Below are 144179 nucleotides of genomic sequence, written 5' to 3'. Positions count from 1 at the left end.
GTGGGTTCCTATTCAGCTAGTCATGGGACCAATCCTCATAAGATAATATGAGAAAAGACTCATATTGTCCTAATTTCAATGACATATGGGGAGTTGCTCCCAAATCTTGTTAAGAAGAGCTTTATGACTCCGATTTAGTTCAAGCCAAAAGAATCCACATACCTCGACGGCTACAATCTCAACTCGGTGTGTAGCTACCACTTAGGAAGTTCGGGGCATACTACTGAGAAATGTGGGGCACTAAAGCGTAAGGTCCATAATCTGATTGATTCAAGGGCATAAACATTCAATGAGTAATGGGCCATTCTGATGCTAATCGAGAAGAAGTTATTTGCATCCACCATGAAATTTGATTACACTTGCATTGAGAACATGTTGTTTTGGTTGAACTCATTTTTTGTCTCTTCTTTCTTTATTTACAAAAACATTTGTAAACATTTGATGATTGAACTTATGCCACCTTCTAAGGTTATGAGCTATGAGTAAATTTTAATCTTCTAGTTCTAAATATATAATTTGAATTAAAAACTCTTTAAAGAATTGGGGTTGTAATTTTTTAACAAGTGGCAAGATTGAACCCTTGTAAAACAAAGACCCTTGATCCTACTCTAGAAGATACACCCAAATATCACACCCTTCTCTTGTATGGATCAAGATAGCTTTCTCCTCCAACGAAGAGATGATTAAAGGACTTGGCATTCATGTATGTATAGGAGCAGACAAAATGGGGCATCTCTTGCGTATGATATTGCAAAGCTAATTGGATTATGTTTTTATGAAGGACATTCGATGATGATCAAAATATTTCCAAATGGAATATTTAGTAAATGAATTTAGTCTAGGTCAATTTCTTGGGAATTGAATTCTAAGAATAAAATTTTCTAACCTTCAACTACACCAAAACTATAACACGTTCTTCTCGATGAGCTTAAGAAATTAAATCCATATACCCAGAAAGTTAATGTAATTACATATATATATATACACACAAACACACACACACAATAAAGTTGAGCTATTTCGCTAAAGAAATTTTTTAAAAGCTCTGGCTTTATGGATAGATTCTTTTAGCTAGTCAAATAAAGGCAAAGAAAAAGAAAAACTATACATATACATACAATAAAGCTGAGCTATCTGCTAAAGCAATTGGTTGAAAGCCCTTTCTTTATGGATAGATTCCTCTAACTAGCCAAACAAAGGAAAATTAAATTAAATTTAATCAAATAAAGAGTTTTAGTGAAAATAGACTAAGAGAGTTGAGGAACACCTGTTATAGTAAGCCTCACACGAGCACTCAGGAATTTTATCTTTAGATCGGTATCTCATCACTGTCTCTCCTAATGGATTCTATGAAGCTTAAACATTCCTCTAACTAGCCAAACAAAGGAAAATTAAATTAAATTAATCAAATAAAGAGTTTTAGTGAAAATAGATAAGAGAGTTGAGGAACACCTGTTATAGTAAGCCTCACACGAGCACTCAGGAATTTTATCTTTAGATCGGTATCTCATCACTGTCTCTCCTAATGGATTCTATGAAGCTTAAACAAATAGAAGATTTCAAAGAATCGAAATAGAAGTGTTCGAAAGGGTCTAGCAATTGAGAATTATGTTATGTCATTTTGTACGCACCTGATTGAAATGCCAATCTAAGAAGGAGGGGCATGTTACAATGTTCACACGGACAAAGAAGAGAATAACAACTCGATGAAAAAAACCATAGAAAATTTAGGAAGCCAACCTAAAATCAACCTGCTTAATCTTGACACTTGTCAAAAAGTTATAATTTTGAAGGATTAAAAGAGCAATTGATTCTTTGATAGCCAATGAACTCTTGTTTCATAATTTGTCTCAATTGTGAACCCAAAGTAAGAGGTATCATTTTTTAAAAAACAATTCATCAAACTTTTCACTTTTGAAAAACAAAAAGAAAATAAACATTTTCAAACAATACAGTCTTTATGGGGAATAGATCTTGGAAATTGGCAAGGGTTTCTTAGACTAAAGAGCTCATGAACAAAACTGGAGAAAAAAATATGACAATTTTGGGGTAAAATTTACTGGAGCGAGTAGAACAAGTTGACACAAGTCAAAAATTACATAGGTGCACTCTGCTGTGAAAAATAATGAAGACGACCAAATCAGGAAGAGAATGAAGACTACTCGTGCAACCATTCCTGATTGTTGATCAAGAAAACATGCATTCACATAAACATACATGTTACATTAATCTACATCTTTGTATCAAACATTCATCATCACATGCAATATAACAAACTTAGACTTTCTTCTCACGATAATACCTTTAAAATTTCTCTTAACATTTTGTCTTAGGTTATACCATTTTCACCTCTCATGAGGAAAAACTTGAAAGCTTGTTTTCAAAAAGATCAAAAACATCAGATAAATTTCATCCTGACATTTATGAAAACATTCAAAATAGTTGCATTCATACATGCACAATTTTTTTACAAACTTTTCATGAAGCAAAGGATTGGTGACAACTAGATCTCCTCAACATAAGGAGTAATGTTGTCTTCAAATTTGAATTACACAAGAAAAAAAGAAAATTACTCAAATACAACTAGACGCCCTTAAAATAAAGGAACAATGTCATCCAAAGACTAGACCTCCTCAACGCAAATGAGCAATGTCATCATCAGATCAGAAGTGGAGCAAATCACTTAGAAATGACCCGATCTCCTCAACACGAAGGAGTAAGTCATATTCAAAAGTAAATCATCTAAATGCAATTAGACTTCCTCAACATGAACGAACCACGTTGTCTTCAGAGACACAATCATTCAAATACAACTAGATGTTTTCATCAAGTAGGAACAAAGTCATTTTTATACCCTTTACTCTTGAGTAAAGGACTCAAGATTCAAATAAAAAATTGAGGTTAGAAAAAATAGTGTCTTTTATCTTTTCCCTATTCTCTTCATACGACAATAAGCAAAGACGGCCACTGTTGACACCATATTTTGTCTGGGTGTTTTAACTTAATAATAATATTATTATGGTTATTAGATTATTTATAATTTAAACTTTAATTGTGTATATTTGATAATTATCATTAGCATGTGAGTTAAGTTTTGATGACATTTAACTAAAAGCTTGTTTTTAAGTTTAGGTTAGTGTTAATAACAAGTTGGGATTTTTAGAATAAAGCTCAATTGACAACTGAACAATGCCAAGAGGGGTTGAAATGGATTTGAGAAAAATTTAGGGATTAAAGAGATTTAAAAGATAAGAAAATTGATGCACAAGGATATATAGTGGTTCGACTTCTCAACCAAGTCTACATCCAGTAACTTAGCTCCTCACTAAGTATTTTCTAACAAATTCACTAATTTGTTCTTTTTTCATAGGATAAAGAGATAACCTTTACAATTCCCTATCTTTTCAATGACTAAGATAGAACTACTCCCCTTTTACAAAGGTAAAAATAATATAAACAAGAAAACCTCACAAGTTAGGTGTTTAAAAAATTATGCTCACTAAAACACTAATATTTACAAGAGAAAGGAAAATAGGAATGAAAAACTCTTCTCATGTATTTGATTACTTGGATAGATGTTCTAACCCTTCTTCAAGTGTCCTCAACTTATTTTTATAGGTTGGAATGTGTTTGTGGCCGTTTCTAGCTGTTTGGGATGATTTGGAGCTGTTGGAGATTATTTTTCTGCAAAATAAAACTACCCAGGACAGGGAGGATCGATACTCTTTTAATGAGTATCGGTACTTCCTTAATCATTTTTAAATCAACTAGCCGTTACTAGTCGTTGGGCCTGACCAATATCAATATTAAGCTTCATGGTATCAATACTACTATGTAAAGTAGTTTCGGTACTCCTTTGAGTTTCGGTACCTATTTTTCATTCTGGAATTTGAGCTATTTGGAAAACAACTGGTAGTATCGATACTACCTAGAGAGTATCGATACTTATCTTACCTTTTGTATCGGTACCACATGAACAATATCAATATTGTTCATGCATTATCGATATTGTAAGAAAAGTATCGGTACTACGTACCCAAAAACCAAGTTTTGTGCTCAAATTCTAGTTTAATGGACTTTGAATTATTTTTTAAAACTTTTGAAAAACTTAGAAAAAATTCAATTCAAGCCCAAAAGCATTTTGCCTTAATTTGTTATATCAAAATATTATAAAATGTAGTTCAACAATCTCCCCCTTTTTGATATAACAAAACATTTGAAAAAATTATTTTTGGCAAAACTCCCTCTTAATAAAATGTTTAATGAAAAAGAGAAATATTTGGAAAATATTAAAATTCCCCCTTTTCATTCTTGAAATTGAATTTTTCAAACCTATATTTCTCCCCCTTTTTGTTATATAAAAATAATTCAACTTTAAAGTTCAAAAATAACAATGGAGAGTAAGTGGAGAATCTTAGCATTAAAAACATTTGAAAAATCAAAGCTCCCCATCAAAAAGTGCATTCCAAACAAAAATTTGACTTTAAAAGCTTGACACTTAAAAGACATTGAATTTTAAAAAAGATGAACAAACATGTTAGTAGCACATGAAATTCAATATATCCAAGTCTAATATACTTTATCCAATACTAAATGTTGTATTTAAGTGCATGTGCATAAAGCTATCCAAAAATGCTATGCATTTGAAAAATTGATATCAATTGTTAGAATTATATCATTTGCAATGTAATCGCATGCATAAGCATTTAGATTTAAGGTCAAAAATTAAAATTTGTAAAAAAATATAAAGCATTAAAACCAATTTTGACCCAAATTTATTATGATGAACTAAAAATTGTGAAAAATCATTAAAACTTTAAAATGTCCATCATAATACGCTTCTCAACATACATGAGATGAAAAACATAAAATTATTTAAAATCAATAACTCATGCATGCATACAAAAAATAGGCAACCAATTAGTCAAAACAAAAACATTAAGTTTAGAGGTTACTCATTTCTTTTCAAGTGTGGCTAGAGCATCTCAATTTCTTCGCTTTGTCACCATTGCTCCCACACACCTACAAGAGACATTTAATTGGATTTTGGTATCCAAATTGCTTTGGATCCTTGAGCGTTAGTTTCAATGCCCTTGTTCCCTTAGGAATCCATACTTATTTAATTTTAAAATGTTTTCATTTCTTTAAAGGACAAGTATGTTCCAAATGACCATGAAAATGACTATGTGAGCATTTTGCCATTTTTAAACATAATGAGTTGTTTTTAGAAATTAATTCTTTTTCTTTTGTTAAGCTTTCAAGCTTAACTTTCAAATCAAAATTTTCTTTTTCTAAATCATTGATTTTGATTTTTGAAAGATCTAAATCTTTTTTCAAAGTTTCATTTTGTTTTTCAAAATCAACTTTTGATTTCAAGATCAAATCATTTTCAACTTTAAATTTTGAAATTAATTTCTTATATTTGGAATTCATGGTCTTAAATTCCAAATACAAGTCATCATAGACATCTTGTAACTCTTTAAATGAATAAGAATTTGAATCACAAGAGTTAGAGGATAACTTGGGATCTTCAAGAGACATTAAGCTCACCACCTTTGTTGGTTCTTCTTTCTTGTTTCCATAGGTTTCTTCAAGCTTATTCTAAAGCTCCTTGGCATTTGAACTAGAAGAAACTCCTTCATAGACATCGGGACCAAATGCACAAAACACCATGTGCATGGCCTTAGCAGTTTATTGAGTTTTCTTCCGTTCTTGGGCATTCCACTTATTCTTCTTTGGAGAAGAGTAATTGTTCTCGATCATCTCCCATGCATCAATATCATTGAATTAGATGAATAGCTTCATTAATTTCTTTCAATGGCGGTAGTTGGCTCTATTGAAGTATAGAGGCCTGTTGATCGATTAGGAGTCTTCTATGTGGAATGAGCCAGGGGTGGAAGCCATCTTCTCGATTACTTAAAAAAATGGATAGAACTTCTTCAAGGATCGCCTCTAGATTGTTATACCTTCTAATAAGTCAAGCTCTGATACCAATTGTTTGGATTTTTAGAATAAAGCTCAATTGACAACCCAATAATGCCAAGAGGGGTTGAAGTGGATTTGATAAAAATTTAGGGATTAAAGAGATTTAAAAGATAAGAAAATTGATGCACAAGGATTTATAGTGGTTTGATTTCTCAACCAAGTCTACATCCACTACCTTAGCTCCTCACTAAGGATTTTTTAACAAATTCACTAATTTGTTCCTTTTTTCATATGATAAAGAGAAAACCTTTACAAATACCTATCTTTTCAATGACTAAGATAGAACCACTCCCCTTTTACAAAGGTAAAAAGAATGTAAACAATAAAACCTCACAAGGTAGGTGTTTACAAAATTAAGCTCACTAAAACACTAATATTTACAAGAGAAAGAAAAATAGAATGAAAAACTCTTCTCTTGCGTTTCATTGCTTGGATAGGTGTTCTAACCCTTATTCAAGTGTCCTCAACTTATTTTTATAGGTTGAAATGTGTTTGTGGTCATTTTTAGTCGTTGGGGATGATTTGGAGCCCTTGGGGATTATTTTTCTGTAAAATAAAATTGCCCATGATAGGGAGTCTCTGTACTCCTTTCTTGAGTATCGGTACTTCCTCAATAATATTTAAATCAACTAACTATTACTAGCTGTTGGGCCTGACCAGTATCGATACTATGTTTAATGGTATCGATACTACTCTGTAAAGTATTATCAGTACTCCTTTGAGTATCGATACCTATTTTGCATTCTGGAATTTGAGCTATTTGGAAAGCAACTGATAGTATCGATACTACCTAGAGAATATCGATACTTCTCTTAACTTTGGTATCGGTACCACATGAACAGTATCGATATTGTTCATGCAGTATCGATACTGTAACTATGTACCCAAAAAGAATGTTTTGTGCTCAAATTCTAGTTTAATGAACTTTGAATTATTTTTTTGAAAACTTTTGAAAAACTTTGAACAAATTCAATTTAAGTCCAAAAACATTTTGCCTTAATTTGTTAAATCAAAATATTATAAATCATATTTTAACATAATAATATATATAAGTATGTATTAAATAATTAAATAAAGAAATATATTTTTATTTTTATGCTACAGGTTACAAAATGGATCCATGTTACAATAGCCAAAGAACGCATGAAATAAGCCCAAATAGATTAAGGGTTTCATCATGTTCTAGTGTAGCATCCTAACCTTAGCCGTTAGATTTGTTTGGAGATAAATGGCCCAGATGCAACTCAAAGTAGGGTTTCACCCTAACCAATTCAACCTTTCAGCCGTCGTCTACTCTTAACCATTAGATCTATACTTGATCCAATGGTTTAAATCATTATTTTTTAGGGTTTCCTCATAAACCCAAATCAAGTTGTCATCGTCACTCACACATAAGTCGATAACCGCCACTACTTTTTCCACTCGCTCTATTCATACTGTCGCCACCAAAACACGTCAATCTAGCAAACAATTGACAGAAATCCATCAACAAATCAATCAAGAGGATAAATCAATAAAAAATAAAATAACACCTAATCCTAGAAAATTCGAAGCATTAAAGATCGAGATTTCCTTCACCAACACTACAAGATAGGCTCACTATGATAATCATCACAACCCATAAGCAAGGCAACCATAAAATAAGTAGATTTCTCAGAGCAATGGGAGTTCGAAAAAAAAAGCAAAATGAGAGTGTCGCAATGGTCCCTCAGGTGGTCACGTTTCAACTTGGATGAAATGATGGAGTCACCACCAACCTCTTTTGGAATAGGTGGATCAGATACCTCGATCTTATTGTATACTAGATCAACGTCTTAATAGAAATTTATCAAATTCAAGAATAGTTTACGATCGAAGAAGGATGAGCACCCTCGAACCACCATTTCGTACCATTTGATTACCAGGTCATCTTAATTGCGAAAGTTTTAAGTTTAAATAAAATTTAAAATCGGTTTGAATCGGTGACCTTTGACGATTATTTAGAAATTGGACGAGTTCCTTTGAAAAATAAAATAAATTTATGTTAGGAAAAATAGATAAATAAAAAAATATAAATAAAATAATTTTAAAAAATATGTTGCAAAACAAAAACTATTGATAAGGGAACCAATTTATAAAAATAAAATAAAAGAAAATAGGACCAAATTGAATTAAATTGAAATTCAGTGACTAATTTCAAGTGGGTAATCAAAACGAATTACACTTCAAATGCTAGGGGACCGCATAAAGAATTTAAGAAAGTGTTATCTATACTTTGTTCTTCCATTTATATAAGCCCTAATTCCCCCATTTTACCTTATTTACACCATCCCTAAAAACTATCTCACAAATACTCTCAACCCATTTTCTTCTCAGGCTAAAAACCCCTCATCCTCTAGACACTCCGACCACCGCCGCCACCACTTCAACCACCACCCAAGGTAGCGATCTTCTATAAAGTTTCATCTCCGTTCCTATAACACAAATTCGACCACCGATCAACTAGAAAGAGCCTTTACAGCTATAGATCTAAACATGCAAGCCCTCGATTTTGCCTCATCTCCGATGGCGATGTTTTGATTTCTTCGGCGATTTTCTCCCTCAACGACGAGTACTTCGAAAGATAAGTCCACCCTCACTGTTATTTTTTGGTATTTTTTTTATTTTTGAAATCTTATTGTTGATGCCTCCATCTCTTTTATAGAGGGTTTTTAGCCCGATGAGGAGGGGGTTCCTTCCTTAGATTTGTTATCTCACCCATCCCAGAATCAATGGAATTTCACGTTGATGAAGGGATCCATTCCCGTTTCTACTGTAACTTTGCTTTGTTCAAGTTTCACTATATGTATTATATATTTTTAAAAACTATATTATATATATATATATTCAAAAACTAAATATATATTTAAATATATATATATATATATTATATACAAATGGGATAATAAACCCATGATGAAAATAAATGTCTACAACTGTACCTCTTTGTCCATTGTCGTGTAATAACAATAGGACAAAGAAAAAAGACACAAATTTTTGTTCGGTTCTTGAAGCAAAATAAAATCCGATTTTGAGCTTACTCTTTTGATGTTAGGACTTTTAGCTTTTTGTTAGGAATCGAGTTAAATTTCTTGCTAAATTGGGTTGAATATACTTTTTTGAATCAAGTATTTTTGTGATGTTGAAACTTGAGTGCGGAGATTTCAACTGGAGACTAGTTCCTTGTTGTTAGACTGCAGTTGATCTTGAAAAATTGATCAAGTGATAGTTTGTTGTTGCTTATCACACTATCAATGTGCTCTCAAGTTGAGTGGAATCGAACTTGAAGGTTTTGGTCGAGAGATAACTCTTCTCGCCTTAAGCTATTTTAAAATCCGATTAGGAAATGGTTCCTCGTTGCCAAATCCCAATCAACTCGAGTCTCCTACTTGGCTTAAAGACCCTGGTTTGAAATTTGACTAGAAGGTAGTTTATCACTGCTATCATATAGTCAATGTGCTCTCGAGTTGAGTGGAATAAAACTTGAAAGATTTGGTTGACAGATAGCTCTTTCTGACTTGAGTTACATCGTAATCTGACTGGGAAATGGTTCTTTGTTGCCAAAGCGTAGTATACGCATATCTTCTTCTTGGCTTAAAGACCTCAGTTTGAATTTTGACTGGAAGGCAGTTACTCACTGCTACCACGCGATTGATATGCTCTCGAGCTAAATTGAATCAAACTTGAAAGCTTTGGTTGATAGATAGCTCTCCTCGACTTGAGTTATGCTATAAATTAGGCTGGGATTAAGTCTTTTTTCAAATTTGAAGCCTTTTACTGAGAGATATTTTGTTTCTATCCAGTTGAGCGCAATGTCCCTTGTGTGGTTCAGGTTGATTCAAACGATCTACAAAGTGGTAAATGCATATATGGTATATGTAATGTATGCTTTTATGAAATGCCTTAAAAATGCAAATGATGTTTTCGTTCCTTGAGGAAATGTCTTGGTTTTCTCTGATTGATTGTGACTTTCTCTCTTATCTTAACCTTCGGTTATCTTGTAGATGATGTTGGTTGTGGTGAATTAATGACCCCACCATAAAACTTGTTGACAAATGGATGTCCCCCGATTTTTGAGAATTGAGACACAAATAACCTATCGATGTAAAATCCAGACTATTCTCGCCAGTCCCGTACTGACAATTTTATCGGCTCTTGAGATGCCTGCATTTTTCAACGAATTTCTATACAGTAATATCCAATGATCTATTTTTCAGGGAAAATAAACTACCCGTATTCAATTTCAATGCAAGATATGAAACAGAAATTTGGTTTTTGAAGAGAAGCCCTTTTTTATTTATGTACAAGAATGGAACATTTTTTGTAACTACAATGCAAACGTTTTACAGAAAACACAAACCGAAATAGGTTCCTTATATATCAATAAAATAGATTCCTTTGAACTGGCACACCATAGGAATGGTCTAGCATCACTTGTGTCATAAGGGTATCGATGCTTCTAATGATGTCTGAAGAGTATTAGGTTCTCCATGAATCATTAAACCTCCTGAGGATGTCGGGTTTCAAAATTGGATTTTAGATGTATTCAACCTTTAAATGATGCCACCTTGGTTCAAGTTCTCCTCTTGCATGAATCATAAGTTGTCAATCAAGTCGCCCTTTGCGGGTTTTTAACTAGAGGGCCCCCTTTGGTCTCAAGACGCCCTTTACGGGTTTTCATCTTGGACCCTCCATTTTTCTTTTTCTTTTTTTACCTAGAGAGCCCTTTGTGGATTTTCACTCTAATTGTTTTTTACCTAGAGCGCCCTTTACGGGTTTTCACTCTAAGTTTTTTTAGGCAAAGTATTTATTGACGACGTCTGAGTTCACTAGATGAGGCATCTCTAGTCCGTCCATCTCAATCAAGATTAAGGCTCATTTAGAAAAGACCCTTTTCACGACATAAGGTCCTTCCCAGTTTGGCATCCATTTTTCTATGAAATTGTTTTGAACATGTAGAATCTTTTTAACACCATATCACTTTCGTGAAATTCTCTTGGACAAATTTTCTTGTTGTGTGCCCAGATCATCCGCTTTTAGTATATTTGTCCATGGTGGATGGCTTTCAACCTTTTTTTTATCAGATTCAGTTGGTCCTATCAGGCTTGGGCCCACTCAACATCATTCAGTTTTATTTCTGACAGTACTCAAAGTGATGAAATCACTACTTTGATAGGTAATACAACTTCCATTCCATATGCTAAGGAGAATGGTGTTTCCCCAGTCGAAGTTCGTAAAGAAGTTCGATATGCAAATAAGGCAAAAGGTAGTTTTTCATGCCAATCCTTGTATGTTTTTAGCCATTTTTTCCACTATTCTCTTGATATTCTTATTAGCGGCTTCTACCACTCCATTCATATTGGGTTGATAAATAGCGGAGTTATGGTGTTTTATATTGAATTGGTTGCACACTTTGTCCATCATTTTGTTGTTCAAGTTAAGCACATTATATGTGATGATTTTTTCTGGCAAACCATAACGACAAATGATCTCCTTCTTTAGAAACTTAGAGATTGTTGACGGTGTCACATTGCCATATAAGGTTGCCACTACCCATTTGGTGAAGTAATCAATCACTACGACTGTGAATCGATGCCCATTGGATGTCTTAGGGTAGATTTATCCGATAACATCCTTGCCCCACATTTAAAAAGGCAGAGGTATTGTCATTACATGGATCGGGCGCAGAGAAACATGCATTTTGTCTCCGTAAATCTGACACTTATGACATATCCAGGAATAATTTATATAATCTTCTTCCATTGTTAACCAATAATATCTGAATCTCATGATCTACCCTGCCATTGTATGTCCATTAGCGTGGGTGCCAATACACCTTCATGTACTTCCTCGAGTATCATCTTAGTTTCTTTTGAATCTATGCATCTGAACAAAATCTGGTTATGACTTTTATTATACAATATTTTCGCATCAAGGACATATCCTGCAGCCATTTTTCGGAACTTCCTTTTATCATCATTTGTTTCATCCTCGGGGGTAGCTCTAGTTTTTGATGTATTGAAGTATGCCAAAATAACAGTGGTTCCCGTCTTTCTCTTCTTCGATAAAGTAGCAGTGTGCTGGTAGTTCATAAGATTGCATTTCTATGGACATCATCCCTAATTCCTTGTTAGCTTTGAATGTTGCGGCTAAGGTAGCCAAAGCATCTGCCATCTGGTTTTCTTCTCTAAGAAAATAATGGTAAGTGACCTCATTAAATTATTTTATCAATTATAGGACAAGTTTTCGATATTCTATCAACTTCAAGTCTTTTATCTCCCACTCTCCTTGGAGTTGGTACATCATTAAAGCAGAATCTCCATATACCTTCAGAGTATTTATTTTTCGATCAATGTCAGCTTGTAATCCCAAAACCAAGCTTCGTATTCTACCATATTATTGGTGCAATCGGAGTCCAAGAGAGCATTAGATGCACCATCGAAGTTCATCGTCCAATATTCAGAGGTGGCGGTACTAGCTTTTTCAACGGATATGGCCATAAGCTATTCATCTGGGAAATCAAAATTCAACGATTCAAAATCATCTGAAGATCTACTGTCCAAGAAGTTGGAGATGACGCTTCCCTTTATGGATCTTTGGCTCAAATACTGAATATTAAATTCTGCCAGCAACATCTGCCAACGAGCTAGCCTTCCTAAAATAGCGGGTATACCTATCATATATTTTAACATATCTAACTTTGAAGTCACCCATGTGGTGTGATATAGAATATATTACATGAGCCCTCGAGTAATCCAGACTAAGACACAACAAAATTTCTTAATTGGCGGATATTTTACCTCATAGTCCGTGAATTTTTTCTCAAATAGTAAATAACCCTGTCTTTCTTCCCAGGTTTGTCGTGTTGCCCCAGTACGCATCCTATTGAGTTTTCAAAGATGGAAAGATACATGAACAGAGGTTATCTTGGGGTTGGTGACATTAAGATATGAGAGTTTGACATGTTTTTCTTCTCTCTTTCAAAGGCATCTTGACAGTAATCACTTCATACCATTGGGTTATTCTTTCTGAGTAAGCGAAAAATTAGATCTCACTTATCAGTTAGCTGTGAGATCAATCGGGATATGTAATTCAATCTACCCAAGAAGCCTCAAACTTCTTTTTACGTTTATGGGGATGACAGATTTTGTATTGCTTTGACTTTGTTTGGGTTGATCTCGATTCCCCTTTTACTTACGACAAAGCCTAGCAACTTTCCAGATGTTACTCCAAAAGTGCATTTATTCATATTGATATTTAGTTAGAATTTCCTCAATCTCTGAAATAATTTTCTAAGGTTCTCGATGTGCTTTTCTTTTGTTTAAGCCTTGACAATCATGTCATCTATATACATTTTTATCTCCTTGTGCATAATGTCATGGAATAAAGTCACCATGGCTCTCTGGTATGTTGCCCCAACATGTTTTAGTCCAAACTGCATCATTTTGTAGCAAAATATCCCCCACATAGTAACAAAAGTGGTTTTCTCCATATCCTCTAGATGCATTTTGATTTGATTATACCCAGAGAAGCCATCAATAAATGAGAAAAGTGAGCTCCTGACAGTGTTATCCACTAAAGTGTTTATGTGAGGAAGTGGAAAGTTATCTTTAGGACTTCCCTGTTAAGATCCCTGTAATCGACACACATGTGCACCTTCCCATCCTTTTTGGCACTGGTACTATATTTTTCACCCACTCTGGGTGTAACAACTTTCATACCGGGTTAGTGATCAAATTGTGAAATTATAAAATTTAGTGACCAAAGTAGATAAATTGAATAGTTGAAAGATTTAATGGGAATGTTTTGTGTAGGATCAATTAACAAAGAAGGAGGAACTAAAGGGGTAAAGGAGTCTTTTAATAGGGGAAATAATTAAATATTAGATAAGGATATTTAAATCCACGTGGAAGGCAAATGAAGAGAACAAAAGTTTCCAGATTTCTCTTCTTCTTCACTTATTCTTCTCCATCGATAGACCAAGCTAAAGGTGAGTTTTCTTGTTGATTAAATTCTTGATGAATTTAAGGTTTCTTATTGATCCTTAGATGATAACTAAGCTTAAGGAAAGCTTAGATTATCTTAAAACCATAAGATGAGGAGAATATGAAGAATCCGAGAAAGGAAGTAGAAAAGTGAAATCTTGGATTAGAGTTCCTAATAAGAATTAGAAGTGGGATTTGACTTGTCATAAAGCTAACTAAGAAGTATGAGGTGTTAGAATTCAAATTAGAACATGTTGGAATTTGGGTTAGATTCTTAAATTCTATATGGAGAATTGGATTTTTAAGTTTTAGAGGTATGGAATGGATAATAATTAGTTTAAATAAGAGTATGCAAGTTAAGGATATTAAAAGAGGGGAAATATAAAGTGTTAAGTAGACTAAGAAGAGATTTTTGTGCTAAAATGACAATCCTGGGCAATGTGCATCGATGCATATTCATTATGCACCGATGCATCAATGATAAATCCCAGAAATTGTTTAAGGTGCATCGATGCACGTGAAGTACATCGATGCATTAATTTAAAAGAAAACATTGAATGCCATGATGCATCGATGCATAAGGAGTGCATCGATGCACCCCATTAAATACAAACATCGAATAGGATTTATGCATCGATGCATACCTCCTTTAAAAGATGAAAATGGCTTTTCGTTTAGCCTAAGAATGATAGCTTAGAATATACTAATTAGTTTACTGATAAGTATCAATGAATTACTATGTAGATATCGAGCCTAAACGAGTTCCGGAACCATCGACAAGTAGGATCAATCAAGGGAAAGACAAAGAAATCTAGGTGAGTTCATATGCATATCATGATTATAGAAATACATTCAGTTCTAGACTTGTGATAAGTCTAGATTTTATATCTTGATGCATGAATAATAATATGACTTCTAAGTGTACATTACTATGATCATATGTTATGCGTGTTATATGCATTGTTTTACCTGATTTATGTATTACATGAAAATGTGAGACCAGTTATGCAACATGGAGTTATATGATTACATGAAAAGATGATATGAGCTATGTGATAAAGGTAAGAAGTTACATGTCTACACGATATAAACTACGTTAAATGTAAAAGCCCATGTTATGTATATGAGAATTATCGGTATAGTTGGCATGCCAAGGGTAGAGGGTCTACGCGGTCCTTCGGGATATATATATATTCTTTGGAACATGTGTGAAGTCTTGTGAGACACATGCTTGATCCCTAGTATATGTATATGATTCTTAAGAAATGATATGTGGTCCTTATGGACATTATTATATGGAACTCCGGTGCAATTCTACGCGGCACTCCGGTGCAATTCTACGTGGCACTTCGGTGCAATTATACAAGCTGTGGTGACAGCATAGTGCACAACCTCACAATACTCACATACCTTAGGTTCTCTATATGGTACCATGGGCTAATGAACTTAATAAGGTGAACTTATGAATGTGAATTTGATAAGTATACGTGTAAGAAACATGGTTCTGGTTATTGCATTATTTACATACATCTTATCATTGCAACCCATCTCATTTTGGCAATTACTTTATATTTATTGATATTATTATTATATTGCCTCACTAAGTCGATGACTTAGCGTGTGAGTGTTTCACACGTAGGATCCGATAAAGTAGACGATTGAGGTTAAGGAGCTGGACAACATTACTCCTGCAACTATCAGATCAGAAGCAACTTAATCAGTAGGTCATTTTGTTATGAAAATGGATGTTGGCATGTAACTAAAGAGTTAAGTTGTGTATGCTCTGAATATTTTGGTAAACTTATATTACCATATGTATATTATTGTATTTTTCTTAATATAAGTTCAAGTATTTTGCTATTATTTGTAAGAGTTGTGTTTTAAAAGTCAATGTAATATCTCTGACTCGTATTCGAGTTGGATACGGGTTGTGGGTGTTACATTTAATGGTATCAGAGCTATGGTTTAGTCGATTCTAGGCATAAACCAGAGTCTATAGAGTCTTTAAATGGAATACATGCCAACAAATAGTGATAACTTCTGATCTGGTATAGTATGAGTATGTTGTGTTGCTAATAGAACAATGTATTTATTCTTATTAGATGTCCGGACATAATAGCTCCCGAAGTGAAGCGGGAGAAGATAGGCCTGCTGAAAGTAGTAATTTACCTGCCCTGGCTAGGCAAGGTGAAGAACAGGAATCTCAAGGAGTGCCTGTGCAAGATTAGGATATGTTCTTCAGAACGTTAGACGCTATTCTAACGCGTCTTCAACCTCCTGCTCCACCAACTCAAAGGATGAATGTAGCAAAAGAGTTGAGAGGTTTAGGAGCTCTCGAATTTACGGGAGAAATCGAAGAAGGTCCGGTTGCGGCGGATCTTTAGTTAAATGATTTAAAAATCATGTTGGATGGTCTCCACTGTTCTGAAGTTGAGAAGTTAGATGGAGCTGTCTCATTGCTGAGGGGTCAGGCGAGAATATGGTGGACGAACGTCACCATGAGGATTCCCAGTGACCAGTTGACTTGGTCTTTATTCTTAGATGAATTTAAAAACAAGTATATTGGAGATCAATTTATTCGACAGATGAAACAGGAGTTCTTGAATTTGAAACAGATGAACCGCTCTGTATATGAGTATGAATGTGAGTTCAACAAGTTGAGTAGGTTTGCATCCGAGCTTGTGCCTACTGAAAAAGAGGCTTGTGAATGGTTTGTAGAGGGTTTATGCCCTAGATTGAAAGAGATGCTGATATTATTGAATTTTTCCTCGTTCCAATAGGTGATAAATCGTGTCAAGGCTCTAGAAAGAGCTCAGAATGAGAGATTTGGGGATTTTAGAGTTCAGACATCAAAGAGAACGGGTGCTTCTTCTAGCTCAGCACCATCAAAAAGGGGAAGAGACTCATGATTTTGATCACAAGCTAGATCAGAATCAGTTGCATCGTCTGCTAGGGGAGCAAGTCAGGCAATACCTAGACAGACGCAGTCAGTGAGATCTGGTGTTGGGAGATCTACTTCGAGTCAAGCGAGACAGTGTCAGCACTGTGGGAAAAACCATTCTGGGGCTTGTCGGATGGCTGCTGGGACTTGTTTTCGATGCGGAGATGCCAGACATTTTATCTGAGATTGTCCATTGATGGTTGGTGAGCCTGCACCATCTGAAAGAGTTGGTTCTTCCTCACAAAAAGGACGAGGAAGAGGCACAGGAAGGAACCCGTCTGAATTCTCTGCTCAACCTGAAGTTCTGTCAACCGCACGGGTGTACAATCTAAAGACAAGTGAAGACCGTGATGACCCTGATATTATAGTAGGTACTTTTCAGCTGTACGATAAATTAGTATTTGTATTGATTGATCCGGGTTCTAATTATTCTTACATTACAAGTAAGTTAATAAAGGAATTGAGGATTTCCTTAGAAGCTACGAGTAATGAGATTATAGTAACAACTCCTTTAGGCCATAGTACTCGGGTGAATAAAGTCTGTAAGGGGTGTCCCATAAAGGTTCAGGGAATTGAATTCCCTGCTAATCTGATGGAATTACACTTTGACGAGTTTGAAGTGATTCTGGGAATGGATTTGTTGTTCTGTTACTATGGAGATGTTAATTGCAGATTGAAAACTATAACCCTGAAAAGTCCAGGAGGAACAGAGATAAGTGTGAGCAGTGAAAAGTTTAATCCTTTAGCAAATGTAATGTCAGTAATGTCAGCTAAGAAGCTATTGCTACAGGGATGTCAAGGATTTCTTGCAAATGTGATAGATTTAAGAGCTATAGAGAAAGGGCTAGAGGAGATTCCAATAGTTCAAGAATTCCCTGATGTTTTCCCGACTGAGTTGCCAGGATTACCTCCAGATAGAGAGGTAGAATTTCAAATTGAAGTAATGCCAGGAACCGCTCCAATTGCAATGGCACCTTATCGGATGGCTCCGAAAGAATTGCAAGAGTTAAAGAATCAAATGTAAGAGTTATTAGGAAAGGGATTTATTCGACCAAGTGTGTCACCTTGGGGAGCTCCGGTGTTATTTGTTAAGAAGAATGATGGATCAATGCGTCTTTGTATTGATTATCGACAGCTTAATAAGGTGACCATCAAGAACAAGTATCCCCTTCCGCGCATTGATGACTTGTTTGATCAACTAAAAGAAGCTTCGGTATTTTTGAAGATCGATCTACGTTCGGGTTATCATCAATTGAAGATTCAGGAGAAAGATATTCCGAAGACGGCTTTCAGAACGAGATATGGTCATTATGAATTCATCGTAATGCCATTCGGAGTAACGAATGCACCAGCTGCTTTCATGGATCTCATGAACAGGATTTTTCAGCCCTATTTGGATCAATTTGTTGTTGTCTTTATTGATGACATACTGGTTTACTCGAAGTCCATTGAAGATCACAACGCACATCTGAGGCTAGTTTTGCAAATTCTCAGGGATAAAAATCTCTATGCGAAATTGTCCAAATGTGAATTCTGGCTAAACGAAGTAATTTTCTTGGGGCATGTGATCTCGGCAGTTGGGATTAGAGTGGACCCTCATAAGGTTAAAGCTATAATGGACTGGGAAGTTCCAAAGAATGTATCTGAAGTTCAGAGTTTCCTTGGACTTGCCGGTTATTATCGAAGATTCGTTAAGAATTTTTCGATGATAGTGCTGCCTTTAACAAAGATGATGAGAAAGAATGTACTGTTTGTTTGGACTTCTGAATGTCAAGAAAGTTTTGAAGCTTTAAAGAGAATTCTGACGGAAACTCCGATATTGGTTCAACCGGAATCTAACAAGAATTTTGTAGTATTCAGTGACGTATCCCATAACGGGTTGGGGTGTGTATTAATGTAAGAAGGGAATGTGGTAGCGTATGCATCGAGACAGTTGAAACCACGTGAAAAAAATTACCCCACCCATGATCTAGAAATTGCTGCTCTGGTGTTCGCTCTCAAGATTTGGCGTCATTATCTGTATGGAGAAATATGTTACTTGTACACAGACCATAAAAGTCTGAAGTACCTGATGACTCAAAAAGAGTTGAATTTGAGGCAACGTAGATGGGTAGAGTTCTTAAAAGATTACGATGTGATAATTGACTATAATCCTAGAAAGGCTAACGTGGTAGCAGATGCTTTGAGTAGAAAGAAGTTTGTAGCTTTACGAGCTATGGATGCAAGATTATCTTTAACGAGAGACGGTGGTCTTTGTGTAGAGTTAACACTTAAACCAGCATGGTTGGAACGAATAGGAGAATTGCAAAGTAAAGATGAAATGTGTTTGAAAAGAATAGAGCAAGTAAAGAATAAAGAGATTAAGGATTTTGAGGTTAAGTTAGATGGAAATCTATATTGTAAAGGAAGAATTGTGATACCCGACAATGAAGACTTGAAGGAAGAAATATTGATAGAGGCTCATTGTAGTCCATTAACGATGCACCCGGGTGGAACCAAGATGTATATGGATTTGAAGGATCGATTTTGGTGGCCAGGGATGAAACGAAACATCATCGAATTTGTGTCTAAGTGTTTGATATGTCAACAAGTCAAAGCTGAGCATCAAGTTCCGTCAGGATTATTGCAACCGCTTGTCATTCCTCAATGGAAATGGGAAAATGTTACGATTGATTTTGTTTTGGGGTTACCCTTGACTCCGAACAAAAAAGAATCAATCTGGGTAATTGTTTATCGATTAACTAAGTCAGCGCTTTTCCTCCCGGTTAGAACAGATTTCTCTATGAAAAAATATGCAGAGCTGTATATTAGAGAAGTTATTAGATTGCATGGAGTGCCTGTTTCCATAGTCTCTGATCGAGACCCTCGATTCACTTCTAGATTCTGGAAATCTTTGCATGGAGCGTTGGGAACTCATTTAAACTATAGTACGGCTTTTAATCCTCAGACTGACGGGAAATCAGAGAGAACTATTCAGATATTGGAAGATATGTTGAGAGCATGTGTAATGGAATTTAAAGGATCATGGGAAAAGTATTTATCGCTGGCAGAGTTTGCTTACAACAATAGTTATCAGTCTAGTATAAAGATGGCCCCATATGAGCCATTATATGGGAAGAATTATCGTACTCCACTAAATTGGTATGAACTCAAAGATCGAAGTGTTCTTGGTCCGGATTTAATTCAAGATGTAGAAAAGAAAGTTTGAGAAATCCAGCATAACCTCAAAGTGGCCTCTGATCGGCATAAGTCCTATTCTGATCTTAAAAGAAAAGAGATTGAGTTCGAGGTTGGAGATAAAGTTTTCCTTAAAGTATCTCCCTGGAAGAAAGTATTACGTTTTGGTCGGAAAGGAAAGTTAAGTCCTAGATTCATTGGGCCATATGAAGTTATTAAGAGGATATGACCCATGGCATATCAGTTATCCTTGCCACCAGAAATGGAGAAGATCCATAACGTCTTCCATGTGTCCATATTACGAAGATATAGGTCTGATCCCTCTCACATTGTTGCACCAGAACAAGTAGAAGTCCAATCGGATCTGACATATGAAGAAGAACCAGTGAGAATATTGGCTTATGAAGTCAAACAATTAAGGAGTAAGACAGTTCTGTTGGTCAAGGTTCTTTGGAGAAATCACAAAGTAGAAGAAGCCACGTGGGAACGTGAAGAAGATATGCGACTTCAGTATCCCCATCTGTTCATACAATGAAAATTTGAGGACGAATTTTCTTAAGGGAGGGAGATTTGTAACATCCTCCATACCGGGTTAGTGATCAAATTGTGAAATTATAAAATTTAGTGACCAAATTAGATAAATTGAATAGTTAAAAGATTTAATGGGAATGTTTTATGTAGGATCAATTAACAAAGAAGGAGGAACTAAAGGGGTAAAGGAGTCTTTTAATAGGGGAAATAATTAAATATTAGATGAGGATATTTAAATCCACGTGGAAGGCAAATGAAGAGAATAAAAGTTTCCAGATTTCTCTTCTTCTTCACTTCTTCTTCTCCATCGAGAGACCAAGCTAAAGGTGAGTTTTCTTGTTGATTAAATTCTTGATGAATTTAAGGTTTCTTATTGATCCTTAGATGATAACTAAGCTTAAGGAAAGCTTAGATTATCTTAAAACCATAAGATGAAGAGAATATGAAGAATCAAAGAAAGGAAGTAGAAAAGTGAAATCTTGGATTAGAGTTCCTAATAAGAATTAGAAGTGGGATTTGACTTGTCATAAAGCTAACTAAGAAGTATGAGTTGTTAAAATTTAAATTAGAACATGTTGGAATTTGGGTTAGATTCTTAAATTCTATATGGAGAATTGGATTTCTAAGTTTTAGAGGTATGGAATGGATAATAATTAGTTTAAATAAGAGTATGCAAGTTAAGGATATTAAAAGAGGGGAAATATAAAGTGTTAAGTAGACTAAGAAGAGATTTTTGTGCTAAAATGACAATCCTGGGCAATGTGCATCGATGCATATTCATTGTGCACCGATGCATCAATGATAAATCCCAGAAATTGTTTAAGGTGCATCGATGCACGTGAAGTGCATCGATGCATTAATTTAAAAGAAAACATAGAATGCCATGATGCATCGATGCATAAGGAGTGCATTGATGCACCCCATTAAATACAAACATCGAATAGGATTTATGCATCGATGCATGGTGTAGTGCATCGATGCATACCTCCTTTAAAATATGAAAATGACTTTTCTTTTAGCCTAAGAATGATAGCTTAGAATATACTAATTAGTATACTGATAAGTATCAATGAATTACTATGTAGATATCGAGCCTAAACGAGTTTCGGATCCATCGACAAGTAGGATCAATCGAGGGAAAGACAAAGGAATCTAGGTGAGTGCATATGCATATCATGATTATAGAAATACATTCAGGTCTAGACTTGTGATAAGTCTAGATTTTATATCTTGATGCATGAATAAAAATATGACTTCTAAGTGTACATTACTATGATCATATGTTATGTGTGTTATATGCATTGTTTTACCTGATTTATGTATTACATGAAAATGTGAGACCAGTTATGCAACATGGAGTTATATGATTACATGAAAAGATGATATGAGCTATGTGATAAAGGTAAGAAGTTACATGTCTACGCGATATAAACTACGTGAAATGTAAAAGCCCATGTTATGTATATGAGAACTATAGGTATAGTTGGTATGCCAAGGGTAGAGGGTCTACGCGGTCCTTCGGGATATATATATATTCTTTGGAACATGTGTGAAGTCTTGTGAGACACATGCTTGATCCCTAGTATATGTATATGATTCTTAAGGAATGATATGTGGTCCTTATGGACATTATTATATGGCACTCTGGTGCAATTCTATGCGGCACTCCGGTGCAATTCTACGTGGCACTTCGGTGCAATTATACGAGCTGTGGTGACAACATAGTGCACAACCTCACAATACTCACATACCTTAGGTTCTCTGTATGGTACCATGGGCTAATGAACTTAATAAGGTGAACTTATGAATGTGAATTTGATAAGTATATGTGTAAAAAACATGGATCTGGTTATTGCATTGTTTACATACATCTTATCATTGCAACCCATCTCATTTTGGCAATTACTTTATATTTATTGATATTATTATTATATTGCCTCACTAAGTCGATGACTTAGCATGTGAGTGTTTCACACGTAGGATTCGATAAAGTAGACGATCGAGGTTAAGCAGCTGGACAACATTACTCCTGCAACTATCATATCAGAAGCAACTTAATCATTAGGTTATTTTGTTATGAAAATGGATGTTGGCATGTAACTAAAGAGTTAAGTTGTGTATGCTCTGAATATTTTGGTAAACTTATATTACCATATGTATATTATTGTATTTTTCTTAATATAAGTTCAAGTATTTTGCTATTATTTGTAAGAGTTGTGTTTTAAAAGTCAATGTAATATCTCTGACTCGTATCCGAGTTGGATACGGGTTAGGGGTGTTACACTGGAGAAAACCGACATCAAATTGATTCTTGACTTCTTCTTTTATCTTTATAAGCATTTCGGGTCTCATCTGCCTTATCTTTTGCTATAGAGGCATGTATTTTGGTTTAATCAAAAATTTTTGCACCACCATGTATGTGCCCAGCCCCTACATATCTTGATAAGACCATGGAAACACATCCTTGTATTATTGGAGAAGTTCAACTAGACTTCTTCGTACTTCTCTAGAAAGGGTCGTGCCGATTTTGACCTCCTTTTTATCTTCATCTATCCATAGATTAAGAACTTCAATTTTCTCTTCGTGAGACATGATTTTTTTATATTCATTTTCCACCATTTTTAACAATTTGGGAGGTAAGTCACACTTTTTCTCATCATTACATTTATTGACTTCCCATAGACACATAGGTTGCTCGAAATCGATCTATGGGTCAGAATCATCGTCATCTATGTCATTGATATCTAGCAACATAAAGAGAACGGATGGGAGATATATATATATATATATATACACGTAAGTGAGAGAAAACTATCCCACAAAAATAAGTAGAAATGAATGATATATATATATATATATATATATATATATATGTAAAGGGATGAAGACAAACATGTTTACCATATGAGAGAATGGGAATGCATTTTTATTGAAAATTAAATTAGAATAATTTATTCAACCCTTTACAAGAGATCTTCTATTGCCCCTAGTATGAGCAAATAGGGAAGTTTTGAGCATTACTCTGAACAATTTTTGAAAAACACAAACAACTCTTCAGCGGTCCAATTGTTCAACACAACTCCTAGTGGTAACAGACAGATTCCAGATCGATCAACCATTCTTGCGTCCTCCTCTATTATGGCATTAATACTGAGCTTTTCTATAGATTCTTCTATAGTAGGGGAAATCATCATCGCATTATGTTTGAATTTGTAGCCTCCTGACACAAAGGTTTCATAGAGAAAAGGAAAAACCATTGCTTTGGTGCCTCTTCCTAGGGTTAACATGATTTCCATCTTGGTGTAGTTTGACATTCGGGTCCAGGGATTTTGTTCCCTTTTGCCACAAAGGTGGCAGTGACGAAATCCAAGGAACAGAAATAGAATTCAATGTCATCCTTGTCTACAGCAATGTAAGGGGCATTAATGGTCACACTTGCCATAATGCCTTCGTCTAAATTATTGATCATACTTGCCACAATGCCTTCTTCCACATTAATGATCACAAGGGAACCATCAATAATGAACTTTATTTTCTACTATAGCAAACACATACAACTCTAGGCTTTCCTCATAAAACCCCAGCTCTTTGCTATCCATTAGCCCTTGGACTAATTCTTTGAAGGTAGAACAATCTTGTATGATGTGTCCTTCCTCATGGTGATATCAAAAATAGTTCTTATTTCTATGATTCATGGCTTCAAAGAGTGGGATTAACATCCCCGTGTTCACCATTTGTCCCATACCTAAGTTAATGGAGATTTTATTTCGGATACATTATGAGGGTGTTGATTCAGTTTCCCCGAGATTCGGGAGACGGTTTTATGCTACATTGGGTATATCATTAAAGTGGATCCAATTTTTATTTCGTAGTCTCTGAACGAGCCTTTTGAATGTGAGGTAATCATCAATTAAATGCACTGGAACATCTCTGTGGTATTCACAATGAATGTTTTCATTATACCACTTTGGAAATGGTGGCTTTAGTGGTTCCACCGGATAGGGTGATACCATATGAGTGTTGCGCAGTTCTTTAAAAAATTCTCCATACGTTATAGGGATCGAGCCAAATTGTTCCCTTTATTTCCTATGTTCTTTTGAGTCTCATTTAGATGAATTCACGGCTGATGTAGACACAGTGACCCTACTTCTACAACCGTAAGTCTTTATATTATTTACTTTTCCTTCTTTCTTATTTGGGGTTTTCCTTCTATGAATGTCTTATCCCTCAAGTTTTTCTTGCTTAATGCCCACCACTATCATTTATGACCATTACTATATCCGCGAAACTACCAACGGTGATGGCTACTATGTGCCCAAAGTAGGGAGCTTTGAGTGTGTGCACGAAGAATTTCCTAATCTTCTTCTCATCTAGTGGAGGGTGCACTTGGACGAATATATCTTTCCATCAATGTGCATATTGTCGAAAACTCTCGTTTGCCCCTTTATCTAACCCCTGTAGTATTACTCGACCAGGCCTCATCTCATTCACGTGTTTGTACTGCTCCAGGAAAGAATTAGCAAGATCCTTTCAAGTCTTGATATATGATCTGTTCAATTGATTATACCATTGGATGGTCGAGCCTGACAAACTCTCTTGGAAGCAATGTATCAGGAGTTGATCATTCTCGTCATACCCCATCATTTTTCGATAGAACATGGTTATGTGTATTGAAGGGCAGCTATTTCCATCAAATTTTTCGAAGTCTGGAACCTTGAATTTTGGTGGCAATACGAGGTCAGGGACCAAGTTCGGTTATAGGGCGTCAATCCTATAGAATCATTCATTCCCATTAACATTTTTATTTGATCCTCAAGTTACTTTATCTTTTTCTCCATTCTCTGGGACTTATCTTCCTCATTGAAATTATGGATATAATTCCCAGGATTATTATTTGGGTTAGTCACCCCAGTTTCTCCTTTTTTGGTGGAAGAGTTTGCCTGGTATCCAAGCATGATTATCAACTTTGGTAGTGGTGCCATCAGTTCCTCAGGAGTTCCCGTCCCTAAGATGTTAACAAAGTTCACCACGACTAGTCTTATCATTAGTTGGTTAATCAGAGTACTCTGATCGTTAGCAACGGAATCCAGAGTGGTCTTGAGGTTTTGGCTTAGTTTTTCTTTTTGTAGATTCGCAAACTTCTCTTCGAGTTCCCTTGTTATGGCTTTCATTATTTGCGATTTGAATCGGGTGTTATGAGTATGTGATGTGTCCAGTGTTTTTTTCCTTCTTTAAAATAACTTTTTCTAGTCGTTTGAATCTAAATAATGGATCTATAATAATTAAAATACAGGGAAATCATGTAATGAATGCATGATGAACTCGAGACGTTGATCCGAAAGTATTCATTTTTTTAAAAAAAGTCTCTATTAAGACAAAAGTGTCATTTATGGCGAAAACAAAAACATTCAAAGATAAACTTGGGCTAAATCTTCTGGACTTCAAATGGCCTCCAGTAGGTTGATGTAACACCCATCTCTCGTATACCTTTCTGTATACGAGCTATAAATGTCACATCATTTTTATTTTATTTAAAACAGTTCCTCATTTATAAACCAGTACTATTTTGTTTTGTTTATAAAACATTTTAATTTACTTATAATAAAACATACATTTAATAAGATAAATAACAAAAAGTGATGTTCAACACTTCATCGTTTTACAAAAGTTTAATTCAAAAGATTTTCAAAGCATTTCTTTTTCTAAATCTATTACATGCCAACTAAAATACATCAAAAGTAGACATGTAAGTCGTATTGTTACTGACGAGGCGATTCTGGCTTGGATGTCTATTGATCTTCTTACTCGGCGGGTATTCTACCTACGCGTTAAATAAACACACGTTAAGTAGTACTTAGTGAGGAATACTTACTTATAAGTAAAATTCTAAACTCAATTTATTTTATTACAATTCACATTTCAAGGGATTCTTTCAATTCATTAATCACTCTATGATTTACGTTGCAAGTGTTAATACCATCATTTCTCAAGCATTACTAAAATCTGTATGGTTTGCATACTCATTATCAATATAAAAATCCACTACCTTATTATACATTTCTTATGTTTATACACATATATTTCTCATACGGAAATTCATACACTTAGTATGAATTTCTTATATTTTTGCAAATAAAGTGCCCAATACAGAAATTCATACACTTAGTATGAATTTCTTAACATTTTTGCACACAGAGTGTCCAATACGGAAATTCATACATTTAGTATGAATTTCTTAACATTTTTTTCACACAAAGTGCCCAATACAAAAATTCATACACTTAGTATGATTTTCTTAACATTTTTGCACACAAAGTGCCCAATAGGGAAATCCATACACTTAGTATGAATTTCTTAACATTTTTACACACAAAGTGCCCAATACGGAAATTCATACACTTAGTATGAATTTCTTAACATTTTTGCACACAAAGTACCCAATACGGAAATTCATACACTTAGTATGAATTTCTTAACATTTTTCACACAAAGTACCCAATACGGAAATTCATACACTTAGTATGAATTTCTTAAAATTTTTGCACACTTAGTGCCATTTGGTAATCACCATACATACATCAATAATTCCTACAACTATGACTATTATAGCATGTACATACATAATTAAATGCACTCACCTGGCTTGCCTTGCTTAGATATCCAAAATGTAAAGATGATTACTCTGGGACTTAGCCTTTGCCTTTTGCTTTACTCGACTCGGGAACTTGATTTTGATTAAATACATGTATAATACCAATTGTTAGTATATTTCCTAAAAAATATACTTAAACATTAATAAAAAAATACCTATTATTAACTTTTCTACAACAATATCAGCCTATCTTACAATTTCTGGCTCTTCAGTATCGATACTCCTTCCATGGTATCGATACTTCCATACTATGGTATCGATACCATTTTTACATTCTGTTTTGAAATGGTATTGATACCATTTTTACATTCTGTTTTAAAATGGTATCGATACCTTCCCTTTGGTACTGATACACTCTCATCGATAACGATATTGATTGAATTAGTATCGATACTAGGCAGCTGATTCATCCAATTTTAGCATATAGTATCGGTACTATTCTATCAATATCGATACTTGTGCCCAGATTTTCCATTCTTCAACCTGAGACATACCCAAATTTGGTCAATTTTCCTCATGTTTACCCCTAACAATACTATGCAACTCTTCTCTACTTATCCATACTAACTTTACTTCATTTAGATACTTAAAATATCTAGTATCCCTCAAGAGCATTTGATTCTAAGAATCACACCATAATTTCTAACTTGTTTTTACACTCATTCAATGCTTCTAATCCTTCATTTACCTTTTTGATAAATCAATTCTACTAATAAACCTCAATAAACACTCATATATTAAGATATCATTATAAAACTCATTTTCTAAAATCTCCTTTATTTCCCTTATCTGATTGTGTTAATCTCATTTAAACCTTCCTTAAGCTTCCATCATATGCAAGGCTTCAATAACCAACCAAAAATGAAGGAATAAACTAGTAAATTGAAAACTCACATTTGAGCTATGGATGAGCTTTTCTACAGGGGAAAGAGGAAGAAAAGGAAGAAGACTTTGTGGCAACCTAATTCCCTTTTCCCCTTATCTTTAATACCAATTTAAAATGCATTTTAAATTCTCTTTCATTTAAAGGACCAAAATTCCCTCTTAATAATTCATTATCATAATTTAGTCTATACCATTAATCCTATTCATTCTCATCTTTTATCAATTTATCGAATAAATCCTCCTATTTTTAAATCCTTTCAATAAAGTCCTTAATTAATATTTGGGGCATTATAGTTGATAAGTCTTCAAGCTTCACTACTCACTGGTTGAATCCTTGTCTTATTATCCTGTCCTCCTTTGCTAACCCACACAAATGATGAGCGATCTTTTAGACTTGCTTCATGAACTCTTGGATGTCTACTTCTCTCTTTTAACTTTCATTGAGTCTACTCCTAACGACATCACTACTAGAGTATTCCATCGAAAGAAACTATCTGAAGCTCACATGCATGTTTCTTGTACCCGTATATGATGCTTTCTAACTTAGCGATGTGTGACTTAATCGCACGGCCATCTCACTCTCGTTTCCTATAAAGGGATTTCTATAAATCAGTCATCTTATTCTTCATATTTTTATTCTGATGTTGACTTTCTGATAGTTGTTTCTGAGAAGCTTTCAGTTGATTTTTCAACCCCTTTCTATCATCCTGTCTTATGGCATTCCTCTTCTGGTTGTGGAATTTGCCTTTCCAGAACTTCGATAACTTCTTCAAATTGGAAATCTCCAGAACTTGGTTTCTAAACCCCTTCCTTAGATCTTCTACCTTATCACGAGTCTTCTTTTTCTCTTTCTCCGCTTTGTTAGCCCTGTCCTTTTGGATTTCTGCATCCATCTTCCACTAGAATCTTTCTTCTTCTAACTTATTCAGTTTATCTTTCAGTTCTTTTTGTGCCACCTCAAATTCTCTTTTTCTATTTCTAATGTGAATGGAACAACTTTTAGACGTTCTTCCATGGGTAGTGTATCTTCGTAATCGACTATTGGAATGTTATCATTCTTCCTTAGTCTTTTCCACTTGAAATAATCTGGTGTAAGCATTTCTCGAGCTTATATGACATCAGTTCGGAATATTTCCTTCCAATACTCTCAAACAACTTTGACTCTTCTTTTGTAGTTGTCTTCGCGATATGCAAATTCAGAATCTCGAAGCTTATAAGTGACCAAAATAAATTGTCGGACCTTATATTATCGTATAGCCAAAAGCCAATTCCTCCCCATAGTCCGGGTAGCATCACCATACACGAGTCTTCGCATTTATAGATCATGTCACTACGTGCTAACCAAGGGACCCACAATTTGATTTCTTTATCTTAGAGGTATGTAAACATGTTTAATCATCTTTCACTTGAGATGTCTTCAGGCCATTGTTGTTTAAAAAAGTCTTCTAAGGGTGAATATCTGGTATTGTATTGACCATAAGAAACCAGGCTTGTCTTCCAGAAATAGATGTGGATCCAGACTTATAACAGTTGCATGCAACCTATAAAGTGATCTCCTCCCGCTCTTCGACAATGGTTCAATGATCGGAAGGTCTCTGCCAAGATTGTTGGGGCGGGGTTTACTCTCCTTGAGAAATATTTAAATAGCTCTACCACGGTTACCTCAATGTATCCCAATGTCTTCGAGAAAATTATTAGCCCGTAAATTCCTTGTGCGAAGAGATCGATCAATTTTCATTCATCATGGTGCATGTCTATCAATTGTTTGAGCTCAATTCATGGGATCCCCTTTTCTTTTCCTTTATGTTGGATTCGATTGGCCACCCACGGCTCATCTACTCCCGCAATTGTTGCCAATCCACTTTTGAACAAGGGTCCCTTGCCAAATTTGGTGCAGACTTGGTCCATCCGAATCCTATCATAGTGTAGCAGGGTTGTATATTATTCTATGGTTGGCACCATATCTTCTTTGTTAAAAGTAAAAAAAATGTAACTCGGATTCCAAAATTGAACCAAGGCTCGAATTAAAGGCTCGTCTATCTTGACACTGAGTAAATAAGCAATGTCACCGTATCATTGATGGAATTTTCAATTTTTTCCTTTGCCCAACCATCCCAAATATTTTGCAGTTCTCGGACGTCATTGTGCTTAAGGCTAACCGAAGCATAACTATTCCTGACACATAAATACTCTATAGACTATCCCCTTCTTTTTCTGTGCCATCTCTGACCACTGTTGTACTTCCGTATTTTTTACTTCGCTTATTACAACCCCGTTGTCCATTAACAAAATTTTTAGGATAAATAAATACTTTGTGGATCAACACCTCTAATGATGCAAATTCATAAAATAAAGAAAATGAAACAAAGAGAAACCAAGTTAGTAAGACATGTTAATAATAAGAGCAAAATTTAATCCTACCCTCACGATATCTACCCAGCATGCAATAATTTCTACCCGCATGCTTAAAAAATTAAAGCAGAAAATAAATGGCCAGCATCCTAGGGTTTTGCATGTGGTTTAAGGGTAGGCTCTACTCTCGCACCGCCATTCAGGTTTGGTTTTATAATAGGAACCCGAGTTCTCCTTGTTAGTGCCCCCTTAGGCGAGCCAAACCCTCAATCCTAAACCCATCACAGGTTCAAATGGATCAAGTTAAACTTGATAAGGAACATTCCCCTATATCCATAGGGAAAATAAATTCCCACGAAGACATAAGGCATATGAACCTTGGAGGCTAGTCACTAGGCCCATACGATGAATAAATTCCTACGAAGGCATCACTTTTGCCCCCACTTAAAGGTTTCGGAGCTCAGGTTTAGAGCTTTGAAGCGCCTGCCCTTATTTTTAAAAAAACTGAAATCATTAGAAAACAGTTAGTCCAACTATTTATTTGAAAATAATATTCAAAAGTAAAAAGAAACATATCGAAAATAAATTGATATTTAAATTTACAAATTTTCGTAAAAAAAGACCACGTAGTCAATTTTTTGGCCTGACTCTCTCAATCCCTAGCAGAGTCGCCAAGCTGTCGCAACTATCCCTTAGATGGTCACGTTCCGACTTGGATGAAATGATAGAGTCGCCACCAACCTCTTTTAGAATAGGTGGATAGGATACCTCGATCTTATCGTATACTGGGTCTATGTCTTAACATAAATTCATCGAGTTCGGGAGTCGTTTATGATTTGGGAAGGATGAGCACCAACGAGTTCTAATCTTTTGGTACCATTTGATTACCAGGTCTTCTTAAACGTGAAAGTTTTAAGTTTATATAAAAATTAAAATCGGTTCTAATCTTTTACCTTTGATGATTATTTAGAAATTGGATGAGTTCCTTTAAAAAAATAAAATAAAATTATGTTAGGAAAAATAGATAAATAAATAAAAATAATTTTAAATATTTTAAAAATATTTTAAAACAAGAAATTGATTAGGGCACCAATTTATAGAAATAAAATAAAATAAAATAGGACTAAATTGAATTAAATTAAAATTCAGTGGCCAATTTTAGATAGGTGATCAAAATAGATTACACTTCAAAGGTTGGAGGATCGCGAAAAGAAATTAAGAAAGTGTTATTTGCACTTTATTCCTCCATATATATACAACTCCTAACTCCCCTAATTTTACCTCATTTGTGATAGCCCTAAAAAATCACTCTCCCAGACACTCTCAACCCATTTTCTTCTCCGACCGAAACCCCCCCATCGTCTGGACACTCCGACCGTCACCGCCACTACCCACGGTGTCCAGAAACCTAAAAGTTACCCCGAAAGTTTCCTCTCCTTTCCTAGAACAAAAATTCAATCCCCGATCAACGAGAAAGAGCATCTACGATCGTAAATCTAAACATGTAAGCCCTCGATTTTACATTCTCTCCTGTGGCGATGCTTCGATTTCTCCGATGATCTTCTCTCTCGACGACGAGTACTCCGAAACCTAAGTCCACCCTCACTCTTATTTTTTTGGTATTTTTGTTTATTTTCGATAACTTGCTGTTGATGCCTCCATCTCTTTCACTGGGGTTTTTATAGCCCGAGAATGAGGGGTTCCTTAGGTTTTTATCTCAACCATCCCAGAATCAACGGAAATTCATGTTGATGAAGGGATCCGTTCCCGTTTCTGTTGTTGCTTTGATTTTTTCTCGCATGTTAAGGAAACATGTTTCTTTTTTAAAGGTGTTGTTGTTATGCTTAATCCCGTTTTACTTTGGGTTTTGTCCCGATTTGATTTCGTTTTTTCTTGCTCGATGGAAAGATATGTTTCCTTCTTTGTTTTCTATCTAGATTTGCATGTTGTTCTCTTGCCATTTTTATTCATGATTTGGTCTGATTGGGAACTCTCACCGTAATATTAGGCGAATGGATTATGTTTTGAACGTGGCTTTCATTTCGTCTCCACGCGCCGATAAGCAATCGATCTTGACGTTTGAATCGTCATGATGCTTATAGGATTTAATCTCGACCATTGATCTTCCATTTGCATCCGACGGTTGATGTTTGTGCCGTGCCAATGTAATTTTAAGGATATAATGCATAATTGAAATAAAAAATAAAATTTAATGTTATAATTAGAGAAATTAAAGTATAGTGATATAAATGATATAATCCTAAAATTAAAGGGAAAACTACAAGTTTAATATTTAAATTATTTTTTTCTCATTTTGGTACTTAAATTTTTATTTTTTTTAAATTACGCCCAATGTTTACATTTTGTTTTGTTTTGCTATTTTACTGTTAATGAAATTGTTGTACGCGGTAGTTTTTTATGAGTAAATTACATTATTCATCATTCAACTTCCTTTTTACTTATATTTTTGTCGTTGAAGTTTATCTTTTCTAATTTAATTACTTAACTTTCTTACTATTTTTAATTTAATCACTTTAACTTTCAATTTTATTATTTTTATTTTAATTATATATTAATAAAGTAATAATAATAAAAATAACTTGTCGTAAAAAATATTAATAAAATAAATTATTTTTTATTAAAATATGAGCAATTTGAAAGTTGATTAGTCAAATTAAAATTTTTTAAACTTTTAGTGACCAAAATAAGAATAAGAAGATAGTTGAGTGATGAATGATAAAATTTACTCGCACAAAAATGTTACGTACAATTGTTCGGTTATGGTTTTAACATTGGGTATCAAAATAAAATTTAAACTAAATGTTAGGTATGATTTTGAAAAAAAGATTAAATATCAAAATAAAATAAAAGTAATAGTTTATGTACTAAACTTGTAGTTTACCCAAATTTCAATGGTATATACTACACTTTATCCTAAAAATTAATGAAACACGTGTCAGCCGTGGAAATAATGTGCTGACTTGGTTTGCAATCAGTTCCACTTGTAGCTTGTGGCTAAGGATAAGCCCGAGTATTTTAGTCAAGATTCTTAAACGCAACCCACCAATAATAAACTTTTGACTTTTTCTTTTTAAATTTATTATAATCAATCATTACAAAATTGATTAAATAATAATTAAAATATATTTAAAATTAGATGATAAAGACAAAAACTCATTACAGATAATATTTTTATTATAAATTAAAAAATAATTCATTTATTTACACATAATAAAATATAAATACAAAATTTCAAAATTTCATTTTTTAACCTTCAATGTCCCCACTTTTTTTATACATTAATTAATTTTATTCAAAATAGGAAATATTCAAATTATAATAAAGATTTACATCATAATCGTAAATTAAGCATATAATTAAGAAATTTTCCTATAACCATTAAAACAAAACTAATAATTTAATATCAAATAGGACCATATAAAGAAAGGTTAAAAATTTGACCAAGAAATTCGAACAAAAATAGATAAAAATAGATCTGATTTCATCGGCAAAAAAAACCACAAAAGAGTATTAACCTATTAAAAGACTACTGAAAAACCATAAATCAGATTCAAGCGATGTGAAAAATTATCTACGAACGTAAATCAGATATCAAAATCCAATTTGAGGGTTAAAAGCAGGAAAAATTAATAAGATATCATATAAGCGTCATCTTTATCAATCGTGTCAATATCTAATCAATCATTTGAAAAAGGATAACAAAAAAAATCAAACGACCGAATACATATCAAAAAGCATAAAAAATGTCAAAAAGATAAATGAAAATGTGTCATACAAATAGACTTATTGAAAATTAAAATACAAAAATAGAGATATAATATAAAAAAAATTAATAAAAAATAAATACGATCAATAATCAATATTAAAATTAATGTCACCATCGATAAAAAAATCGACAAATACGAAAAAACAATAGCCACACGCCAATGTCCCCATTTTGATAATTGGCTCAATACGTTTTACACTAATTTGTGGTTTAAGATAAGGTCTCCTGTCTCTTTCCAAATAATATTTAAAGCTAAAGAATAGCAGTCTTGCCCGTCTAGCTCAGTTGGTAGAGCACAAGGCTTTTAATCTTGTGGTCGTGGGATCGAGTTCCACTGAGGGCAATTCATAACGGAGGTCTTCCACGGAAGCTGCTCTCAACCTGGCGTTGGGGACAGCCTACTACCCTACCTCCTCCTTACTCCATTTCATATGGGAATAGGGTCAGCTAATTATTTAAAGCTAAAGAATATTGAAAAGTTATATACCGTTTTTTTTAAGTTTATTTATTTTGGTTTTCTATTTCATTAAAACCATTAAAATCCACTGTTTATAAGACAACAAAATTAATAATGTAATAGTTTTATTAATTTAAAATTAATTATATATAACTAAAAACAAGGTTTATCCCTACACTATACCCATATTCTAGTTTAGCCTGTAAATTTAAAAATACTCAAATGAATCCTCAAAGTATTAATATTTTATTATTTAAATCCTTTCACCAAACTGTTAGTTCATTTAGAAATTTAAAATTCAGTTCAAATATAATATAAAACATAATGAAAGTACTTAAATGAAAACATAAAAATGTACATAGTTATCGTATAGATGATTTGGATCTAATATACTACATAAAAGAGAAGATGTCAATAAAATTTAGGGTAAAGTTCACAAATAGTCTCTCAATTATAGGGTGTTATTTTGTTGAGTCTTTCAATTATTAAAAGTTACAAAATGGTCTCCAACTATAGGACATTACTTTGTTGAGTTCTCTGACTATTAAAAGTTACAAAATGATCACCAACTATTCATATATTCCAAACTCGTCGTTTTCCATTAAACAATGATGATTGTCAGAGTTTGACATTAATATGATGACTGAGATATGATAGTCTTTTAAGTATATTGATCAAATTTTATTATATATTGGTCAACATGTTAATGTTCAACTTAGATTCCAGTCAATTTTTAATGGAAAATGACGACTTTGGAGCATATGAATAGGCGAATGACCATTTTATAACTTTTAATAGTCGGAGGACTCAACAAAGCAATATCTTACAATTAGAAGATCATTTTATAACTTTCAATAGTTATAGAACTCAACAAAGCATCACCCTATAGTTGAGGTACCATTTGTGTACTTTACCCTAAAGTTTAAAGGAACCTTTTTTGCATGTTTGGTAAACTTATATGTATGCAGTGGATATTCAAATATTTATAAATTGATCCACATGTTTAAGAAATGGTTTAATTGATACGATATTTACGAAATAGACCTAATTACAATGTTTCAAAACTTGAGAATCAATTTGAAACTCGAGTCATAGTTTGGGGGACGTCTAATACATATATGCCATTAAAACATATATAGATTTGGTTTTAATTAGTAATTTTATCAAAAAGCGTGGAAAGTTGTCGTTGTCACGTGTGAAACATCAAAATCTATCCAAATGGCTATTTGATTAAACTAACACGTCTTTAACGAATATTTATCTTTTTGGCATCGTTTAATATATATTTCCCGAAGTGATACCCTTTCGGCTGAGCTGACGAAAGGCGCGTCCCCGGGGATGCGCTTTACCCGTGTTTTCGCTAAGTTGGATGCCACGTGTGGAAGGCGCATCCCCGGGGACGCGCCTTCACTGACTCGACTGCCACGTGTGGAAAGCGCATCCCCGGGGACGCGCCTTCCATTAAATGCCATAAATGCCCCCATCCGTTTTCCCTAACTACCCCCTCCTCCCCTATATAAACCCCCTCAACCCTCCCTCATTCTTCACACCAAAATCATATTTTCCTCTCTTATATAACTCAAATTCTCCAACTATTTGAGTTTTAAATTTGTTATTAGTGGTAAGAAATTTATTTTTATGTTAGTATTTTTTTAAATAGTTATTATATTTTATATTAATATATTTATGTAAATATTATTTTTTTTATTAAAATAATATTTATATAATTATTATTTATTTAGAATTATTAATTTTTTTTGCTAATTATATTGTTTTGTCTACAGTTATAATAGAAAACGAAATGCTGTTGCGAATGGATATTGATCATATCTCCAGACATTTTAGCGATATGGTAATATTTTTTATAATTAATGTTAATATTTAAATTTATTTTTATTTTAAAGTTATTATGAATTTACATTAATTTTTATTTTTTATAATGTATATTATTTAGGATATTGGTCGTATTTTAGAGACTTTTATTAAAAATCCACGTATACCGACACCAGAACGTATTTTGCCATATTTGGCTTCTGCCGGGTTCGGGTATATTGCAACAATTATAGGCGGTTGCAAACTCGAACCTGTCCTAATTTATGCACTGATTGAGAGGTGTAGGCCCGAGACACACACTTTTCACCTTCCATGTGGAGAGGCCACAATTACATTGGAGGATGTCTCTATGCATCTGGGGCTTCCCGTCGATGGAAATATGATGTGTGGTATGGCGGATGGTGATTGGAAATCAATGTGCGTTGATTATCTTGGAGCTCCGCCATAGTTTAATGGAGGTAGAATAGCTTTATCTTGGTTGAAAGCTAATTTTGAGGTTTTAAATGAAAATGCTTCAGAGGATCAAGCAAAGGCATGTGCTCGGGCATATATTCTACGAATAATTGGAGGAATATTGATGTCCAACAAATCTCGCAACCAGGTGCATTGTATGTGGTTGCGGCATCTGATCGATTTTGATGAAGCTGAAAGATATAGTTGGGGCGCTGCAGTTTTGGCATTTCTCTTTAGAGAAATGTGTCGGGCGACGAATTATAAGAAAACTGCTATCGGTGGATGTCTTCTGCTTCTACAATCATGGGCGTGGTTCCGCATGCCTTTCTTATGCCCGATCGTGAATGAACCATACGTATTCCCCTTATTGTTGAGGTAATTTTCGAACTAAATTTTGATTTAAATATTTTCAATTAAATAGGGTGATATTTAGTTTATATTATATTTCATAGGTGGTCGATGAAAAGAAAGGACCATAAAAGTATACCTACTGGGTTAGAGGAAATTCGTTTACTTATTGATACGAAAGCTGGGTCTGATGTATGTTTTTAAATTTGTTTAATTATTAATATTTTAATTTAAAATGCTAGATATAATTAGAATATTTTATTTATTTGAATTGTATATTTATATTTCAGTTTCAGTGGATACCTTATGCGAGCGATGAAGTGAAAGCTTGCATCCCACCCCACCTTAGTGGGTCATTAGAGGTATGGATATCGGTTATACCTCTTATATGTTATGCTATTATTGAGTGGCATCCAGTTGATCGCGTGCTCTGTCAGTATGGTTGTACGCAATATATTCCTGGAGCACCTAGGAATTTAGACGACGTGCATAACATAGATAGACGAGGAAAGAAAGATGTTAACTGGGTGGTGAGACACAAAGATTGGATTGCGCTTTGGGAGAACCGATATACACTGTTGGCCCCTCGACAATATTACGCTGAAACTGGTCATATGGTTACGGATAACTATATGGACTGGTTTAATGAAAATGGGAAGCCGTTTCTACTTTCGGCGAAGCACGAGGGGTTAACATTCCTAGGCGCCGAGAAATACGTCAACTGTCTCAATATCATCGTCCCCCAATGCGTGGACGGAGAGAAGGCGCTACCAGTTCTGCATCAGTCCCACCACAACATCCTTATCCGTCAATGCCGCAGGGGTACATGCCCAGCCCTCCACTTCATATGCCAAGCCCACCAGTTTATATGCCATCTCCGCAGGGTTACATTCCGAGCCCGCAGGGTTACATTCCTAGCCCGCCAGGTTACATGCCTAGCCCGCAGGGTTTTATACCATATGGAGGTGCATATACGACTATGTTTAATGATCCAGCATATGGTTCATATGCATCTTATTTGGCTGGTGGTGCTTTTTCGCAGACACCTCAATCTCCATCTGGATCACAGACATCGATGCCACAGTTTTCACAGTTCCCGGGGAGCGGTGGGATTGTTACTAGCACTCCTCCAGGGTCGTTATTTTATACAGGCCCTTCAGCGTCATCTACACCAAATGAAGAAAATGCTGCTGATGATGATAGTGAAGATGAGGAGACTGAAGAACAAGTTCCACGAAGAAATCCTCCACGAAATAGACAACCACCGCCATGTGGAACTCATTCGAGAAGACGACATCGGTGATCCAGTTGTATTTAATGTTATTTAAATAGTTATATTTCAGAATTTTATGTAATTTGGTTATGTTATTTAAATGTTTCATGGTTGTTACATACATATTTTTAATGTTATTTTTTATTCACAATTAACATTAAATGTTTGATAAATGTTTTTAAAATACAAATTATATTATTCGAAATTTAAAATAAAAATAATATTATTCAAAATTTAAATTTAAAATATAAATTATAGTATTCAAAATTTAACATTAAATTTCAACTTAATATTCCAATTGTATTCGAAATTAAAAGTTATATTCCAATTATAGTTCACAATACTTAAATTGAAATTAAATTTATCCATACATATGATTTTATCATTAACATATATATTAAAACATATACATTAAAATCAACTTATGACTTCACATTTATTCGTAAAAACATCTCGATGCTCATTCCATACAATTTCAATGTCACAATCAACTTATCACTTCACATTTATTCAATTTATCCATAACATTTTATCTAATTTATTCAAACTTCACATAACGTTTTAATTTAAGTTATTCTTAACTTGCTGAACTTTCAAAAGAAGTTAAATTTTGGTTATAATTTACCTGATTTACTGATATATCTAGTGTCCCCGAGGGACATGAGTGACATAATAGGGCAATGATAACATATTCTCTGACAAAATAATGGAAGGCGCGCCCCCGGGAACGCGCCTTCAAGTCCCCTGAGAAATAATAGGTACTGATATATCTAGTGTCCCCGAGGGACATGAGTGACATAATAGGGCAATGATAACATATTCTCTGACAAAATAATGAAAGGCGCGCCCCCGGGAACGCGCCTTCATATGAATAGTGAAATAATAGGTACTGATATATCTAGTGTCCCCGAGGGATATGAGTGACATAATAGGGAAATGATAACATATTCTCTGACAAAATAATGGAAGGCGTGCCCTCGGAACGCGCCTTCATGTGAATAGTACTCTGATTATAGACACTATTATATGCAACATATTATAAACTTTCAAAACAAACTCCAGTTCACAAGCTTTCAAATTCTCAAATTCCCAAACTCTAAATTCTCAAATTCTCTGAAAATGAGTCGTCTTTCTGCTGTTGTTTTGTATGATGGAGAAATTAAGGAAGCTGAAGAGGGGGTTGTTTTTGAGTCGGATCATTTTATCCCCTTAACCTTGAAGAGAAACATCACAATTGAGGAGTTAATCACAAAAATTTCGTTAAAGATTCGTGTAGCAGGCCAAAGAAGACTATCTTCACTTCAGTACAGATTTCCTACTGAACTTTTTCCGCTCACGTATACATCATTTCAGCTTTCAAACGATGATGATGTTTCTATAATGGTTGATGCTCATATGGGGAGTTCACAATCTCTTATTGAAATGTATGCCACTTTTATTGAGGTTCGTGCAACTCGTGGTCTCTCATATTCCTCTCACTTTGGCATTGCAATCAAACTGATCAAGTTGATAGCCCGACACAACTGATCTGTAATGATTTCACATCATTAATGGTTGATCCAACGCCAGATACCATGCCATCAAGTTCAATAGGAAGGCATTCATCTGCAACTGCTTATGATCTCAACCCACGTGGCTTCACCAATAATCCATATTGCAACATCTCTTCTACTTCAAGGGGCAGACATTCATCTGCCAATGTTTTCGACTTACATATGGAAATGCCAACGAGACGACAGTCTATTCACATACCACATGATACAATGGCCTCAAGTTCAAGGGGAGGACACGCAAGCGGGAACTTATTTTACCTCAACATTGGATTATCGGAGGAACCCTCATCTCCACCAGAAGAACCTTTTCGGGAGCCAGGTGCAGATGGTGCTGAAATGGGATTATTCGTTGAACCTGACTCACTATAGTTTAACGTACATTCTGATGATGACGAGGATGACGTTCCGATAAATACAACACCAGTCGAACTTCCTGCACATATGTATGAGGATGATTATGATGCAATGTATGAGCCTGAATTTCCAGATCTTCCTGATGTTGGAAACTATGGACTTCAATCATTAGTCAATGACGGTAATTTACATATTGGAATGGAGTTCGCATCGAAGGAGGAAACAATGGTGGCAATAAAGAGTTACAATATTCGTAACTCAGTTAAGTCCCGAGTTGATCGATCTAAAACGGAGAAATATGTCTGCTACTGCGTCCAACGTGACAACGGATGTCAATGGATGGTCCGTGTATCAAAGAGGAAGAGGAAGAACAACTTATGGGAACTAACCAGATACAACGGTCCTCATACATGTTGTGCAACAGGTATAAACCAGGATCATCCCAACTTGGACTCCAACATTATTTGTCAAGCAATCATGCCCATTTTGAAGCAAAGCTCTTATATAGTTGTTGCAGTGTTGATTTCTGCTATACAGTCACAATATGGGTACACTGTCTCATATAAAAAAGCGTGGTTGGCAAAACAGAATGCCATTTGCAAACTTCATGGCGAATGGGATTCCTCTTACAACGAGCTGCCCAGTTGGTTTCATGTTGTGCAAAGACTTAATCCCGGGACAATTGTTGAGTTCGAAACTCAACATCATTACGTGAATGATCGAATGGTTCGCGATCGCTGCCAATTTTACCGTGTCTTTTGGACTTACCCTCAGTGTATTAATGCAGTCAAGTACTGTAAACCAGTTGTCCAAATTGATGGTACTTTCTTGTATGGGAAATACAAGCAAGTTTTATTATTGGCTGTGGTCCAAGATGGAAACCGTAATATTCTTCCTGTTGCGTTTGCCCTCGTTCAAGGAGAAGACACTGAATCTTGGGCTTTTTTCCTTAAAAATTTACGTTTACATGTTGTCACCAGGGAACGAGTATGCATTATTTCAGACCGAGGAGCCGGGATAAAAGCAGCAATGGACTCTTTGGGTACAATGTATAGACCTCCACATGTTCAACATTGTTATTGTGTCCGTCATATTGCTGCAAACTATTACGGAAAATACAAAAAGAACGATGAACGTCAGTTAGTCATGCGGATGGGTATGTTACTTTTTCCCAATTTTTCTATCAATTTCTTATTACTTATTTATACTTCATATTAACTATTACATATTCCTAATGGCTTAGGTTACGAACTCTTACCTCAAAGGTTTGAGTCGATGCTACAAGAGCTGTTTGGCAAAAATAAGAAGGAGTGCGAGTATATTATGGACATCAGCAAAGAAATGTGGAAAAATGCATATGACGGGGGGTATCGCTATGGTCATATGACAACAAACTTGGCTGAAGCAATAAATTCAACCTTAAAGGGGGCGCGTCATTTACCAGTCACGGCGTTGGTTAAAACGACTTATTTTCGTTTGGGTCAACTCTTTGCAAAGCTCGGTGGACAAGCTCTTACTTGGATGCAAAACGGACATATTTACCACCCAAGACTAGTAGTTGATTTACAGAAAAAAGTGGTTGCATCAAATGGGATGTTAGTCACAAATTTTTCTCGCACCTGTGAATTGTTTCGTGTAACCGAAATGCCACGTCCGCTGCAAGGGATTGGAGCTAACTCTTTCAGAGTTAATCTGCAAGAGAGGTGGTGCGATTGTGGTTTCTTTCAAGCACTCAAATATCCATGCTCTCATGTCATTGCTGCTTGCTCACATTCGTATTTGGACTACAAAAATTATGTTGATCCCGTATACCAACTTTCACAAGTATTCAAGGTATATGAATTTGAGTTTCCGCCCATAGGAAACGAAAGAGACCCAAATGAGATTCAAACTTGGCTTACAATTGTACCAGATCCATTATTATTGAGGGACTCAGGTCATCCAAAATTTACTAGAATACATTGTGATATGGATATTCGGGAGAAGTCAACAGAACAAAAACGATGTGGGCATTATAGAAACATCGGACACAATAGAAAAAAAATGTCCAGCTCTGTTATCATCATATAACCGTTAACTCTTATGTAATTAATATTGTATTTAAATGAATGTTTTTGTTTCTAATAATTTAATGTTATTGCATTTATATAATTTGTCAATGTATGTACACCTAATTAATTTTTTTTAACTTTTAAATACATAAATATTTTTAATATATTTATTTAATATAATAATTAATATTATTAGTTATAATTTTTTTAAATATAATATTAATTCTACCTTCTAAGTAGAGAAAAATATTAAATTAAACAAATTAAAAGTTATTAAAAAATTTATGTATACGATGACACATTTCATGTTCTGATTGGATGATTAAATTTATTAAATTAAATTTTCAATAAGACTAATTTCATAAAATATGTAAGTCTTGAAGATTAAATATGTAATTATACTAATTTATTAACTTATGCATCAATATTTTCGTTAAATATTGATAAGAGATGAATATATTGATAACATTTAAATAATTAACTGATAAAATTAATAGATCGATAATCAAAATCAAAAATAATAATATAACCATATGTGTAATATTATAATTTCATACATTTTTCCTATAACTATAATAAAGTCAAAACTGATTTTCATATATTGTTATATCATATTAATGTAGATAATTCACTCTACCTTTAACACACATTATCAAAATACATTTGATAATTCTTACATTATAATCGAAACACTTTACATAATATATTATTAATTTATAATAATAATAAAAATAAAATATTTATTATTAAACAAAATACGTGGCAGTCGAGCTGACGAAAGGCGCGTCCCCGGGGATGCGCCTTCCACACGTGGCATCCAACTCAGCGAAAACACGGGTAAAGCACGTCCCCGGGAACGCGCCTTTCGCCAACTCAACCGAAAAGGTATCATTTCGAGAAATATATATTAAACGGTGCCATAGAGGTAAATATGAGTTAAAGGCGTGTCAGTTTAGTCAAATAACCCTATCCAAATTGGATATTGACGTGTAACCTAAGCATCAATTTCGAGTTTTGGATAATGTTGCCACGTTCTTCTGCATCACCCCCTCCGTTATATATACCTGATTTTTCTCACTATCTTCATCATCTCACATCATTTGCGTTTCTCTCTTTTGAATCAATCTCCGTTTTATAATTTTTCTGCCAAGAAGAGAAGAGGGTTTATCTGTAAGAGAGCAAGGAAGATGTTAACAATATTCAACAAAGAGTTGATGAATCCGCCAAAGGAGCTGCACAGCCCAGCTTCACTCTGTTCATCCAACAAACCCAAGTTCCCAGAACAGATCATCAAGGATTTTCTCGCTTCAAATCCCACCAATGCTTTCTCAGTCGGGTTCGGATCCTCGGCTTGCATTGCCTATGCCCCGCCCGAGAATCGTTACTCCAATTATCAAAGGTAAGCTGCTCTGTGCTCACCAATCCATTACACCACAAAGATACCTTTTTTTTCTCTTTAATGTTTCGTGATTTTTAAAGCTTGTGGGTATTGATGGTGAAAAATGTAGGCTGTTTTGTGGAGTGGATGAGATATACTGCATTTTCATGGGGGGTTTGAATAATCTAAACAGCCTTTTAAGGCAGTATGGTCTGTCGAAAGGCAGCAACGAAGCAATGTTTATCATCGAGGCGTATCGGACCCTCCGGGACCGAGGTCCGTACCCGGCCCATCAGGTGCTAAAGGATCTTGAAGGCAGCTATGGATTTGTGGTGTATGACAGCAAGGCTGGAAGTGTTTTTGCTGCATTGGTAAACATCATTTTCAAAGCTTTGTTAATGGAAACTCAATACATGTGTGATCTTCTTATTGATTAATTGTTATTTACTTTTGGTGGTGATTAGGGTTCAGATGAAAGGGTTGAACTCCATTGGGGTGTTGCAGCTGATGGATCGGTGGTTGTCTCGGATAATCTGAAGCTTATAAAAGAAAGTTGTGCTAAATCATTCGCACCATTTCCAGCTGGTATGCTCTTCTTCCTTTTCAATTACTTCTGCCTTTTGGTCGAAATTTGACATCAGTACTTCCACATCGGTAAGTTTAAGATTTAATCCTTTAATTTCAGAAGAATCAAATGTATTAACTTTCTTTATGGGTGAATGTAGGGTGTATGTTCCATAGTGAGCAAGGGTTGATGAGTTTCGAGCACCCGAGGAGCGAAATGAGGGCAATGCCGAGAATCGACAGCGAAGGTGTGATGTGTGGTGCCGATTTCAAGGCCGACGTTCAGTCGAGAATCAGTACCATGCCGCGAGTCGGCAGCGAAGCCAACTGGGCACTGCGAGGCTCCCATGCTTGAATACTTAATTGAGACGATTGAGATCATAACATAACCCGCATTTTATTCCTTGATTTCTGAATGATTTCTTGTTTTTTCTTAGCATTTTTTACTTCTTTTTTTTTTGGATTTTCTACTTAAGTCGAGCTGTAAAAAATGGCCTAAAAGCATGAAAAGGCATGTTTGATAAATAATTTACAAAATTAAAATATATATTTTATGTTTACATATGAAAACTGTGGCTTATTCAGGGGAATAATAGAAAAAAAATAAAAATAGGGATATTTATTATTTAAGAAAATAGGTCAAAAATTAATCTAAAATAAAGTACATAAACTAAAATTTAAAATTTGAGCATCCTAGAGAAGAAGAAAAAACCATAATTTAAACTCGTCTAACAAATGGCACAGCTCTGGATCATCAGCAAGCAATGAAAGAGATGGGCAAAAATACGCCCTTGCAACTGACCATCGGCAAGCAAGAGTAGCAACGAACTATGTTGCTTTTTTGCTTCATTGTTGCTCTCAATCTAACTCATTCGAGAGATGATTCAACCTTTCATCGAGCTCTAACAAATGAGAACTCGATGATAAATCAATCCGACTCCACAAAGATCTGCAATCACAATCGAAAGGTACTTTAGAACTGAACTGATTTTAGTAATTCGAGATTACAAGAAAACGAATCAGCCTGCAAGTATGATGTACCAACCTCCACATCTACCAAAGGGTCGAAAGTCTTTTTCTCTATTGTGTCAAACACCACAACGCCACTAATTCTCTGGACTCCGAGTTTGGTTGCGATTATGTTCTGCACATGCAAAGTAGAAAAACAGCTTATGTACAAGAAAGTTGCAGACCAAGTAGAAGCAAGACTGGTAGTAAATGATTTGCACGTAAACTTTCTTCATACCAGATAGAAATCGGTGGAACCGAATGCCTCCACCTGTGGTACTGCCTGTACAAAAGTGTCAAATTTGTATTTAAGTATTGCAGCAAATCATAACTTTAATATGTTACAATGAGAAAGGAACATTAATAAACATTGTTATCAATGTTTATTAATGTTGATCAGATGCTGATAGTCTTACCAGAAGATGATTTGAGTCGTGCAGAATACATGATGCAACTACATCATACGTGTATAGAGTACCTCATGGCAACAACAGAAAATGATGGAAAAATTACTTACAACTGTAATATATAAGAAAAGACTCACTATCTGGTTATTTTGAGTATTAATCGGGCAAAAATGTAAGTGTTCCTCAGTCGACACGATCAAATTACATGGACAGAAATTTTGACTGTTCATACATACATGTTATGCAGACTGACAGATTACTTTAGATGCCACCAACCGCATCTCTTCATGAAGCTATAAGAAGGCAAGTTCAGACGAATTCCTACCACATCATTCATGTATGCATGTTATGCGGTGTGACATACCACTTTAGCCACCACCTACGACATTTCCCTCTTGATCAAGAAGTTCTAAGAGAATATTTTAAAGACGAAACGTCATTTATCCCCTCTACCTCTACCAATAAAGGAAAGCCTTAGGTATATATGCCTTCACAAAATGTATGAAAGACAATATTACAATAGTTTAGTACAAAATAAGCTAAATTAGTGTTGGCAGTCAATTAAATCAATTACCATATTCTGAAGCCCGTTAATCGTAACAAACTTCTCTTCATGTGCACTATTTTGTGATAACCAGACCTTAAATGGGCCCGTCTCTCTCTCTCTTTATGGTTTGTAAGCTTCAAATGTACCTGAAAAACATAGATTAAGCCAATTAAAGGTCGATTAAAAATTCCTTAAGGATGAAGCTAAAGACTAAGAAGCAAAGGAAGATACTCTAAGGTCTGGGCAGACCTTAAGTTCTGTCATTATGGTGAAAAGAATTTCTAGGAAAAAATGGTGTCGTAACCGGTTTTCGTCCGGGCACGAAAAATTTTCTTGACGGGAAAAGTGATGTGAATAAATAGTTTTGAAAATAATTTGAGAGTCGCCATCGGCCTTTTGGGTCAGGTAGGTCGAATACCTAAAAATTATTTTTTAAAAGAGTTTTAAGAAAACACCAATAAAAATAATGAACTGATCTGCGTTTATAACCAAAAATTCGTTCTTTTTAATAATAAAAAGGGATTCGTGGTCGATTACGTTTAGGGAAGGATTAGCACCCCTACAACGCCCAAAATTGGTACTTTTTAATTATAAATTGTCTCTATTAAAACTATTAAAAATTTAAAATATATTTAATTTATAATCATATTATTAAAAAAATTAAAAAAATATTTATTTAAAAATATCAGAAAATGACTTCTAGGTGCCTTAAGACAGCTCTTTTCTTTGATATTGATTAATTTACATAAAATTAAATAATAATAAATTTTTTTTTTATAAATTTTAATTTTAAAATACCAGAATATGACATCCAGTTGTATTAAGACTGTCCTTTTCTTCGATTTAAAAAAAATAAATATTAAAATAATTTATTTGAAATAAATATTTATTTATTATATATATATTTATGACTATATAATAAAAATATTTAAATAAATAAATAAGTAAAATTAAAATAAAAATACAATTGGAGCTATATATTTAAAAGCAATAAAATAAATGAAAACATTTAAAATAAATGACTAAATTATAGTAAAAATAAAATTAAAAACCTAATTCATAATTAATCAAAATTATAGGGATTAAACATGCTATTTCTTTATTCTATAATTTTAGTGACTAAAATAAACTTATCTAAAATTCGGATATAAGATTAAAATAAATTAAAAATATAAACTAGGGATTAAAATTTTATTTATTAAAATTAAGGGATTAAATCTGTTATTTATCCTAAATATATTATTTTAATATAAAGGACTAAAATAAATAAATTTAAAATTGAAAGATCAAATTAAAAGGATTAAAAACTCGATTTAGTGACTAAAATGTAAAAATTACAAGTTGGAATGGCTGCGGAAAGGGTTTGACCTTAATGGAAATTACAGAAATACCCTCCCCAAAACGACGTCGTTTGGGAGAGGGTATTTATTCCCTAAGCCGGCTGGCCCTACGGGCCAGTTTCTCATTTCTTCAATTCTGTTCTCTCTCTAACAGAGAGAGAACAAAAATGTTCTCTGCCTTCTCTCTAGCTTCCCTCACCGGAGGGAAGCCGGTCACCGGACGGCAACCGTTTGCCGCCGTGACCATCACCGCCGGCCACCGCATCTGGTGGCCGGAAAATTTTATTTTTCCACCATTAAATAGATCGGACCGTCCTAAGGACGGTCCCGGTGTTATTTTCTTCTAAATGGCTCCTAATCGGAGCAAATCTAAAGAATTACCTTCGGTTTTTCGAAGGTTTTGGTGAGATCCGGTGGTCGGCTTCCTCGGTAAGGTTCTCTTCTTCCTTTTTCTTTCTTTTCTGTTTCTTTGCTGCGTTTGTTGTTGAGATCGTTGGTAGTATTTTGTATTATTTTTTTCGGTTTTGTCTCCCTAGGATCTGTTCTCTGTCTCCCTGTTCTTTCTTTGCAGGTTCGGGTGGTGGCTTTTATAGCCACCACCGGTGTGGTCATCGGACCGGTCCGAAGAGTGGGTTTCGGTGAGTCACCGGACTACCAGTGGTGACTCACCCCTTAGCCATGGTGTGGACGGCTGGCGTTGGAGCTTCTGGAGCCTTCGGTTGGGACGTGGCAGCGGTGGAGGCGGCGAGAGCAGCGGCGGCAGCCGCGTGGCCCTAGGGTATCATACCCTAGGGTTTGTATCTGGAGCCATCTGGACCGTTGGATCTTTCTAGATCCAACGGCAGCAAGCTGAGGCGGCTAGGGATTAGGGTTAGGAAACCCTAACTGAAACCCTAAATGTTTTTGGGTTTTAGTTTGGTTTGGGCCAGAAAATTGGTTTGTAATTAATTATTTTTAATAATATTTATATATGTATTTAATATATTTAATAATAATAATAATAATAATGATAATAATAATAATAATTATTATTATAATAATAATAATTATAATTATAATTATAATAATAATAATAATAAATTAATATGGGTAAAAAAATTAGTATCTTCAGCTGCCCCTCTTTGCTCATTCTTGTGTTAACAAGAATAGGGAAAAGATGAAAAGATAATAAAATTTTTTATCCATTTGGCTTCACTTGATCATAATGGAGATATTGAATAAATTCTTCTCTTTCTTCAGATGAGTTCTTCTCATTATGAACTTTCTGCTGAGGATGATGTTGACCTTTCTTTCTGTGATAGAGTCATTCAAAAGGTTGAATAAGCTTTTGATGAGTTCTTCTCATTATGAACTTTCTCTAGAAAGGCTGATGCTAATCTATCTCCTTCTGTGATAGAATTATGCAAAAAGTTGAAAAAATTCTTCTTATTATGAACTTCTTCTTTCTTCTTCAGATGAGTTCTACTCATTATGAACTTCTCTGAAAATGTTGATCCATCAATTGATGAATTCATGTAAAAGGTTGAACAAGTTCTTCTCATTATGAACTTCTTCTTCCTTCTTCAGATGAGTTCTTCTCATTATGAACTTTCTCTGGCAAAGCTGATCCATCTAATGATGGATTTGAGCAAAAGGTTGAACAAGCTCTTCTCATTATGAACTTTCTCTTCCTTCTTCAGATGAGTTCTTCTCATTATGAACTTTCTCTGGAAAAGCTGATCCATCAAGTGATGGATTTGAGCAAAGGTTGAACAAGCTCTTCTCATTATGAACTTTTTCTTCCTTCTTCAGATGAGTTCTTCTCATTATAAACTTTCTCTGGAAAAGCTGATCCATCAAGTGATGGATTTGAGCAAAGGTTGAACAAGCTCTTCTCATTATGAACTTTTTCTTCCTTCTTCAGATGAATTCTTCTCATTATAAACTTTCTCTGGAAAAGCTGATCCATCAAGTGATGGATTTGAGCAAAGGTTGAACAAGCTCTTCTCATTATGAACTTTTTCTTCCTTCTTCAGATGAGTTCTTCTCATTATGAACTTATCTGGAAAAGCTGATCCATCAAGTGATGGATTTGAGCAAAGGTTGAACAAGCTCTTCTCATTATGAACTTTTTCTTCCTTCTTCAGATGAGTTCTTCTCATTATGAACTTCTCTGGAAATGCTGATCGATCAATTGATGAATTCATGTAAAAGGTTGAACAAATTCTTCTTATTATGAATTTCTTCTTCCTCCTTCAGATGGGTTCTTCTCATTATGAACTTTCTCTGGAAATGTCAATCCATCAAATGATAGATTTGAATCTTTGCTAAAATCTTTGAAATTCCTGTTAAAATTTCAACAAGAATAAAAATGAATGAAAATGCATCTATTTTTGCAAATGCCTAAATATGATGCATGAATATTAAGTTGTTTGATTTCAGATTGGTGAATTGAGTATTTCTTTAATTGTAAAAACCCAATAGATCTTTCTTCTTCAAAACAAAGAATCTATCATCTTTGACAAATGTAGATGTAGATATAATGTCACAAAACCTCTTGAGAATAAAACTCAATAGTATAGGCTCTTGAAAAGCTTGCATTCAGGCAACATGTTGATTCTGATAACAAATCATCTGATTATGAAGTGACCTTTCAAGATGATTTCACAGATATCGATAGTTCTTCTAATACCGAGAAATCTTGAATTCTGATTCTGATGAGGAGAATAAACTGTTATACTTGACAAAAATGTGATTCTCAAAGGCTGAAGCTTCAATAGCCATGTATAGACGTGGTTCAGATTCATCAATTGCAGAATTGACAAATTTTATATATGCTGCTCAGAATGACTAAGGCTGCTGACGCATTTCTTCCGGTAAAAGATGGAAAGCCATTATATGATGATCCTAATTACAAGAAAAGGCGAAACTTGTGCTATGATTTTTGGAAAGTAATAAACATAAGAAGCTTGAAAAGAAGCTTCTTAATGAAGACGATCATGCAGTTCATCTTTTAATTCCAATGATTGGTTCTGTAGTTCTTACCTAAACCAGATCAAATAACTCAAAGAACACTTCCAGAAGATGCTATTAGCAAATTCATCTTCCAAATTCAATGATTGGTTCTGTCAAACCAGATCAGATAACTCAAAGAACACTTCCAGAAGATGCTATGAACACATTTATCTTCCAAATTCAATGATTGGTTCTGTCAAACCAGATCAGATAACTCAAAGAACACTTCCAGAAGATGCTATTAGCAAATTCATCTTCCAAATTCAATGATTGGTTCTGTCAAACCAGATCAGATAACTCACAGAACACTTCCAGAAGATGCTATTAATACATTCATCTTCCAAATTCAATGATTGGTTCTGTCAAACCAGATCAGATAACTCAAAGAACACTTCCAGAAGATGCTATTAATACATTCATCTTCCAAATTCAATGATTGGTTCTGTCAAACCAGATCAGATAACTCAAAGAACACTTCCAGAAGATGTTATTAATACATTCATCTTCCAAATTCAATGATTGGTTCTGTCAAACCAGATCAGATAACTCAAAGAACACTTCCAGAAGATGCTATTAATACATTCATCTTCCAAATTCAATGATTGGTTCTGTCAAACCAGATCAGATAACTCAAAGAACACTTCCAGAAGATGCTATTAGCAAATTCATCTTCCAAATTCAATGATTGGTTCTGTCAAACCAGATCAGATAACTCAAAGAACACTTCCAGAAGATGCTATTGGCCAATTTATCTTTCATTTAATGTTTGGACTAGGATATCACTATGCTTATTTGATGTAGAGCCAGAATTTGTAGATTCGAAGCATTTCCATGCTATTACACTAAAAAGGGCTATATTCATAATTCCGCCAATTAAGAACAGATTTTCTCTTATTCTGCTTCCTCCATGTGCTGATGCTTTTCCATTGACAAAGAAATGATGGCTTTCATGTGATCCAAGAACAAAGTTGAACTGTTTATAAACATGTACAGGAAGTGCCAAATTGACAGAAAGGATCTGTAAGGCTTTTGAAGATTATGACAATGAGCCACCTTCGAGTGTCCAGAAGTATGTTTTTGATGAGTATTGAAAATGGAATCTAGTATGGGTTGGAAAGAATAAAGTTATTCCACTTGAACATGATGAGGTGGGAATGCTTCTAGGTTTCCTTAAAAACCATATACAAGGATCTGTATAGAGACATGTTTCCCAGTGATATCAATGTCTTGTTTCTTTTTGCTGGAATCAGTGCTGCAAAGATCGCCTTCTATTGTCTTAGTATATCTTTGAAAACAGAGGTGCAAGAACTGAATGGTGATCGATTGGAGCAATTGATGAGTAGATTTGGCGGATTTGACCTTGTTGCCGGTAGCATCCTGTGTAACAATCTTAATGTTCATGGCTTTAAGATGGTGATGATTTGCTTACTTTGTATTCCATGTATTTAAAAGTATTAACATAAAGTGATATTCAGAAATATTTAAATTATTTCAAATTTATGTTAATTCATAGAAGAATAAATTGAATTTTCGAAAATAAATTTGAATCTCAAATAAATTGAACTTGAAATAGATAGAATTGTATTCAAAATTATGGCAAGCATAAGAATGATAAAAATTCAAATGTCTCAACAAATTATAAGCATAAGTATTTCTAAATTAATCAAGTTGACACAACTTAGAGAAATGATGTAAGCTTTTGTCTGGAAGATCTCAAACGTTGTCAAAATGCTTGTAGATGTGAAGTTTCTCCCAAACTGTCAAAATCTTAAGAGGGTTCAATTGCCAGATGCCTAATATCAACCTGCATTTGAGCCGCCTTTTCAGGTTTTCAACTCAAATCCTCCCTTTTGGTTACAAGATGCCCTTTGCGGGTTTTCACCTTGATCCCCCCTCTTTTCTTTTTTTTTTCTTTTTCTTTTTCTTTTTTTTTTAATTTTATTTTCTTTCTTTTTTCTTTCTTCTCTTTTTTCTTCAAGCATAATATTTCTTGACAGAATCCGAATTTATTGGATTTCTCAGAATTTTTCCATCCATTTCTGCCAAGATCAACGCTCCTCCGGAAAAGGCCTTTTTCACAACGTATGGCCCTTCCCAATTAGGCATCCATTTCCCACGGAAATCTTTATGTATAGGCAAAATCTTTCTTAGTACTAGATCACCCTCTTGGAATTCTCTTGGATGTACTTTTTTGTCATGAGACTTCATCATCCGTTTCTGATACATCTGTCCATGGAAAATAGCTTTCAATCTTTTCTCCTCAACAAGGTTCAATTGATCAACTCTAGCTTGGATCCATTCAGATTCATCCAATTTTGTTTCTCTCAATATTCGAAGCGATGGAATCTCAACTTCAATTGGTAAGACTGCTTCCATTCTGTAGACTAGAGAAAACGGTGTTGCCCCAGTAGATGTTCTAACAGTAGTTCGATATGCATATAAAGCAAAAGGTAACTTCTCGTGCCAATCTTTATAAGTTTCAGTGGTCTTTGTAATGATTCTCTTGATGTTCTTATTTGCTGCTTCAACTGCCCCATTCATCTTTGGACGATATGCCACTGAGTTTGGATGTTTGATCTTAAACTGCGCACAAAGTTCGGTCATCATTTTGTTGTTCAGGTTCAGAGCATTATCTGTAATGATCCTTTCTGGTAGACCATACCGGCAAACTATCTCTTTCTTTATGAATTTGCAGACTGTGGACCTCTTAATATTGGTATATGAAGCAGCTTCAACCCATTTGGTAAAATAATCAATTGCCACAAGGATGAAACAATGTCCATTCGATGATTTTGGTGTGATTGCTCCAATGACATCTATTCCCCACATAGAAAATGGCCAGGGTGCTGTCATTACATGTAAAGGAGATGGGGGTACATGAATCTTGTCTGCATATATCTGGCATTTATGACATTTCTTTGCATAATCAATGCAATCTGTGTGCATGGTAGCCCAATAGTATCCATATCTCATTATTTTTCTGGCCATGGAAAGACCATTTGCATGTGTTCCACATATTCCACTGTGTACTTCTTCAATGACATTTTGAGCTTCGCTAGTATTTAAACATCTCAATAGCATTTGATCATTGCTTCTTCTATACATAATCTCGCCATCAAGAAAATATCCAGCAGCCATTCTTCTCAAGGTTCTTTTATCAATTTCCGATGCATTTGGTGGATAACTTTGATTTTTGATATATTGCAGAATATCATGATACCATGGTTTACCATCTACCTCTTCTTCCACACTATAACAATGTGCAGGAATTTCATATACTTGCATTTTGATTGGCATCATATCAACTTTCTTAGTTGCCTGAAACATAGCAGCTAATGTAGCCAAAGCATCTGCCATTTGATTTTCTTCTCGAGGTAGATAATTGAAGCTAACTCTCTCAAATTCTTTCACTAATTCGAGGATAAAATTTCGATATTCCAATAATTTGGGATCTTTTGTTTCCCATTCTCCTCGCAATTGATACACCACTAAAGATGAATCTCCATATATCTTGAGACATTTGATTTTTCTTTCTATAGCTGCTTTCAATCCCATGGCACAAGCTTCGTATTCTGCCATATTATTGGTGCAAAAGAACTCCAGTCTACTTGTAAAGGGATAATAAATATTTTCTGGAGAAATTAACACTGCCCCGATTCCTCGTCCCAAAGCATTAGATGCTCCGTCAAAGTAAAGCTTCCAAGTTGCAAATGCATCATTTGTTCTGACTTCTTCATTCATGGATATGCACAACAAATCTTCATCAGGAAAATTGAAGTTCAAAGGCTGATAATCATCTGATACACGACTGGCCAGAAAAGCAGCTATGACACTTCCTTTTATTGCTTTTTGGTTGACATATACAATATCAAACTCAGATAATAACATCTGCCATCTAGCCATTCTGCCTGTCAAAGCTGGTGATTCCATTAAGAATTTCAAAGGATCAAGTTTTGATATCAACCAAGTAGTATGGTATAACATATATTGTCTGAGTCTTCGAGTAGCCCATACCAAGGCACAACATAATTTTTGTATTGGTGGATATCTAATTTCACAATCAGTAAATTTCTTGCTCAGATAATAAATAGCTTTTTCTTTTCTTCCAGATTCATCATGTTGTCCTAGTACACATCCCATCGAATTTTCGAAGACGGTCAAGTAGAGAATTAATGGTTTATCAGGCATTGGTGATACTAAAATTGGGGCATTGGATAAATATTTCTTAATAATATCCAAAGTTTCTTGACATTCTTCATTCCAGACTTCAGGATTGTTCTTTCGAAGTAATTTGAACACTGGATCACATTTGTCAGTTAATAGATAAATGAACCGAGATATATAATTTAATCTTCCCAAAAAGCCTCGAACTTCTTTTTTTGTATTGGGTGGTGGAAGATCTTGAATTGCTTTTACTTTATCTGGATCAATCTCGGTTCCTTTTTTGCTGACCACAAATCCCAAAAGTTTCCCGGAAGTTACTCCAAAAGTGCATTTTACGGGGTTGAGCTTTAATTGATACTTCCTCAATCTCTGGAAAAGCTTTCTCAAATTTTGAATATGTTCTTCTTCAGTTCGGGATTTTGCAATCATGTCATCCACGTATACTTCAATCTCTCTGTGCATCATGTCATGAAACAAAGTTACCATGGCTCTTTGATACGTTGCCCCTGCATTTTTCAATCCAAATGGCATCACTTTATAACAGAATGTGCCCCACATGGTTATAAATGTTGTTTTTTCCATGTCTTCAGGATTCATTTTTATCTGATTATATCCTGAAAATCCATCCATAAATGAAAACCATGCATGCCCTGCAGTATTGTCCACCAATGTGTCTATGTGGGGTAATGGAAAACTATCTTTCGGACTAGCTTTGTTGAGATCTCTGTAATCCACACACATTCGAACCTTCCCATTCTTCTTTGGTACGGGCACAATGTTGGCTACCCATTCTGGATATTTAGATGCCTGTAGGAAACCTGCATTGATCTGTTTCATCACTTCTTCTTTGATTTGCAACAACATTTCTGGCCTCATTCGTCTGAGCTTTTGTTGGACCGGTTTATATTCTGGATTGATTGGAAGCTTGTGTATCACTATATCTGTGCTCAAACCAGGCATATCTTGATAAGACCAGGCAAAGATATCTTTGAACTCTTGAAGGAGATTTATCAATTCTTGTTTTATCTGGATTGTCAGAGTAGTACCAATTTTCACCTCTTTTATTTCTTCATCTGTTCCCAAATTCACAGTCTCCATCTCTTCTTTGTGGGGTAGAATTTGTTTGTCTTCTTTTTCTACCAATCTTAATAGTTCAGTAGGAACATCACATTCCGGTTCATCCTCACACCCATTGATTTCTTCCAGACATATAGGTTGCTCTAAATTTATCTCTTGATTAAATTTAGGAATAAACATGCTATTAACATGGTGACACCTGCAAATTTAAGTCGGACATATTTCCGACAGAATATAGTAAATTTATGAAATAAATAAATGTAATAAAATGTAAAGAATGATTGCCATCTGAAGATTTTAAAGAAAATTCCTTATAATTAACATAATTTCTTTTACAAGATAACAAAAAGTTTTCATATTTTTGAGCTAAACATAAAGATTAGTTCTGAATATTACTCTGCGTTAATATTAAAAACTATAGGAAGATCTTCAGTGGTCCAATTGTTGAGTGTTTCTCCAGGAAAACATGGGCGAATCTTATCCAAGTATTTGCCAGTCTTGTTGTCATTCATGATCATGTTGATAAATAATCCATTCATAGCTTCTTCAACTATGTCTTGATCTTTCGTCAACTTTTCTTCTTTAAAGGCTTCAACAAGCTGATGTTCTATATTAATTGTTCCCCCTGATCTAAATATGGTCTTCAACTGTGGGAAAAACATGTGTTCCCAAAGGATTTCTTTCCCTTTCAACCTTGCCTTTCTGTCTTCACATCTTCTTTTTATCTCTTTGTTCTTTTGCTGAAAATTGGGCTTAAATCCAAGCCCAAAACGATCTTTCTTCATCTTTATTTTGACAGGAACTGAAATCCCTTGAAGATTCTTTCCTAGACCTTTCCCAGCTTTAGCTCCGATGCCTAAAGTTTGTTGTACCGTCATCTTTGTGCAATCAGACAATCTGGGATATGGAATTTTGCTTCCTTCTGCAATAAAGGTTGCATTTACAAATTCAAGAGCTCGGAAAGAGCATTCAAGAGCATCTTCATTGGTGTCGATATATGGAACATCGCTTGTTACAGATGCAATGATTTCCTCTTCAGCACCTACGCAGATTAGTTGTCCATCAACAACAAATTTCAATTTCTGATGTAATGAAGAAGGAACAGCTCCAGCTGAATGAATCCATGGCCTCCCTAATAGACAATTATATGTAGGGTGGATGTCCATCACCACAAAGTCAATACTGTACACGACTGGGCCAATTAACAACGGTATTTCCATTTTCCCAAGCACCTCTTTTTGAGTACCATCAAATGCTCGCACTACATTCTGATAACTCTTCATGTGTGATTGATCCACAGGCATTCTTTGAAGTGTGACTAGAGGCATCAAGTTGAGAGCGGATCCATTGTCAATCAATACTCCTGGCAACACATGACCATAACAATGTGTCGTGATGTTCAAAGCTTTTACTGACCCCATTCCACCTTCTGGTATTTCATCATCCGTGAACGTTATGTAATTGTCAGCGGCTATATGTCCCACAATTCTGTCAAGTTTATTGAGGGATATATCTTCAGGGATAAATGTTTGATTGAGAATTTTCATCAAAGCATTTCTATGTGCTTCTGAATTCATCAATAGATCAAGAATAGAAATTCTCGCTTGTTGTTTGTGTAGTTGTTCAACCACACTATATTCACTATGTTTCAGGAATTTCAAAAATTCTTGAGCTTGTTTTTCTGTCACAGGCTCATTAAATGCTGGAAGGGATTCATCCTCAAATACCTTCTGAGGTATTGCCATGGCTTTTCCTTTTGCTTTCACTTGTTCTGAAGCATTGGATGTTTCGGGAGAGTAACATCTCCCACTTCTCGTAAAAAAACCGACTTCGCTCACTGCTTCAGACTTCGATGTTGTACCCAAACTCTGTTTTTTCTCTTCTGTTTTTTCTAGAGAAACAGATCCTCCTACCATTGAAACATTGGTAGTATAATTCCAAGGCACCCTGCGGGTATCTTTGTATGGAAATGGTAGAGGAGTGGTGATAACTACTTTTGGCTTTATTGGTGCAGGAATCGCCGTAGATGATTTCACATTAATGATCACAGGATCATTTATTCTTTGACTAGGTTTAGAATCCTTTGATGAGCAAACATCATCTTCTTTTTTCCTTGGTTCTTCTTCAAAGAATTCTATTTCTCGGTTGTTCATCAATTTTTGCACCAAATCCCTAAATTCAGGACATAGTTGGATTTTATGCCCTTTTTCCTGATGATATTCACAATAATTCTTGCCTTCATTCTGCTTTGGCCTGAATTGTTGTGGAATTATACCGGCTAAAGAGAGTTGTTGGAATACCCAAACAAGCGGAGATTTAATTTCAGAAATGTCAGTTTTTGCTTTCTTTCTGTTCTCTTCCTGAATTGCATTCACGTTTTTATCTCCATGATTTGGCAATGGATGATTTGATGCAGATGGTGTATTGAATTCCAACTTCCCAGTGTTGATCAAATTTTGAACCACCCTTTTGAATGCCAAACAGTTTTCAATAGAACGACCCGTGATTCCTTCATGATAAACACAGTGTGCCTTTGTATCATACCAAGGAGGGAATGGTGGTTGCATGGGAACCAAAGGATAGGGCCGTATGACATCTGCTTTTAACAGTGAATCATAGATCTCAACATATGGTACTGGTAAAGGTGTAAAAGACAACCTTTCATTTTCCTTTCGAGATCCTCTGGAATATGCTCGATTAGTGTTTGTTTCTTCTTTCTTAACCCTTGGCTGGGTTATTGTAACACTTTTCGATGAATCCTTGCTGTAAGAATTGGCATTGTTGACTTCATTCTCCTTTTTCCGGTATGTAGGTCTTTTGGAACTAGACCCTTCATTTGATTCAATTTTGCCACTTTTCAAGACATTTTCAATGAGTTCTCCAGAAATGACCAAATCTGCGAAATTTCTGGTTGCATTCCCCATTAGATGATTTAAATAAGGAGCCTTCAATGTATGAACAAATATTACTGTCGCCTCTTTTTCTGACAAAGGTGGTTGAACTTGGGCCGCCGTGTCACGCCATCTCTGGGCATACTGTCTGAATGTTTCATTATTCTTTTTCTCCAAATTTTGGAGAGTCCATCTATCAGGAACCATGTCTGTCACGTGGCGATACTGCTCTAAAAATGCTTTAGCCAAATCTTTCCAAGATCTAATATTGGCTTTGGTCAATTGAGTATACCATTTTAAAGTCGGTCCTGTCAAACTATCCTGAAAGCAGTGAATTAACAATTTCTCGTCTTTTACATATCCTACCATTCTGCGACAAAACATAGTAATGTGGGATGAAGGGCATGTAGTACCGTCATATTTATCAAATTCAGGAGCTTTGAACTTGATGGGGAGGATTAGGTCTGGAACCAAACTCAATTCACTAGCATCAAACCCATAGAATGATTCAGTTATTTCCACGGATTTCATTCGTTCTTCTAAGCTCTTGATCTGTCTGGTCAGTTCTTCATTTACTTTTTGTTTCTCATTCAGCTCATTCAAATCTGGGATCAAATAATCAGTATTAAGATCCCCTATTTTCACATATGATATAAGCGGATTTTTGCTTGAAGATGCAGGATCCACTTGTTGATTTTCATGTGGTTTGGCTTCTTGTAATGCAGATGTACGAGCATTGATTTGTATAGGTGTAGTACCAGAGTGATAAATTGGTTCTGGTGGAAAACCTAGAGGATATATGGGTTCTTGGTCGAAAGATACAGGATTTTCCTGCATTTTTCCACTGATAGCCTGCCTTTTAAACATATCCTCTATTTTCTGCATCATACTGTCTTGTGAATTTGCAATACTGGCTTCAATTTTCTCCAGCTTCATTCTCATTTCTGCTTGCTCTTTATTATGCTGTTCCTCAATACGCTGTATTTTATCCTCCATAATTCTCTTAGTAGCTTGTCTAGTACCGTAGTGATGTTGTATTTCTCTTTTGGCCAGAATAACTGCGATTGAAAAATCTTTTAATATTATTTTTTCAATTTTTAATTAATGAATTTTATCTTAATAAAATTATTCATAAAGAAAATGATGAATGTATGCGAAATGTATGTATGCAAAAAGGTATTGATCCCAAAAAGTTAACTGTCATAGAACAACTTTCATTGGCATACAAAAGTTTCTTTATAATAATTCATAACTACAGATAAGGCGTAGCTTTCCTATTAAGCTCTATAATTTCTTTTATTAACCATGACACCTTCTTTCCGTACTTAGAAACTGGATCAACGTGATGCTCAATTATTTTGGCTTCAACAGCTAGTTCCCCAACATATCTAGCAACTTCGCTCATTTGTACCATGGCCTCGAACACCATATTACTTCTTTCTTCACCTCTTTCAACATAGAAATCAGTTAACTTTTGCCATTGTTCATTCGTTCCTTCAAGAGTTTGCTCTAACTCAGTGATTCTGACTTGACAATTGTTCAGAATTTTTTCAAGATCTCTAATGCGTCTTCGCAGTGAAGCACTTTCCTCATTACTTTCTTTGAGATCATTAGGTCCTAGACGAACCTTTTCTTGAAACAATGATTCTTCAAGTTGCAAAATGTAAGCGTTAAACTCTGAGTTTTTATTTCTAGACTGATCCAGATCTTCTTCAAGTTTTGTTCGTGCTTCTTGCGTTCTTTGATTAAGCTTCTGGATTTGAACATCCTTGTTTCTACATCTTTGCATCCAATTTCTAGCCACTTCCTGCTCTATCTCAAGTCTGGTGTCGAAATTTTTTCTTTCTAACTCCCATTTTTCTTTTTCAATATTGGATTCTTCTATCTTTTGACCTCTGACTTCAAGTTCAGCAATCAACTGGTTCATTTCAGATTCAAATCCCTTGAACATGATATTTTTCTCACTTTCAAATTTATTAAAGATGTCATTCTTCATTTCTTCTAAATCTTTGGCTCGATCTCTTTCTCTTTGCATTTCATTCATGATCTCGCGGTGTTCAGCCTTGTGTTTTATAATTCGCTCTCTTCTGTCGACCTCAAAATCTTCCATTTTTTGCTTTCCTTTCTCAAGGCTTTTGAGTAGACGGCTATTCTTTCCTTTCAGATCTTCAACTCGTCTTTTCTCGATGTTCAATTCTCTGGTCATCTGTATTGTTGCTTGACTTGATCCTGATGCTTTTCGGGATTTATATAACTCCTGGTAATTTTTCTGTAATGCTATGAATTCATCATCACCTTTTTCTTTATCTTTTCTCAACATTGCACATTGTGATGAATGAAAGTCAATGTCAACCCCCAACATAGCTTTATCTTGTCTCATTTGCTCTAATTCTTTCGACCATCCTTCTCTTTCTGCTTCAAACTCAGCTCTCAAGATTTCAATTTCTGACGGAACCACCTTAATGCGATCTTCCATAGAGATATCCTCAATTTGATCTGGTAGAGGAATATTTTCGTTTTTCCTGACAGATCTCCATTTTTCATAATCAGGAGTTAACATTTCTTTTGCTGCTTTAGCTTGGATACAAAAAGTTGTTTTCCAAGCTGTAACGGCTTCCATGATATTTCTTTTATAATTTTTGCTGTGGAATGCGAACTCAGACGACTGTAATCCAGCAGTGACAGGTACAAATTGACGACCTTCATATTGTCTTATGACCAGAAGTGGTGCATATCCAATTCATCCCCATAATCCGAGCAGCATTATCCAATTGTAATCTCCACATTTGTAACAGAATTCTCTTTGGATTTGCCATGGGGCTCGCCAAACAACGTCATTGCTTTGCATATTTCGAAAGGCATTAATCCACATATCTTTCTTAATTTCTTTCGGCCATTCTTGCTCCAGAAATTCTTTTAATGGTGAGTAATCCGTATTAAAGCGTCGGTATGAAACTTTTTCTGTCCTCCAGAAATGACTACGGATCCAAACATATAACAACTGGGTACACCCTGAAAATCGTCCACCTCCTAACTTTCTACAAGCATTCAACGATCTGAAGGTCTCTGCTAGGATTGCAGAAGCAGGATTAATCTTTTTCGGCAGCTGTTCAAACAAATCTACCACTGCAGCTTCAACATATCCCAATACTTTTGGGAAGATGACCATACCATACATACCCAGAGCAAATAAATCGAATCGTACTTTAATATATGGATGACTCTGAATAAGTTCTTTAATGTTGGTCCAAGCAATGCCTTCGCTTTCGCCTTTTTGTTTTGTACGGGATGCCACCCATTCTTCTCGTACCCCGGCAATCTTTGCTAATTTAACTCGAAATGGTTGAGTTTTAATTGACTTTGAATAGATTAGATTCTCCAAAGCCCCTTCGATATGTAACAAAGTTGTGTACTCTTCAATAGTAGGGACCAAATCTTCTTTATTGAGAGTGAAGCAATTGTACCCTGGATTCCAGAATTGAATTAGGGCTCTGATCAATTCATCATCAACTTCAACATATAGCAAATATGGGATGTCTCCGTAAGTCTGATAAAACTGCAATTTTTTATTTGAATCCCAACTTTCCCAAATACTTCGCAAATCTTGCATATCATTTCTTTTTAGCGACACTGGAGCATAACTGGCAAAGTCAGATACATAATCATCCTGCAGGCTGTCTCCTTCTTGTCTTTGTAAGTCCTCAGCCCACTGTCTTACTTCTGAGTTTAGAATTACTTGATTTGAACACTTTTTATCCATAGATGAAGGCTTTCCAATGAGACAATTAACACAAGGATCAATTCCTTTTATCCTGTATGATGCTATGCAAACAGAAAAATAAAGAACACACAAAAAGAAAATAAATTAGTTTACATAATAAAGGAATTTAATAATAACATTTACATAAATATTTTTATTTAAACATGCTTTTTCTAAATTTAAATAATTTAAATAAACATGTAATTTAATCAATAAAGAAAATAAATAAATTAACAGGAAAGTCAGAATTCATTTCTCCTGTGTGTACACCTACTGACAAAATTTTGGCATGACTTCGGATCGGAAGAGTTTCTAAGGTTTTTTATATGCAGGGTTTCAGATCTAAGAATAAAGGTACCCGAATTGTCCTTGTTAGTGCCCCCTTGGGTTGCTAACCCTCAACCCTAGTCCATCACAGACTAAAGTGGATCGAGTTCAATTCGAGGGGATACATTTCTCTATGCCTGACACGGAGAATAAATTCTCACGAAGACATAGAGCATATGAACCCCGAAAGTTACTTGCTAGGTCTGACACGGAGAATAAATTCTCACGAAGACGTCGCTTTCACTCCCACTTAAAAGGGATAACTCAATTATAGAGCTTTATGTGATGCAATGCAAGTGTTGTGTGTGAGGAGAAATGTTCATACCTCTGACAGAAAAATAAATAATGAAATAAAATAATTGCAAATAAAATAAAATGAAACATATAAATATTATGAAAATAATAAGTAAATATAAAAATTTTGAAAAGATAAAATTAAAAATTAAATATGTGAATTTTTAATTTTTAATTAATAGAGACAATTCATAATTGATTTTTAAAAGTTTGACCGATCCCCAGCAGAGTCGCCAAGCTGTCGTAACCGGTTTTCGTCCGGGCACGAAAAATTTTCTTGACGGGAAAAGTGATGTGAATAAATAGTTTTGAAAATAATTTGAGAGTCGCCATCGGCCTTTTGGGTCAGGTAGGTCGAATACCTAAAAATTATTTTTTAAAAGAGTTTTAAGAAAATACCAATAAAAATAATGAACTGATCTGCGTTTATAACCAAAAATTCGTTCTTTTTAATAATAAAAAGGGATTCGTGGTCGATTACGTTTAGGGAAGGATTAGCACCCCTACAACGCCCAAAATTGGTACTTTTTAATTATAAATTGTCTCTATTAAAACTATTAAAAATTTAAAATATATTTAATTTATAATCCTATTATTAAAAAAATTAAAAAAATATTTATTTAAAAATATCAGAAAAGGACTTCTAGGTGCCTTAAGACAACTCTTTTCTTTGATATTGATTAATTTACATAAAATTAAATAATAATAAATTTTTTTTTATAAATTTTAATTTTAAAATACCAGAATAGGACATCCAGTTGTATTAAGACTGTCCTTTTCTTCGATTTAAAAAAAATAAATATTAAAATAATTTATTTGAAATAAATAAATATTTATTTATTATATATATATTTATGACTATATAATAAAAATATTTAAATATATAAATAAGTAAAATTAAAATAAAAATACAATTGGAGCTATATATTTAAAAGCAATAAAATAAATGAAAACATTTAAAATAAATGACTAAATTATAGTAAAAATAAAATTAAAAACCTAATTCATAATTAATCAAAATTATAGGGATTAAACATGCTATTTCTTTATTCTATAATTTTAGTGTCTAAAATAAACTTATCTAAAATTCGGATATAAGATTAAAATAAATTAAAAATATAAACTAGGGATTAAAATTTTATTTATTAAAATTAAGGGATTAAATCTGTTATTTATCCTAAATATATTATTTTAATATAAAGGACTAAAATAAATAAATTTAAAATTGAAAGATCAAATTAAAAGGATTAAAAACTCGATTTATTGACTAAAATGTAAAAATTACAAGTTGGAATGGCTGCGGAAAGGGTTTGACCTTAATGGAAATTACAGAAATACCCTCCCCAAAACGACGTCGTTTGGTCATTATTATTATTATTATTATTATTATTATTATTATAATTATTATTATTATAATAATAATAATTATTATTATTATTATTATCATTATTATTATTATTATTAAATATATTAAATACATATATAAATATTATTAAAAATAATTAATTACAAACCAATTTTCTGGCCCAAACCAAACTGAAACCCAAAAACATTTAGGGTTTCAGTTAGGGTTTCCTAACCCTAATCCCTAGCCGCCTCAGCTTGCTGCCGTTGGATCTAGCAAGATCCAACGGTCCAGATGGCTCCAGATACAAACCCTAGGGTATGATACCCTAGGGCCACGCGGCTGCCGCCGCTGCTCTCGCCGCCTCCACCGCTGCCACGTCCCAACCGAAGGCTCCAGAAGCTCCAACGCCAGCCGTCCACACCATGGCTCAGGGGTGAGTCACCACTGGTAGTCCGGTGACTCACCAAAACCCACTCTTCGGACCGGTCCGATGACCACACCGGTGGTGGCTATAAAAGCCACCACCCGAACCTGCAAAGAAAGAACAGGGAGACAGAGAACAGATCCTAGGGAGACAAAACCGAAAAAAATAATACAAAATGCTACCAACGATCTCAACAACAAACGCAGTAAAGAAACAGAAAAGAAAGAAAAAGGAAGAAGAGAACCTTACCGAGGAAGCCGACCACCGGATCTCACCAAAACTTTCGAAAAACCGAAGGTAATTCTTTAGATTTGCTCCGATTAGGAGCCATTTAGAAGAAAAGAACACCGGGACCGTCCTTAGGACGGTCCGATCTATTTAATGGTGGAAAAATAAAATTTTCCGGCCACCAGATGCGGTGGCCGGCGGTGATGGTCACGGCGGCAAACGGTTGCCGTCCGGTGACCGGCTTCCCTTCGGTGAGGGAAGCTAGAGAGAAGGCAGAGAACATTTTTGTTCTCTCTCTGTTAGAGAGAGAACAGAATTGAAGAAATGAGAAACTGGCCCGTAGGGCCAGCCGGCTTAGGGAATAAATACCCTCTCCCAAACGACGTCGTTTTGGGGAGGGTATTTCTGTAATTTCCATTAAGGTCAAACCCTTTCCGCAGCCATTCCAACTTGTAATTTTTATATTTTAGTCACTAAATCGAGTTTTTAATCCTTTTAATTTGATCTTTCAATTTTAAATTTATTTATTTTAGTCCTTTATATTAAAATAATATATTTAGGATAAATAACAGATTTAATCCCTTAATTTTAATAAATAAAATTTTAATCCCTAGTTTATATTTTTAATTTATTTTAATCTTATATCCGAATTTTAGATAAGTTTATTTTAGACACTAAAATTATAGAATAAAGAAATAGCATGTTTAATCCCTATAATTTTGATTAATTATGAATTAGGTTTTTAATTTTATTTTTACTATAATTTAGTCATTTATTTTAAATGTTTTCATTTATTTTATTGCTTTTAAATATATAGCTCCAATTGTATTTTTATTTTAATTTTACTTATTTATATATTTAAATATTTTTATTATATAGTCATAAATATATATATAATAAATAAATATTTATTTCAAATAAATTATTTTAATATTTATTTTTTTTAAATCGAAGAAAATGACAGTCTTAATACAACTGGATGTCCTATTCTGGTATTTTAAAATTAAAATTTATAAAAAAAAAATTATTATTATTTAATTTTATGTAAATTAATCAATATCAAAGAAAAGAGCTGTCTTAAGGCACCTAGAAGTCCTTTTCTGATATTTTTAAATAAATATTTTTTTAATTTTTTTAATAATAGGATTATAAATTAAATATATTTTAAATTTTTAATAGTTTTAATAGAGACAATTTATAATTAAAAAGTACCAATTTTGGGCGTTGTAGGGGTGTTAATCCTTCTCTAAACGTAATCGACCACGAATCCCTTTTTATTATTAAAAAGAACGAATTTTTGGTTATAAACGCAGATCAGTTCATTATTTTTATTGGTGTTTTCTTAAAACTCTTTTAAAAAATAATTTTTAGGTATTCGACCTACCTGACCCAAAAGGCCGATGGCGACTCTCAAATTATTTTCAAAACTATTTATTCACATCACTTTTCCCGTCAAGAAAATTTTTCGTGCCCGGACGAAAACCGATTACGACAAATGGCTTGTCCAAAATGTAAACATACAGAGAAGGGCCAATCCAAATTGATTAAAGATGAAATCTCCAGAAGTTGCAACTCAATCTTTTGGCAGCTCATGGGCTGAAAAGGAGAAAAGCATATCCGAATGATTTTGATAAATCTCTCTTTTTTTTTGTATTGGAATTTATGCATATCCCAAACTCCCAATAAACATAACATATAGAATTCAATAGTATTTTTCCTCTTTTTCATGTTAAGCCATAATAAAAAAAACATTTTCTTTATTGCGGTAAAGATTTCAGAATAGGGGATATGAAAGTCGGTCTTCTAAAATAATAAGAGTGCTTAACTTACAGTGCCAAGAATTTGTTGTGTTTGAAAGCCGCCAGGTTCACCCAAATTTGTGCGCCATGTTATCTGTAGTTTACCAAGGATATTACTCCTCTTTGCCTTCACTTGTTCAGTACCAGATGACGAAAATTTAATTTGATAAAGGTAATTGTGAATACCCCCACCAGATCTAACAAGGATAGGCGGCTTAATTATCACTCTTCCAGTAAGTGAATTATTAACAAAGAAGAAATGATTACAATAGTTTTAGTTAAAAGAACCGAAGATAAAAGCAATTAGAACTTCCAAGCGGTATTTCCACTACTGACCCAGCTGAAAAGTTAACTGCAGAATGGAGGAGTCCATCAGCTTTTAGTATTGTAGCACTCCAATGAGGAGCTGGTTCAAACTCAACTTGGTCCACAAAAAGGTTTGATTTTGTATGATTCTCTATGCAAGCTTCTAAACAGATAGTTTCCTGAGATGGAAACACTCAGCGAATTACGAAAGGATGAAAGCCCAAGTTGACTCACAAGTTTTACAACTAATGACGCATATGGAAAAAAATGTAAAGACAACAGTGCTAGTATTTGCTGCTCTTCACATAGACAAACAACTAAAAAATCAAACGGGACACTCCAATCATGAGATTTTAGCTTTACACGTTGCAGAAACTGAGCTGCAAGTTGCAACGTAAGTATCCACATTTGAAGACCGACTTTGATTTTAATAATAAAATGAGAAACAACAAAAATAAAGAAAATTTTCGTATCCCTTGCCATTTCCTCTCGCAATGCTCGGTTAAGGAGGGATAAAATAGCGAGGCTCTCAAACTTTTACCTTTAGGAATTTGTTTGATATCAACTTTATCAATAAAATCACGAAGCAATAAACACCAAGCCATTTACTTTTTATTTCTTTAGTTTAGTTTACACAAAAAAAGAACATAATTGAAGCAGCATGACTATCTAGGCTTTATCCACTTACATTGGAGAACCCAAATTAATCTCAACCTACCTTGACATTGCGGACCTGCACAGCAGAGGCAAGAAACATTACTCTTTTGAAGGGAAAATTATAAGAAACCAAGAAATGGTTTCAAAGAAGAAAGTAGAAGCAATGGATGCCTTTGGAGCTAGCCCGGGGCAGCATATACATCATATTTATTTCATTTCTTTCTAAAGGCATAGTACCTTTGTCCTAACAGATAACGGATTCGCAACAACAAACTTGAAAAACTGTGGAAGATATTTCCGTTCACTACCATCATTGTACAACACAGTGCAAACCATCCTAATTTTTTTCATGCAAAAATCATGGTAGTGTTAGAGAAAAATAATTAATGAAATAAATCATAGGAGATAGTAAAACCAGTTCGGTGCTACATATATATGCCCCAAGTTCCTTGACATCATGTTCCACAATGAAATCATAATGCCTGCCTGCACGTATCGATCCAACAGGTGATTTTGATGTATCCAAGAAGAGGATTCTCTCCCACTCTGTTTGAATTTCTGCCTACAATAAACCGAACATTTCTTGATCTTTTGTATCGAATCAAACACTTATTTTGAGAATAACAGTGTGTATGAGCTTGCAAGCCAAACTTCATTGAGAAACTTAACAGAGATGATTATAAGTAAAAAGAATATTACTGAACTTAGATACTTAAACCAAGCTTGAAAACAAGCACATGATCTGACACTTTTCAATTTACAAAGCTATCAACACAAAAGCTTAGTTAAATTCAATTAAAACTACCAACGAAAATACCAATTGATATTAAAAATTTCTAGCGTTTCAAACACATTACCAATGCAATCTGTAAACAGTTGTTATAACTAAAAATTGCAATAAATTCATGAAAAAAGGAAACAAAATGAAACAGACTGACCTTTATAATAACGTCCCTAACTTCAAAATTTGAGCTTTTATTGATGCTAATATAGCTGCAGAATGTCTCTCCCAAGTAAATCGCCCTACAATTAAATTGCACATAGGTCTCAATTTTCAAATTAGTCCTAAACGCCAACAAATTCCAATTAAATTCTATTTGTTCCAATCAAGATTTTCAGCCGTCAACCTTCAAACTAAATGTCAGCTTGAATATATTGTGTTGGGGAAAAAAACTTGACTGGAACAGTATTTTAGTGTGAGGTATTTATTAAAAGGTTTTAAAATTTAGACTAATTCAAAATTTGATCATAATATGAGGATTTGTAGTGCAATTAACCGAAAAATAAGAAAAGAAAGAAGAATGCATAGTCAGACCCGAAGGATTGGGGGAGAAGGAGGAGGCCGGAGAAGCCCATAGACCCATAGCATCGGAAGGGTGTTGGAGGAAGTATCTGTCGGCGAAGGAAATATCGGAGGAGTCGGTGGACTTACTGAGGTGGGTAGATAACAAAGAGGAAAGGTTAGAGGCGACTAGAGGATCGTCGAACATGTCCTCGCCGACGAAGAGATCGGCAGGGTCGAGACGGAGCTGTGGTTCGACGTGGAACGACGGGTTGCAAAGCCGCATTACCCTAAACGCCAGCGAGTGAGTTCGTTGCGGATTCGAGCTCATGGCTTAACGAGATTTTCTGAGTCTTTTAGGCTTGAGAGACTGTGAAAGGGAAAAAAGAATGAAAAATGTAACGAAATCTCGCGGTATCTCTAGTTTCTGTTAGCAAAGTTCGCGGGGTTTCTCCAACCATCGTCGTTTTATCTCTATTTGCTCTGACAGTCAAATCCTGATAGTTATTAATTAGTTCTTTTACTATAATGAATAAACTACCTATTCAGTATCTACCTATTCTAGTATTTCTATTTTGGCCACTCAACTTCCACTTCCACTGATTCAACCAACCATCTTGGTCAAAACAAACAGTCGGTGGGCCTATGAATGGTCGATGCGTGTTGTGTTCAAAAGTAGAGTGCTGCAAAACAAGGTATTAATATTAATTAGGTAACTTGTGTTAAAAGTAAACCATTATGTAATGTTTGACTTTTAATACTAAATTCTTGTATGATGTTGTGACTTGTATTATGAAACATGTTGCAAGTGTATTTTGACATGTATGATGTGGTATGAAAGTGTTTAAGCATGTATCTAATCCCTAGGATTGATTATATGAAAGTTTTTTTTGGATAATTATGATTTTATTACCCAACTCAAGGTTTAATTACAACCAATCCACCAATCTACAACGAAAGAATCAAATAAACAGCCTACAAAATGATTGGTTAGACTATACCCCAAACCTTACAAAGCCTTAAGTTCGTACTATCAAGTCTATTAATATTAGTTCTCCTGAGGCGGATTCCGACAACGTCTTTAACATCTTTGAGCAAACATTCGATCGTTCTACGTCGTCCTTGAAATATTCTCTGATTTCTTTCCTGCCACAAAGAGTAGATAAAAGCAGTCCAAGAGAGTTTAAGAATGGTAGTAAGAAGAGACCTCCCTTTCCATGATGAACATGCCTTCGAAACCATATCTTCCCATGATAAATAAGTAGTCTTCATCCCATTAAGGTTCAGAATTGAGTTCCAGAGATATGTTGCTAGTGAACAATGCGAAAAGAGATAGTCCCTTGTCTCGTTTGAGTTGCTGTAATTAACACAAATACCGTCAGTACTAATTCCCATTCGAAGAAGCCTGTCTCTAGTTGGCAATTTGTTCAGTAAAGCCATCCAAGCTATCAAACTAAACTTCGGAATATGCAATGGGAACCAAATTATTTTATGCCATGAAATATTTTTCCCTTTAGATCGAATCAAGCCCCAAATTTCTTTTACTTGTGGAGAACCGACTGAAAGAATTGGAAGAGCTTCAACCCTTGATTTTAATATTCTGCCGATACTCCAACTTACATTTGCAGCAGCTCGGAATTTCCAAAAGTCATGCTCCTTAAAAACGTATGCCTTTAACCATGCAACCCACAGTGATCCATCTCCCGCTAATATTTTCCAAATTAGACTAATGAGACAAGCTCTATTCCAAGATTTAATGTTCTTCAATCCGAGGCCACCTTCCGATTTAGATAGACAAATAATTTCTCAGCTCACACGAGCACCAACAGCAGATTTATCTGCTCCTTTCCAGAAGTACCTTGAGCAAAGCTGTTCCACTTTTTTAAGGATTGAAGCTGGCAAAACAAGTTGTCTACACCAGTAGTTGTTGACGTTGAATAAGACTGATCTAATGAGCTCTAATCTTCCTGCATAACTGAGATTTCTCCCAGTCCAATGATGAAGCTTGAGCTTGATGTTATCAATTAAAGCTTGACAGTCCTTTTCGGTAAGCTTACGGGTGACAAGAGGAATACCAAGATAACGGACAGGAAGAATTCCAATATGAAACCCAGTAATCAATTTTAATTCCTCAATAGTTCTTAATGTAATCCCCGCAGCAAAAATCTCACATTTGGAAGGATTCAGTTTAAGCCCAGATATTTCATAGAAATGATCAAGAATAGTGAGTACGCCAACAAAAGATTCAATGTTACCCTTGCAAAAGATCATTAGATCATCAGCAAATGATAGATGAGTTAGGCCAATTTTCCTGCATTTAGGATGGAAACCAAACATTCCTCTTTCGGCAGATAAATTAAGCATTCGAGATAAAATATTCATTGCTAGAACAAAAAGATAAGGGGATAGAGGGTCTCCCTGCCTTAGACCTCTTGCACCTTTAAAGTAACCAATTAAGGTCCCATTAAAAGAAATGGAGAACCTAGCTCCTGTGAAACAAGCTTCGATCCAAGCAATGAAAGCCTGAGGAAGTTGGAGAGCTTTAAGAATTTGTGAGATGAATCCCCAATTAATGGAGTCAAAAGCTTTTTGAATATCGATTTTCAAAGCGCATCTTGGGGAGATAGAGTTTCTGCCATAACCTTTAACCAACTCTTGAGCAAGAAGGGTATTATCAATAATGCTCCTTCCTTTGATGAATGCCGTTTGATTGAAAGTGATAATCTCAGGGAGAAAATCAGCCAATTTTCTAACAATGATTTTAGTAATGATCTTTTAGATTACAGAACAACAGGAGATCGGCCGAAAGTCTTTTACAACACTCGGATTTGGTTTTTTAGGAACAAGAGAAATAATAGTTAAATTAAATGAAGGATGAATTGAAGCATTAAGAAAGAAAAATTTAACTGCAGCAACAACATCCTCACCCACTATATTCCATGATTTCTTGAAGAAATAGGGAGTGAATCCGTCGGGACCCGGAGCTTTATCATTGTCTTGACAAAAAACAGCTTTTTGAAATGGTATATTAAATTAAGTCCCTGTTTAAAAGGATCGATCCCTTCTCTTTGTGCTCGATAAAAAATGGTAAAACTACATTCATTAAAGGCCCAAAGTATCCCTAAGTCTTAGTCTGACCCAAGATGTTTATATAAGTTCAAAATGGTCCAGAAATTGATTTGCTAATTAATATTAGACCTTAACTTGGAATTTGATGAAACTTGAGTTGTCACTTTACATAATGAAAGTGTCAATTGCATGTTGTTGCTTGTATGTAACTTTTGAGTTGTTTACGTTTTAGTCCCTAGAATGGTATATTAAATTAAGTCCCCGTTTGATGTCCGATTAATATGAAAATTTTCATATCACTAATTAAAGATTAATAATGAATATTAACAACCTTAATTCGATGATTCACCTTGTAATTATTGGTTATGTAAATGATAGATTTACCCTTGATTGGTTGGTTGCGATGATTATGGATTGTTTAGATTGCTTCGATATTTTAGTTTATTCGTTGATATTTTTTGCCAAGTGTTGCATAATGTTTGATTTAAATTTGTATTCTTCTGCTTAGTACACGTGATTTAGGGTTTTATTTTATTCGACAAGATTGAAATCTAATGTGCGCTCAGGTACCCAGGAATTTTCTCATGACAGGGTATGGGGTGTTACAAGAGGTGTTCTAAAAACTCTAGCAGTTAAGTATGCTAGTTACGTCATTTTGTCTGTATCTGATTAAAATACCAAGCCAAGAATGAGGAGCATGCCACAATGTTCAAAGTTCAGAAAAAACAATGACAACTCGATGACAAAAACATAGAAAATTTAAGAAACCAACCTAAAAGCAACCAACCAAATCTTGACATTTGTCAATGAATCATAACTTTAAAAAATTAAGAAAATAGTTAATCCTTTTGATATCTAATGAACTCTTGTTTTGTAATTTGTCTTAATTGTGAACCTGAAGTAAATGACAACATTTTCCAATTTTTTCATCAAACATTTTTCAAAATTCTTTCGTTAAACATTTCTCAAAATTATTTCATAAAATATTTTCAAAACTTATTCATTGAACTTTTTCACCTTTTGAAAAAAAAACATTTTAAAATAAGACAGTCTCTCTGGGGAGCAGATCTCAGAAATTGGCAAATGTCTCTCGGACATAGAAGCTCAGAATTAGAACTGGGGCAAGAAGAACAAATTGACACAAGTCAAGAATTGTAAGGTGTCAAAAAAGAATGAAGACGAACAAAACAAGAAGAGAATGAAGACGAACAAAACAAGAAGAGAATGAAAACGGCTCGTGCAATCATTCTTAACTGTTGATCAAGAAAACATGTGTTCGCATATACATACATGTTACATGAATTTGCATATTTGCATCAAATAATCATCATCACATGCAACATAACAAACTTAGACTTCCCTCTCACGAGGATACCTTTAAAATTTATCTTAACTTTTTGTCTTAGATAAAACCATTTTCACCTCTCATGAGGAAAAATTTGAAAGCTCGTTTTCAATAAGATCAAAAACATCAGATGAATTTCATCATGATATTCATGAAAACATTCAAAATAGTTACATTCATACATGCAAAATTTTTTTACAAACCTTTTAGGAAGAAAAGGATTGGTAACAACTAGATCTCCTTAACACGAATGAGTAATGTTGTCTTCAAAATTTGACTTCCACAAACGAAGAAGCAAATTACCCAAGTACGACTAGATGTCCTCAACATCAAGAAACAATATCGTCCAATGACTAGATCTCCTCAACGTGACAGAACTATGTCATCATCAGATCTGACATCGAGCAAACCACTCAAAATAACCAGATCTCCTCATCACGTAGGAGCGGTGTCATTTCCAAAATCAAATTATCTCCAGGCAATCAGACTTCCTCAACGCGAAGGAACAATATTGTCTTCAGATGTAGTCATTCAAATGACAAGACTTCCTCGACGCGAAGGAATAGATCGTTGGTCTCCATTGAGATCGTTTCTCTTAAAACAAAATTTCACCTTGCTCAACACAGCTTTCCTCGAAATAAGAATTTTAAAATAGTATCTCTAGAAAATATCATCTCTCTTGAGATCGTTTTTTCGAGATACGAACCATGAAAATATCTCCCTTGATATAAAAAGTTCTTTAGTCTCACCTAAGATAATATCGAATTTCAAAGCAAAAGAAGGAGCCGAACAAAAATTAATGTGTTTTTTTTATCTTTGCCCTATTAATGTTTTCTCACTAATGGGTAAAGAAGGGAGCTGCTAACACCTATTTTCGATCGGTTCCTAATTCAAAATTTTCATTTATTTTAAGTTATTTAATTTCAAGTATTTAATGTTAATGTACAAATTAGGTTATTATTATTATTATTATTATTATTATTATTATTATTATGTGTTTTGGTTATCAATTAGTTTTTTATGTATATTTTATTATTATTTTATGTATTTGTTTATTTATCATTGTTTAGTTTTATTTTATTTATTTATTTATTTGTTGACATTTCGTATATCCTTTGTATGTCGTTTATTGTCGCCGCATTTATAAATCATGTATTTATTGTCTCGTTTCCTGGAATAAATAAATGTAATATTGTCTTGCATCGTAAGTTAATGGAATTACGTCTAACATGACTGGATTTCAATTTCCATTGATTCAAGCAGTGAGGGGACATCCTTCTTAAATAAAAATAAAGTGAATTAAATTATGTTTATCGAGTTAAGTGTTTTAATAAAAAAAATCATTCCTTTTTAAAATTTATAGAAATGAAAGGATAATGATTTAAATTTTGAATGTAAATTCGTAAAATTCCACCACTTAAACAACATATAATCGAGAGGTACCAAATTTGGATGCCGTGGGGTGTTAACCCTTCTCTCTATGCGTAATCGTCTCCTAAATCCTTAAAAATAAATTTATGATTAAACACAGACCAATTTTATCTTTTTAAATGATTATTATTAAAATTGTTTTAAAAGATATTTTTAGGTATTCGACCCACCTAACTTAAAAGTCGATGACGACTCAAAATCCAAATTAAGTTTCAAATTTAACAAAATCCCAATTTTCCAAAAAATAAAATCAAATTAATTCAAAATTCATTTTTTTGCCAAGTCGTAAACGTAAATTTATAGTTTTCTCGGGGGAAAAAAGAGGAACTTGTTTAAAAAACGTTTCTACAAGGTTTATTGCTTTCTTTAACATACGGCAACTATAACTTTGATTGCAAATTGATATGCAATAAGTGTTCGAGATTCGCCTTTTTAAGGATTGTACTTAGAAGGCAACCTTAATGATTGTTGATACACACTGTATGGATGTAGAGATGTAAAGTGTAAGGCCAGAATCTCACACTATTCTTTGGGTAAAGAAGAGGAGACCTGATTACTTAACTTTCTCGTTAAAGTTATCACTTTATCAAATATTCCAACAATTAGGTGTCTCCATATCGACAAGTAGCAAGCAATTTTTGTATGAATGAAAATAACAGAACGCATTATAAACAATTTTGGAACTTTGCACAAGCAATATAAAGTTCACACAAACAATTCAGTCAGGAAATCCAATCTCATGAAATGTCCAAAATTAACAACAGAAGGAAAGGGTTGAGTTTAATTAATGGTACGGAATCATTCCAAGGGAAATATGGTAATATGATATGCAAGAAACCGAAACCTGGAGGAAAACAAAAAAGAATGGGGCTAAGGAAACAACCATGGTAAATGTGCTGTAAGCAATTAGGCTGTTGGTGTTGCCTCCGACTCCATGACAGTTTGGTCCACAGCCGCAACAGGAGCGGCAGTAGCATCTTGTTCGGGAGAGGAAGTATTTGTGGCAGTGGCAGTGGCAGCAGTGGTGTTATCTTTTGCGGATGAAACAGGTGCTCCTTTTTCTGCAGATGCAGTTCCGTTTGATGCAGCATTGTTTGCCTTTTTCCCATCCTTAGCATCCTTTGCTGGTGCGGGTGGGGGTGGAATCATATGAGGTGGGGGTGAATGCTTCAGCTTCACAAGAATGTGCCGCAGTCTGGAAAGATCGGTTGGTTTTCCGGGCTTAGGTCCCTGAATGACAGTAACTGATGGCTTCTTGTCTGCATCCTTCTTTCCTCTTTTTTCGATATTAGGGACCTCACGTGGAATGAGTTCTGCTATCGCGGTCCAGTACTGTTTGTCCGCAGTCTTATGGAACTTCTCTTGGTTAGCCAAGTACAGCTGCAGAAAAAAATCAAGCGATGAGATACAGCTGGCATATATAACGTGAATGAAAAGACATTTTGTTCAAAATATTACCTTCTCCCTTTCTCTGTTGTTAGTCTTGTTGGTCTCGATAGTTTTCTCCCGCTTCTCATAGAATGCTCGCTTATACTCCTCAGCCTCTTCAATAATCTGGTTCCGCAACTCCTTTTCCTTCCTTTCCTTCTCTTCAAGCACAAGGGCATTTTGACTGCAATGACGAAACGACAATCAACTATTAGAACTTTTGGCTAGTAAAAGGTAATGGAATTTATATGTAGAAAGGGAAAAGAACAGGAAGGTTTCTCATATACAACTTTTTAGAGGTATTAATGGGTTAGGCTGGATTCGGAAATTTTAGTTTTTACTTGCCACAAGGACCAGACCTAAGAGTCCGTTTCACTATTTAATAACATAAAACCTTTATAATTTAATTAAATGAATGATAAAATGGGTTAGGCCAGACCAGACTGGATTACAGACACTGTTCAGGCGAGACGAGATCAGACTAGTATAAAAAACACATGGTAACTCAGAAAAAAATAGTATTCGTATAAGTAATACTATAGTAGTTAGAAACTTATTTCAGCTAAACCAGCAAATATAGTAAAAACAGCCAAAAAAGGAATCAAGATTATCTCTAATATAGGGTTAATGGACACCTTAGTTCATAGATCTTCTGAAGACACTCTACCAAAATCGAAAAAGAAGTGAAAAGTTCAGAAATGTCATTAAACTATCATGCCCATTGCCCAAACTAAGAAAGGACTCCGGCAGAAATGAACACAACATAGAACATTTAGAAAATTTCACAATCAGATCTTGAAACAGTAACTGCAAAGGTTGAGTTCAAAATGCGGAATGTCACAGGAATCAAAGTCATAAGAGGTTCAAAGCATTTCAAACAATATATGCTTTCATAGATACGAGAATGTTCTTAGAATGTACAATAAACAAGGTACTTATTGAATGTTTATCATCCTCACTATTATCACTGATAAAACTACCCTCTTCTATCTATCATAAGCTGAAAGGAAACATGTTTTTTCAACCTACAAGAGATCAGGTGGGAACTATAGAAATACAACCACCTTAGAGCTGCGAAATATATTCTCATATCATTGAGGTTATTGTGACAGTACAATAATGCAAATGATCTTTATATTATATGAATGTGCAGGCAACGGGTGTTTGGATCATGCTTTATTCAGAAAAATATTTACACACCTCCTGATTGGAAAATCATTGTGGATCTGAATCTGCTACATCCATCAGCTAATGAGAGCATATAAGTAGCAATGACATTCAAAATGTTCCCTAATTTGTGTTTCACAACTAATAACTCTTACAGAGTATAAAGAAGCGAACTATCAACCAAGGCAAATATAAATCGAACAAGAACTTCAATTAATAACAAGAGAGCACAAGAAATTTTAACTTCATAATGAACATAAACGAAACTGCAAAAACAAGCTGATTACCGCCATAGTTAAGAGTTAAGACCACGGCAGATCAAGAAACATGAAATGATTACTAACAAATTTGAATTAAAGTTGAACTTAATCCAATCAAATGATCAATGCAACACCAATTCGCAGCCGTCAGAAAATCATTGCAGATCTAAGCTGAGAAGGATTGCTAAGCTAAAAGAACCGATTTTAAAACACGAAATGATCATTAACGAATTTAATTTAAAGTTAATCTTAGCTCAATCAATGCCACATCAATTCGTAGCCGACTTAAAGCATTGCTAAACCAAAAGAACAGATCAAATCCACCCAAAAAGGTCAACAAATCAAGCGATTCAATAACTAAATAAATTAAAACTACTAACCGCCGCCACTCGCGAAGAAGGAATCCTTCCTCAGGTGCCATCTCAGTAGGAGTAGGAAGCACCGGTCCATCAGAAGCGAAAACGTCATCGTTTCCACCACCAAACCCATTCATTCCGTCTCCGTTTCCGTTTTCCACATGAATCGTAGTTCCGAAAGGAGATTCCGAGTAAGCAGGGGACGGATTGGAGGATCCAAAGTCAAAGATCTCAGGAGAAGAAGCCAAATGATTCACAGTTACGTCACCTCCTTCCGCCGGAAACTGTTGATTGTCGGCGAAGTTCGAGTAAGAGCCGTAATTGGAGAAGCTCTCGTCGTCAACTTCGAAAGGATGGTTATTTGGTGCAGCATCTGCTGTCGTATGAATCTCTTCTTCTTCCATCCCGTACGCATCAAAGGAAGCCATCTTTCTCTGAATCTCTGTAAAGAAGGTTAGAGAAAACGAATCGAAATGGAATTTTCTTAGCTTACAAGAAAGAGAGAGAGAGAGTTTGCTCCTTTTTTTTCAAACTTTTATTTTGATCTTTCTTTATTTTTGACGTTTTATACTAAACGTTGACGGCCGACGGAACGGGACGGGGCTTGATTTTGGCAAGAAAAATAAAATAGACAAGTTTACTTGTTAATCCTCAAAGTTGAAAGACAGCAAAACGACGCTGTTTTCAGTTTCTTTTGGTGGCCTCGTGTTTTCATCTCAGGAATAAAGTTTGCTTCATGCATAATTTATTAGTTAGTGCTAAGTTGGCACCCACTTGTCATCAGGAACAAAGTTTTCATCAAGATACTATTAAAATTTCCGATTTTTTTTTTTGAGATTAATGTTGATTTTGTCTGATGGTTCATTTCTTTTTATTTTATAACTAAAAATTATTAAAGATAAGATAAAATTTTAAATCTAAATTCAAAAATTTGAATCTCGAGAATAACGGAAGAGAGAATCTTGGGATATCTAGGATCTATAAATAGAGAAAAATTGACGTCTTTTATGTATTTAGTATCCTTCTGATTAAATCACATCAATAATTAACAAATGATTGGAAGTACCTATGCCAATTCATTATCGTAAATCTTTTTCTAATTTAAAACAAAAATAAAAATGCAAAACCAGCATCAGTAGATGAAGCAGCTGACACATGAGAAAAGCCAAACTCGTGATGAATTATCAAAATTGTAGTACATGAACTCAGTGAACTAAGCCAATTTCATAAATTTCAAACTATGGTTTCCAAGACTACTTTTCTCAAGTACTGACGGATATATATAGCAAGCAAACCAGTTAGTCGGGGGCTCTAGACTCTATGGTTAGGGGGGGGGGAAATACTGCCTATAATTCCACCAAATTTCACCATGAATTTGGGCATCTCGCTTTGCCAGCTTGTCTGAACCGAACCAACGTCCATCCCCAGGAAGGATAACATGGTGATTACAAGTATCCTTCAGTAGTTCGGTCACTTCGGGATGATTCATGTCATGAGATCTCATCTATCGGGCTTCAGATATGTCAAGCAAGGAACAATAGAAGCTGACAGTCAACTTTAGGTTGCAGGTCTCAACTGCCGTCACCTGTCGTGCATATTGCGTACTGTACAGATGTCACAACAACTGCTACACTATAAAATGAGAAGAAAAAATTCTACCGAAAGGGTTTTCGGTCTTCAAGGAACTGGAGGAGCATTCTTGTGATATCTAATGGAAGAAGTCATCCGCTGTAGACCTCTTGAAAAATCTGGCTTTAAGCGTTTACTTTGCATATCTTGCAATGACCTTGGTCCAATATAACAAAATGATACAGCAAATAAGAAGAAAACCTAAATGAAGCAACAACGTTTTTTTCCATCAAGATCACATACCTTGGAGAACCCTGACGCTTCTGAGTAAATAGACCGCCTAGCATTGATCTTAGATTTCCAAGGGCCTTTTCAGCTGCCTAAGGGGGATAAACGATCGCAGAAAAAAATTACCGTATAAAATGTCGTCAATGTGAAAATTTTGAATGTAAATAGAACAACGGTATACCTGCATCTTAGCCTCTTCCCATGTGAACCCAATACCTTTCCCTAAAACCTGCCCATCTACCTCAACCTAAACCATAAACCAGAATACACAAACTGTTGAAATCATAATGAAGAGTAACTAAATACTATTAAAAAATCATAATTACTTCTACATCTGAAATTTGGTTACTGCCACACTAAGTAATTTATATGAATAGGGATCCCCAATGAATTCAACGAAACGAACCGTTCTTGGATAGACCTTAAAAAATAGACGAGTTGTCAAGTGCGAACCTGTGCATATATTTCATCTCTCTGCAACGTAATTGATGCAGATGGAGACTGTGCTAGAAAAGTTACTCCAAGGCCCTCCATCATGCACTGTAGACAAACCACATATTATCAGTCCAACCTAAAGACTACATTACTGCAAGTAGTCACAAAATTTGAAGACTAAAAACTATCAATGTCCTGATATCTTACTAATTCTTTAAGTGCGGTGACTGAACCCATAGATTTCCTGGAGCCTTCCAGCCTCAGATCAAGAAGCCTAGATGGTTCTGGTGCCGTTGAAAATGACATAGATTCCTCTTTAGACAATGGCTGGTTCCCATACAAATTCACATTGCCAAGAAAGCCGTTGTCCCCTTTTGCGGACCCAGTATCAGGCTTAATACGTGACAAATATGTATCTGTAAGTACATCATTGGAGAATCAGAATCTGTCCAAAAGAACAATATACGAAGAGAACTTGAATATGGACAGCAAAAAAGAAACATACCACAAATCCTTTCCTCTGAGATTAAACAGAAACATAGGTTTAATCACAAGACTCGAACACGGACAATCTAGTGATGAGTTCTGTGGCAGAAATGTTTTATTCAGCTAGGTGAAGCTGAGCCATTGAGCAATTTTCTTTGTAGATTATTACTACATGTTTATATATCATTAACTAAACACATAATAAAAGGTCAATGAAAAGTTAAAAGTAGTTTTCTCATTTTGCTGGAAAATATACTAATCATTGAAGTAGTCTTTCACTGTCTATCCTCTTAGTCTCCAGTTTATATCACAAAAGTTTAGCAAAGCAGAGATTGAGGTGTAAGATTGCTTTTAGGTTTTTCACTCTTGTGCACTGATTATTGTAAGCCTAAAAAGCAATAGAGGTGATCTCAACCCGTAAAATTCAATACATGCTTGTAGATAAGACTAAAAATAGGAAGAAATATTACTAGCTAAGCCTTTTATAGAATCCTCTGCAGCCTGACGTTGAGCTTCTCTTCTTGTTCTCCCAGTTCCTTCACCAACTTTCTCCCCAGCAAACCAAGCCTACCACAGGCAAGATAGAGGATGAGCCAAAGAGTAAGTCTATCAAATTTTGAAATAACAAATGAAATCAAATCCGAAAATATATTTAAAAAGAGATTAATGTGAACAAAAAGGTCATAAGCTCATAGAATGAGAAAGTAAAAACTGCTTTATAAGTGAAAGTGGATATAAACCTCAACGGAGAATTGCAGGCCCGTACTAGAAACCAAAGCGGGTCTAAATTCCACCTACAAGTTTTAGAAACAAAACATAGAAGCAATAGGCATATAGTGAAACAAGGTGAAACAATATGATATTTGTAACATAAACACCAGCTAACTCATGGTAGAAATTACTTCCAACTTACCTTGGCTCCACACTTCATTGCAATATCTTGTAAAACTCCTGCTGGAGTTTCTCCATTTGGAACAGTTCGTCCAGATTCAAAGTCAAGATCCTTGAGACTAGAAGATGATCGACCAAGGGGCATCTCCAAACCTTCAAAATGTAGAACAGTATACCAAATCAGACAAAAATATATATATAATGCATAGACATAGCAGCCAATGATTATTCAAACTGGAAGAAGAAGAAGAATATAGAAACACGTTATCCTGCTCACAAACTTAGATATCAGACAAGAATGTACTTGTGACTGGAATTTCAAGTAAGATGATAACTCAGAGTACAAACAATAACAAGCAAGTTCAGATTCATTTCAAGGTGGAATTACTTGTTCCAGCTTACCTGAAAAAGAATGATAACCAGACGGTGTATGGTTTAACCCCACATCTCTATGAAGTGCCTGCAAATGAATTACGCTCTTAGATAACTATGTTTCAGCAACAAGAAATAACTTTAACCTTCCACCACAAAGAACCGATTACCTCTTTTGATAATCTTTGATTTTCATGAAGTCTATCCGATGGAATAGCACTCTCAGCCTTAGGGAAAAAGGAAGGGAGCCAATGCTTCTCAATATGCATTGGTTCAGAATCTAAATGAAAATCTTTGGAACCTGCTCGGTTCAGTTTCCGTGGGCTCATCTCCTCATCAGCAGAAAACCAACCTCCACGTGATTGAGCACGTGAAACTGGAACTTCCATTGCAGGGCTCACAGGGGGAAATGCAGGTTCAGAAGGTGTTGCATCTCTGGTATCTTGCCCATGTTGCAATATCAGAAGCCTCCTCCTTGTATCGGGATCCAATTCTGATTCTGGAACCTCACCTTCTTCTCTAGCCGGGGAGCTTTGCAAGCTTGGTTCTGGGGCTACAACAGGAGCCACTGGCTTAATCACGTGCGCTGCCTGAGGAAACTGCATGTTTGGAAATGATACCATCGATGTCTGAGCTGCTGGCAGTGGAACTGAACTAGAAGAAGGCATAGTAAACTGAAGGGAAGAAGCGAGCCTTGGATCTAGGTTAAGGGTTGAAGAGACTGTTGCTGCTGCTGAAATTGCCTCCTGGATGAAACAAGCAAATTAAAATGAAATATTTTATGGATAAAAAAATTCACCTCCATAAGTGACAATATTCTAAAATCAGCAGTCTCACCTAATCTAAATAGGCTGGAGAAAACAATAATAATAAGCCTCAAGGGGAAGGCTGATTTTAGAATCTGATTGTTTAATTGCTTCAGACTGGATTAATAATCCAGCTTCTTGTACTCCTTTGTTTAAAACAGTGGTGAATGACATTGCTAATATCGAGTTAAGCAGGGGTGTGGTCATTATGCACATAAAGAAAGCTGCAAATTGTAAGGCAGATGAGTTTGCCAAATTGGGAATTGGTTAGGTTAGACGAGGGGCTTAATGTAGGGATTGGTTAGGAGTTATGTACTGGGTTGTTTTCTTGTTCGGTGGTAGCTGTTGTGTGGTTGTAATTGGTCTTATGTACTTTTGTTGCATCTGGTTTTTAGTAATAAAATTGTTGGCACTCTTTTCGTCCATCCTATGTCCGCTGAGCTACTTTTGTAGCATGGCGGTTATGAAGGGGTTTTTTAACGAGGCTATCTTTTCTATAAAAAAAATAATAATAATAAGCCCATTTACATGGATCAAAAGAGCCTATGAATGTCAATTACCTTTAGTCTTTTTTCAACCTCACCATCTGCCATGCCATCAAATATAAGTGGATCTTTGTTTCCAGTAGAAGCAGAAGTGTCATCCTGAGAGGCAGGGAAAATTTAGTAATGATCAAAGAGCAGTGTAGCAATACCAGAAAGTCCAATACGATTTATAACCTATAAACATTACAAGCAAGAATAGAAAAACTAAAGAAAAGGAAAAAAGTGTCACGGCTAACCTCAGAGACCAAATAATTGCCCACATCCGGAGGTGAAGGAATATCTTTGATATCATCTTCATAAGAAATTTCAGGAGTTTTTTTAAGAAGGCCTTCATCAAATTCTCTGTCATCAATTCCTAGTGTTATTTAATGAAACTTTTGGAAGGCATAAACAAATAAAACCAATTGAATTGTTCAATCTTGAGTTATAAGGCTGAGAAGGTTATGCCACGTAAGAGCTTTCAGTCAGTGTTATTACCTGAAAAAACCACCTCTAACATTGCAAGCAACGCTTCTCGCAACGCATAAAACTGGAATAGTATTATTTGCCTACAAGATAGAAAGATGCAATAAGTGCTTGCTGCAAAAAAGAAAAAAAATAAACAAGGTGTTGAAAACTAATGGTTATATTGCTCATGCATGCTGTCATCAATTGTCCATAAAGAGAACCAATGCATACTTCAGCTTGAGGAGCGAAATAAGGAGCAAATGCTGGAACAACATGCACGCGAGATTGATCTTTCTCATCCCAAACTTTTAAGCGATCATCAATAACCAGTGCCATTTTTGGATGGCATATTCCATCTTGAAAGACACTGAATAATGATTTCCTCAAACCTATTATGCAAATATTTATTAGTACAAATCAACCAAGAAATGAACCATTTTAGACAGAAAGCGAATCAATTTGCAAGCTATGCATATAAATCAGCTTTACCAATAACCAGCTTACCAGACTTGACACAGACAATTCGATCCAACAATTCTTTTGAATTGATCAAATTTGACTCAGGATCAAGAAGCCTCCACATTTCCAAAGCATAATCCCTTTCAGCCATTGTACAAACATAAACCTCAAACCGTTTACGTCCACTTGCAGTCAAGTAGCTTCGCAGATCCTCCCAAGCAGGTCTCAATCTCACAAGAACACTAGTATCACGAATCTATGGGGAAAAAACAAAGTCAATTAATTCAATATGCAATTGACTAAACCTTAAGAGAACGTGCAAATAAGTCTATAAATGATTAACTGCATAAAATCTGAACATGTCCTCATTTAGAGGATGGAACAAAGCTGGGTTTGACTGTTAACACAGAAGAAAAAAAACAATTGAACAATATGCAGAAGATGTATATGCAACCGGCAAAGTCTATACCTGTGGGTTGATGCGTGTCAGAATAATGTTTTTCTCTTGTAATCGAATAAGCGGTCGAACAATAGGTTGGTGACTATCAGATAAGGCTGGAACAACCTCACACTGTATCTTAATCACCTTCCCATTTTCAAAAACCTGATCATTCTCTGCATATTGCTTTAATATGGCTTTATCATCTTGATAACGCTTAATCTCTGCCATAATACCTGTAGCACGTTGTGGATCAACCTCGGTGTTCTTCTTTCGTTGCAAAGCCTCTATTCGGTCCTCAAATGAGTGCATTGTGTTTGCAACAACAAGAGTTTCATCCAGATCAAATACAATTCCTAGACATCTTAGGTTTAGCAGGAGAAGACAAGAATCATAGAGTCCTCTTGCAACATTGAAAGCCCAGAAACAGGGTCTATAGCTATTCCTAGAATACATTGCAACCAAATGGAGCTCACAATCTCCCATAGGCATTACTGCAGTCTGAAAGCACCAAATAACATCACCATCGAATCTCACAAAAAAATCCAATTAGAAAAGGAAAAACATCATCTGACAGCAAAATGAAGTAACAAAAACATCATAAAAGTTTCCACTTGGAAATTTTAGAAATTATTCAAGTAAAGTTCATCCACATAGTCCAAACTCTGCTAACAATAACAGGTTAACAGATACAATACAAGACAAATGCCATAAATGTCTAAAGGTGTATTTAGAGATCTCCCATCATAAGGCACCCATCTTAGTAAAATCATGGATAAGGCTTTCAAAGAGCTTAGCTCAGGTTTTCTGGGCAGAATGAAGTTGAGAAAATTCTTATGGTACATGCAATTCATGGATTCAGTCTAAGAAATTGATAATCTAGAGCATTATAATTCCTCAAAAACCAGTTAATATTTCCTGTTTCTGGGCTAACTGAAGATACTAATTTTTTACCCATATTATAAATATTATTATTATTATTATAATTATTATTATTACTATAATTATTATTATTATTATTATTATCATTATCATTATTATTATTAAATATATTAAATACATATAAATAATATTAAATTACAAGCCCAAATGCCGGCCCAAACCAAACCGAAACCCTAAAACATTTAGGGTTTCAGTTAGGGTTCTCTAACTCTAGCCGCCTCTGCTGCCGCCGCCGCTCCAAGAGATCTCAGCAGCCGCCTCTGTCGACGCCTCCCAAGCCAGATGGTTCAACCAGATACTGCTGACACTATAGTACCACGCCCCTCGTCGATGAAGCCTCCAGAAGACCCAGCTGCCCTCCACACGTCAATGCTCAAGGGTGAGTCACCACAAGTTTGGTGACTCACCGAAACTCACTCTTTGGACCGGTCCGATGACCACACCGGTGATGGCTATAAAATCCACCACCCGAACCTGCAAGAGAGGAGGACGGAGACAAAAACACAAACACAGAGACAGAAAAAAAAAGATACACGGAAATGAGAGAAAAACAGAGAAACAAGATAAAAAAAAACACTACTACCAACGATCTCAGCAGCAAAGAAACAGAAAAGAAAGAAAAAGGAAGAAGAGAAACTTACCGAGGAAGCCCGACCACCGAATCTCACCAAAACCTTCGAAAATACCGAAGGTATTTCTTTGGATTTGCTCCGATTAGGAGCTATTTAAGAGAAAACAACGCCGGAACCGTCCTTAGGACGGTCCGATCTACCCAATAGTATAAAAATAAAATTTTTCGGCCACCGGATGCGGTGGCCGGCGGTGACGGTCACGGCGGCAGACGGTTGCCGTCCGGTGACCGGCTTCCCTCCGATGAGGGAAGCTAGAGAGAGGCCAGAGCTCTCTCTGCTTGAGAGAGAAAGAAAAATTTGAAATGAAGGCTGGCCCTTCGGGCCAGCCGGTTTTGGACCTTTTATAGGCCTTCCCGAACGACGTCGTTTCGGGAAGGACTATGCGCGTAATTAGATAATAGTTAAATCCTTTCCGCCGTCCTCCGAACTTGTAAACTTTACATTTTAGTCACTAAATCGAGTTTATAATACTTTTAATTTGATCTCGAAATTTTAATTTTATTTATTTTAGTCCTTTTTATTAAAATAATATATTTAGGATAAATAATAGATTTAATCCCTTAATTTTAATAAATAATTTTTTAATCCCTAGTTTATATTTTTAATTTATTTTAATATGATATTCGAATTTTAGATAATTTTATTTTAGTCACTAAATAAATAAAATAAAGAAATAGCATGTTTAATCCCTAATATTTTGATTAATTGTGAATTAAGTTTTTAATTTTATTTTTACTATAATTTAGTCATTTATTTTAAATGTTTTCATTTATTTTTACTGATTTTAAATATATCGTTCTAGTTGTATTTTTATTGTTTTAATTTTACTTGTTTATATTTTTAAATATTTTTATGTATTCATAAATATATATATAATAAATAGTAATTAAATTTTTTAATATTTAATATCGAAGAAAATGACAGTCTTAATACAACTGGATGTCCTATTCTGGTATTTTAAAATTAAACAATATTATTTAAATTAATATTTATCAATATCAAAGAAAAGAGCTGTCTTAAGGTACCTAGAAGTTCTTTTTTTGATATTTTTAAATAAATAAATATTTTTTTTATATAATTTTGAAATAATAGGATTATAAATTAAATATATTTTTGAATTTTTAAATTTTAATAATAGAGACAATTTATAATTAAAAAGTACCAATTTTGGGCGTTGTAGGGGGTGCTAATCCTTCCCTAAACGTAACCGACCACGAATCCCTTTTTATTATTAAAAAACGAATTTTTGGTTATAAACGCAGATCAGTTAATTTTTTATTGATGTTTTCTTAAAACTCTTTTAAAGAAAATAATCTTTAGGTATTCGACCTACCTGATCCAAAAGGCCGATGGCGACTCCCAAATTATTTTCAAAATTATTTATTCACATCAATTTCCCCGCCAAGTATAATATTTCGTGCCCGGACGAAAACCGGTTACGACAGCTTGGCGACTCCACTGGGGACCGGTCAAACTTTTAAAAATCAATTATGAATTGTCTCTATTAATTAAAAATTAAAAATTCATATATTTAATTTTTAATTTTATCTTTTCAAAATTTTTATATTTACTTATTATTTTCATAATATTTATATGTTTTATTTTATTTTATTTGCAATTATTTTATTTCATTATTTATTTTACTGTCAAAGGTTTGAGCATTTCTCCTCACACACAACACGTGCATTGCATAACATAAAGCTCTATAATTGAGTTGTCCCTTTTAAGTGAGAGTGAAAGCGACGTCTTCGTGAGAATTTATTCTCCGTGTCAGACCTAGCAAGTAACTTTCGGGGTTCATATGCTCTATGTCTTCGTGAGAATTTATTCTCCGTGTCAGGCATAGAGAAATGTATCCCCTCGAATTGAACTCGATCCACTTTAGTCTGTGATGGACTAGGATTGAGGGTTAGCAACCCAAGGGGGCACTAACAAGGACAATTCGGGTACCTTTATTCTTAGATCTGAAACCCTGCATATAAAAAACCTTAGAAACTCTTCCGATCCGAAGTCATGCCAAAATTTTGTCTAAAATAGGTGTACACACAGGAGAAATGAATTCTAACTTTCTTGTTTATTTATTTTCTTTACTGATTAAATTACATATATATTTAAATTATTTAAATTTAGAAAAGCATGTTTAAATAAAAAATATTTATGTAAATGTTATTATTGAATTTCTTTATTATGTAAACTAATTCATTTTCTTTTTGTGTGTTCTTTATTTTTCTGTTTGCATAGCATCATACAGGATAAAAGACATTGATCCTTGTGTTAATTGTCTCATTGGAAAGCCTTCATCTATGGATAAAAAGTGTTCAAATCAAGTAATTCTAAACTCAGAAGTAAGACAGTGGGCTGAGGAATTACAAAGACAAGAAGGAGACAGTTTGCAGGATGATTATGTATCTGACTTGGCCAGTTATGCTCCAGTTTCACTAAAAAGAAATGATATGCAAGATTTGCGAAGCATTTGGGAAAGTTGGGATTCAAACAAAAAATTGCAGTTTTATCAGATTTACGGAGACATCCCATATTTGCTCTATGTAGAAGTTGATGATGAATTACTCAGAGCCCTAATTCAATTCTGGAATCCAGGGTACAATTGCTTCACTCTTAATAAAGAGGACTTGGTCCCTACTATTGAAGAGTACACAACTTTGTTACATATTGAAGGGGCTTTGGAAAATCGAATCTATTCAAAGTCAATTAAAACTCAACCCTTTCGAGTTAAATTAGCAAAGATTGCCGGGGTACGAGAAGAATGTGTAGCATCCCGTACAAAACAAAAAGGCGAAAGCGAAGGCATTGCTTGGACCAACATTAAAGAACTTATTCAGAGTCATCCAGATATTAAAGTACGATTCGATTTATTTGCTCTGGGTATATATGGTATGGTCATCTTCCCAAAAGTATTGGGATATGTTGAAGCTGCAGTGGTAGATTTGTTTGAACAGCTACCGAAAAAGATTAATCCTGCTTCTGCAATCCTAGCAGAGACCTTCAGATCGTTAAATGCTTGTAGAAAGCTAGGAGGTGGACGATTCTCAGGATGTACCCAGTTGTTATATGTTTGGATCCGTAGTCATTTCTGGAGGACAGAAAAAGTTTCATACCGATGCTTTAATACGGATTACTCACCATTAAAAGAATTTCTGGAGCAGGGATGGCCGAAAGAAATTAAGAAAGATATGTGGATTAATGCCTTTCGAAATCTGCAAAGCAATGACATTGTTTGGCGAGCCCCGTGGCAAATCCAAAGGGAATTCTTTTACAGATGTGGAGATTACAACTGGATAATGCTACTCGGATTATGGGGAGGAATTGGATATGCACCACTTCTGGTTATAAGACAGTATGAAGGTCGTCAATTTGTACCTGTCACTGCTGGATTACAGTCATCTGAGTTCGCATTCCATAGCAAAAATTATAAAAGAAGTATCATGGAAGCTGTTACAGCTTGGAAAACAACTTTTTGCATCCGAGCTAAAGCAGCAAAAGAAATGTTAACTCCTGATTATGAAGAATGGAGATCTGTCAGGAAAAACGAAAATATTCCTCTACTAGATCAAAATGAGGATATCTCTATGGAAGATCGCATTAAGGTGGTTCCGTCAGAAATTGAAATCTTGAGAGCTGAGTTTGAAGCAGAAAGAGAAGGCTGGTCGAAAGAATTAGAGCAAATGAGACAAGATAAAGCTATGTTGGGGGTTGACATTGACTTTCATTCATCACAATGTGCAATGTTGAGAAAAGATAAAGAAAAAGGTGATGATGAATTCAGAGCATTACAGAAAAATTACCAGGAGCTATATAAATCCCGTAAAACATCAGGATCAAGCCAAGTAACAATACAGATGACCAGAGAATTGAACATCGAGAAAAGACGAGTTGAAGATCTGAAAGGAAAGAATAGCCGTCTAATCAAAAACCTTGAGAAAGGAAAGCAAAAAATGGAAGATTTTGAGGTCGACAGAAGAGAGCGAATTATAAAACACAAGGCTGAACACCGTGAGATCATGAATGAAATGCTAAGAGAAAGGGATCGAGCCAAAAATTTAGAGGATATGAAGAATGACATCTTTGATAAATTTGAAGGCGAGAAAAATATCATGTTCAAGGGATTTGAATCTGAAATGAACCAGTTGATTGCCGAACTTGAAGTCAGAGGCCAAAAGATGGAAGAATCCAATATTGAAAAAGAAAAATGGGAGCTGGAAAGAAAAAATTTCAACACCAGACTTGAGGTAGAGCAGGAAGTGGCTAGAAATTGGATGCAAAGATGCAGAAACAAGGATGTTCAAATCCAGAAGCTTAATCAAAGAACGCAAGAAGCACGAACAAAACTTGAAGAAGATCTGGATCAGTCTAGAAATAAAAACTCAGAGTTTAACGCTTACATTTTGCAACTTGAAGAATCATTGTTTCAAGAAAAGGTTCGTCTAGGACCTAATGACCTTAAAGAAAGTAATGAGGAAAATGCTTCACTGCGAAAACGCATTAGAGATCTTGAAAAAATTCTGCATAATTGTCAAGTCAGAATCACTGAGTTAGAGCAAACTCTTGAAGGAACGAATGAACAATGGCAAAAGTCAACTGATTTCTATGCTTAAAGAAGTGAAGAAAGAAGTAATATGGTGTTCGAGGCCATGGTACAAATGAGCGAAGTTGCTAGATATGTTGGGGAATTAGCTGTGGAAGCCAAAATAATTGAGCATCACGTTGATCCAGTTTCTAAGTGCGGAAAGAAGGTGTCATGGTTAATGAAAGAAATTATAGAGCTTAATAGGAAAGCTACGCCTTATCTGTAGTTATGAACTATTATAAAGAAACTTTTGTATGCCGATGAAAGTTGTTCTATGACAGTTAACTTTTTGGGATCAATACCTTTTTTGCATACATACATTTTGCATACATTCATCATTCATTTCATAATTTTCTCTATGAATAATTTTTATTATTATGATAAAATTCATTAATTAAAATTTGGAAAATAATATTAAAAGATTTTTAATCGCAGTTATTCTGGCCAAAAGAGAAATACAACATCACTACGGTACTAGACAAGTTACTAAGAGAATTATGGAGGATAAAATACAGCGTATTGAGGAACAACATCATAAGGAACAAGAAGAAATGAGAATGAAGCTGGAAACAATTGAAGCCAATATTGCAAATTCACAAGACAGTATGATGAAAAAAATAGAGGACATGTTTAAAAGGCAGGCTATCCTTGGAAAAATGCATGAAAATCCTGTATCTTTAGACCAAGAACCCATATATCCTCTAGGTTTTCCACCAGAATCAATTTATCACTCTGGTACTACACCTATACAAATCAATGCTCGTACATCTGCATTACAAGAAACCAAACCACATGAAGATCAACAAGTGAATCCTGCATCTTCAAGCAAAAATCCGCTTATATCCGATGTGAAAATAGGGGATCTTAATACTGAGCATTTGATCCCAGATTTGAATGAGCTGAATGAGAAACAAAAAGTAAATGAAGAACTGACCAGACAGATCAAGAGCTTAGAAGAACGAATGAAATCTGTGGAAATAACTGAATCATTCTATGGGTTTGACGCTAGTGAATTGAGTTTGGTTCCAGACCTAATCCTCCCCATCAAGTTCAAAGCTCCTGAATTTGACAAATATGACGGTACTACATGCCCTTCATCCCACATTACTATGTTTTGTCGCAGAATGGCAGGATATGTAAAAGACGAGAAATTGTTAATTCACTGCTTTCAGGATAGTTTGACAGGACCTGCTTTAAAATGGTATACTTAATTGACCAAAGCCAACATTAGATCCTGGAAAGATTTGGCTAAAGCATTCTTAGAGCAGTATCGCCACGTAACAGACATGGTTCCTGATAGATGGAATCTCCAAAATTTGGAGAAAAAGAATAATGAAACATTCAGACAGTATGCCCAGAGATGGCGTGACACGGCGGCCCAAGTTCAACCACCTTTGTCAGAAAAAGAAGCCACAGTAATATTTGTTCATACATTGAAGGCTCCTTATTTAAATCATCTAATGGGGAATGCAACCAGAAATTTTGCAGATTTGGTCATTTCTGGAGAACTCATTGAAAATGTCTTGAAAAGTGGCAAAATTGAATCAAATGAAGGGTCTAGTTCCAAAAGACCTACGTACCGGAAAAAGGAGAATGAAGTCAACAATGCAAATTCTTACAGCAAAGATTCATCGAAAAGTGTTACAATAACCCAGCCAAGGGTTAAGAAAGAGGAAACAAACACTAATCGAGCAGAGTCCAGAGGATCTCGAAAGGAAAATGAAAGGTTGTCTTTTACACCTTTACCAGTACCATATGCTGAGATATATGATTCACTGTTAAAAGCAGATGTCATACGGCCCTATCCTTTGGTTCCCATGAAACCACCATTCCCTCCTTGGTATGATACAAAGGCACATTGTGTTTACCTTGAAGGAATTACGGGTCATTCTATTGAAAACTGTTTGGCATTCAAAAGGGTGGTTCAAAATTTGATCAACACTGGAAAGTTGGAATTCAATACACCATCTGCATCAAATCATCCATTGCCAAATCATGGAGATAAAAACGTGAATGCAATTCAGGAAGAGAACAGAAAGAAAGCAAAAACTGACATTTCTGAAATTAAATCTCCGCTTGTTTGGGTATTCCAACAACTCTCTTTAGCCGGTATAATTCCACAACAATTCAGGCCAAAGCAGAATGAAGGCAGGAATTATTGTGAATATCATCAGGAGAAAGGGCATAAAATCCAACTATGTCCTGAATTTAGGGATTTGGTGCAAAAATTGATGAACAACCGAGAAATAGAATTCTTTGAAGAAGAACCAGGGAAAAAAGAAGATGATGTTTGCTCATCAGAGGATTCTAAACCTAGTCAAAGAACAAATGATCCTGTGATCATTAATGTGAAATCATCTACGACGATTCCTGCACCAATAAAGCCGAAAGTAGTTATCACCACTCCTCTACCATTTCCATACAAAGATACCCGCAGGGTACCTTGGAATTATTCTACCAATGTTTCAATGGTAGGAGGATCTGTTTCTCTAGAAAAAACAGAAGAGAAAATACAGAGTTTGGGTACAACATCGACGTCTGAAGCAGTGAGCGAAGTCGGTTTCTTTACAAGAAGTGGGAGATGTTACTCTCCCGAAACATCCAATGCTTCAGAACAAGTGAAAGCAAAAGGAAAAGCCATGGCAATACCTCAGAAGGTATTTGAGGATGAATCCCTTCCAGCATTTAATGAGCCTGTGACAGAAAAACAAGCTCAAGAATTTTTGAAATTCTTGAAACATAGTGAATATAGTGTGGTTGAACAACTACACAAACAACAAGCGAGAATTTCTATTCTTGATCTATTGATAAATTCAGAAGCACATAGAAATGCTTTGATGAAAATTCTCAATCAAACATTCATCCCTGAAGATATATCCCTCAATAAACTTGACAGAATTGTGGGACATATAGCCGCTGACAATTACATAATGTTCACGGATGATGAAATACCAGAAGGCGGAATGGGGTCAGTAAAAGCTTTGAACATCACGACACGTTGTCATGGTCATGTGTTGCCCGGAGTATTGATTGACAATGGATCCGCTCTCAACTTGATGCCTCTAGTCACACTTCAAAGAATGCCTGTGGATCAATCACACATGAAGAGTTATCAGAATGTAGTACGAGCATTTGATGGTACTCAAAAAGAGGTGCTTGGGAAAATGGAAATACCGTTGTTAATTGGACCAGTCGTATACAATATTGACTTTGTGGTGATGGACATCCACCCTACATATAATTGTCTATTAGGGAGGCCATGGATTCATTCAGCTGGAGCCGTTCCTTCTTCATTACATCAGAAATTGAAATTTGTTGTTGATGGACAACTAATATGCGTAGGTGCTGAAGAGGAAATCATTGCATCTGTAACAAGCGATGTTCCATATATCGACACCAATGAAGATGCTCTTGAATGCTCTTTCTGAGCTCTTGAATTTGTAAATGCAACCTTTATTGCAGAAGGAAGCAAAATTCCATATCCCAGATTGTCTGATTGCACAAAGATGACGGTACAACAAACTTTAGGCATCGGAGCTAAAGCTGGGAAAGGTCTAGGAAAGAATCTTCAAGGGATTTCAGTTCCTGTCAAAATAAAGATGAAGAAAGATCGTTTTGGGCTTGGATTTAAGCCCAATTTTCAGCAAAAGAACAAAGAGATGAAAAGAAGATGTGAAGACAGAAAGGCAAGGTTGAAAGGGAAAGAAATCCTTTGGGAACACATGTTTTTCCCACAGTTGAAGACCATATTTAGATCAGGGGGAACAATTAATATAGAACAGCAGCTTGTTGAAGCCTTTAAAGAAGAAAAGTTGACGAAAGATCAAGACATAGTTGAAGAAGCTATGAATGGATTATTTATCAACATGATCATGAATGACAACAAGACTGGCAAATACTTGGATAAGATTCGCCCATGTTTTCCTGGAGAAACACTCAACAATTGGACCACTGAAGATCTTCCTATAGTTTTTAATATTAACGCAGAGTAATATTCAGAACTAATCTTTATGTTTAGCTCAAAAATATGAAAACTTTTTGTTATCTTGTAAAAGAAATTATGTTAATTATAAGGAATTTTCTTTAAAATTTTCAGATGGCAATCATTCTTTACATTTTATTACATTTATTTATTTCATAAATTTACTATATTCTTTCGGAAATATGTCCGACTTAAATTTGCAGGTGTCACCATGTTAATAGCATGTTTATTCCTAGATTTAATCCAGTGATAAATTTAGAGCAGCCTATATGTCTGGAAGAAATCAATGGGTGTGAGGATGAACTGGAATGTGATGTTCCTACTGAAATATTAAGATTGGTAGAAAAAGAAGACAAAAAAATTCTACCCCACAAAGAAGAGGTTGAGACTGTGAATTTGGGAACAAATGAAGAAATAAAAGAGGTGAAAATTGGTACTACTCTGACCATCCAGATAAAACAAGAATTGATAAATCTCCTTCAAGAGTTCAAAGATATCTTTGCCTGGTCTTATCAAGATATGCCTGGTTTAAGCACAGATATAGTGATACACAAGCTTCCAATCAATCCAGAATATAAACCGGTCCAACAAAAGCTCAGACGAATGAGGCCAGAAATGTTGTTGCAAATCAAAGAAGAAGTAATGAAACAGATCAATGCAGGTTTCCTACAAGCATCTAAATACCCAGAATGGGTAACCAACATTGTTCCCGTACCAAAGAAAAATGGAAAAGTTCGAATGTGTGTGGATTACAGAGATCTCAACAAAGCTAGTCCGAAAGATAGCTTTCCCTTACCCCACATAGACACATTGGTAGACAATACTGCAGGGCACGCATGGTTTTCATTTATGGATGGCTTTTCAGGATATAATCAGATAAAAATGAATCCTAAAGACATGGAAAAAACAACATTTGTAACCATGTGGGGCACATTCTGTTATAAAGTGATGCCATTTGGATTGAAAAATACAGGGGCAACATATCAAAGAGCCATGGTAACTTTGTTTCATGACATGATGCACAAAGAGATTGAAGTATATGTAGATGACATGATTGCCAAATCTCAAACTGAAGAAGAACATATTCAAAATCTGAGGAAGCTTTTCCAGAGATTGAGGAAATATCAATTAAAGCTCAACCCCGCTAAATGCACTTTTGGAGTAACTTCTGGGAAACTTTTGGGATTTGTGGTCAGCAAAAAAGGAATCGAGATTGATCCAGATAAAGTAAAAGCAATTCAAGATCTTCCACCACCCAATACAAAAAAAGAAGTTCGAGGCTTCTTGGGAAGATTAAATTATATATCTCGGTTCATTTCTCAATTAACTGACAAATGTGATCCAGTGTTCAAATTACTTCGAAAGAACAATCCTGAAGTCTGGAATAAAGAATGTCAAGAAACTTTGGATATTATTAAGAAATATTTATCCAATGCGCCAATTTTAGTATCACCAATGCCTGATAGACCATTAATTCTCTACTTGACGGTCTTCGAAAATTCGATGGAATGTGTACTAGGACAGCATGATGAATCTGGAAGAAAAGAAAAAGCTATTTATTATCTGAGCAAGAAATTTACTGATTGTGAAATTCGATATCCACCAATACAAAAATTATGTTGTGCTTTGGTGTGGACTACTCGAAGACTCAGACAATATATGTTATACCATACTACTTGGTTGATATCAAAACTTGATCCTTTGAAATTCTTAATGGAATCACCAGCTTTGACAGGCAGAATGGCTAGATGGCAGATGTTATTATCTGAGTTTGATATTGTATATGTCAACCAAAAAGCAATAAAAGGAAGTGTCATAGCTGATTTTCTGGCCAGTCGTGTATCAGATGATTATCAGCCTTTGAACTTCAATTTTCCTGATGAAGATTTGTTGTGCATACCCATGAATGAAGAAGTCAGAACAAATGATGCATTTGCAACTTGGAAGCTTTACTTTGACGGAGCATCTAATGCTTTGGGACGAGGAATCGGGGCAGTGTTAATTTCTCCAGAAAATATTTATTATCCCTTTACAAGTAGACTGGAGTTCTTTTGCACCAATAATATGGCAGAATACGAAGCTTGTGCCATGGGATTGAAAGCAGCTATAGAAAGAAAAATCAAATGTCTCAAGATATATGGAGATTCATCTTTAGTGGTGTATCAATTGCGAGGAGAATGGGAAACAAAAGATCCCAAATGATTGGAATATCAAAATTTTACCCTCGAATTAGTGAAAGAATTTGAGAGAGTTAGCTTCAATTATCTACCTTGAGAAGAAAATCAAATGGCAGATGCTTTGGCTACATTAGCTGCTATGTTTCAGGCAACTAAGAAAGTTGATATGATGCCAATCAAAATGCAAGTATATGAAATTCCTGCACATTGTTATAGTGTGGAAGAAGAGGTAGATGGTAAACCATGGTATCATGATATTCTGCAATATATCAAAAATCAAAGTTATCCACCAAATGCATCGGAAATTGATAAAAGAACCTTGAGAAGAATGGATGCTGGATATTTTCTTGATGGCGAGATTATGTATAGAAGAAGCAATGATCAAATGCTATTGAGATGTTTAAATACCAGCGAAGCTCGAAATGTCATTGAAGAAGTACACAGTGGAATATGTGGAACACATGCAAATGGTCTTTCCATGGCCAGAAAAATAATGAGATATGGATAGTATTGGGCTACCATGTACACAGATTGCATTGATTATGCAAGGAAATGTCATAAATGCCAGATATATGCAAACAAGATTCATGTACCCCCATCTCCTTTACATGTAATGACAGCACCCTGGCCATTTTCTATGTGGGGAATAGATTTCATTGGAGCAATCACACCAAAAGCATCGAATGGACATTGTTTCATCCTTGTGGCAATTGATTATTTTACCAAATGGGTTGAAGCTGCTTCATATACCAATATTAAGAGGTCCACAGTCTGTAAATTCATAAAGAAAGAGATAGTTTGCCGGTATGGTCTACCAGAAAGGATTATTACAGATAATGCTCTGAACTTGAACAACAAAATGATGACCGAACTTTGTGCACAGTTTAAGATCAAACATTCAAATTCAGTGGCATATCGTCCAAAGATGAATGGGGCAGTTGAAGCAGCAAATAAGAACATCAAGAGAATCATTACAAAGACCACTGAAACTTACAAAGATTGGCACGAAAAGTTACCTTTTGCTCTATATGCATACCGAACTACTGTTAGAACATCTACTGGGGCAACGCCTTTTTCTTTAGTCTATGGAATGGAAGCAGTCTTACCAATTGAAGTTGAGATTCCATCGCTTCGAATATTGAGAGAAATAAAATTGGATGAATCTGAATGGATCCAAGCTAGATTTGATCAATTGAACCTTATTGAGGAGAAAAGATTGAAAGCTATTTGCCATGGACAGATGTATCAAAAACGGATGATGAAGTCTCATGACAAAAAAGTAAATCCAAGAGAATTCCAAGAGGGTGATCTAGTACTAAAAAAGATCTTGCCTATACATAAATATTTCCGCGGGAAATGGATGCCTAATTGGGAAGGGCCATACGTTGTAAAAAAGGCCTTTTCCGGAGGAGCATTGATCTTAGCAGAAATGGATGGAAAAATTCTGAAAAATCCAATAAACTCGGATTCTGTCAAGAAATATTATGCTTGAAGAAAAAGAAAAAAAAGAGAGAAAAGAAAAAGAAAGAAAAAAAAAGAAAAAAGAAAAAAGGGGGGTCAAGGTGAAAACCCGCAAAGGGCATCTTGTAACCAAAGGAAGGATTTGAGTTGAAAACCTGAAAAGGCAGCTCAAATGCAGGTTGATATTAGGCATATGGCAATTGAACTCTCTTAAGATTTTGACAGTTTGGAAGAAATTTCACGTCTACAAGCATTTCGACAACGTTTGAGATCTTCCAGACAAAAGCTTACATCATTTCTCTAAGTTGTATCAACTTGATTAATTTAGAAATACTTATGCTTATAATTTGTTGAGACATTTGAATTTTTATCATTCTTATGCTTGCCATAACTTTGAATACAATTCTATCTATTTCAAGTTCAATTTATTTGAGATTCAAATTTATTTTCGAAAATTCAATTTATTCTTCTATGAATTAACATAATTTTGAAATAATTTAAATATTTCTGAATATCACTTTATGTTAATACTTTTAAATACATGGAATACAAAGTAAGCAAATCATCACCATCTTAAAGCCATGAACATTAAGATTGTTACACAGGATGCTACCGGCAACAAGGTCAAATCCGCCAAATCTACTCATCAATTGCTCCAACCGATCACCATTCAGTTCTTGCACCTCTATTTTCAAAGATATACTAAGACAATAGAAGGTGATCTTTGCAGCACTGATTCCAGCAAAAAGAAACAAGACATTGATATCACTGGGAAACATGTCTCTATACAGATCCTTGTATATGGTTTTTAAGGAAACCTAGAAGCATTCCCACCTTATCAGGTTCAAGTGGAGCAACTTTATTCTTTCCAACCCATACTAGATTCCATTTTCAATACTCATCAAAAACATACTTCTGGACACTCGAAGGTGGCTCATTGTCATAATCTTCAAAAGCCTTACAGATCCTTTCTGTTAATTTGGCACTTCCTGTACATGTTTATAAACAGTTCAACTTTGTTCTTGGATCACATGAAAGCCATCATTTCTTTGTCAATGGAAAAGCATCAGCACATGGAGGAAGCAGAATAAGAGAAAATCTGTTCTTAATTGGCGGAATTATGAATATAGCCCTTTTCAGTGTAATAGCATGGAAATGCTTCGAATCTACAAATTCTGGCTCTACATCAAATAAGCATAGTGATATCCTAGTCCAAACATTAAATGAAAGATAAATTGGCCAATAGCATCTTCTGGAAGTGTTCTTTGAGTTATCTGATCTGGTTTGACAGAACCAATCATTGAATTTGGAAGATGAATGTATTAATATCATCTTCTGGAAGTGCTCTTTGAGTTATCTGATCTGGTTTGACAGAACCAATCATTGAATTTGGAAGATGAATGTATTAATAGCATCTTCTGGAAGTGTTCTTTGAGTTATCTGATCTGGTTTGACAGAACCAATCATTGAATTTGGAAGATGAATGTATTAATAGCATCATCTGGAAGTGTTCTTTGAGTTATCTGATCTGGTTTGACAGAACCAATCATTGAATTTAGAAGATGAATGTGTTCATAGCATCTTCTCGAAGTGTTCTTTGAGTTATCTGATCTGGTTTGGCAGAACCAATCATTGAATTTGGAAGATAAATGTGTTCATAGCATTTTCTGGAAGTGTTCTTTGAGTTATCTGATCTGGTTTGGTAGGAACTACAGAACCAATCATTAGAATTAAAAGATAAACTGCATGATCGTCTTCATTAAGAAGTTTCTTTTCAAGCTTCTTTTGCTTATCCCTTTCCCAAAAATCATAGCACAAGTTTCGTCTTTGCTTGTAACTGGGATCATCACATAATGGCTTCCCATCTTTTACCGGAAGAAGTGCGTCAGCATCTTTAGTCATTTGAACAGCACATATAAAATCTATCAATTTTGCAATTGATGAATCTGGACCACGTTTCTCCAGGGCTATTTGAAGTTTCAGCCTCTGAGAATCCCATTTTTGTCAAGTATAACAGTTTATTCTCCTCATCAGAATCAGAATTCAAGATTTCTCGGTATTAGAAGAACTATCGATATCTGTGAAATCATCTTGAAAGGTCACTTCATAATCAGATGATTTGTTATCAGAATCAACATGTTGCATGAATGCAAGCTTTTCAAGAGCCTATACTATTGAGTTTTATTCTCAAGAGGTTTTGTGACATTATATCTACATTTGTCAAAGATGATAAATTCTCTGATTTGAAGAAGAAAAATCTATTGGGTTATTACAATTAAAGAAATACTCAATTCACCAATCTGAAATCAAACAACCTAACATTTATGCATCATATTTAGGCATTTGCAAAAATAGATGCATTTTCATTCATTTTTATTCTTGTTGAATTTTTAACAGGAATTTCAAAGATTTTAGCAAAGATTCAAATCCATCACTTGATGGATCAGCTTTTCCAGAGAAAGTTCATAATGAGAAGAACTCATCTGAAGAAGGAAGAAAAAGTTCATAATGAGAAGAGCTTGTTCAACCTTTGCTCAAATCCATCACTTGATGGATCAGCTTTTCCAAAGAAAGTTCATAATGAGAAGAACTCATCTGAAGAAGGAAGAAAAAGTTCATAATGAGAAGAGCTTGTTCAACCTTTGCTCAAATCCATCACTTGATGGATCAGCTTTTCCAGAGAAAGTTCATAATGAGAAGAACTCATATGAAGAAGGAAGAAAAAGTTCATAATGAGAAGAGCTTGTTCAACCTTTGCTCAAATCCATCACTTGATGGATCAGCTTTTCCAAAGAAAGTTCATAATGAGAAGAACTCATCTGAAGAAGGAAGAAGAAGTTCATAATGAGAAGAGCTTGTTCAACCTTTGCTCAAATCCATCACTTGATGGATCAGCTTTTCCAGAGAAAGTTCATAATGAGAAGAACTCATCTGAAGAAGGAAGAAAAAGTTCATAATAAGAAGAGCTTGTTCAACCTTTGCTCAAATCCATCACTTGATGGATCAGTTTTTCCAAAGAAAGTTCATAATGAGAAGAACTCACTTGATGGATCAGTTTTTCCAAAGAAAGTTCATAATGAGAAGAACTCATCTGAAGAAGGAAGAAGAAGTTCATAATGAGAAGAACTTGTTCAACCTTTTACATGAATTCATCAATTGATCGATCAGAATTTCCAGAGAAGATCATAATGAGAAGAACTCATCTGAAGAAGGAAGAAGAAGTTCATAATAAGAAGAACTTGTTCAACTTTTTGCATAATTCTATCACAGGAGATAGATTAGCATCAGCCTTTCTAGAGAAAGTTCAGAATGAGAAGAACTCATCAAAAGCTTATTCAACCTTTTGAATGACTCTATCACAGAAAGAAAGAAGTCAACATCATCCCCAGCAGAAAGTTCATAATGAGAAGAACTCATCTGAAGAAAGAGAAGAATTTATTCAATATCTCCTTTATAATCAAGTGAAGCCAAATGGATAAAATTTTTTTTATCTTTTCATCTTTGCCCTATTCTTGTTAACACAAGAATGAGCAAAGAGGGGCAGCTGAAGATACTAATTTTTTACCCATATTATAAATATTATTATTATTATAATAATTATTATTATTACTATAATTATTATTATTATTATTATTATCATTATCATTATTATTATTAAATATATTAAATACATATAAATAATATTAAATTACAAGCCCAAATGCCGGCCCAAACCAAACCGAAACCCTAAAACATTTAGGGTTTCAGTTAGGGTTCTCTAACTCTAGCCGCCTCTGCTGCCGCCGCCGCTCCAAGAGATCTCAGCAGCCGCCTCTGCCGTCGCCTCCCAAGCCAGATGGTTCAACCAGATACTGCCGACACTACAGTACCACGCCCCTCGTCGATGAAGCCTCCAGAAGACCCAGCTACCCTCCACACGTCAATGCTCAAGGGTGAGTCACCACAAGTTTGGTGACTCACCGAAACTCACTCTTTGGACCGGTCCGATGACCACACCGGTGATGGCTATAAAAGCCACCACCCGAACCTGCAAGAGAGGAGGACGGAGACAGAAACACAAACACAGAGACAGAAAAAAAAAGATACACGGAAAGGAGAGAAAAACAGAGAAACAAGATAAAAAAAAATACTACTACCAACGATCTCAGCAGCAAAGAAACAGAAAAGAAAGAAAAAGGAAGAAGAGAAACTTACCGAGGAAGCCCGACCACCGGATCTCACCAAAACCTTCGAAAATACCGAAGGTATTTCTTTGGATTTGCTCCGATTAGGAGCTATTTAAGAGAAAACAACGCCGGAACCGTCCTTAGGACGGTCCGATCTACCCAATAGTATAAAAATAAAATTTTCCGGCCACCGTGACGGTCACGGCGGCAGACGGTTGCCGTCCGGTGACCGGCTTCCCTCCGATGAGGGAAGCTAGAGAGAGGCCAGAGCTCTCTCTGCTTGAGAGAGAAAGAAAAATTTGAAATGAAGGCTGGCCCTTCGGGCCAGCCGGTTTTGGACCTTTTATAGGCCTTCCCGAACGACGTCGTTTCGGGAAGGACTATGCGCGTAATTAGATAATAGTTAAATCCTTTCCGCCGTCCTCCGAACTTGTAAACTTTACATTTTAGTCACTAAATCGAGTTTATAATACTTTTAATTTGATCTCGAAATTTTAATTTTATTTATTTTAGTCATTTTTATTAAAATAATATATTTAGGATAAATAATAGATTTAATCCCTTAATTTTAATAAATAATTTTTTAATCCCTAGTTTATATTTTTAATTTATTTTAATATGATATTCGAATTTTAGATAATTTTATTTTAGTCACTAAATAAATAAAATAAAGAAATAGCATGTTTAATCCCTAATATTTTGATTAATTGTGAATTAAGTTTTTAATTTTATTTTTACTATAATTTAGTCATTTATTTTAAATGTTTTCTTTTATTTTTACTGATTTTAAATATATCGTTCTAGTTGTATTTTTATTGTTTTAATTTTACTTGTTTATATTTTTAAATATTTTTATGTATTCATAAATATATATATAATAAATAGTAATTAAATTTTTTAATATTTAATATCGAAGAAAAGGACAGTCTTAATACAACTGGATGTCATATTCTGGTATTTTAAAATTAAACAATATTATTTAAATTAATATTTATCAATATTAAAGAAAAGAGCTGTCTTAAGGTACCTAGAAGTTCTTTTTTTGATATTTTTAAATAAATAAATATTTTTTTATATAATTTTGAAATAATAGGATTATAAATTAAATATATTTTTGAATTTTTAAATTTTAATAATAGAGACAATTTATAATTAAAAAGTACCAATTTTGGGCGTTGTAGGGGTGCTAATCCTTCCCTAAACGTAACCGACCACGAATCCCTTTTTATTATTAAAAAAAACGAATTTTTGGTTATAAACGCAGATCAGTTAATTTTTTATTGATGTTTTCTTAAAACTCTTTTAAAGAAAATAATCTTTAGGTATTCGACCTACCTAATCCAAAAGGTCGATGGCGACTCCCAAATTATTTTCAAAATTATTTATTCACATCAATTTCCCCGCCAAGTATAATATTTCGTGCCCGGACGAAAACCGGTTACGACACTAACTATTAAAGATTCAACAAGTCACCAAGGATTAGGGCATCAGCAGCTTGAGCAAAATTGTCAAAAACCTCAAGAGTTCATCAGTTCATACAGTTCTCAGAAATTTAAGCGCTAGAACTGGTTAAAATTCCCAGTTGTATAAGTTAATGCATTTTTAGCAAGTATCTTGGGCTCTGCAAAAAATTGTCTAAATTTCAAACCGGAGGTCCTGAAAAATATCTGTCCAGTTAAGAGTCCAGTAAGTTAGTAGTTTCTGGGCAATTAAGATTAACTTCTTTTAGCTTATTGTTAGTTAATCCACTTCGTTTTAGTTCAATTGTTTTTTTTTCAAGTTGATGGGCAATTGCTGGGCTATACCTTGTTGTCTCTGATACATTCTGAGTGCAAAAGATGAAGCGGAGGCGTGTCTTGAGGCGAAGCAGAGTAGTTGTTGTCCTTTGAAGATTCCATTTTGAAGCAAATCCCAATACTAGTAATGGTATGCAACACTGCAAGTGGTGGGCATCTCTCACTGCCTTGCGTCAAATATCCTACCCTGATTTCATTCATTTCTTCTATCACCGTTAATTTCCCCCCATCTTCTTCCCTTAGATGATGTTGTGGATAAATCTCAACCTCTCCCAACAGTTCCTCCACTTGATACACAACCGATTTGTACATACTCGTCATCAGATTTCAGATCCTCAATTTCTCATCAAATTAATCAACAAAAGAAAGTTTTTACTAGTTGTTTCGATCGATTCGATTCTTCTTTAGATTTGACCAAATTTTGTGCAGATTGCAAGTTCAATAGCAATAAAAACAATAATCAAGTCGAAGGAACAAAGGAGAAATTTAGAGTTTGGGGGATGTTTGCTCTCAAGGAAAAAAGTTTGGGGGGGAAAAAGCCTAATAGCAGATCTGATTTCTTCTTCTCTTCTATTGATTTCTTGATATCCGATTTTGTATATTTTCCCGAGAAAAAAAACATATTACAAAGAAACCGATGGCTTTCTTAGGGTTTGCTTTCCGGAGACGATGAAGAATTTGAGAAAACCCTACATCCAGTGGATGATAATAATGATGATGATATTTATCATTAAACCATTATATAAATTTTAATGTGAACTGTGAAGGCGTCATTGTCCTTGCTGTTGCAGTGGTGGGGACCGGAGATGAGGGGGTTAAACATGACATTTTCCCTTTTTAAACATCATTCGGAGACGTGCTTGGGAAAACCACCCAATGGAAGGAGGACGTCAGAGGAGGGATGTGATTGAATAATTGGCAAAAGCTTAGGGGGCTTGAATTGATATTTATGGAAATCTTGGATTGGGTTAAACCTGCTGGCTAGCCGCTCTATATGGCGGGTGTTGACTTTTTAATAGATTCGCTTTTCGTCTGGTGCTTTTTGACCCATTCCGTTGGGATAAATTTTATGTGATTTTTGTTGCCTTCAACCAATTTTCTTACTTTTTTTAAGTTAAATTTATTTTAAGTTAAAAAGGTAAATTAAGTATTTATTATATCTTTAATTATATCTATTTATTGGTAGGTTTGAATATCGTTTTCAATATTTGTTTTGATTCAACTCGAATATAAAATTTTATTATTGAATATTAATAAAAAAATTATCTTTCATCAATTAAGCTTAAATATTTGAATAATTCTCTCATTTAATATATTATCTATTCTTGTATTTTTTATCATTTTTTTATAAAATTAGCAATGATATTATATTTGAACATAAATTATTAAAAAAATAACTTGATATAATAATAATTTGAGTCTTCATATATTCTATCAATTTAGTCAAAATTATATTATTTTGATCGTCATCTAAAATATTTGAGTAAAAAGAAAACATATATGTTAATCTTTAGGCATGTAAATTTATAAAAAGAAAACACTGAAAATTTCACACCCGTGATTTATTTATTTGTTTGTTGCAATTTAAAACAAGAATTGTGAATCTATAAAAGAAGACAATAGATGAAACTAAGAGAAATATTTTTTTTAAATTATCTTTATATCATGTTATATCAGTATTTTTTAAAAATTAACAATTGATATATAAAATAAAAATAATAAAATTAGGGACGCATTTAGAAAAAGAAGATAAACAAACAACAAAAAAATACACGACTAAGTATCTATTATTTAATATATCATTTGGTACATAAGTTTGCCACTTTTATAATTTTTTAATTAATTTGGTATGTGAAATTATCATTTTTATGAATTTGGTGGTTGTATTTTTATTTTCCAATTTGGTATATAACATTTTGATACTACACAGCTGGTACTTATATTTGACAAACAAACGTAAAATGTCTGAAAAATATAGGTACCAATTGGTAAAAAAGAAAAAAAAAGGTACCAAATTTGTAAAAGTGATCAATTTAGATATTAAATATGTAATATTTATTAAATATAGGTATCAAATTGATAAAAAGTATAGATATCAAATGTAAAAAGTGATAAACTTGGGTGCCAAATAGTATATTAAGGCTTTCCTAAACAGGCCCAAATTAGCATTCAAAATTGGGTTAAAAAAACCAATCTAAAACCAATAGCTGATAGTAGAAATGGGTCCTAACTAAAATTCAGAATTCAAATTTACGTTCTTCCCCACTTAACCTCTGATTTCTCTCTGATTCGAGTGAGGTTCAGATAAAAAAAAATTCTCAATTCTTCACGATACCCTCCCAGGTTAGTCTTTGTTTTCTCGCCCTTCCTTTACCTTCATTGTATTTAGGGTTTATTCATATCTCTAACGTTAAGTCGGTGCCGCCTCCGTCACTTCTTCGGCGACGGTATCATCCCTTTTACTTCGTTTTTGTTTTGAAATTCGCGGTGGTTGCAGAGAATATGAAACAATATGATTTTTTTTCAGTTTATCTGGCTTAGATCTGGTTGATTTATTTTAAAACTTCAATGACGCTCGTTGATTGATTATGTGATTCGCCATTAATAATGATAAAAGAGCTGAAGAAGAAAGCTGGATGAACAAGTTTAAGGTTACAGAAGTAGATCTCTTACTGTACGTCCAATTGAAATTGTTTTACTGTAGAAGAGGTCACCGATAATTAGAGCATATACGAGCTTATAGAGTGTAAGAAAACCTTGCTATCTAGTTTAAGTGCTTGCTTTCTGTCTGTTTTAATAGAGTATCTTTTCATAATTCCGTTGTAGATGCGTAACGACATTCCCTTTGTATATGCATTTAAAGAATGTTCAAACTGGTTTACCATATTCCCTCTGCATGTTTGTGCGTAGGCAACCCAGCATGCGCACATATACATATATTTTATTAATGTTCAAACTGGTTTAACTTTTTAATTGATTTCAGAGGTGAAACAAGCTGTCACAGTGTAGCAGGATGCGCGGGTGATCTTGGCTGACTTAGGTGGCGTTTGGTTCGTTCGAATGTTTTTGAGGGAATTGAAATATGTGAATGAATTGAAATCTGAATCTGAAACCTGTTTGGTTGGCAGAAAATTGAATTGTAATCCAATTCTATATTCAGTTTGGTTCGCAGACATGTCAGATGAATTTGATTTCAGTAATGTAAAATGACAGAATTGCCCTTCTTATTGTTTTGTTTAATTTTAATTTGTTTATAAAAAAAAATATTAAATTTTTATTTTATTGATTAATTATTCATTTCAATAAATTATAAAAATCATACTAATAAATATCATAAGTTAAAAGCATCACAATTAGGGATGGCCATGGGTCGGGTTTTTGGTCCACCCGACCCGACCCCGACCCGACCCGAGAACAAGGGAACCTCCACCCGAGACCCGATCAAATCCGACCAAAATAAAGTTTCACCCGACCCGAAATAATAAAAAAAATATTTTTATTCAATAAAAACAATGACTTAATTGAAAAAAGTATATATAGAGGGGTATTATTGTAATTATTCCTAAATATACAAGGTAAAATTATATTTTTTTTTCGGATCGGGTATTTTTCACCCTAAACCCGAACCTGACCCGAATATCACACTTAAAAAAATCTAACCCGACCCGAATATCACACTTAAAAAGACCCGACCCGACTGAATATCAAACTTAAAAAGCCCGACCCGACCCCTAATTTTTTTTTTTAAATCTGACCCGATCCCGATTTTTTTTAAAAACCGACCCGACCCGAACCCGACCCAAATATCACAATTAAAAAACTCGACCCGACCCGAATATCAAACTTAAAAAAACCCGACCTGAACCCGATTTTTTTTAAAAAAACCCGACTCGATCCCGAAATTTAAAAAAAAAATCGACCCGAATACCAAAGATTGATGAGGGTAGTTTGGTCAAATTTCACATTCCCTACTCCAAATGATTTCAATTCCATCATGTTATGGATATAATTTACTTTCTCTCCCCTGATGGAATTGGATTCTAATTTTCCATTTGAAAATTTGAACCAAACATGGAAAAATGATGGAATTGGATTTCAATTCCTCTTAATTCCAAGGGATTCAACGAACCAAACGCCACCTTAGAGAATTTGCTTCATGAGGCAACTGGTAGAACATGTACTGGAGGGAGAACCAGACACACGCATCCACCAGCTAAAAGGCGACGTAAGGATTCATATTCAGATGGGGGAGTGACTCTAGGGATGATGATTCAGATGATGATCATGGCTATGCAAGTAGAAAACCATCTGGGTCGCAAGTTCCATTGAAGAAGAGGCTGGACCCTGCTGAAAGAGATGATGATTAGGGCAATCAGGAAGATGATTACAATGATGATAGATCTGGCCATGAGCGTGAAAGCAGTGATAAATCTGATGTTGGTGATGATCTTTACAAGAACAAGGAAGACAGGCGACTGCTGGCACAGTTGACTGAACTGGAAAAAGAAATGATTTTATCGGAACGTGCAGATAAGAGAGGTGATAAGAAATTAGATTAGATCGAAGCAGGAAAACGATATGCCTAGTTGGCCACAGAGAGACTCCACCTGTTCCTTCTTCTCTTGGAGTGCGATCATCAGCTGGATCTGCAGATAGGGCTGCTGCTAAGGATGATGCCCTGAATGAGTTGTCAACACCATATTTCGTCCGGACGAAAAAATACCGATATCGATTCAGGGATTTTCTCTTTTGAAAATATTTTTGAAATGTGAGGAGTCAATCATTTAAGGTGCGATTGAGACACCATAAAAATCAGGTAATTTTAATAAAACATTTTATTTTTATCAAAATACCAAGTTTTATGGTCTGCGAAAATCCAAAAATCATGTTCGAGAGTCGGTAATGCGTGGAGAATGATTAGCACCCCACAAGCGCCCAAAAATTAGTACCTAGTTGATTACCATATATTTAAAATTAGAAATTTTAAGTTCAATCTTTATTTAATTTAAAAATCATTATGGATGCAAAGTTGAAAAAGGATATTCGTTTATTAAGGCTGATAGCATTCGTCCCCTAGCATAAACGTGGGAGATCAACTATTATGTCTAATAATCGGACATAGCCTTAATTTTAAAATTCATGACGCGGTTTTGAAAAGGATGTTGACTTATTTCGGGAATTATCATTAGTCACACCCGGAGCATGATTGCGGGAGATGTACCATTCACTCCCTAATAAGTAAACATTGTCTTAAGTTAAAAATAAAATGTGATTAAACAAAATTTTATTTAATCCTAATTAAGCTAAGGTAAATTAAAGTTTTTTTTCCTAGCTTAAGGTTTTAAATTATGAAATTTAAGGAACATAGGGGATCAAACCTAAAAACGCATGCTCTAATATTAAACTAAATAATTTTAACCAACTATGAAAAATTCAAATAGCCAAAATGGAACCTCGAGCAAAAACGATGACCTCATTAAAATTTGCCTAAGTTTAAAGACTAGTTTGAAACAAAATTTAAAATGAAGGCTCTAATTATCTAAATTGATTACGTTAATCAAGAAAAATTTAAATAAAAACTTAAGAGTTTATGGATCTTAGCATAAGTAAAATAATGAAAATAACTAAATCAATAATCCAACAGCCTAGGGACTGGCTACTAAATCAAATTTCTAACAATTGCTGATTAACCATTAAAATCAAGGATTAAAAGAGAGCAATAAAAATTTACAAATCAAAATATAAATAACCAAATAAATGTATTGGAAAATTTAAGGGCTAAAACTGGTATTAACAGAAACTGAAAGGATCTAATAAATAATTATGAACCAATAAGAACCCCAATAATCAATTTAAAATAAATACAGGCATCAGAAACAAAAATAACCTCTAAATAATATTTAAAGATTAAAATAATTTAAACCAAAAACATGAAGGACTAAATGATAATGAAACCATATGCAAGGCAGTGACTTAAATGAAAAATACATAAATCACAAGGTCAAATTCGAATGTCAATAAAAATACACAACTCATGAAATCAATGACTAAAATGAAATAATCACAAATATGGTAACCAGAGTCAAACTTTAACTAAATGGCATAACATATAAGATGTTGATTGAAATATAAACATTGAAATACGAGTGCTCAAAATAAAATAATCTAAAGCTTCATTCCATGGAAAAATAGCAAGAGTAAAAAGATACAGGGACCAAATATGCTAATATACCCTCCCTCAAAAACACGCAGACTCCCTTGGTAAAACGATGTCGCTCGGGGCATGATACATAAGATCAAAACAAGGCCAAAATTGGCTAAAACTCTCATTTGTTATGTTTTCCCAACCGATAGAAGAGAGAGAAGGAGAGATAGAGAGAGAGATGGCTCAAGAGCTCTCAACCAAAGCTCAAAAGCTTCCAAAAAATGGTGAAACTCCGTCGTGTTGGCCGCTGCTGACCAACGACGACCACAGCCTACCAGCGTCGGAGGAGAGGGAATAAGACATCACCTGAAGCATCTCCTCATCCTCATCACGAATCCGAGGTCAGATTTTTGAAATGGGGCTAGATCGGAGCAGATCTAGAGAAAAAGGTAATTTTTTTCTTCCCCTCTCATTTATTTTTCTTTCAATATTTTTTTCTATTATTCTCTCTTCGAAAAGCCCTGTACTTTCTCTCTTATTTTTTTCAAAACCCCCTGAAAAATCCCTTGTGTTCTCCTCCTCTTTTCTCTTTTTGAATGGTTTCTCCCTCATGGTTTTATGTTGCATGTGGGTGATAGCCTCTAATTTTCGAGGGACTAGAACGTGATGGCCTCAGATCTCTCTTTTGATTTTTTCTCTTTTTTATTTGGGGTTTTTTGACTTTGATTTTGTGACTGATAGGTGTTTCTGTCACTGTTTGGTGTAGATCTATCGACGGTAGCGGTAACAATCGGTGGCGGCAACATCAACAATGGAAGGCGGCGACAGCATCATCATACCCCTAGGGTTAGGTTTCAGAAACCCTAGGGGGTCAAGTCGGGTTGCGTAATATACTGAGTCTGAACTGGGTCATGTTACTGGGTTGTCTGCTAGGCCAGGTGTTCGGGTCTTGGGCCAAAACCGAGATTTGGGTCTAGGTAGAGTTGGTCATCTGGGTCAGAGATGGGTTACTGGTTGGGCTCGGGTTATATATTGGGCCTGTAAATGTAAAATGTAAAATAATAATAATAATAATAATAATATAATTAATAATATATAATTAATAATATATAATTATAATAATATATAATTAGTATTTTTTTGAGGCCCGAACAAAATGGGTGTAATACCCCAAAAATTTAGACAACGACCAAAATGAAAATTTGGAAAGTTTGATGGTCAAAGTAGAAAATTTGGAAAAAAGTTTAGGGAATTAAGTGATAATTTCCTAAAAAGAATTTTATTCCATAAATAGATGGTTTACTCTTGAGAATGGAGTTTTTATATAAATCATATTTTTGGATTTGGAATTTTGGTAAAGAAAGATTAAAAGGGACAAAGCCGTTAAGAAAATCGGTATTTCAGATCGAGTTGGAATTTTAAGAAAATTTGAAGGATGTTATAATATGGTTGGAAATATTATTTTAATATTTTGGATCAGAGAAATTTGGTTTGGAAATATGCAGTTTTTCAGATTTAATCGAAACAGTGGAATTTAGTGACTAAAACACAAATTTTGAAAATTCAAGGTGAATTTCAGAAATAAAAGTCAAAATAATTCATGTTTGACTTTGTAATATGATAATGATCAGATGGCTTGGTTTTATGGTGATTATGGAGATTCATTAAGGGCAAAAATGGAATTTCCTATGGTGTTGAATAAAAAATTCCATTATGATATATTATTAAGCATGTGTTATACTATTATATCATAAAATATCAATAATGGAAGAGCAATTTCAGCTTCTTCTTCATCCAAGACCGACATCTCCAAGCTTGCAAGGTAGGTATTCTTGTTTCCAATTTTGAAGCAATCTTGTTGAAAATTACACTTAGGTGTGATTAGGAAAAATATTCTACTTTCAATTCTCTACATTTTGACATGAATATTACTAGGGTTTCATGTTCAAGTTCATCTTGAGTTGATGAAGGGGATTTTGATTCTTGTGTTTTATGGGTTTTGAAGAGTTAAGTGATTTTAAAGAATTGGTCGTAAGAAATGATGAAGGACCTAAGAATGAAGTTAAAGAAAACAATTTGGATTTTGAATCTGGCAGTAGGTTCGAAAATTCACCAGAAATTATATAAAAATAATTTGGAGATTATTTTTTAGATTATGTTCATATATCGATCTAGTTTCATTTAAAATAAACGGGGATCAATTTCAAGTTGTATACAAAAAGATATGAATTTTTAACCAAGGAAAGGTCAGAAAAATCGGACAGCAGATTATGCAAAACATATTTTGTTGGTCAACTTTGAAAATTTACCATAAATTGTACAGAATGAATTAGAAGAAGTTCTTTATATGGATAGATTTTTATTCGAGTCTAGTTTTCAACGGAAGAAACGGAATTGAATTCTAGTGTCTATATAAATACAGAGTATTGATTCTTTGAAGGGAGTGCGAATTGTCTGAATATGGAAAATTGATGGGTTGTTGTATAAGTGTAGTATAATTGATATACTATGTTGGAAAATGTTGTTTTGGAATTAAAATGAGAGTTATATGTGATATATGACTGTTTTGGAAGTTTGAAAAGATTTGTGGTTTATTTACAACATTTGTATAGTTGGGGTACTTAAAGATAATTATGCCTTTGTAAAGCATTTGAATGATAGTAATTTCAGTACTGGAATTTTTTATATTAAGAATCTAAGTGATAAAATGGTGAAGGACCATTTTGTGTAAATTGGAAAACTTGGTTCCAATGTTAAAAGGAATTATAAAGTATTGAGTATTTGGATAGAAAATGAGTTCAAATATATTTTGGAGTTATTTTGGAATGTGTTTATGTTAGTACAATACTAACATATGAAATCGTTATGAATGGTGATTTATACAGATTGTGATTGAATTGTAATCGAAGCAAATCGAATATAAAAAGGGCTTATGGTGGACAATAGTGAGGCTCATATATTTTGAAAGACATAAAGTGTCAAGGTGAGTGCAATACATGCATGAAATTATACATGGATGTTTTATACATCATAAGGAAGACTTGCGATAAGTCGGCCTTGTCTATATCAGCATGATATTATGCCATATTTTTATAAATTGACATGACATTGAAATGTCACGGTATGAAATCAAAATGCATTGATTATGAAAAATGTGATATTTTACCATGAATGTTTTCGGGTATGAACTGCCCAATGTTAAATATTGATAATATACTTTGCCATGGATGAATTGAATAAAATAGACTATATGCCCAAGTAAGTCATTGAGGGACATGGTATAGTTGGCATGCCATAGAGTATAGCAGCTACAGGTTTATATTAGCACTATAGTGTGTAAGGACACTAAGTGTAGGTTTATGTCCGGATTAGCACTATAGCGAAAGCTTAGTGTAGGTGGTGGGCACGACCTTATGTGTATTATCTGGATTAGCACTATAGCGTAAGCTTAGTGCAGGTTTAGCACTACGGTGTAGGTATTTTACTCGTATACCCAGGGTCCTCAAGGTTTAATATGGGCTATTGGCTATGGATTATGTTTTATTGGTTAATAAATGGCAACCATGCAAATAAGCTTATGAGCTTACGAAATAATGGCAAGTATATTGGAAAAATAAGCTTACGAGCTTATGGAATTTAAATGATAAGTATTTTGGTAAAATAAGCTTACGAGCTTATGGGATAAATGGTAAGATATTTTATATTATTTTGATCATGGTAAAATATTGGATATGTTAGTAAAATGATTTTATGGAAATTTGATTTTTGATATTGAAAATCATGCATGAATTGTATTGCACTGTTAAATGTTTTAATTGCCTCACTAAGTTTATACTTAGCGTGTGATAATTTTCACGCGTAGGTAAAAAACCAATAGTGGATTAAAGAGTTCAAAGTGACATCAAGCATCGAGAGGTATATTTCAATATCAGTAAGACATCCTATGATGAAATTTGATTTTAGATAGTGACATGTAATTTGAAAATGTTCAATTTATTTGTTGAATAAATTTTGGAAATTTTTATAGTGATGAAAGGTTAAATTTTATGAATTTATATGTATTTTCGGAAGTTACTGTAGCATGAACATTAACCATGGTTTTAAGCAAAATTTTTCCAGAATGCATTTGGGGTCCTGATTCCCCCATACAGGGAACCGATTCCCCCACTGTTCATCGCACTGTACACTATACACTGTTCACTATATAAAAAAAAATCGTTTGAATTAAATTTGTTACAACGAAACATGATTTATATGATATGATATTTTTATAATATCAATTACCATTTTAAGAAAATAAATTTTATATCACTTGGAAAAAGTGGAAATGATTTTAAGAAATTCGGGTGACATCTATAATCTGTATAGGTATAATTATACGGGTTATGGGTGTTACAACGGGTGTCTACAACTGCCCCTCTTTGCATATTATTGTGTTAATAAGAATAGAACAAAGATGAAAAAGACAACCAGTTTTTGTCCGGTTCTCTTTTTTTTGTTCTGGAAATTTGATGTGTTTGTTGTTTGGGGACAACACTGCTCATACGTGATGAAGTGTTCTGGTCGTCTAAGGGTATGATGGTTTCAAGAGAAATCATCTCAAGAGAGACAAAACATGGTTTAAGGGAAACAATCTCAAAGGTTGATGTTTCAAGGGAAAATGTCTCAAGAGAGACAAAATTCGTTTTAAGGGAAACTATCTCAAGAGAGACAAAACTTTGTTTCAAGAGAAACTATCTCAAGAGAGGCGAAATTTGTTTCAAGGGAAACATATTGAAAGATTTTATTTCGAGGGAAACCATCTCAAGAGAGACAAAACTTTGTTTCAAGAGAAACTGTCTCAAGAGAGACGAAAATTGTTTCAAGGGAAACTATCTCAAGGGAGACAAAATTCGTTTCAAGGGAAACGGTCTAACATATTTGTGTTTAAAGAGAAACTTTCTCAAGGGAGACAAAATTTGTTTCAAGGGAAACTATCTCTAGGGAGACAAACTTTGTTTCAAGGGAAATAAATTAAAAAAATTTGTGTTTCAAGAGAGACAAAACTTGTTTTGAGTAAAAATTGTCTCAAGTGAGACAAAATTCGTTTTTTTAGAGAAAATAATCTGCAAGTGATATTAATTGTGTTTTAAGGAAAATTGTCTCCAGCGATACAAAATTTGTTCTTAGGAAAACTATTTCATGTGAGATCAATTTTGTTTTAAAATTTTCAAAATTTTGGGAAAATGCCTCAAACGAGACGAAGTTTGTTTTGATAGAGGCTATCTTAAAGAAATATATACTGTCCACTCCTGCATGTTGAGTAAATGTCTTCAGAAGATCTGATTGTTGACTTCAGGAAGTCAAATCTGGATGGTATTGTTGTTTCAGGTTAAAGGCATCTGGTCGTTTCTGAGCTTTTATTTTCTGAAAGATCGAAATGATGTATTTATGACTACCTATCTTGTATGTTTACGGGTGTCATGATGAATTTTATTTGATGCGTTTGATTTGATGAATTTATTGAGTTTGTCCTCAAGAGAGGGAAGAAATGTCTTTAATGATGATGAATGCAAAGATGCAAATTTCATGTGTCCTGTATGTAAGTGTCATGTATGTATGGGTTGATCAATGAGAGGAATGGTTGCGTAAGCAGTCTTCCTTGATTCATTTTGTCTACATTTCCACCAGGGTGTACTCTTGCTAACCTCGACCCGAGACAATTTATTTTCCTTGCCCCAATGAATTTTGGCCCAAAAATTTGGTTTCCTTTGCCCCGGCTTCGATCTTGAGCTTCGGAGGGATATTTGTTGAATTCCAAGATAGTTCCAAAGAACTTATCTTGTTTGAAAATATTTTTCTTCCTTTGAATTTTCAAAATTTTGAAAAATATCGAAAAGAATTTTGAAAAATATTGCCTCATTCTAAGTTTCCCAATGGAAACAAATCATAAAATAAGAGTTCATTCAATATCAAAAGAATTAATTTCTCTTTTAATCTTTGATAGCTGTAAATCTTTGACAAATATCAAGATCGAAATGTTGGTTTTGAGATTGGCTACCTAAATTCTAAGGTTTGTCTCATTGATTCGCCCTTTTTCTTTTCTCGGTCCTCATGAAAACTAGGACATTCCCCCTCTTTCTTGGTTTTACATTTTGATAGGAGGCGGACAAAATGTCTCAACTAGCATAGTCAATTGTTAGACTCTTTAGAACACTTTTGTTTCAGTTCTCTGAAATCTTCCATTTGTTCAAGCTTCGTAGGCTACTCTAGCAAAGTTAGTGCAGAAATATCAGTCTAAAAATGAGATTTTTATGTGTTTGTGTGAAGTTGACTATAACAGGTTTTCCTCAGCTCCCTTAGTCTATATTCACCGAAACTCCTTATTTAGTAAATTAGATTTAATTTGCCATTGTTTGGCTAGCTGAAGTAAGCTTTATTGTACATATATATTATAATTGCCTTAGTTAAGCTAGCTGAAGGATTCATGTCATCACAAAGTCTTCGACTTGACAATCATAGTGGAGCAAACACTAAACTTCCAAGTACCTGATCAATGTCATGTTTTGAATACAATCTATTCATAAAGCCAGGGCTTTCGAGTTTCCTCTATAACCAATTGCTTTAGCGAAATAGCTCAGATTTATTTTATACATACATACATACATACATACTATATATATATATTCTAGGTAAACAAATTCTATTTCTTGAGCTTGTCAAGAAAAACCTGTTATAGTCCCGGTGTTTGTTGTAGGTAAAAAAATCTCATCATTAGAGTTCAATTTCCAAGCAACTAACCTAAACTAGATTCACCTACTCGACCATTCCATCTGTGAAGATCATGATCATCATTGAACGTCATTAAAAAAAGTAGAAACTAATCAACTTTGCTATTTCTTGTGCCAGATACCCCATTTTGTCCGCTCTTTACACATACCTGAATGACAAGTCCTTTGATTATTTCTTCATGTGAAGAGATAACTAGATCTGTCCTTTAAGAGAAGGGTATGAATTGTGTATTCCTAGACATATTCCTAGAGTAGGATCAAGGGGTCATGGTTTTAATATAGTTCAATCTTGTCATTTGTCATAGATTTACAACCTCAATTATTAAAGAGCTTTTAATCAAAAAGATATTCAAAGAAGATTAAAATTTCCTCATTGCTCATTTCCTAAGAAGGAAGCATTTTATTTAAAATGTTTGAACGTCAAGTGACTTACAAACATTTAAATGCAGGAAAAAGAAAAACAAGTTCAAACAAGATGACATGCGAGTGCATCAAAAGTTCGTAGTGGCTGCAATGGTTTTTCTTGGTTTGCATTAGAATGCTCCGTCATTCATCGAATGTCCATGCCCTTGAATTGACTAAATTATAAACCTTGATCTTCAATGCCCCACCATTCTCAGTGATGTGCCTTGGACTTTAGACAGTGCTAACATCACATCCATAGCTTTCAATTCTTTGCTAGGTACGAATGGGGTGACTCAAAACTTTTATCACAAGATTATCTGTGAGTTACTCTCGAGATCCGTGATTAGTACACATGTTGAGATGCAATGCATACCATGTAATGTACAATGTATATATGCTAATGCAAAGCTACAAAGATGAAAAAATGGGAGTGCAAAATGCGATATGAAAATGCAACAAGGAATTGATCTCAAAATAACTGTTCCTAAAACAATTCTTGAAAAACTGACAATGTCTCGGTACACTGGGGAAGTGAAATCTAGTCCATCTGTAAGTTTCCTAGCTCCTGTGAGCATCTAGGTACCGCATCATCTTCAAAGCTTCTACTTCATCTCCTACTTTCAGTAATCTTTCGAGCTAGCTCATGATCTTTAACTGTTGGATTCAACGTCAAAATTTCTTGAGACTAACTTGTTACCTCAGCAGGAAAATGTCTGGCTCGTCTCCTTGGTAGGTAGACTTCCTCCTGACGCTACTCGATCTACGTGAAGCATCTTCAAAATCCTATCGATCCCAGCGAAAGACATTGTTGTGGAATTGTTTTTCAAGAACCTTCTAAAAGATCAGTTATTTAGGGATCAATACTTTTGAATGATATGTCATGTTCATGCAAAAATGCAATAAGAGCAGAAAAAAGAAACCAATGTTATTAGAAACAAGACAGAAAAAATCAAGTTAGTTGAAATGATTAATCAAAAAAAATATAATCTTAGCAAAAATAATTAAATTTGACTCAAAGTTGAGACTGAAATGCTAAAGCATACAAAGAAAATTGACAGTCCTAACCGCATGCGTTCTAGTTCTCCTAGGCTATCCATATGGCTCTAGCGGGGAGGCTTACTAAATTCTCTATATGAGGCTAGGTTCTAGAAAAGGTTCCTGAGCCATCTTTACAACATGCTAAGGTTGACCTCGATTCTGACCCAATACAGACTTGCAAATCGGGTTCAGCTCAGGGGATCACACCACTAAAAGCGTACCTCAGATCTGATATCCAGAAAGACAACTTAGGGTGCTTTCCAGAGGTACTTTATCAGACCACACAACGAAGCCCAATACTCTTCATGAGGTGCGACGTTTCTCCCTATTTAGGTAAACCGGGTTTGAGCCCGGGTTTAGATCTATGATATGCAACAATCCTAAATATTCACGGAAGTGTAAGCATTAACCACAGAGAAAATATATTTTTCTTTTGAAATAACATAATAAAACGTAAATTAAATAAGATCGAACTCGTAATTTCCAAAATCATAAATACAGGGTAACCAATTGGTGGCTCAACTCTTAATTTGTTTTAAAACAAAAGTCCCCAGTGGAGTAGCCAAGCTGTTGACACCGTTTTTTGCTCGGGCGGGAAAAGACCGATATCCACTCGGGGGTTTTCTCTTTTGAAAAGATTTTCGAAATGTGAGGAGTCGCCACCAATAATTTAAGGTGCAATTGGGACACCATAAAAACTGGGTGATTTTAATAAAACATTTTATTTTTATCAAAATACCAAGTTTTAGGGTATGCGAAAATCCAGAAATTTCGGGAGTCGATTACGCATGGGGAAGGATTAGCACCCCCACAAGTGCCCAAATATTGGTACATAGTTGATTACCCTATATTTAAAATTAGAAATTTTGAGTTCGATCTTTATTTAATTTAAAAATCATTATGGATGCAAAGTTGAAAATGATATTCGTTTATTAAGGCTGATAGCATTCACCCCTAGCATAAACGCGAGAGATCATCTATTATGCCTAACAATTGGACATTTCCTTAATTTTAAAAATCATGTTGCGATTTTGAAAAGGATGTCAACTTATTTCAGGACTTACCAGTAGTCACACCCGGAGCATGATTGCGGGAGATGTACCATTCATTCCCTAAAAAGTGAACATTGCCTTAAGTTAAAAATAAAATGCGATCAAACAAAATTTTATTTAATCCTAACTAAGATAAGGTAAATTAAAGGTTTTTTTTCTAGCTTAAGGTGTTAAATTATGAAATTTAAGGAACATAGGGGCTCAAACCTAAATATGCAGGATCAAATATTAAACTAATTAATTTTAACCAAATATGAAAAATTCAAATAGCCAAAATGGAACCTCGAGCAAAAGCGAGGACCAAATTAAAATTTGCCTAAGTTTAAAGACTAGTTTGAAACAAAATTTAAAATGAAGGCTCTAATTATCCAAATTGATTACGTTAATTAAGAAAATTTTAAATAAAAACTTAAGAGTTTATGGATCTTAGTTGTGGACACTAATTTTTGCCCCTTATATATATATATCATCCCTTATATATATATATCATACATATCTTAATTTAAAATAATACACGTTTTTCTCTTTATAGGAAAATATGGCCCAACAAAATACCCAAGACCAATAGTGGCCCACATCAGCGACCTGATTTGCAACTCGAGAACCGGTCCAGATCCAAGACTGCAACTCGAACCAACCCATGACCCGAGAAGATCCCCTAGGGGATCCGAGTATTTTAAAAAAAATGGGATAAATCCCGTTTTGGTCCATCGTCTTTTAAAAGCCTATTTTGCCCCCTAAAGTTCGATTTCACCCCAAATTTCCTTTTAAATTCACCCCCAATTTTATTTTATTTCAATTTAGTCTTTTTATGATTTTTTTTATTATTTGTTTATTTTATTGTTTATTTTATTTCTTATTTTTCTAATATTTTATTTATACGTTTATATATATGTTTTACTTTATTTGTTTTTACCTAACATTTTATATATATATTTATTATTCTTTTTTATTTGTTTTATTAGACACTATATATATATTATTTGTATTCTTTTTCTTAATTTTCTTTTTCCTTTTTAGTTATTTTATTTTATTATTTTCTTTTTGTTTTATTTTTTTTCTTATTTTGGTTTGTTTTATTTTTATTTGTGTTACTATTTTATTTATTTTGTTTTATTCTTATTCTTATTTATTTTTATTATTTTTCTTTCTTTGTTTTGTTTATTATTTTCATATTTACATACTTTCTATCTTAATTCGATTATGTGCTTCACTACATTTCTATATTTTTAAGGGTCTTCGTTCAAATCAATCGGTGGTAAGTAATTTGGATCATATTTTTACCTTTTAATTTATACTTTCAATTTTCTTAATTAAAGACAACTGAAAATTAATTAGTACCGAAAAGGCAGTTCAAGTGTGCTAATCCTTCCTTGATTGTAACTGACTCCTGAATCTGACATATCTTTGGTAAGATACAGATCAAGTAAGAAATCGAGGTATCTGATCGTCCTATTTGTTTTAAAATAAATGATCAGTGGCAGCTCCAACACATTTCATTTAAGTCGAAGCCCAATTCTGGGCCCACCCAAAAGAGAGTTTCGATAGCTAGGTGACTCTACTGAGCAAAGGTAAGTGAGTCAGGCTAAGCTAATTTCCAATTATCTTTTTAATAAAAAGGGTAAGTTTAACTTTTAAGGTAACTTTTTGATCCTTATTACTTACTCTTGATTATTTTTTTCAAATAAATAGTTGCACTGACAATTTCTTTCAATGGTTTCAGTTGATCAAACTCTTTTTCCACCTAAGGCTCTAAACCCGATCTCCAAACCCATTTTTAAGTAGGGTGAAAGCAACGCTCTTGTGAGAATTTATTCTCCGTATGGGCCTAGCAAGTAACATTCGTGATTCATATACCTTATGCCTTTGTGTGAATTTATTCTCTGTATGGGCATAAGCGAATGTATCATCTCGAGTTTAACTTAGTCCATACAAGCTTGTAATGGGCTTAGGACTAAGGGTCTGGCAAGCCCAAGGGGCACTAGCAAGGAGAACTCGGGTACCTTTTTTAGAACCTAAATCGGGACTGTAGGGAATTAGAGCCTACCCCAAAACCCCATTTCAAAACCTAAGATGTTTTCTTACCCTAACTATACAGTTTACTTTTCTTTATACTTTTTTACTTTCATTATTATTATGCTTATCTTACTAACACTTTTCTTTTATGTTTTTCTTTTTAGCATTTGCATCATAAAAAAAGGCTATTAATCCGTAAAAAGGTGTTTTTTACACACAAATAATCTACATTAATGGACAAAGGGGTTGTAATGCAAGAGATAAAAAATGTTGAGGTATGACTATGGCCTGAAAAGACTCAGAAAGAGATGGAATATAGTCTTCACGGAAGCTATATTTCAGAACTGGTTAGCTACGCCTCTGTTAGCCTAAAGCAGAATGATGTCCAAGAGCTACGGAGCATTTGGGGCAGTTGGAAGGGTGACCGAAAACAGAAGTTCAGCCAGCGGTATGGTGATATCACACCTTAATCAGAGTCTTGATTCAATTCTAGAATTCGGGGTACAACTACTTCACTTTTAACCGGGAGGACATGGTGCCCACTATCGAAGAGTATACTACACTGCGAAAGCATCAGATTGGAGTGAAATTGTATCATATCAAAAGTCAGCCCTTCAAAAATGTGTTGGCAAAAGTTGCGGGAGTAGACGAGAAATGGGTAACTGACCGGACTTAACAAAGAGGTAGCGGGGAAGGAATTCCTTGGTCTGACATCAAGCAACTGATGAAGAATCACCCTGATGAATGGAAGGCTATAGATCTTTCTGCACTGGGCCTTTACAATTTGATTATCTTCCCAAAGACTTTAGGGTGCATCGACGCAGCTTTGGTGGAACTGTTTGAACAACTCCCGAGGTGAGTAAATCCAGCACCTAAAATCTTAGCTGAGACCTTCCGCTCTCTCAACCACTACAGAAAAACTGGCGGATGAAGGTTCATTAGGTGTTCTCAGCTTCTCCAAGTCTAGATTCATAGCCATTTCTAGAAAAATAACAGGGTTTCCTATCGCCGATTCAGTACCACTTATTCACATTTGGGTAAATTCATCACTCTGAAATGGCATGAAGGCACCTCAAAGGAAAAATGGATTAAAGTCTTTATACATCTTCATGACCGGGATATTGCTTGGAGAGCCCCTTGGTTGACCCACAATGACATTCTCTTCCGGTGTGGGGACTCAGACACTATGACCCTACTTGGACGATGGGAAGGAATTGGGTATTCTCCACTTTTGGCACTTCGATAGTATGAGGCACGTCAGTTTGTCCCAGTGACGTATGGACTAGCTGGATCCGAATTTGTATGCCATGGCGACAACTATAAGAAAAAACTCAAGGAAGTAGCTGAGTCATGGAAGAAAGTGTTTCAAATAGATCTCAGAGCTGTTAAAGACAAGCTCACTCCTGACTATTTGGAGTGGCAAAGATTAAGGAAAAACGATAACATCCAGTGCCAGATTGTGAGGACACCCGGACTATGGAGGAATATCTCAAGCTTGTTCCCTCTGAACTAGAGATAGCAAGGCAAGAATTTGAGGCTATGAAGAATGAACTGAAACAAAGGGTAAGAGAACTCTAGGCTGAACGATACCAGTGGAAGTTAGATGTCGATACTCAGAAAGATCGGGCAGAAAAACTGGAGAAGGAACAGAAGAAAGTCTGTTTTGAGTTCGAGGATTTGAGAAAAGGATACCAGGAGCAAGTCTAGAATAACTCCAATCTGAAAAGGACTTCTGAGTACTGGAAAGGCAAAGCCAGTAGCTTGAAAATAAAGTTTGACGGACATGATGAAAAAGAGACTCTGAAAGAACAACTAAAGACTACACAGAGGTGTTTAATAGACAACCAATATCAAAACAAGCGCTTGAGAATCCAGGTAGCTGACTTAAAGAAGTCTCTTCAGAAACAACAAGAACGAGATGACTAGACCATAGCTAAGTTAGAAGCTATTGTGGATGGATTCAAGAAGCAAGCAAGCGAGCTTCAGATAGTTCCCTTTAATGGAGGGTTACAGTGCATTTCCATTGGGAGCAAGCTCAGCAAAGAGTGAAGGCTAGAGATGCAGTCATCCATGACTTCCTGGAGTAAGTACAGAAGGCAACTCATCATTTGCATGGCTTAGCAAGGGAAGCCGGAGTGGTTCGACAAGGCATCCAACTAGTGATAGATAAAGGAAGAAGACTTGTCAACCTACTAAAGTTATTTGGGGTCTAGAAGATTTAGTCTAGATGTACCTTTAGATTATTTTTGTCTCTTAAAAGATAAAACACTTTTGTTTAAATAAGGATTATTTATAATAACAGACACATTTCTGGATCAATGCCTCTAAATTTCATACATCATGAATCTCATACTTTGCATTTTATATTTCATCTTTATTTTTATATTTTCCATGTTTTTACATTCATATTAACTAACAGAACATGTTTAATCAGAAGAAAGAACAAATGTCGAGTTTACCTGCACAAGCTCTAGACACACATCATCCGCACAATACTCGAATGAAGAAAAGACAAATGAAGGTCAGAATTGCTCAAATCGAGGAGAACATGTTGAAGTTACAAAGAGAACTGGAGGATAAGGTAGCCCAGAACAGTAAGAGTACTCTGGATTTCATCACGAAAAGCCAGGAGTCCTTAGTTGATCTAATCATGGCCAAGTTGTCTGGTTTACAACAAGCAAGTGCCCCATGGGCAGGCTCGTCCGAGGGGGTAACTATACCACCAACCCCACAAGTGGTTATCTCACCCGGAATATTACCCGGATTGTAAGGGGACTTGTCTGCGACAAAAGAGAAAGCCTCATCTCTTGTAAAGATACAAACTTCTACAACCAACCCTAACAATCATCCGGACGATTACCATATCCCAGATTTTGATAAGGAAGAAAAAGTGAAGAAAATGGAAGAAAAGATTAAGCTGTTGGAAGACCAGATGAAGGTGGTCAAAGGAGACCACGACTACTATATAGTGGATGAAATAGAGCTTAGCATGGTCCCGGATTGGGTGCTTTCACCAAAGTTTAAAGTCCTCGAATTCAATAAATTTGATGGAAACAGTTGCCCCTCAGCCCATATCATGATGTTCTATCGGAAAATGGTGGGATATGTGGGAAATGATTAACTCCTGATTCACTGCTTCCAAGAGAGCATGTTCGGTTCAGCTATCCGGTGGTACAATTAGCTGAACTGATCTCATATAAGACATAGAAAGACTAGGCTAAATCTTTCTTGGAGTAGTACAAGCACATTAATGATATGAGACCAGACCGAGTTATGTTGCAAATCCTAGAGAAGAAACATAACGAGAGTTTCTGACAGTATGCATATATATAAAGGATTTGGTTGTGCAAGTTCATCCCCCTTTGGATGAAAAAGAAACCAAGAAGATATTTGTTCAGACCCTGAAGGCTCCTTACTTTGGGTACCTAGTCGCAATCACATCAGTAAGTTTATCATATCTAGTTATGGCCGGAGAGATGATTGAGTTGGCCATAAAGCAAGGTAAAATTGAGGGAGGGGAATCCAACAAGAAATCTCCCATGAAGAACAAAGATAGAGGGATCAACAATGTTAGTACCTACAACGCCAACAAAGGTGTTACGATCTCTGGCACAAAAACAACTGCAACTATACCGTCAGGTACTTCTAAACAAAATCAGAGAGAACTGAGTAAAGAAATGGAAATGGAGCAATTCGATCCTATTCCCATTACATACAAGGAATTATACCAACAGCTGTTTGACACTCATGTGGTGTCACCTTACCCTATGGAGCTAATGAAGCCCCTTACCCCAAATGGTATGACGAGAATGCTCACTGTGAATACCATGGCGGTGTGTCGGGGTACACGATCAAAAATTGTCTTGCATTCAAGAGGCTTATACAACGAATGTGAAATAAGAATTGAATCCATTTTAACTCCGGAGCACAAAATGTTGCACAGAACCCCTTACCTACTCATCTGGAGACTGGGATCAATGCAGTCACTACCGAGAAAGGTAGAAGAGTCAAAATTGATGTTTCAGAAGTAAAATCACCTTTGGCTTGGGTATGGATCCAAATGGTGAAGGCATGGCTTCTCGCACAATATCCAGATACATCAAGGAATGAAGATGGCAACCATTGTTCTTACCATAATGAAGAGGGGCATGAGGTGTAAGATTACCCAGAATTCAAAACTTTGGTCCAGCTCATGATGGATAGAAATAAGCTGGAATTTTATGAAGAAGTTCAAGATTCTCTGGAAGCAGATGTTTACGTTACCGGAGAGTCATCCGAAAGGAAATATGGCAGGGGTAGCCCTTTGATAATTACCCCTAAAGCAAAGACAGTAGCAACGACACAAGCCAAGGTAGTGATCACATCACCCTAGCATTTTCAATACAAGGACAACCGACAAGTGCCATGGAAGTATGATTGTCTGGTGAGAACTTCAAGAGAAGATGATAGCAAAGTGGGACAGAGACCACTTGAACTCTTCAAGGAAGATGTATTGGCTATCAATGAGCCCATAAAAGAGGAAGAAGCTAGAGAATTACTCAAATTCTTGAAGCACAACGAATACATCATTGTAGAACAACAACATAGCTTACTGACACATACTTCAATGTTGACACTATTATTGAACTCGGAGGCACACCAAGAGGCACTGTTGAAGGTCTTGAATCAGACGTTCGTGCCATAAAAAATACCAGTCAGCAAGATTGATCGACTGGTAAATAATTTTTCAGATGATGAGATTTCATCTAGAGAGAGAGGTTGAACAAAGGTATTACATATCACCACCCACTGTATGGGGTACGTTTTACCGAGTGTATTAATCGATAACGGGTCATTCCTTAACGTAATGCCTTTAGTCACATTGAAAAGGCTGCCAATAGATACCTCACATATGAGAACCTGCTAGAACGTGGTCTGGGCATTTGATGCGACCAAAAGAGAGGTAATTGGAAAGATCGAGGTGTCGTTAACCATCGGACCTGCCACCTATAATGTTGATTTCTTAGTGATGGATATCATGCCTTCTTACAACTGTCTTTTGGGAAGGCCTTGGATTTACCAAGTTGGTGTAGTACCATCCACGTTGCATCAGAAAGTTAAGTTTGTTATCGATGGAGCCCTAGTGATTATAAACACTGAAGAAGATATCGTGGCAAGTGTAACCACGGATGCTCCATATATCAAAGTAGACGAGGAGACAATAGAATGTTCATTCCGCTCCTTGGAATTTATGAATACCATATTCGTGGCTAAAGGAAGAAAGATTCCTAAACCCCAGCTTTCTAAGTGTACTAGAATGGAGATCACGCAAACTTTGGGAAGAGGCGCCAGGACAGGAAGAGGGTTTGGGAAGCAACTGCAAGGAAGGATAAATCCAGTTCTTCCTATATCAAAACTCGATCAGTTTAGGCTTGATTTTCAGCCCAGTCATCAAGAAAAGAGGAAGAAAATCTAGAAGAATCGGGAAATAAGAATAACCAGGTTAACTGAAAGTGAATTTCAATGGGAACCCATGGTATTCCCGCCTTTTTTCAACACGTTCAAGTCAGATGATTATGTGTTTGAGACCACCTCATCTGATTTGGGAGCGGCTCTGAAAGATTTGAGTATTAATGTTGTAATCACCAAAAATGCTAAAGATGCAGATAGATCAGGAATCCACCCACTGCCACCCGGGTCTGTGCTTAGTAACTGGTCGGTGGAAGAACTACTTGTGGTTTACAAAAGTTTTTTAGAGTAATATTTAAACTATCCCTATTTACCTATACTCAGGGCAATAGGTGATCTTTTGTAAGGGTGAATAAATGTGTTGTTTAAATTCAATAAAGGATGCATTTTCTTCCATGGAAAACAAGTTTTCTTATTTCATTTATTTTGAATTCATTTTTTTCTTCATTTCAGTACTCCATTTTATTTTCTTTCAAACTTAATTTTTGGTTGTTCCGTGTGGGATATTTTCCTCTCACGCATACACATTTTTCTTTTCCTTCAGGTCCCTAGATAACGATAATACAAGTACTGATGATCCTGATCCGGAGGTGGACTTCGAATCGACCATTTGTCTTGGGGAATTTGATGAATGACATAATGAAGAGGAGTGCAACTTACCTACCGAATAGTTGAGAATAGTAGAAAGAGAAGACAAACAAATACTACCACATGAGGAGAAAATTGAAATCTTGAATCTGGGCACCGAAGAGGAAAAAAAGGAGGTTAAAATTGGTACAATTCTTTCGGCTGACGCAAGACAAAACTTGATAGTCTTACTTCAAGAATACAGAGATGTGTTCGCATGGTCGTATCAAGACATGTCGGGACTAGACATAGATATGGTAGTCCCTAAACTTCCTATCAAACCTGACTACAAACCCGTGCAACAAAAGCTAAGGAGAATGTGACCTGAGATGCTCCTTAAAATCAAAGAAGAAGTCAAGAAGTAATTCGATGCTGGTTTCCTCCAAGTAGCCAAGTATCCGGAGTGGGTGGCCAATATAGTACCAGTTTTGAAGAAAGATGGGAAGGTTCACATGTATGTTGACTAGCGGGACCTTAACAAGGCAAGCCCTAAAGACAACTTCTCTCTACCATATATATACACTTTGGTGGATAATACTGCTGGGAACACCTTCTTCTCGTTCATGGACGAATTCTCAGGATATAACCAAATTAAGATGCATCCCGAAGACATGAAAAAGACCATATTTGTCACAATGTGGGGAACTTTCTGCTACAAAGCGATGATCTTCGGATTGAAGAATACTAGGGCAACATATCATAATGCTATGGTAACCTTGTTCCATGACATGATGTATAAAGAAATTGAGGTTTATGTCGACGACATGAGTGTTAAGGTATAAACTGAGAATGAAGATGTCGAGAATCTAAGAAAGCTATTACAGAGATTAAGAAAGTTCTAGCTGAGACTGAACCCTAGCAAATGCACATTCAGAGTAATATCAGGGAAATTATTAGGCTTTGTGGTTAGCAGGAAAGGTATCGAGGTCGAGCATGATAAAGTTAAGGCTATCCAGAATCTACCTTCCCCACGAACACAAAAAGAGGTCTAAGGTTTTCTGGGCAGATTAAACTACATAGCTGATAACTCTGTAAAAGGACTCAATTTCTAGTCTTTTCACTTAAGTTATTGCTCGTCTAAACAAAGTATGCACTACATTTTTAGTTGCATTTAGTTACATATAGGTTATATTAGTATGTGGTGGATACGTTTTGCTTAGGTAAGATTTATTTGGCTTGACTGATGTTGCTGAGGAGAAAGGGTTGTTTGAGTTGTGTTTGTGCAGGAATTCTATAGAGGAAGACCATTTCAGTCGTGACAATGAAAAGTTGCAAAGGTCAACGGAACAGAAGAGAACGTGAAGAGCAGATTTATCTTGCCGAGGTAAGATTTATCTGAAGAACTCTGAAGCAGGTGTGGTGAGACATCCTATGTCACATGCCAGCTGGGTGACCTACTTCACGTGTAAGCAAGCCTTGATTGTTCTGACAGCCACTAGCCGCCTTTCCTTTTTAAGCTTGAGAAATTAATAACGACTAATTAAGGTAAATCCAAAAGCATGCAAAGCCCTAGGAGATTTTTCCTATTAAATATTCAGCCATAGTCGCAAAAAGAAGAGGAGGCAAGGAAGAAGAAGAGGCAAGGAAGAAAAAGAGAGAAGAGCTTTACCTAAGGCGTGAGCAAGCAACTGCAATGCTTTCCCACCGTCTACCTACCAATCTTCCTTGGTGTCCTCTATATCCAGGCGATAGCAGAGTGGTGATCAGGCCTTGAGAGAGGGTGATCACCAAGGCAGGCGTGGTGCTGATTAGGATTGTCGAGACAGAGCCCCCGATTTTGGGAGTCGTTCTTCCTTTGTTCTTAATTCTTATTTTATTTGGGGTTCTATTAAACGGTTAAATCTTGGATGATCTTTGATAACACCATGAATGCTTTACTTAGTGTTAAACTTTGTTTTGCCTAAACAATATTTTTATGTTTATGAATGATGAATTATATTTGCTTATGACTATTTTGCTCATAGTTTAAATATTTTGCCTTAACACTATAAGAGCATCGAGAGATCGCCTGGGGTTTCGGTAAAACATGTCTTGGCATTGTGAGAGCATCAAGAGATAGCCTTTTGTCTAGATAGTGATTCTTAGATTCGAGAGAATTAAGATAGATCAACGTGAGCAAAGGAATAAATCCAGGATGGTGAAGTTCTAACTTGTCTGCCTTAGAGATAAGGAGTGAGTTTTAAGCGACTAAAAGGGATAATTGCTAGATTAGGTTAAGACAATGTCTATAGTTAACGCCGAGAGGTATTACCATAGCAATCGTCCAAGGATACCTAGTAATCGTGTCAGGCAGCTTAGTGAGGCATAATAATTCATTCAGAACTTAGAATAATTGTTGTCAAGACAATAGTTTAGCATCAGTGCTCTGTGACACGTCTGAATATGAAGGTTGTTTGCATTATATTTAAACCAATACTTGTTTTGTTTTGTTTTATATATTTGCATATTTCCTTTATCTCGACTACATTGTTCTGAAATCATTTAATCATTCTTCTTGGTTTATTCGTATTAGTTCTTAGTTCAAATACTTAGTAGGATTTAGTTTGTGACATTAGTTCTAGTTGTGGTGAAAATATATTTCTAATCCAATCCTTGTGGAGATGATACTCACTCACTACTATATTACTTGCATCGATTGTGTATACTTGCACAGATTTACTTTCCTTGGCATATACATTTACAAGCGATCAAGTTTTTGGCGTTGTTGCCGGGGATTGGCAATTGACGAATTTTTGTTTTTGCCATAACAAGTTCTTTTTGTCACTTTATATTTATTTAGTCTAACATAGTTTTTCTTTTCTTTTATAGGTTTTTATTATTGCATGACATTGAGATCTGCTCGTAAACCTTTGAAACCATTCAACCCCGAAATTGAGGAATCGTTAAGACAAAGGTTGCGTGCCCAAAGAACCAGAGAACATTTGAATCAAATGCAAAACGGCATGGGAGATCTAGGAGACCCAGATGCAGCGATTAATCTCCAAGTTGCAAGACCAAGAGCGATACGATATCATTTGAACCCAATTCTCGATGACCTCAATCATGGCATAGTGGCACCCGAGATACAAGCCACTCATTTTGAACTTAAACCAGTGATGTTTAATATGCTAAACTCTATTGGCCAATTTGGTGGTACACCCAATGAAGATTATAGACAACATGTACGTTCTTTCCTTGAAATATGCGATTCATTTCGACAACAAGGAGTACATGAAGATGTGCTCAAACTGAAGCTTTTTTCTTACTCTTTACGTGATAGAGCAAGAGCTTGGCTTAGTGGGGTTCCTTCCGAATCAATGGAGTCAAGGGCAGATTTATGCAAGAGTTTCCTACTCCGATATAATCCGCCCAATATGAATACACAGCTTCGGAACGACATCGCGAGTTTTCACCAAGGAGATGATGAATCAATGTACGAATGTTGGGATATATATAAAAGTTTACTTCGCAAATGTGTTAACCATGGATTTCACGATTGGATGCAAGTGATGATGTTTTACAATAGAGTCAATGCACCAACTCGAATGATGCTAGATGCCTCAATGAATGGCACCTTACTAGACAAATCACCCGAGGAAGCTTTTGACATTCTCGAGAGAATAACAAATAATGACTATCAATTTCCAAGTGCAAGATTGGGAACCGACAAAAAAACCCTTGGAGCATATGAATTAGAGAGTAAAGATTCAGTAGCAGCTCAACTTTCTTCCATAACCAACATGTTGAAAAATTTGCAACGTCCTAATGAGGTAAGAGAAGTCAAAGCAACCAATAATGTGTGCATGTTCTATCATGACAACCATCATGAGAACGAATGTCCTGAAAACCTATTCAAACACATACAATCCTAGTTGGAGACAACACCCAAATTTCTCATGGAATAATCAAGGAAGCAACAATCAAGCCGCAAATTACAGGCCACATCACAATAATTTCGACCATCAACATTTTCAAAATCAGCATCATCAGCAGCCCTAGAAGAACAATAAAGGTACAAAGACCTTGATGCACGAACATTCTGCAACAATTAAAAATCAAGGAAATTTGTTACAAAGCCAAGCAACACTGTTGCAAAGCCATAGTTCATCTTTCAGGGCGCTGGAGATTCAAGTGGGACAAATTGCCACGACATTACATTCTAGCCCACACAGAAATCTCCCTAGTGATACTGAAGTCACTAAGCATCATGGGAAGGAGCAATGCAATGTACTAACGCTAAAGAGTGGAAAACAAGTCGACCAAGATGACAAGTTGGGGGAGATCACCTGAATAAGTATTGCCAAGGCGTAACACAACCTGATCAATCTGAGAATGCTGAACGAGAGTAAGTGCCTGAAGTGAAGGAAAGAAATGAAGGCTCGGAAAAGCATCAACCAAATAACAAGAAATTTATGGTCACGACCAGCGATTCCTCAGCACCATCAGCAGTAGATGTGAGACCTCTACCACCATTCCCTCAACGGTTGAAGAAGTATGATGACATATAGTTCAAGAAATTCATTGATGTTTTGGATCAGTTGTGTATCAATGTGCCCCTACTTGAATCCATTGAGCAAATGCATTCCTATGCCAAGTTTCTAAAAGAAATTGTTACAAAAAAATGAAGGTAGAATGTGTCGCCACGGCAACAGAAATCTGCTCAGCAGTGAGCAAACTCCCACCAAAGCAAAAAGACCCTGGAAACTTTGTGATACCAAGTTCAATTGGTAATAACTTCATAGGACGAGCTCTTATTGATTTGGGATAAAGTGTAAACTTGATACCAAAGTCCATATTCATGAAACTAGGCGGATGTCACGCACATCACACATCAGTCATCCTACAGCTGGCTGATAGGTCTTATGTGCGACCCGAGGGAAGAATTGAAGATGTTGTAGTAAAGGTGGATAAATTTATATTTCCAGTTGATTTTCTCATCCTGGATTGCGAAGCTGATGAAAACGCACCAATCATTTTGGGACACCCATTCTTAGCCACCGGCAGAATTTTAATAGATTGTGAAAAGGGAGAATTTACCATGAGAATTGGAGAGCAAAGAGTCACGATCAATGTATTCAACTCTATGAAATACGCGGACGATCCAGAGGAATGCCAATGCATTAATAAGATTTAAGAAAAGGCAATCCTTGGACGAGGTGAATCCCTAAGGCTCGATGAATACAATACTTTGTACCATGAACCTACAACCAAGATGCATGAAGTAGAAAACTTTGGCCGAGAAGAATTATTTTCAGAAGATGATTCTCACAATTATGGCCCCAACCATAGAAATATGAGCAATGAACACCCTGAAAGCGATACCAAGGCAAGATGAGAAGAAAAGACAAATGAGCAATTGAGATTTCTTCATAGGTCAGGTATGGAATTTAAACCTTTAGATTATGATAAAGTTAAGTCTCAAGTGTCATCTTCACAATATGGACCAAAATTGAAACTTAAAACTTTGCCATCACATTTGAATTATGTTTATCTAGGAGTTGATGAAACCCTACCAGTGATTATTTCAGCCAACCTAACCTCTGAACAGGAGAATAGTTTGTTGAATGTTTTGTCACAGCAAAGGAAAGCCATAGGATGGACGATGACATATTTGAAAGGAATCAATCCGACCATATGCATACACAAAATCAATCTCGATGATAGCCACAACACCTCAGTGAAACCCCAAAGACGGCTCAACCCGATCATGAAGAATGTAGTCATGAAGGAAATAATAAAATGGCTGGATGCGGGAGTAATTTATCCTATATCCGATAGTTCATAGGTTAGGCCAGTACAATGCATACCAAAGAAAGGTGGTGTGACCGTGGTCAAAAGAGATCATGATGAGTTACTCACCACGAGAACAGTCACGGGCTGGCGCATATGCATGGACTACAAGAAGCTCAACAAAGCCACAAAGAAGGATCATTTCCCCTCCCTTTTATCGATCAAATGTTGGATAGATTAGTGGAAAAAGCATTTTATTGCTTCCTTGATGGATACTAGAGATATAACCAAATTGCTATAGCATCTGAGGACCAAGAAATGACAACTTTTAAATGCTCGTATGGTACCTATGAATTTCGACGAATGCCATTTGGACTGTGTAATGCTCCAGCTACATTCCAAAGATGCATGATGGCAATCTTTTCAGATATGGTGGAAGAGTGCATGAAAATTTTTATGGACGACTTCTCTGTTTCGGGTGATGACTTTAATCGACGTCTCGACAATTTATCCAAGGTGTTACAACAATGTGAAGAAGCCAACCTAGTACTGAATTGGGAAAAATGCCATTTTATGGTAACCGAAGGAATGGTGTTGGGTCACAAAATTTCATGCTATGGCATCGAAGTTGACAAACCAAGGTGGATGTAATTGTAAATCTACCCCCATCTACTAATGTGCGAGGTGTAAGTAGTTTCCTTGGATATGCAAGATTCTACAGGCGGTTCACACCAGACTGGAACGAACCATTTGAGCTCATATGCGACGCTAGTGACTATGTAGTCGGAGCAGTGCTAGGGCAACGAAAAGTAAAATTTTTCATGTTATCTATTATGCAAGCCGAACTCTTAATGATGCACAAGTGAACTATACCACCACTGAAAAAGAGCTCTTAGCAGTAGTATTTGCATTCGATAAGTTTAGGCCATATCTAATATGCACTAAGGTAATTGTGTACACAGATCACTCAGCCGTTAAATATCTGATTAATAAAAAAGATGCAAAGCCTAGACTAATTTGGTGGATATTATTACTGTAAGAATTTGATTTAGAGATCAAGGATAGAAAAGGTATAGAAAATCAAGTGACAGACCATTTGTCTAGGCTAGATAACAAACCTGATTGTCCTGACATTATAGAAATCAAAGAGGATTTCCCTGATGAGAAAATATTATTTGTCACAACTGCACCGTGTTATGCTGATATAATTATTTTTCTTGTTAGTGATATTGTTCCTCTTGATTTATCTAGCCAGGGAAAAAGGAAATTTCGACATGATGTGCGATATTACTTCTAGGACGAACCATTTCTATTCAAGCAATTTGGAGACCAAATAATCCGAAGATGCATTCCAGAAGAAGAGCAGCAAGATATCCTACGTCAATGCCACTCGTCACCATATGGAGGGCATTTTGGTGGAATGAGAACAACAACAAAAGTGCTTCAGTCCGGATTTTATTGGCCAACCCTGTTCAAAGATGCGTATGAATTCTATAAGTCATGTGATAGATGTCAACGAATAGGAAACATCTCGAAACGGCATGAGATGCCATGGCAAAACATTCTAGAAATCAAACTTTTCGATGTATGAGGAATAGATTTCATGGGACCTTTTTCAATATCATTCGGAGACATGTACATTCTCTTGGCAGTGGATTACGTATCAAAATGAGTTGAAGCCATTGCAACACCTAAGAACGATTCCAAGACGGTGTTGAAGTTTATGCACAAAAATATATTCACCCGTTTTGGAACACCACGAGCTATCATTAGCGATGAAGGCACACATTTCGATAATAAATTGATTGCCAAGGCACTGAAATGATATAAAGTACGACATAGAATCGTTATGGCGTATCACCCTCAGACGAATGAACAAGCCGAAGTGTCTAACCGAGAAATCAAACAGATCATTGAGAAAGTGGTCAACCCAAGTCAAAAAGATTGGTCACCGAAGCTAGATGAGCCACTATGGGCTTATCGTAAAGCATTCAAGACACCGCTGGGAATGTCCCCATTCAAGCTAGTCTACGGAAAAGAATGTCATTTACCGGTTGAACTTGAACATAAAGCTTATTGGGCCATCAAAAAGATAAACATGGATGCTCAGCTTGCTGGAGAAAGAAGACTCTTGGAGCTGAACGAGATGGATGAATTTAGAGCACATGCATACGAGAATGCCCGCCTTTACAAGGAGAAAACAAAACGATGGCATGACAGAAAAATATTGCCGAGGCAATTTTATTCTGGACAACAAGTACTGCTCTACAATTCACACCTTAAGTTATTCCCAAGCAAGCTAAAATCGAGATGGTCAGGACCATTCATTGTTCACCAAGTCCATGACAATGAAGCAATTGAAATCTAGAACCAAAACGATGGTTCTGTCTTTAAGGTGAACGGACAGAGACTCAAGGAGTACAAAGGAGCCCCAGTCATGCGTGACAAACTGACATCGTTGGCACATAATGCCCAAGAGTTTGCTTTACTTAATTGAGCAAATATTTGTTGCTTAGGCAACGAAAATCTGAATTCTATAAATAAATAAGTTTAGTTATTTTCTAATTTAATCCATTTTATTTTATTATTTTATTCTTTCATATTGTAGGCAAGCAAGGAACACGTGGCAACATGGGGAGTTGAAGCATGCATGAAGGAAAAAGGACACACTAGGGCACAAGGTTTTGGCGGCAGAATAAAGGGGAAAGAAATCTTTTCCCCACCATGTAAAGACTAAAATACCCCAAAACCACCTATCACTTTCCAAGAAAAACTACCCACCCACATTTCCTTCATCATGTTTCCCTCTTTCTCTATAAACCAGAATTTTTTTTCTTTCTCACAAAAATACCTCCCCATCACCACCACTAAATTCAACCAAGAAAAATTATGAGATCAAGACCGACCCCAATCCCCAAATAGAGTTTCGAACATTTCCAAACAGTTGAAACAGAAGCACGCTTCAAAACCATTCAACAACGCCAATTATATTTGGAAGATGGATTCGTTTTTCCAACCAAGGGCGAGGAGCCGTTTGGACCCGGGGTGATGGACGTCATAAAGAAGCATACCTGGGAGAAGTTTGCTTGAAATCCTAACGCCACAGCACCAGCAATGGTGCGGGAGTTCTATGCCCATCTCGAGGACCTCTCCAACCACATAGTATATGTTCGAGGAAAACTCATTCGCTTCTCCCCCTCTACACTCAACAAATACTTTAAGTTGGGGAAAGTGGATGACCAGCATAAGAGATTTATGGCCGAAGCAGATCAAGAAATGTACAGCGGAGTTCTACATGATTTATGCTTTGGGTGGGCCAAGTTCGAAGGGAATGTCCCCACAAGGAAACGAGTAGATCGTCGAGCCCTAAAATCACACGTGAAATTATAGAACCACTTTCTCAAAGGCAAGCTGATGCCAACGTTCCACAATACCACTGTCCTCGTCAAGCGACTGATGCTCTTGCACTCGATCATATATGGTAGGAAGATCGACGTGGACGAAATTATCTTTGAGCAGATCCATGACTGTGCCAAACAGAACCGGGGTAATCTACTATTTCCAAATCTTATAACAGCGCTGTGCAGGAAGAAAAAAGGTTCCTGAGGAACCATTCAAAGATTTCATCAAACCCAAAGAGGGTATTACAAAGAAAAAGGTCCCCGAGTTGATGAGTTTCAATGATGATGACCCGCAGGAAGGCCTGGAGCGGGGTACAAATCGGTTGCCGCGGCTAGAATGGCTGTTGTGGTCACGCACACCTGAGAGACGCGTGAAAAGATTGGACGCCTGGAGGACTACATGAAAATTTACTTCGAGTATGCCAAGTCAAGGGACATGCAACTCAACGCCTTCATCAAGGAGTTACTACCGACCACAATGATCAGACTGCCAACCTTTCCCAGTGTTATCCTCAACTACAATGAAGGTGACAACACATTCCATGCCTCAACATCTTATGTCCCTTCAAACGTTCCCCTAGAAGTGCCCACCGATGTGCCACCACTGGCAACCCATGTCCCACCAGTACCAGAAGAAGGCTAAGGTGACACAGAAGAGTTCCTCATCCTTCTCGACCACCGACAACAGCGATGATACTCCACCCCACTTCTTCACTGAAGAAGATTTCACGCCAACACTGAAGCAGCCCAAGAATGATCCTATTCCGTCCCCGGTTCAATCAGCACCACCAATTCCAACAGAAATTCCTAGTCCACCACCTGTCCCAACACAACAGACTCATAGGACCGAGCAGTCCACTCCAGCACGTGCCTTGTCTAGCAAGAAGCGCTGCAAGAGAACATCAGGATGTATACTTCAGCCATCTCTCTCCACAGCAGCAGTAGACTCCGGATCTGAGAGTCCCTCTCCTCCTAAACGACGCCGCATAAGGGCATCCAGAAAGGCCACCCCACCAAAGTGAGTTATTCTTCTTAGTTATCATTTTCTTTTTAATTTTTTTTGCATATACATATAAAATCATATAGTGTAGTTTTCATGCATTGAGGATAATGCACCCCTCAAATTTGGGGGAGGTGTTGTACCATTCTGCCATACTTTGTTAAATAGTAATTGATGTTTATTGGTTGAAAATTTTGGTTTCATGACATAAGCAGGTTAAGATTATTGTTAGGAATGGATTAGGGATGCCCAATGATGAAAGCAAAATTTTATTTCCTAGGCCAGAAATTATTGTTAAGACTGTCTAAAGAAGAGAACCAACCCTAGCCTTGATTCTTTGAAATTTATAAACACTATTGTAGGTTGTCTTTGCTCTAGGTAATCTGTAAAATTTTTAGGAAAGAACTTTCTAATTGCCGAGACTTCAAAAAATATTCTAAGGGTAAAGTAAAAACTCTCTAGTGTTTAAAAACATGAAAAACACAAAGGGGCACTCCTCTGTGCAAAGGCATGAACAAGAAAAACTCCAAAAGAAATTAAGAGTAGCCAAGGCATATGAGTGAATGAAAGTAATCACAGGATGACTCTGTCGGACTAGCTTGGGGGTAGAATGTATGCTCCCTTTCACCTAGAGTGTGGAACGGTAGGTGTGATGAGTTGACTCCCCTATAAAAAAAATTGTGAATAAAGAGAATAAAAGTTGATAAATAACTAGGAGTATAAACTAAGCCTGATGAACAGTTTGTTGCCTTGACAACCTAGAAGTGCTTACTTTAAGTTTTCTAATTACCTCTATGCATAGACTGGTTACAATCACGCACACACCATAGCAAATGATCCTGACTAGGGAAGAGACTTGACTGATATGTCTGTCGAACATGTTGAGGCCAAATATTTTTGCTGAGGGCTGAAATCTCAAACCTGATGATGTTCTTGATACTACTTTGCCATGACAATTTTGATTTTCTTCTAGCTATTATCCATTGCTTGAGGACAAGCAATAACTTAAGTCTGGGGGTGTGATAACTCCGTAAAAATACTCAATTTCTAGTCTTTTCACTTAAGTTATTGCTCGTCTAAACAAACTATGCACTACATTTTTAGTTGCATTTAGTTGCATATAGGTTATATTAGTCTTTGGTGGATAAGTTTTGCTTAGGCAAGATTTATTTGGCTTGACTGATGCTGCTGAGAAGAAAGGGTTGTTTGAGTTATGTTTGTGCAGGAATTCTAAAGAGGAAGAACATTTCAGTCGTGACAATGAAAAGTTGCAAAGGTCAACGGAACAGAAGAGAACGTGAAAAGCAGATTTATCTCGCCGAGGCAAGATTTATCTGAAGAAGTCTAAACCAGGTGTGGCAAAACCACCTATGTTACATGCCAGCTGGATGACATACTTCACATGCAAGCCAACCTTGATTGTTCTGACAGCCGTAAGCCATATTTCCTTTTTAAGCTTGGGAAATTAAATAAGCCGGCTAGATTACCTAAGGCGTGAGCAAGCAACTGCAGTGCTTTCCCACCGTCTACCCACCAATCTTCCTTGGTGTCCTTTATAGCCAGACGATAGCAGAGCGATGATCAGGCCTCAAGAGAGGGTGATCACCAAGGCAGGCATGGTGCTGATCAGGATTGTCGCGACAGAGCCCCCAGTTTTGGGAGTCGTTCTTCATTTGTTCTTAATTCTTATTTTATTTGGGGTTATATTAAACGGTTAAATTTTGAATGATCTTTGATAACACCATGAATGCTTGACTTGGTGTTAAACTTTGTTTTGCCTAAACAATATTTTTATGTTTATGAATGATGAATTATGTTTTCTTATGATTGTTTTGCTCATAGTTTAAATATTTTTCCTTAACACTGTTAGAGCATCGAAATATCGCCTAGGGTTTCGGTAAAACATGTCTTGGCATTGTGAGAGCATCGAGAGATGGCATTTTGTCTAGATAGTGATTCTTATATTCAAGAGAATTAAGATAGATCAACGTGAGCAAATGAATGAATCCGGGATGGTGAAGTTCTAACTTGTCTACCTTAGAGATAAGGAGTGAGTTTCAAGTGACTTAAAGGGATAATTGCTATAGTAGGTTAAGACAACATCTATAGTTAACGCCGAGAGGTATTACCATAGCAACCGTCCAAGAATACCTAGTAATCCTGTCGGACAGCTTAGTGAGGCATAATAATTCATTCAGAACTTAGAATAATTGTTGTTAAGACAATAGTTTAGCATCAGTGCTCTGTGACACGTCTGAATATGAGAGGTTGTTTGCATTATATTTAAACCAATACTTGTTTTGTTTTGTTTTATCTGTTTGCATATTTCCTTTGTCTCGAATACATTATTATGAAATCATTGAATCATTCTTCTTAGTTTATTCGTATTAGTTCTTAGTTCAAATACTTAGTAGGATTTAGTTTGTGACATTAGTTCTAGTTGTGGTAAAAATATATTTCTAATCCAATCCTGTGTAGACGATACTCACTCACTACTATAATACTTGTATCGATTGTGTATACTTGCACATATTTGCTTGCCTTAGCAAATACATTTACAAGCGATCAATAGCACGGTTCATATCTCAGTTAACCGACAAATGCGATCTAATCTTTCACCTTCTTCGAAAGCACAACCCTGGAGTTTGTGATGAAAACTACCAGATTGCATTTGAGAAAGTAAAAGAGTATTTGTCTCATACTCCTATCCTGATGTCCCCTTTCTCGGGAAAACCTCTGATATTGTATCTATCCGTATTCGAGAATTCAATGGGGTGTGTCCTGGGTCAACACGATGAGTCTGGAATGAAAGAAAGAGCCATCTACTATTTAAGCAAGAAGTTCACTGATTGCAAGGTTAGATATCCTCTTATCGAAAAGGTTTGTTGTGCTCTAGTATGGGCTACAAAAAGACTCAGATAATACATGTTGTATCACACCACTTGGCTGATTTCCATGTTAGATTCACTAAAGTACATGATGGGTGTACATGCTCTCTCTGGAAGGTTAGCCCAGTGGCATATGTTGTTGTCTGAATTTGACATCGAGTATGTGAGCCAGAAAGTAATAAAGGGAAGTGCCGTATTGGATTTCTTGGCAAGCAGAACGGATGAATATTATGAGCCGTTAAACTTTGACTTCCCAGATGAAGACTTGATGGCTATCTCCTTAGAAGAGGCAAGTACTTCAACGGACAGTTCTTGGAGAATGCATTTTGATGGTGCATCAAATGCATTAGGACATGGCATCGGGGCTATACTGGTCTCCCCAGAAGGAAATCATTACCATTTACTAGCAGACTTAATTTTGATTGCACTAACAACATGGCAGAATATGAGGCTTGTGTTTTAGGGATTCGAGCTGCACTGGGGCAAAATATAAAGACCTTGCTGGTATACGAAGATTTAGCCTTAGTAATCTATCAGCTCCGTGGAGAATGGGAAATCAATAATGCAAAGCTGGTGGAATACTGAAAGCTAATACTGGATATGCTCGAAGAATTCGATGAAGTCACCTTCCACTACGTGCCTATAGAAGAAAATTAAATGGTTGATGCTTTAGCTACCTTGGCAGCCATATTCAAGGCTGTCGGGGAGTCTGAAATGATGCCAATTGACATGTAGTCGTATAAATACCCAGGTCATTATTACCAAATTAAAGAAGCGAAAGACACTACGCCTTGGTACCATGACATTCTGCAGTACATCAAGAATCGAAGTTATCTAGAGGAGGCCACCAAAACTAATAAAAGAACCATTAGAAGGATGACAGCTAGATATGTCATTGACGGGGAGGTCTTGTACAAGAAAAGCCATGATCAAGTCCTGTTAGGGTGTGTCGATTCAGAAGAGGAAAAGATGTTAGTGGAAGAAGTACACGACGGAGTATGTGGAACACATGCAAATAGACATATGATGACAAGACAAATAATAAGATGTGGATATTTTTGGCCCACACTGGAAAGTGACTGCATCAACTATGCTAGAAGATGTCATAAATGTCAAATTTACGGAGCTAAAATAAATGTTCCACCTCATCCACTTCATGTGATGACGCCACCATGGTCTTTCTTTATGTGGGGCATGGATGTTATCGGGAAAATCCATCAGAAGGCTTCGAATGGTTACCGGTTCATTCTGGTGGCAATTGATTATTTCACAAAATGGGTAGAGGCTACATCATATGCCATTGTCACTTAGTCCACTATTTGCAAGTTTTTGAAGAAAGAGATCATATGTCGGTATGATCTACCTGAAAGGATCATTACTGATAATGCTACAAACTTAAACAACAAAATGATGGCTGCTTGTGAGCAATTCAACATAAAGCATCACAACTCTACTGCTTACATACCAAAGATGAACGGAGCAGTGGAAACAACAAATAAAAACATTAATAAGATAGTGGAAAAAATGACTGAGACTTACAAGAACTAGCATGAGAAATTGCCTTTTGCTTTGTTCACTTACCGAACCTCAGTACAAACTTTGACTTGGGAAACCCCATTTTCATTAGCTTATGGGATAAAAGCAGTGTTGCCCATTGAAGTGTAAATTTCATCACTTCGGGTCTTATCATAAGTCAAACTGGATTATACAGAATGAGTGCAATCTCGATATGATCAGCTGAACCTGATAGATGAAAATAGATTGAAAGCCATTCATCATGGTCAAATCTATCAGAAATGAATGATTCGAGCACATGACAAGAAGGTGCGCCCGAAAGTATTCTGTGAAGGAGATCTTGTGCTTAAAAGAATTTGGCCAATTCAAAAAGACTTCAGAGGAAAATGGATGCCAAATTGGGAAGTACCTTATGTCATGAAAAATGACTTCTCCGTATGATCACTTGTCCTGGAAGAAATAGACGGACCGGAACTGCCAAATCCCGTTAATTCGGATGTAGTCAAGAAGTACTTCACTTATGATGAAAACCCGAGAGGGCGTCTTAAGTTGAAGAAGAAAAAGAGAAAGAAAAGAAAAAACATTTAGGGTGAAAACCCGAAAGGGCGTCCTAAATTGAAAAGAAAAGAGAAAAGAGAAAAATGTTTAGGGTGAAAACCCGAAAGGGCGCCCTAAACTGAAAAAAGGAGAAGAAGAAAAAGAAAAGAAAAATAAGGTGGGTTCAATATGAAAACCCGAAGCGATTTGGATATTGATTCAAGAAAAGGTCCCTAATCCAGACAATAAAGCATCACAACATCAGAAGTTTCTACAGACTTAACGAGTCAGAGAAAGGTAGCACTCTCCTGAACGTTGTTGCATTTTCTAAGATCTCTTGACAAAGGCTGCATTCAAGGTCACCTAACGACTTATCAGCTCAGAAGCGCCCGCATTATTGAGATTTAAGACATCAATTCACACTTCATTTATGTATTCATTTTCCAGAATACTTGTCATGTATTATTTGTTCTTTTCCCTATATGAATAAAGACGACCATTTCTCTAAATCAATTCTTTTTTAGCATATTGGGTTGAATTTAAACCTGATGATTTATTTACTTATGAAAAAGATAATCGCATATTACTGTACAAAGATTTTTGAAAAGTACAGGTACTCGGAAGCCCATCAAGGCTCATGCGCATCCTTGAGATGGTTGAGAAA

The 144179-nt window shown here is 35.3% G+C and overlaps 5 protein-coding genes and 1 long non-coding RNA gene across 7 annotated transcripts; 1 reads left to right on the top strand and 5 right to left on the bottom strand.

Moving 5' to 3' along the window:
* The first annotated feature begins 43738 nt into the window (after nucleotides 1-43738).
* Nucleotides 43739-66523, top strand: LOC120127801 (stem-specific protein TSJT1-like). 2 transcript variants are annotated; one of them, XM_039145622.1, is made up of 4 exons: nucleotides 43741-44034; nucleotides 44144-44384; nucleotides 44478-44598; nucleotides 44739-44999. In XM_039145622.1, exons 1-4 carry the CDS (start codon nucleotides 43823-43825, stop codon nucleotides 44930-44932), a joined length of 768 nt encoding a protein of 255 aa, XP_039001553.1. In that variant the 5' UTR covers nucleotides 43741-43822; the 3' UTR covers nucleotides 44933-44999. The 2 variants fall into 2 exon arrangements, with proteins under 2 accessions (XP_039001559.1, XP_039001553.1); XM_039145628.1 differs by lacking the exons at nucleotides 44478-44598; nucleotides 44739-44999 and adding an exon at nucleotides 66490-66523 and having other exon boundaries at nucleotides 43739-44034; nucleotides 44144-44424.
* LOC120127827 lies at nucleotides 45328-46554 on the bottom strand. Its single transcript, XR_005516570.1, has 3 exons — nucleotides 45824-46554; nucleotides 45623-45721; nucleotides 45328-45526 (listed from the first exon to the last, which is right to left on the bottom strand). It is a non-coding gene; the product is annotated as an uncharacterized LOC120127827 (long non-coding RNA).
* Nucleotides 66524-67207: 684 nt separating the features above from the next.
* Nucleotides 67208-68484, bottom strand: LOC120126847 (trafficking protein particle complex subunit 13-like). Its single transcript, XM_039144918.1, has 4 exons — nucleotides 68386-68484; nucleotides 68210-68224; nucleotides 67522-67670; nucleotides 67208-67412 (listed from the first exon to the last, which is right to left on the bottom strand). Exons 1-4 carry the CDS (start codon nucleotides 68482-68484, stop codon nucleotides 67208-67210), a joined length of 468 nt encoding a protein of 155 aa, XP_039000849.1.
* A 576-nt stretch (nucleotides 68485-69060) lies between these two features.
* LOC120127818 lies at nucleotides 69061-69828 on the bottom strand. Its single transcript, XM_039145637.1, has 2 exons — nucleotides 69464-69828; nucleotides 69061-69171 (listed from the first exon to the last, which is right to left on the bottom strand). Exons 1-2 carry the CDS (start codon nucleotides 69759-69761, stop codon nucleotides 69089-69091), a joined length of 381 nt encoding a protein of 126 aa, XP_039001568.1. The 5' UTR covers nucleotides 69762-69828; the 3' UTR covers nucleotides 69061-69088.
* Nucleotides 69829-75992: 6164 nt separating this feature from the next.
* Nucleotides 75993-79033, bottom strand: LOC120127790 (clathrin light chain 1-like). The gene is made up of 3 exons (XM_039145615.1): nucleotides 78511-79033; nucleotides 76734-76887; nucleotides 75993-76655 (listed from the first exon to the last, which is right to left on the bottom strand). The coding sequence occupies exons 1-3, from the start codon at nucleotides 78912-78914 to the stop codon at nucleotides 76182-76184; spliced, it is 1032 nt and encodes a 343-aa protein (XP_039001546.1). The 5' UTR covers nucleotides 78915-79033; the 3' UTR covers nucleotides 75993-76181.
* Nucleotides 79034-79956: 923 nt separating this feature from the next.
* On the bottom strand, nucleotides 79957-105300 carry LOC120127781 (RNA polymerase II C-terminal domain phosphatase-like 1). Its single transcript, XM_039145607.1, has 17 exons — nucleotides 104974-105300; nucleotides 85254-85724; nucleotides 84830-85040; nucleotides 84557-84714; nucleotides 84356-84426; nucleotides 84115-84220; nucleotides 83894-83977; nucleotides 82698-83273; nucleotides 82558-82615; nucleotides 82178-82308; nucleotides 82005-82058; nucleotides 81735-81831; nucleotides 80986-81194; nucleotides 80797-80883; nucleotides 80525-80590; nucleotides 80359-80435; nucleotides 79957-80272 (listed from the first exon to the last, which is right to left on the bottom strand). Exons 1-17 carry the CDS (start codon nucleotides 105283-105285, stop codon nucleotides 80164-80166), a joined length of 2877 nt encoding a protein of 958 aa, XP_039001538.1. The 5' UTR covers nucleotides 105286-105300; the 3' UTR covers nucleotides 79957-80163.
* Between the last annotated feature and the right edge of the window lie 38879 nt (nucleotides 105301-144179).

Source organism: Hibiscus syriacus, unplaced genomic scaffold (genome assembly GCF_006381635.1).
Source record: "Hibiscus syriacus cultivar Baekdansim isolate YM2019G1 unplaced genomic scaffold, ASM638163v2 tig00001478_pilon, whole genome shotgun sequence".
Classification (NCBI taxonomy): Eukaryota; Viridiplantae; Streptophyta; class Magnoliopsida; order Malvales; family Malvaceae; genus Hibiscus; species Hibiscus syriacus.
Note: the sequence above shows the minus strand (reverse complement) of the source record. Positions and strands in the feature narration are given on the sequence as shown.

Coding starts and splice junctions, on each gene's coding strand:
- LOC120127781 (XM_039145607.1), bottom strand. CDS start 105,285: ATGACGAGTATGTACAAATCGGTTGTGTATCAAGTGGAGGAACTGTTG. Junction 83,978..84,114: donor GCAATTATTTGGTCTCTGAG/GTTAGCCGTGAC, acceptor CCTGCCTCTCAG/GATGACACTTCTGCTTCTAC. Junction 81,195..81,734: donor TTCTATAAAAGGCTTAGCTA/GTAATATTTCTT, acceptor ATGTACTTACAG/ATACATATTTGTCACGTATT.
- LOC120127790 (XM_039145615.1), bottom strand. CDS start 78,914: ATGGCTTCCTTTGATGCGTACGGGATGGAAGAAGAAGAGATTCATACG. Junction 76,888..78,510: donor CTTCTTCGCGAGTGGCGGCG/GTTAGTAGTTTT, acceptor TCGTCATTGCAG/TCAAAATGCCCTTGTGCTTG. Junction 76,656..76,733: donor ACAACAGAGAAAGGGAGAAG/GTAATATTTTGA, acceptor TTTTTTCTGCAG/CTGTACTTGGCTAACCAAGA.
- LOC120126847 (XM_039144918.1), bottom strand. CDS start 68,484: ATGGTTTGCACTGTGTTGTACAATGATGGTAGTGAACGGAAATATCTT. Junction 67,413..67,521: donor GCAGTTAACTTTTCAGCTGG/GTCAGTAGTGGA, acceptor ACTTACTGGAAG/AGTGATAATTAAGCCGCCTA.
- LOC120127801 (XM_039145622.1), top strand. CDS start 43,823: ATGTTAACAATATTCAACAAAGAGTTGATGAATCCGCCAAAGGAGCTG. Junction 44,035..44,143: donor CGTTACTCCAATTATCAAAG/GTAAGCTGCTCT, acceptor TGAAAAATGTAG/GCTGTTTTGTGGAGTGGATG. Junction 44,599..44,738: donor ATTCGCACCATTTCCAGCTG/GTATGCTCTTCT, acceptor GGGTGAATGTAG/GGTGTATGTTCCATAGTGAG.
- LOC120127818 (XM_039145637.1), bottom strand. CDS start 69,761: ATGAGCTCGAATCCGCAACGAACTCACTCGCTGGCGTTTAGGGTAATG. Junction 69,172..69,463: donor CTTCTCCCCCAATCCTTCGG/GTCTGACTATGC, acceptor ATTTAATTGTAG/GGCGATTTACTTGGGAGAGA.